This window comes from Musca vetustissima, unplaced genomic scaffold (genome assembly GCF_032173495.1).
Source record: "Musca vetustissima isolate MV318-11 ecotype Yass unplaced genomic scaffold, APGP_CSIRO_Mvet_v1 utg34848, whole genome shotgun sequence".
Lineage (NCBI taxonomy): Eukaryota > Metazoa > Arthropoda > Insecta > Diptera > Muscidae > Musca > Musca vetustissima.
In genome coordinates, this window is record NW_026877161.1 from 77,351 (window position 1) to 210,992 (window position 133,642).

At 33.8% G+C, this 133,642-nt stretch overlaps 1 protein-coding gene across 1 annotated transcript; it reads right to left on the minus strand.

Annotated features, from left to right (window-relative positions):
- Nucleotides 1–61,104: 61,104 nt before the first annotated feature.
- LOC133321753 (uncharacterized) lies at nt 61,105–103,392 on the minus strand. Its single transcript, XM_061530831.1, has 5 exons — nt 103,297–103,392; nt 102,873–103,045; nt 88,995–89,203; nt 67,072–67,205; nt 61,105–61,488 (listed from the first exon to the last, which is right to left on the minus strand). Exons 1-5 carry the CDS (start codon nt 103,390–103,392, stop codon nt 61,105–61,107), a joined length of 996 nt encoding a protein of 331 aa, XP_061386815.1.
- Nucleotides 103,393–133,642: the final 30,250 nt, after the last annotated feature.

A 133,642-nucleotide genomic window follows, 5' to 3' on the forward strand; every position in this document is an offset into this window, starting at 1 on the left:
TTTTCCCCCGTAAACATAGAACAATTTTCTGTTCACAGATTCAATGCAACTATCCTAGATAGGATATGGACAAAATCGCTACATACTTGCAATCGGGAGATACAGTACATTCTTTCTAAAAAATAAAAGCTCAATATCAAGAAAACCAAATGCAAAATAGACGAAAAAATTATTCTCTATATTCTGTTTTACAAGGGGTTAAATTATATTTTTTCCTAAGGTGGTCAGGTGACGACGTGAGGTAATACAATGAGGTGGTACTAGTTCACTTTTGAGGTCTCATAAAATTAGCCAAAGAGACCAAGGATGGGTAGGGTAAAGGGGCTGAACTCCAACCAAGATCAGGAGTTCCTTTTGTGTTTATTCGGATTGTTTCATATTTTGTTTTAGATTTGTTTCATATTCTGAATCAACAAGGGTGCAGGTGTTGATCAGGGTCCAAAGCCCTCCAAATGTAATCTTTTCAAAACTGGGAGTCTATAATAATTTTTAGTTTATGTTAAGGATGTGATATATATAATGAGCTCGAACTCCCCACCGGCTGCTTGCTAGATCAATGGCTTCCTCTTGTCTTTGTTTGTGCTCAAAAATAACCATACTTTTTTCCATCATTGTATCCTTCCTTGTTCAATCTGAAATGGCGTAAGCTTTTAGTGGAAATCTTTTGAACCTTAGATATATAGTTTGTTTTGAGACTCATATTGAAATTTGATGTAGAATATTTTATTATTTGATACTGTGCAAGAAAAATGAAGTTTCACGTTTCTTTCATCCAATTTGTTGAAAACGAACTGGGAATGTTTTGTTCTAAATTGACGTCTATTTTATATATTCCGATTTCTCCTGTTCAGTGATTAATACTAATATTTTTGTCCTGTGTATCTTTCTTCTAAAATTACATTTAGTGGGAAAATTGGTAAAAATTCGAAATGAGATCTTTTTTATCTCTAAAATAAATTTTCATATTTTTAAGGATTTTTAAAAAAATAATAATAATACAAAAATATTCCCCAAATTTATATCAGTAATATTGCCAAAGACACCATATATCAGAAATGTAAGAACTTCAAGAAATCTTAATCTGAATATTTTCAAATGTCTTGGAAATGGGAAATATTGCCACGCCTTTTTAGGTTATCTCCCGATGTAAACTTTCAAAATGCCAATACACGTGTCTTCTATTTTTAGCCCCTTTATTATAATTTTATGGAATTTTCCGATAATTGTTTTTTTTTTGTGTTGCACAGTGTAATTCTTGCAAGTTGAGAAATCATGAGGCGATCCAATTCCTTCAATGTCAGACTATTAACTGAAAAGAACAAAATTAGTTTAAGAACATAGTTTGACAGAACACACCTTGTTTTTTTAGAAGGCTTCGTGGGTAGCCTTATGGCTAATGAGATTATATACACTTCGCTACATCAAAAATACGTCTCATCGAAGTTACTTTGGAGATGATTTACAAACCAGTGTAGTATTTTCATCAAAATGCGGCTTGTCGGTCTACTCCTTATAGTACCTCCCGCACGGAACTTATATGAAGCGAGCGGAATATTTAAATGGATCAAAGCTTTGCACATAACAGTATTTTTACCTAAACTACATCTAGTCGGTTCACTCTTTTCAGTACCTCCAAAAATTTTAAAAACTTGTACATTTTTATAAAGCATTTTAATATTTTTACCAAACCTACATTAAGTCCGAAGATGGGTAACATCTCCGAAAACATATAATATCTAATAAATGAAATATGAGAAATATGTATTTATATCCAAACGAACATTTCGTTTAATACTAAATTCGGTTATAAGTGCAAAATTCCCAAGTGAAAATATAAATATGTTCGAAACAAATAACATTTCATAATGCTTTAACTATATTTTCTAAATTTAGTTTCAAGTCCAAATTGTTATTTTTCTGACATCTCTAAAACGACATGTTCCAATACATTGAAAATGCTCGAACAATACTCTATCATTACCTCATTCCATCATGACAATCTGCTTTATTTGTCGTAAATGTCGTTTGCTTGATAACCCGCCTAACAAATTCTTGCGTGATAGTGACCAAATAGTTCATTCGCATCTATCCATCTATCCGTCCATCCATCCAATCTATCTGATCTGATCATCAAATTTAGTTTTTGCCATCTCCATAAAGGAATTTGTCAATTTTACATCCAAAAATATATTGTTATGGAATCAAACATAAAAAATTCGATTCTATTTTATCACCCAATTCCTGTCGTCAATTTTGTTTGGATCTAAAAAAATCGTTAACACCATCGACAATGACCCAAATCCAACTGAACCCTCCCTGTTGACAACCCTTTTTTTAGTGAAATGCGAATTGGCACATTGGGACTTGTTATTTGCCCAACTATTTATGGCTTCTTTTTCAAGTAACAACTGAAATAGAGCGCCGTTGCTGGTACCCATCGCTGGTAATGTCGATGGCAAGTCCCAGTTCACGACTATCGGCACGAGTGTGTGAGTGTAGTTGCTAATCGTTAATTTGGGATGGGGGAGACTGCGAGGACGAGTGTGTGTGTGCGTGTGAGAGCTAGTGCAAATCTAATCAATTGTTTCAGTAACACATTTTGATGGTGTCCTACAAACACACATACACTCACACGCATATCGACGATGTTATATATGAATGCTTATAACCGTGCAATGTAATGAAGTGTTGACAATGAAACAAGGACAGTGTTTGGAATAATTGAAAAGGCTGTTTTACACGAAAGTTTGCATCCAATCGATAACTCGCTTTGAGAGTTATTGTGCGGACAGAAATTTCAAAATCGATTAAACCGACACAAATGGGCGTATATTCTAGAATTTTTACTATTACTCGGTTTAGTGGTAATTGTGTAAAGTGTTCCCTGTCCAAATATTGATTACTATTTTTAACTAAAATACGCTAATTTATTTGTAGTTTGAAAAACTTTCCTCCATATCATTTATTAATTTAAAATAAAAAAAAAAACATTATCCGTAACACTGTAAGCAGATATGTCGGTGTGTACATTTTACATCATGTCGCATACATCTACACACAAAGCAACTGAAATTGGCAATACTCGTATTCACATCAGTAATGTTTTGGCGTTTCTTTTGGTAATCCATTTGGCCGATACGACAACGGGTAGATACAACTAATACCACCAGTCAACAAAAAATAGCAAAAACTTGCGAGAAGAAATGGCAAAGAGGGGTTTCTCTACTTTATGGTTTTAAACAATTTTCAACCTAAATTCGAATGACGTAAAATCAACAATAACAACAACAACATCAGCAATAACTATTTCTCTTCGATTTGAGAAATACGAGGAGCAGGGGGAAAATAGGGCCGCAAAACCGAAAATAAATAAAGTAAATATAAAAACATTGACTTTGTTGATAGTTAACTGCAGTTCAGATGGGTTAAATCCCCAGATAGCTTTTTATATTTTTCCTTTTATAAAAATAATAAAAAGAAAACAAGGACAACAATAACAGAACGACATTGGGAACGGGACAACGACGTCAACAACGTCCAAATACCAACGAAATTTATTTCGACAATAACAAAAAAAGAAACAAAAAGAAATGCGACAAATATAAAAATAAAATGAAAAAAAAGAAACAGAAAACGTTTTAGTCATATAATGGTAATATGTATCGAAAGTGTGAACAGACAGACAAACACAGATACACATACGTAAATTGTAGTGGCGGAAGGAAGTATTTAATTTTGGCAATCAAAAGTCACGATGTAAAAACCGAAAAAATATGTATTTTTCGTACTCCTCTTTAGACGTAATTAGGGAATCAGAATCATATATTTTAATTTCAATTTCATTGAAAATATGATAAGAGCTCCCAAGTTCAAAATTTACATTCGAATCGAACGAACTACAAACTTTTTTTATTTAATGAAGTAAAAAGTATCAATCGGTCTTTTTCGTCAGATATATACCCTCAGCATATGATTGCGGAGGTCTTCGGAATTACACAAAGGTTTTATGTTCGCTTAATATAAGGTACAGCTGTGTTCATTAAAATAGTAATTTAGTTGGGTTGTAAGTACTGAACTGTAAAACTGTTTAGAAATAATTAATTTAATATACTTTTATTGCGCAAATATATAGTTTTATTTCTTTATATTATTTTCAACACATGTATTCCAAAAAAAAAAATATTTTTTTTCTATTAAAAATAATAAAAAAAGAAATATGTCCAAAAATAACACAACATTTTTGGATAAAAGCAATAGTTTTGTACACGTGTAACTCTGGCTTATTTAATATTTTGTTGTAAATCCCTTATTTTAAATTCCAGCCTCGCAAAAGGCACGGATACAGATGATAAGGTCCTTGCATCGTTATTCTGGTATCTAAGCCCATGTTTATTGAACTACATCCAATAGTTCGGCTTTTGTTGTTGGTAGCATAATAATTTTTAGGTTATGGACGTATACTGTTCTAACCATTATATCATTAATCATATGGATTGGCCTTACTGTGACTGTGCACTGAGATTGGTTTCATCCGTCCATAATATCTTACGCCATTTGTTGCTAAAGGGAACCTTTCTAGGACTTCTGGCATATAGATTATTTTTTATAAACCTCTGGCATACTGTCGCAGCGTTGATTTGTAGATTTAAATTAATTTTTATAATTTCTGAGGACGCTGAAGGGCCTATAGTCCAAATTTGTAATGCTACGTCTGCGGCCACGTTGTTCGGTCTTTATACCCTTCACCACACAGGGTATTATGTCTTTGTGCATATGTTTGTAACAGGCAAAAAGAAACGAGATAGACACATGGTTCCTTTGAGAATATGCATAGAATCACTTTCTATGTCGATTTATGCATGACCGTCCATCCGTCCGTCTATCCATGCTAAATTGTGGATGAAATTTGGCATAGGTCACTTAGGTCCATGGGCCAAGGACGAGCCCTATTGAAATTGGGAAAATAGGTTCAGATTTAGATATAGCTCCCATATATTTTCGTCCGATTTAAGGTAAATGGTATCCCTATATATCTTTCGATTTGCACGAAATTTGGCACATCGTAATGAATTAAATAATGAACTAGGTCGTAATGAATTAGGTCTAGAATATGATAAGTTTCCTGAAAATCGGTTTAGATTTAGACATAGCTGCCGTATATATTTTCGTCCGATTTAATGTAAATAGTGTACCAAAGACCCTATATATCTTTCGATTTGCACGAAATTTGGCACAGCGTAATGAATTAGTGTTAAGTTCGTGGAAATCGGTTCCAAATCTGAACCGATATAGCTCCCATATATGTTTTCTTCCGATTTTATGTAAATTATGCAGCAAAGACCCAAAGTTTGTCCGATTGCCACATCATTCGATTCAGATTTAGATATAGGTCCACCAAACGCCTCATGATTATCAGATATTTATCGAAATAATCAACGGGTGTCCAATTGACATTTGCTCTAAATTGATTTATATAATTTTATCCCATTGTAAAAAGCAACTCAATATAGGTTTCAGAATGACATATTTATGGATGAAATTTAATTTTATTGGTCCTTCAAATATCCGACGTCTGTGAGGATTCATATGTTGAATATACCCAAAGTGGTGAAGGGTATTATATAGTCGGCACCGTCCGAATTTGCTGATTTTCTTATGTGTTATTGCGTTATATTCCATTGTAGCACCGCATCCAACGATATTTTCAATTTATTTGTACGTTTTTCATCATTTTCAGTTTCATTATCAATTTCCTTGTCTTAGCCGTTCTATATTTTCCTCTAAAGTTTGGTTAAAACCGGATATTCCATTCGCCATATATTAAATTTTTAATATTGAAAATTTCGACCCTTCGTGGGCGAGGTACCACAAGGAGTGGATAAATGGGTCCCATTTTTGGGCTGATCTAGGCTTTTGTAACAATATATACAAATTTTCAGTTAAAGAGAGAGAATTGAGTATTGAAAAATTATACTGGGAAAATTTACTCAGTAAAGTTTTATATAAGCAGGATGTGAATGTCAACTAATGTATTTTTTAACAAATTGTAAAATTTGTACAAAATGTTGCCTTTATATTTTTGTAATTTTATTGTTTGATGTAGAAATATGTCTCATACTCTCACAAAAACAACTTACTGAGTAATTGTTACTGAAAAAGTACGCAGACCTACCTATTATTAAATTAAATTTCAGCACAATTTTGATCATTTTGTAGACGATATTCCCCATCTTTGAACTTGAATTAAGTTCGGAAGAAATATTATGGTGTGCAAAGTTTAGATGAACTCGGTTACTCCCTTCGAGAGTTATCGTCATTAATACAATGGTCGGCCAAAAATGTATATGGGAGCTATATATCATAATCTGAACCGACAAATCAATATGCTATGCTAAATTTCTTGTAAACCTTACAAACATGGGGTCTTTGGTGTACCATTTACATCAACTCGTACGAATACTATATGTATTAAATATATATGGACCGTTGTCCATATACTTGGGACTGCGGTGCACTATTGTTATATCGGCCGATACTATATAGGGAACCAAATCTAAATCTGAAGTGACTTTTAAACACCCCAATAGGGTTTGTAGTAGGAATACGTAGTCGAGCGTAAAAGTCGACTTTTAGACTTTACGATATTTGCCTCTGACTAAAAAGTCGATTTTTAAACTTTTCGATTTTTGCCTTTGACTAAAATGTCGACTTTTTCTATCTTTTAACGACTAATGCAAAATCGACTTAAATTTTAAATTTTTATGATTTGTTCATAGCATATAAAATTAAGTTCCGGAGTGTGTAATTTTTGTATTTATGAAGAAAATCGAAAGTGGACTTTTCGATTTCCTTAAAGATCAAAAATCGTCTTCGACTTTTAAACATTTTTAATACAAAAATTCGATTTGTTTACTCAGAAAGTAATTCGTGTGAAAGCGTGTCACAATTATATATCCAAAGAAATAAACCCGGTGTGGTGAAGACCATTTAGCATTAAATAGAAAAAACATTTCATTGGAGTAATATTTGAACCCGCGCACAGATAAATATAGAATCTTGTTTTTGCAAAATAGTCAGGCTGAATCCCAGTTTGTTGTTTTTATAAAAATAAAACAACTATTTATTAGTTGGGAATGTATGGCATTGTTTGCCGAGGGGTAAGGGTAAGTTTTGGATCACGCCACTGATCCTCATCCGTTCCCTTAGTTTTTTTGTTGGCATATTCTCCCCAGAAGCTATTTATTGCTGTTATACAAAAAACCTCTATACAAAGCCACTATTTTGCAAAAACAAAATACAAATGGTATCCCAAATAAACCGCCAACACTACTGTAATTGTAGAATCTTTAAGCACCATGTACACAAAATCGGCACAAAATATATACATGTATGAAAATTATATCTGGATCTACGCCGTTTTTTATCAATTACAGTTGTGGTCCTCCTGGGCAAAAATAATTAGACAGTCGATTTGAAATATTTTTAAAAATATTTCATTTACATGAAACGAACGATTAATTATTTAACATATTTATTATTTTTATTCAAGTCGGTATTTGCCCGACTGTTAACCACTATATAATATATAATTTGTGGTAATCGGTATTCTTAAATCAAATGCAAAAACAAAAACACAAAAAAATATATGTAACTGTTAAATACCAACATGTTATTGCCAACATGCACACATAAATTTTTATAACAACAAACTCCGTATGTCCAACAAAAACATTTTTAATTCCGCCATGTTTTGTTAGCTGATCGAAAACAAAATTACATGACCGAGTTTTTTTACGATTTGCCAAACACTTACGAAGATAAACATGAAAGATTGTGACAGAATTTAATCCCTGAACCGAAAATTTAAAGCAAAATTGTGACAAGGATTAGGACATCTGTATGAGTTGCATGTCCTGGACGTGTGGAAGATGAATCCAGAATAACATTAACGTAAATACTTATGATAATATTTCATCGTGTGTTTGGCTAGTTGGCTTATTTGCTTGTGTTTTGTTTTCACTTTAAGCTCAACTTGAAAAACAAATATCTCCCCTAGACATTTGGTCAGAGGATGAGGATGCATGCAGTGGAGATATATTGGTGTGTGTATATGTTTTCCTGTTGTTTTCTGGTTGACCTCAGTTATATCTATTTGGTCTTAAACCACACATGTCATCGAAATTTCGGTTCAACGCAACAAAATAACAAAAGCAAACAAGAAAAAAACGGAACCATTTCTCTGAGCTGCCAAGCCACATTTGACCACTTACACTTTCACTATTCATTTGTTTTATGTGACTGACTAGGCCATATTTCTACAGTATCGTGCTTAAGTATTTTAACGCTGATACGCGACATCTTACACCAATTTGTGGATACAATGTTATTTTGTTATAGTGTAGTGAAAATGCAAATAGGATGTTTACAAATTTTTATTTTGTTATCTCAATTTATGTTCTAAAATGTTGATCCGAAACATAGTCGCGTTGACATTAACAAGAAATGTTGGATCAAGTTTGTCCGACATAGTTGTGCTCCAGAGGGTCATAACTATTGGCTTCATTTTGATTACAGTTAACAACATAGGTGTAGGAATATTGCCTTCATGTTGGGGTCATTATCGGCAATGATAATTCATAAAGAACCGGATTTGTGAAAGAAGCACATTGCCCACTCATCGTTCTCACAGGGAAAATAGTATCGAGTGAGAAAAATAAATAAAAAAATTGGAAAGTACAAAATGACACCGTTCAGAACTTTGCGTATATACAAGAGATGTTCCAAATATTCCAATTTCAATAAAGTTCTTACTTGGACAAAATATTTGCGATGTACCAAAAACTAAGGGAACTGATCCAAATAAATAACCAAACCCCTTTGATAAACAGTTACGAAATAATATTTGGACGTAGTCAGGATTTTATTTTAGGCAGCACATTTAAATCGCAAAGTCTGACTCCATATAACGCCAAAGGCACATAAAAAAGGGAAACATATAACATATCTACATGAAAGATCAAATTCCAAAATTTTGAAAAGCTTTTTATGAAATGCGACATTTTATGAAATCCATACACTGTAAACAAATGTAGCTGTTGATGTGTGGACACACATTTGACTCGGTGGTAATACAATATAATGTCATCTTTCAACATGTCCATCACACACATATATTCTATCCTCTGCAAACACTCACACGTTCGCCCACACTCATTCATTCAGTCGTGCATTCATATTTTGGTGTGAGACGACCAAAGCTATTTGGTGATTTTCCAAGTGCCCGTACTCTAGGTATGAGGACATGTGAAAAATACAGATACATCTGTCACTAAAACAAGTTGTTAAAGCACCATGACAGATCGCTTCATGTGTTGTCCTCGTACACCCATCGAGTGGGTCTGTGAAACGCAGTAAGTGAATGAGTGTCGGTCTTATGAGCATAAAATGTGAAGCCCTTATTTTTTCTCTGAGGCAGAGAAACATTTGATTTTGTGCCTGCCGGTCTGCCGGTATCCGCTATCCGACTTGGCTCCGCTATGAATGTCCTGTCAGTCAGCAAGCCATGTATTATCACTTTGTTTGCTCCTCACCAACTGTTGTCAGAATTATTTTATGCAGTTAGTATTTATGGTATGTTATCTATACTTGAGCTGGTGGTCTCTTTAAAGTCGACTGTATGGCAGGAAAAGTCTGGGTAAAGATTTTATGATGTTTACTTCTGACTGTGGTGTTGGTGCTTTTGATATAATTTAATTTAAATTATGAGAAGAATTGTTTGTCAGGAATATAAACCATAAATGTTATGTTGTTAATAGTATTTATGTATGTATTGTTAAAAAACATCTGCAGAAAAAGAAATGAACCTTGTATCCTTCGGTTTTTATACTCCTGCATTTTTTTCTGTAAAAATTTGTTTTGAAATATTCTTTCATTCATTTTAGATCTGCTGCAGAAGTTTTTTTTATCAAATAGATAAGAAGTGGTTGGTACTATCCCAATAATTTTCTTTCGATTGGCCAAAAATTCTCATTCGGATTGACTTCGGAATTTTCTTTTGGTCACTGCATTAATTGGAAATTTTCATAAAGAGGCTAATCTTTCACGGCTTTGGATGTGTGTTTTAGGTCACAATTCTGTCGGAAATTTCGTCTTTTACAAGAATTTCAGTTTACAAAATTAAAAAGATTATTCTGCAAAATCCTCCTATAGTTTTTTCTCGAGTTTTTTTGCAGTGATTCAATTTTTCACCACGTAAAACAACCATATACCACGAATCACGAATATATACTAATATTCATCCGATTGTCAGAACACACATCAGTAATATATAAAATATAGTCTTCCAAAATGTTCATCCATGTTATAATTTCAGGAGTGGATAACTGTAAACACCATAAACTTACAAGCAAAAGTGAATCCTAGTTTTTGACATTCACAGCAACTAAAATGAATACAATTATAATAACCGTTAATTTAAATATGCAAATATTTGATCATTAGAGAAATATGTATACCCATTTTTTGAATATAAGATGCAGTTTGCAAGCAATGAATTATCAGATTTGAATATTTGTAGGAACAAAACTACTTGAAGTATCAATATGAAACTTTATATTTATGTTAATTGGAGTGCTTTCTATCAAATCGCATCAATAAATTTATCCTCCGACGTACTGGGTTTGACAATTTTCGCCGCGGTCGTCACGTCGCCAATAGATATCGCACATTTGTACTCGTCCAATATCCTACCAAAATTCTGCCGTCCGCCGACTATATCGTTCACTACCTCCTTCCAGTAGTTTTCAAGTTCCACAGTTGGTCCGAGTCTACTGGACGTCTTGGGTGTTGATTCCATCAGCTTGGTCTTTTCGCCATTTACTGTCTGTCTCACTTTGGTAGACTCCTCAATTCGTTCAAAGGTGGCTGTTACCGCTCGCAATGTTGGACCCATTATATCGATGTCATCGGTGTAGGCGAGTAACATGTGTTGTTTGGTGTACAGAGTGCCATTTCTGTTCACCTTTTCGTCTCGTATGACCTTTTCCAGTAGGATGTTAAAAAGATCACACGACAACTGTCACCGTGTCTGAATCCTCGTTCGGTATTGAAGGGCTCCGATAGGTCCTTTCCTACTTTAACGGCTGACCTTGTGCCACTTAAAGTTATCCTGCATAGCCGTATTAATTTTGCAGGAATGCCGAACGCAGACATGGCTTTAAACACCTCTGAACGGATAGGGCTGTCGAATGCGGCTTTATAGTCGACAAATATGTGGTATGTGTCGATGTGTTTTTCGTGGTCTTTTCCAGGATTTGGCGCAGAGTGAAAATCTGGTCAATGGTGGATTTGCCAAGTCTGAAGCCGCATTGGTATGGTCCGATGATGTCATTGACCATTGGTTTCAATCGTTCACACAGCACACTGGATAGCACTTTATATGCGATGGGAAGGAGACTTATTCCTCTATAGTTGGCACATATCGTCTTGTCTCCTTTTTTGTGCACGGGACACAGGATGCTGAGGTTCCAATCATTGGGCATGCATTCATCTAGCCAAATTGTGTTAATCAGCTGGTGCATGCTCCTGACCAGCATCTGGCCACCAGTCTTGAATAGTTCGGCTGGAAACCATCGGCTCCTGCTGCTTTGTTGTTCTTGAGCCGATTAATTGCTTTTATGACCTCATCTTGGCTAGGTGGTATACACTCTATACCATCATCTCTTATTGGTTCTGGGGTATCTTCTTCATCGCCACTATTTGATACTAGAAGCTTTTCGAAATGCTCCTTCCAAATCCTCAACACGCTGTCTGTATCTGTCACCAGGTTTCCTTCTTCATCTCTACAGGAGGATGTGCCTGCACCAAAGCCTTCGGTTTGGTGTTTTACTCGTTATTAAAATTTCCGGACTTCATTCTGACTCCTGTACATCTCGATTTGCTCACGCTCACGTTTTTCTTGTTCTTTCTTTTTTTCTGAAAACACGTTTCCCCTCTCTTCTTTTCTCCCGATAATTCACCATCGAATTACGTGTTGCTACTGTCTGCAGGGTTACCCTTTACGCTGCGTTTTTCCCATCAGTAGCATTACGACACTCCTGATCGTACCATGGGGTTCTTGGTGGTGGTTTTTGGTACCCAATTGTTCTTTTTGCTGCAGTTTGTAGGGAGTGGGCAATTCTTTGCCATTGTGCTTCTATACTATTATCGGGACAAGAAGTGCTTTCTTCAAGCAGATGGGTAAGTTGAGCGGAGTAGGCCTCGGCTACCTGTTGTGTTTGCAGCTTTTCGACGTCGAGTTTCCGTATTATATTAGATCGCACCTTTGCTGCAACATTAAGACGGGTGCGTACCTTGGCTGCCACAAGGTAATGGTCCGAATGGTCGTTAATTTACTTACGCCTGTCCCTTTCCATCGCATTTCCTGTAAGGCAATAATATCGGATTTGTACTTCTTGAGTATATCCGCCAAAGCGAACACTGCCCCTGTTCTGTACAACGTTCGCACATTCCAAGTGCAGATTCGCAGATCGTGGTCCTTTATACGTTTGCGGGGGTCGTCAACATTAGGGGGTTTGGTTTTCTTTTTCTTTGCTTTTTCATAGTAGGTTGGGTTTTCCGAGAGTGGGCAACTAACCCGAAATTGAACTATATCAATCCTCAATTAGGCATAATTGTATGCATTGGGCAATGACAATTTTCATATTTAAACATTTCAAGTAACTGTCAGAATTGTGTCGGCCCTGCCGAACTTACGGCCTTTTGCACTTGTTTGTTCTTGTTCTTACAATAAATACAAATTTAATATCTTTAAATGCAGACGATCAAGAGGTAGGCGAATTTTAAGCGATATTCTCTTGTTTGGGCTATAAAGGAAAGAAATTCGGGACTTTATAATCGATATGTCGTTATAAACGACTTCGACTGCAATTGTGTTTGATTTATTTAATATTTAAAGTTTTATTTTGTCCCCGACCGCAATCCATATTTTAATGTTATATTATATATTTTTTAGGGTCTCTATAGAACTCCGGGTTTGCACCCATTTGAGAAGTGCTTGACTCTGTTAAAGTTCTTCTGCAATTTCCGTAGTAGAACAGTTTCAGTCATATAGCGAAAATAAAGAATTTGAATTTGTGATATTACTTTTATATACATATATTAATGAAGAAATATCGAAATTAAAGCTAAGACACTCATTTTCCAACCGAAGCTGGAAGGAACGGGCTGGCTAATTGCTTGTAATTTGCATTCCGAGTTTTGAATTTCTATAGGAACCTCTATATAGGCCAAACCGTCGTCTGGAAGTCTGAAAATCTTCAAAATATTTGTAATTTGTATATGATTTTAAATAAAAATGAAGGACCCGAAGTGGCAACTAAAGTCCATGTACTTTCAACACTTCCGAATAACTTGACTTCGCAGCTATAGACGCAAGTATTTATGCCATAAATACTTTATACACATGTTTTGGCACACGACTATTATTTACATTTGTGAGTTCAAAACATTTCTATGATTAAATAAAAAAAATAGATAAATAAAGAGATGTGATGTTAAAAATATATAACATCGCGATTTATATGAAAGGCATAGCCTCTACAAAGGAAAAAAACAATATTGTTTTATGTCTAATCATTAACGGCCAGTTATATGTGTGAAAGAATATGTTTTTATTCTATATAAATTCAAAGACATTCATAAACAATTATAGCTTATGATTATATTGAAATATATATACACAACATTGTATACATACTCGTATTCGGGAAAAAATTTCATTTAAATCTTATGTGAATAAAAAACGTCTCTATCAGAAATGATTTACCATACCAGCCAGCCAGCCACTTTTGGGGAGCCGAAGAAAGTTTTTAATTATCGAAATAATTATTCTTGAAGTATGACAATTTTTGTTCGTTGCGGAGTAAATGGACAAGTGGGCATTTGCCTTTAATTACACCGAACTCTTTGCAGGGAAAATTGAAACATTGCAATCTGTTCAAATGATAAATTCACTTTGCAATCATTCTCCCTATCATTGTCCTCACATACACACACATACGTGTATACATACACCTACATAAGTGGTCTGAACAGCGAACGGGTTGAGTCAATCATGGTGATGATTTGTTGTTTTCTTTCATATTGCCATCGTGGCACAGTACAGCACAATTATTTGCTCGTTCGTATGTGTGTGTGGCTGTGTGTGTGTCTATATGGATGGATGCATTTAAAATGCATTACTTTTTCAATACTTGTCCTGATTGTTGGCCGTAAACTGAATTAATACAGTTGGGATGTTCAAAAGACCAACCAACCGCTGACTGCAACGCTCCAATACTTTCGCCATAGAATCATAATCAACCGACAACGGCGAGTAAGAGTATGCCAGTCCATTAGTGGTAACATTGTGATCACTGTCTGCAGCATCAGAGCAGGCCAGGCAGGGAAGAGCTTCGTCACAGCTGCTGTTGATAATTTACCATTAAAGCTATTAACGATATCTCTGATTAAGTAATTTTCTACATGTTCGTACAAAAGAGACTTCATCTTACATTTCGACATACTATATAAATATGTAGATTATTGTGGTCTTACGAGAAAAAGGTATAAGTACAAATGGAAAAACTAAATGCTTGTACAAGACAATAGCCTAGTAACTCCTCTACAAAAGACAAGAGTGGATATTATTAATAAATATTAGATTTTCATTTTTGGCAGTAAATTTGTAATTTCCTTAGTAATGTTTTGAAGTAATCATGTTTTGACTTAAAAAAATCCGAAGCGTCTAATTGATATTTGTGGATTTAAAAAGGTATTTAATTTTACACACATTTTTCGATTATTATACTTAAGATTAGGCGAGACCTTTGAACGTCGGTGTTGTTGACTCATATAGACTATTTGCTTATTTAAATTATACACTTTTACTATCATTAATGAGGATTTCTATTAAATCACTGCCTAGTGTCAAGGTTCATTTGTTTATATTTTTTTTTTAGTTTTTAAGTATTGTGTCTGATATACTGTATTGCCTATAGATAGATGCAATAAATCGATGGTTGGTCTAGTTATTGAAGTCCACTTAGTTATGACCACACTTGATTCCCAAATTGTCTTTATATTGAACTAGCTGGACCCGTGGCACTTCGCTCCCACAGCTAAAGTTATCAACATTAATTTTAAATATCATATCAAAAATGTGTGAAGGGCCCATGTGTTCTCCTGCCTTCCTGATTGGTAACTGGAGATTGTTGTATAGTAGTTTTTGAATTTATCGCTGTTTCTGTAATGGTGGTAATTTTTGTTTTCTGAAAACCTAAAAAACAGATTTTTTTCGCAAAGTGACAAAAATTTAAAAATTATGATGTCAATAATTTCTATCAACAAAACATGAAAATGAAGAGTTTAGCTGAATTGCTGAACTGGTTGTTAGTACAGATAATGGCACTTAATACGACAAATAACTATTTTGCACATGTTAACATCGATCGCCTCCATCGGTTACATGCTTCACATATATATAGTCGGTTCAGATTTAGATATAGCTCCCATATACAGATTCGTCAGATTTTATGTACTGGCAATATGTGAGCGATTGAGACAAAATTTCGCACAGCGTACTGAATTAGGTCCGTATTGATGTATGCGAAGTTCTGTTGGAATCGGCTTAGATTTAAATATGTCTCACAGAACACTGAATTAGGTCTAGAGTGATGCGTGTCAATTTTTTTTGAAATCCCGTTCGGATTTAGATATTGCTCAGATATATAGTTTCGACCGATTTTATGCAAATGGAGCACCATACTCCTAATATTTGTCCGATTGAGATAAAACTTTGCACAGACTACTTAATTAGGTCAGGTTGATGTATGCGATGTTTTGTTGGAATCGGTTCAGATTTAGATATAGCTCCCATATATAGCTTCCTCCGAATATGTGTAAATGCAGCATTGACATTCAATTTTTCATAAATTCCAGATTGGTTTGTGTATGGATGTTTTAATTTAGTTCAAATATCTATGTATACAGTTATTTTCGTCCGATTCTATTTCAATGGTCCTCGAAACATGCTATATCTATTCTATAAAAAGGATATGAGCATTTCTAGTATGTACCCAAAGTGGTGAAGGGTATGATATAGTCAGCCCGATTTTTTTAGATATAAAACTGATATATTTCTCGATCAAAGTAAATGTAATTTTTTAAAGAACAACAAAATTGTATTGATAAAATTAACGCACTTAAAAACATAGGTAAGAATGTTATATTATCATACAAAATTTTAAATGGAAAAAGCTTAGCTGATAAAACCAATAGGACACAAAAGCACATTTTGTGAATAGCCTAATTTAGGCATACAGTACAATTATTTACTGCACTTCTTTATGTAAATGGTGCACCAAACTACGTTTGTTCGATTTGTTCGTGTGCAAAGTTTCGTTGAAATATATTTAAATATAGCTCTTATATAGAGTTTCTAAGGATTTCATTCAAATTGTGCATCAATACGCACAATTTGTCCGATGTGATGAAATTTTTTGCAGCGTATCTAATTGAGTCAACAATATACAGTATTAAATCAGTTGCAATTAAGATATAACTCCTATATATTTTTTCGACCAATTTCCACGTTTAGGCATAGCCTCCATATAAGGGTTCACCCCAATTTGTTACACCCCGAATTCGCAAAAATTTGGTACGTTGGGCTCTTATTGGGTACCAAATTCCTCCACCAACAATTATATATATTGGTCCACTTTTACGAATAGCCCCCATATAAATGTACACCCCCACATTTTCCATTTTTATACCCTTCGCCACACTATTGTACAGGGTATTATGTCTTTTTGCATATGTTTGTAACAGCTCATCTATTTGCCCAAGAACGAACCCTATTGACATTGGAACAAATCAGATCAGATTTAGATATAGCTCCCCTATATATTTTCGTCCGATTTAAATTAAACGGTGTACCAAAGTACCTATATATCTTTCGATTTTCACGAAATTTGGCATAGCATACTAATTTAAGTGTAGAATGATGTTTGTTAAGTTTCGTGAAAATCGGTGCCGATTTAAATATAGCTCCCACATATATATTTTCTTCCGATTTTAGGTAAATCGTGCAATAAACTCCAAATGACATATTGCGTTGTGATGAAATTGGTGCAGTTGGTAGCTTCCATATAAATTTTGAATGGCTGTCTGATTGAGATTAAATTTTTAACAGTGCGGCGTACCGATTTCCATAATTTTTTCCCATTGTAAGCAAGTGACTATAAATCTACCCGAATGAAATTAAATTTAGAATAGGTTGCAGAACGGAATGTGTATGTTCCTTCGAGGGAACATCCAGATGAAATTGTTAGGATACATATGTAGAATATACCCAAAGTGGTGAAGGGTATCATACAGTCTGCCCAGTCCGACTTTACTACTCTCCTTACTTGTTTTTTGAGTTCATAAGCGCGTTTTTCAAGCGAATTCGCTGACATTTAATACATTAGGTTCTAATTGGGTACCAAATCTCGCCACAAAAAATTTTAAATATAGGTCCACTTTTACGCATTTCTGGGGTTTTCATCGCGTTACTCAACCGAATTCGCTGAAGTTTGGTATTTTGTAGTCGTATTTGGTAACAAATCTCCATTATAAACATTTATTAATATTAGCACCTCTTTAGGAGTTGTCCCCATTTTTACATTAAAATAGTTAACTGTTTTGGGGTTGTCTTCATATAGCCGTATACCACCATACTATGGTGGATGTTATGTACCATCTATTCTAATCATTCTACCTTCGGAAAAAACCGAAATGAAATCCTGTGTACGTTGCTGATAGCCTTATATAACTTTGCGCTACCAGAAGGAGTGAACCGATATACCCCAACTTCGAACTCAATTTAAGTTTAAAAGAAATATAGGCCGATTTTAAAAAGCTATAGGCAAGTTTTCAAAAAAAACAAAGGTTCATGTGGACTGTGACAGCGCCGTAAATAGTTCTTTAGATTAATGCAATTTTGACAATATTTCGACCGGTAATTCACAAATAAATGCTTAAATATTGTCTTCCAAATGCATAAATTGAAGTGAACTTGTCTGTATAGACATGAGCTGTAACACAGTCCAAGCGCTCACCATTTACAGTTTCGTTACAATTCGCAATATCTTTGAAGAAGTACAGCCCAATGATGCCACCAGCCTATAAACCCCACCAAACAGTAACTTTTTCTGGGTGAGTTGGTAGCTTTTGCAATGCTTCTTGCCGATCTTCTTCACTGCAATGTTTGGTAACTCCAACATTCAGGGGGTCGATTAAACAACTGACTACAAAATAAAGAAGGGTCCGATGAGCTTTTTTAACAGAGCTGGCGTTGTTCGTTTGTAAGAAGATTCGTGGTTTAATTGTCGACCAAACTGATGATGTTTGCCAATGAAATAAACCAGTGCTGCCAAAAAAATAATAGCTTTATTACGACTTGCAAAGTTTGGATGAAAGCGGCTATTTCCCCCGATAGCTAATATGTGCTCCAGCCAGACAGAACATTTCTAAATCGAGTTAAAATTATTTGAAACGAATTTCGCCCAAAGAAACTTGCGGTCTAAAACCAATATTTCGATGAGGCACATTTTTGTCGTAGGAAAGTGTATAAAGCTAAAGGTACAGGGTAATAATACCTATATTGAAAAGAATGTACATAATAAGAACATGTTCGGTAGTGATATTGCTGATTTATATCCATGGTCTATAGTCAAACATTACACAGGACCTCCTTAATGTGTTGTTATAGTCCCATTTCCATTTAAAAATGTGTTGTTATAGTCCCATTCCCATTTAAAAAAAATATTTATTTTTCGACTTAGTCGGTTTCAACCTACAATATATCGCCAAGTGATGATGTATACTATTTACGTGTGTGTGTATGACAAAATGCAGTCATAATTCAGGGAAAATATCTGGACTAATGACATTATAATCTTACGTTGAAAAAGAGTTATAAACTCTTCCCATTTTGTAGCAGTGGCGGATTAAATAACTTCACTCCAAATATTATACTACTAAACTTACTTCCCTGAAAAGTTGTATAGTTAATAATTTTAATTCCATTGTTATTTATATTTTGTGGTAAATATCATCTCATATTGTATTTTGTTTATTTTGAATACGCCTCTGGGCGCACTTGTCATTTGCATATAAAAAGGATAAAATAAGAAAGTGGGAAAGAAACTTAAGTGCTTGTTTTTTTTTAACGGTTTCGAGCAGCAGAAATGACAATTGAGATTTATTGAAGTATTTCGTATGTGTTAATTCCAAGATATTTACCATATTTATGCGCTAGTTTTAATAATATTTATTACTTATCGCCGAATATGAATGTAAGTAATATTTTATTTGTTCGTGTATATTTTCGTTTTTGGAACAAGGATTTAATATATTATAAATGCTTTCATCTTGGGCGTTTTTTATTGTTGATGTTTGAGTATTGAACTTCTAGTTTCTCTCGAAATTGAAGATACAAAATATAATAACAATACTTATAGGATTGTTATGTAAATAAAGTTTTATCATGCCCCTTAGTCTTCATCGGAATGATCTCTGTCTCTTTCAAGAATACTTTGTAAAATTCTTGTTTTTTGGGGTATTCCAAATGAGTAAGCGGACTGTAAATGTATCACTCGTATCCGCCTATTAAAGCGGTACTACGATCAATCGTCTAGGGAAATTGAATCGTTCACTTCTACAGTATAATGCCCATCTCTAATTCACTTGTCATTTTATGACTGTTTTCATTTAAAATTTAAAACCCATTTCATTTAAAGGCATCACATAAATTTCATGCCGATGAAAATGTAAAGCATTTCCTCATGGATATTTTCTGCAATATTCTCGGCGGAGATTTATGAATATCTAAGAACGCACTTAAGATGAAGTCACATTTCCAGCAATTTACTGCATTAAAGTATCATTGCAACATTCGACCTTTTGGTGTTGCTGGTGTTGTTGTCGTCGTTGTTGTTTTTGCTCTAATTTTATTTAAGAGATTCCCAAGTGATTAGAACGACAGCGTCTCAGGCGCATAAAATACCAAGCAACAAACAAACCAACGAACGAACGTATGATAGGGGACTACACACACAATCATACATCATGCCGTAGTGGCAACGAATGGACGACTCCTATTATTTTTGCTGCCAAATTGTTAATGTATGTATTTGTATATGTCGCTTTTTGATAGTTGTCCATTATTTGTGGATACTCCTTTATTTTCGGCTTGGCTTGTTTGCTGGTCTCAGACTACTGCTTATTATCTCTTTATATAATAGGAAGTATAAGAATTGGTCTATGAACGAGTATGAGGGTACGAATATCAATGTGTTTCTGTGTGTGTGTGCGTTTGTTTGAAAGGATTCTCACCCGGGTGAGTAGTGGCATAATCTCATTGTCGTAGTGGCTGCATGTGTCCATTCTTTTGTTATATCCGGCATGTGCTGCATTGGTGTCTGTCCATCCACACGCCATTAAATTGTTGGCGTTGTGCTCGTATATCTCCAGTTTTAGTCTAAATGCTTTTCACAGCAGTGAGGCTTTAAATATACACTAACAGTTTGAATATTAGGTTGTGACGAAGAAACGTAAGACAAGTCATTGTCCTTCAACATGAAACAGATAATGAAAACCAGTAAGGAAAGTTCAAAAGTCGGACGGAGCCGACTATATGATACCCTTCACCACTTTGGATACATACAAGAGATGCTAATAAATACAATATCCTGTAGATAGAACAGACATATAATCTTTAGAGGACCATTGAAATGAAAATGGGTGTAACTAACCATTCCATTCCACATACCATTCTGAAATCTATGAAAAATTGTATGTCAATCGGATTCTTTTGTGTACCATTTGTATGAAATAGACCAAATAATGGATATGGAGCTATATGCAAATATGGACCTAATTGAGCAACCGTGGTATATACCGTTTGGTATGCTGCAGCACAGAGTGCTGTCCACAATTTTATCTCGTGTATATGGAACAAACGTAGGTTCCTCGGTGCACCATTTACCAAAAATCGGACGAAACTATATATGAGAGCTCTATATAAATCTGAACTGATTTTCACAAAACGTCGTATACATTAATATTGGCTTATCTTAACATGCTATTCCAAATTTTTTTATTAATCGGGCAATCCTTTGGTGCACCATTTACCAAAAAATCGCTAGCTATATCCAAATCTAAACCGATTTTCACAAAACTTCGTATATATCAATGTGGACCTATTTTAATGCCACCCTGAAAAATGTCTCAATAGAAATAAATATTGAAAGTTTGGTGCACAATTTGCCTAAAATCGAACGAATCTATATAGAAGCTATATCCAAATCTGAACCGATCTTCACGAAACTTGGCACAATTTAGTACGCTATGTAAAATTTCGTGCAGATCGAAAGGTATATAGGGACTTTGGTGCATCATTTACATAAAATCGGACAAAACTATATATGTGAGCTATATCTAAGTCTGAACCGATTTTCACGAATCTTAACACACATCATTCTGCACTTAATTCAGTACGATATGTAAAATTTCGCGCAGATCGAAAGATATATAGGATTTTGGTGCACCCTTTACATAAAATAGGACGAAACTATATATGGGAGCTATATCTAAATCTGAACCGATTTTCACGAAACTTAGCATACATCATTCTACACTCAATTCAGTACCCTAAGCCAAAATTTTTACAAATCGAAAGATAAATAGGAACTTTGGTGCACCATTTACATAAAATCGGACGGAACTATATATATAGGAGCTATATCTAAATCTGAACCGATTTTCATAAAATTTAACACACATAATTCTAGACCTAATTTAGTACGATGTGCCAAATTTCGTACAAATCGGAGAATATATAGGGACTTTGGTACACCATTTCCATTAAATCGGACGAAACTATATATGGGAGCTATATCTAAATCTGAACCGATTTTAACGAAACTTTGCACACATCACTCTAGACTTAATTCCGAACGTTGTGCCAAATTTCATGCAAATCGAAAGATATGTAGGTACTTTGGTGCACCATTTACCTTAAATCGGACAAAAATATATGGGAGCTATATCTAAATCTGAACCGATTTTCATGAAATTTAACACACATCTTTCTAGACTTAATTTAGTACGCTATGCAAAATTTCGTGCAATTCGAAAGATATATGGGGACTTTGGTGCACCATTTACACGAAATCGGACGAAACTATATATGGGAGCTTATCTAAATCTGAACCGATTTTCATAAAATTTAACACACATCTTACTAGACTTAATTTAGTATGCTATGCCAAATTTCATGCACCATTTTCTTTAAATCGGACGCAAATATATATGGAAGTTATATCTAAATCTGAACCGATTTTTCCCACTTTCAATAGGGTTTGTCTTTGGGCCCAACAAATGAGCTGTGACAAATTTCATCCTATTCGGATCATAAATGCGACCTGTACTTTGTTTACAATTTAACACGGACAGACAGACGGACAGACGGACTGGCGGATATGCATAAATCGACTTAAAAAGTGATTTTATGCATATTCTCAAAAGGAACCATGTGTCTATCTCGTTTCCTTTTGCCTGTTACAAACATATGCACAAATACATAATACTCTGTACCACAGTGTGGCGAAGGGTATAAAAATCGGAATATATCACGTCAATATGACTGAAAGACTCAATGGTTTTAAACAAAATAAATAAAATGGTGTCGGTCGGTCGTATGTAGTTTACAATAATCCTTATATTTTGGGGGAGCAAAGTACTGGTTGCATTTATGATTCGATTTGGATGAAATTTGGCATATTGAAAATCGGTTCAGATTTAGATATAGCTCTCATATATATTTTCGTCCGATTTTATGTAAATGGTGTACCAAACTCTCAAAATTTTGCACAGCGTACTGAAATTACAACGGTCTTCTACATCTGATTTCTACCATACATCGAAATCGAGTTGTCGATGTGTATGATTGATTTTAGGTCTATCCCAGTAGAAAGTGTCTTGCAGACAACATTAACGAATCGTGCAAGACAATGGCAATTCCTTGAAGACACTTTGCAGACAACAATGTGAGATCCTTGACGAAATTTTCACACAAGTGTCGCAGTATTCATGCATGACAACTTAGGGTGACAAGGTAAGCGAAGTTGTCTTTGACGACAACTTCGTCGACAAAACTCCCTACTTTTCGTTGACACACTATCATCGACTATGTCGTTTACACAGTCGTTGACGACTGAATACCCATTGTCATCAATCATACCCCATTAAAAATTCAAATAAAAATATACATATACGTTTTTCGTTTTTTTACACTACAATGTTTTCCACGACCCATTTTTTTTAAACGAAGTGTCTTTTACTATAATTTGCTTGCATAAACTGATTAACACAATACAGAAAACAATAGATCATGTTTGCTGAAAAATTTTTTACCGCTATCATGGAATATCATAACCAAAACAAAAAAGAAACATGTGTGGTGCTATTTTTTATTTCGATCCATTCCGTTAATTTTGCCACAAAAAGCATAATTTCAAATCAGCTGTTATTTTTTCACGACCAAAATTAATTGTTTTAAAAAATAAACATAGTAGATAATACTCTAATCAGCAATTTTCCAAAAAATTGCAATATTTAAAGATATTTTTTTTAACCAAGTGAATACGTTACTTGCTGGTGCTATTTTAATTTTCGCAACTGTACATTTTCAATTTATATTTTTATAGCATGTAATTTATTATAAACAAGAATTATACATTCCATTTACGTTTATAATAATATAAATAAACACATTGCATGATAAGTTGTCGAGATGATTTTCTCCATTTTAACATCATCTGTAAAGAAACAACAACATTAAAACGCTTTAAAATATGAAACATCTTTCAGATATTACTTACAATATTTCACCAATTGTCATGCAAGAGAGTATTTTCTACTGGGATTGAATGTTCTTGGATTTCAATATTATTTCTTTACATATGTACGTTCCATTCTCATATACAATATATTTGTATATCTATGTATATTAAAATGTGGAAGTTTCCGCTATGTTTACTTATATTATGGCATACAGTTATGCAATCTACACCCTAACAAGAGGACGTTCTGTTGTCCATTTGACGTCTGCATAAATTGTTTTAAAAGAATTCTGGAATTATCTTTTAAATTTAAAGATAAGGCTTAAAGTAGAAATTGTTAAAATTTAATCATTTTGAAGTTTTAGCTTGGACGATGTAATCAATTTTATAATTATATACATTAGATTTAGAATACAGCCGACCTTTAACGAAAAATCAAAAATATTAATGACGACTTCTGAGTAGTACATCACATCAAAAAAACTCAAGAACATGTAAAAAATTTAATGGAAGAATAAATATTAACCTTACTTTTGAAATGAGAAGAACATTTATTATTTCCTCGACGATGGTGGTCAGAATGGACATAATTTTTGTGCAAAATATTATGATTTAAAAAGTTACTATATTCAATAATTTAGATAATAAAATTATATTCGTACTCGTATTTAATAAGTCTGATGAATTTAAAGCTATTCACCGATGACTGCACATTTCCCCCTTTCATTTCCATTCACTTCATTGTGATGTTCATTTTTTAAATTACTCCCATGGACTCAATGCCGATCACAATGATAGAAAAGAAATAAAGAATTGTAAAGTTAATTTCATAATTGCAGAGTAGAGCAAGGTAAAACTCAGAAAATCAACCTCAGAAACGATTTGTAACTTCTTGTGCAAAATCAACCTGGTTTTTATTCGAGTCGACTATAGTAAATAATACAACGTCAGAGTTACATGTCCATAGTAAATGTATAGCGAACTGAAAAGCAAAATGTACTAAATCACTTTTTTTGTTAATTAATTTTACAATACAAAAGCTAGTTAAAAACAGTCAGGCGTAATTTCAGTTAATTTTTGACGAAAGTATGACATTATCCATCAAGAGCCGTAGTTTTAGATCTCGCAACTGATTCACATCAGTTCCCTTAGTTTTTTGCTAGAAATATACTCCCAAGAAGCTAATCAAATCGATGTATTTATGCTACCACCGATATCCTCTCACTGAGATTTTCGTTGGTGCCTTACTTCGTGGTTAATCAAGCATTTGACGACAAATCACACTGCTATGTGTCGTATAAATATTGACTACCCAGTCTTACCCCTTGGTGGACAGTCCACACTTTCCACACTTATAAATATTTGTTTTTATAAAACAATTAACTGTGATTACGCGTCACCATTATGCAATTGTCAGTGGTAGTCCAGAGCCCCTACCCTGTGTAAAATTTGTAATGTTCGGCTAGTATTTATGTCCTCTAGATAGATTAGAAAACCTGACAAAAATAATTTTTTCGGTCCATTTCATCCCTTGTATATCATCTTATCAGTATTGAAAACTACGTCCTTGACATAAACATCATGTTAAATTCAATAGCTATCAGCGCTATATGTACGGTCTCAAGTGTGTGTAAATATTTAAAAAGATTCATCGCTGTAATTAGTACCAATTTAAAAGTCAACCACTCCTCTTGGGTATACTATCAACTTCTCGCGTATACTCGTATGTCCTCCTGGAGAAAAAATATACGCCATAGAATACAAATTTTGTAATTTTTCACACAAAAGTATGTGTCAATTTGACCCGCTAAATATTGACCGATCTTCATCAAAACAGTCATGCTTATTCCATAGTCAGATCCCTTACTCTGTGTAAAATTTCGTGATATTCGGGTCATAATTGTGGCCTCAAGAGCGAGCAGACAAACAGACAAAAATAACGTTTTTGGGCTATTTGATCCCCTAAGATCGATTCAGCTGGTCGAGATATGACGATCGGTATACTAGAAGGTGGGTCTTGGACCAATATTTCGCGGCATAACAAACTCTTGAGGTCACACAAAGCTATAATAACCTTACAATATAGTTGTGTAGGGTATAAATATCCAAGTACCGTTATATGAACCAATATTTGGAGGAAAATTTTGAAAAAAATTTTGAAAACCGTCCCCAAAATACCCAACATTTGGAAAGAATCATTAGGTAAACTTTAATTTTAATATATAACTTTAACTTTAATAATATAGTGGCTGTTGGTGTGATACCGATTAGTAATGAAACCCATCGAATGTGACTTCTACGAGAGAGCTAGGAGATACTTTGAGAAAATTTTGTTAATGCGGATCCATGTTGATTTCATCTAAGGATTGTATAAAACTCCATCTCCAACCCATCGAATGTGACTTCTACGAGAGAGCTAGGAGATACTTTGAGAACATTTTATTAATGCGGATCCATGTTGATTTCACCTAAGGATTGTATAAAACTCCATCTCCACGATTTTCTCATTTAAGCTATATCGCATTTCAGACGACAAATGAAAAACAAACGTACACTGCGATAGAAAACATATTGAACTTGTTATGTATGTCGAACGGAAGACATATGAACCGGCTACCCCAAAAGATAAATGTCGTAGCCTTTATGTGACGTCGAGTCCTTTATGTGCGTTGTGCCATGTGTTCGTGTGAGGTAAAATGACCATTTCACCGAGTAATATTTACGACGTTCGAAAGCGTTCACATGGAAAACATTGATTGGCAACGAAACCTGATTGCAGTTCGACGGCGTGTAAGCAATGGCTTTAAGGTCACATGGGTAAATTATGAGTCAGAAAAATGATAACGAAAGAAATCAATAACACGCGTCTTCTTTTTAATCGATGCCCGTTTGTCCCCCACCGCCAACCAGCAGCGTCCCACTTTAGAGTTGCAAATTAAATGGAAGAAGCGGCACAAAAAAGCAGAGAACGGAGCACCACGTGAATTCATATTTGGGACAAAGGAGGGAAGTCGCATCGAATGGAAAGCACGAGAGGGAGAGTGAGTGAGGAAGTTCAACTGTGGCAAAATGAAATGCTATGACATTTAAGAATGATTACACACCGAATGGCAAGTGAATAAATGAAAGAACTGACATTGATTACTGACGTTTCGATTTCTTTTCAGGCGTCCTCGCGACGTGAAATATTTTTTGTGTGAACAAGGCAAGTTCACAACAAAACGAAAGACTGAATGAATGAGGGTGTATGGTACGGCGATGGGTAGTTTTTATCCTTTCTGTTTATTTAGAGTCAAATTAAAAGAAAATATTTTCTTTTCATTATAATATTATTTCTTTGTCTGAGAATTGAATGGGGGCTTTATTTTTTGTCGGGTGGCGTTGGTGCTGTTGGGCGGATACTTTTCGCTTCAATTCCCTTGATGAAGGTCAAATTCCAAAGCTTTTCAAATAAAAAACTCTTAAAAGCCATTCGTAACGTTAGAAATGATTGTGAATATTTCGTATTTAACTAAAATAAAAACCAGTAAGGAAAGTAGTAAAGTCGGACGGGGCCGACTATATGATACCCTTCACCACTATGGGTATATTAAGCAGGACTATAACATAAAATTGGATGAAAAAAATGTGATATTTATCTAAATGTGAATCTACCTAGATCTATCCATAAAGTATGTCAATCGACTTCAAACAAATATAAATAGGTCATCCGTTGGGCTATGTCTGCACTTCTAGAAAACGCAACTACGTAATTCTATGCTCAATTTTTTAAGTTGTGCAAAATTTGATGTCAATCTGACTAACATGAGGAGTTTGATGCCCAATTTACTAGAAATCGGGCGAAAATATATATGGAAGCTCTATCCAAATATTGAGCGATTTCAAACAAACTTGTCACAGGTTAGGTTATACAACTTTCAGAACGTTTTATACCAATTGGTTCCTTAGTACGTCAATTACTTAAAATCAATCTATAATAAAAGGGAGCTATATCTAAATCTGGACCGATTTTCACGAAACTTGGCAGACATCATTCTAGGCTCAATTAAGTACGTTATGCCAAATTTCGTGCAAATCGAAGGATATATAGGGACTTTGGTGCACCATTTACATGAAATCGGACGAAACTATATATGGGAGCTATATCTAAATCAGGACCTATTTTCAAGAAACTTGGCAGACATCATTCTAGACTCAATTCAGTACGTTATGCCAAAATTCGTGCAAATCGGAAGATATTTAGCGACTTTGGTGGACCATTTACATCAAATCGGACGAAACTATATATGGGAGCTATATCTAAATCTGGACCGATTTTCTCCAAACTTGGCAGACATCCCTCTAGGCTTAATTCAGTACGTTATGCCAAATTTCGTGCAAATCAGAAGATATATAGGGACTTTGGGCACTATTTACGTGAAATCGGACGAAACTATATATGGGAGCTATATCTAAATCTGGACCGATTTTCACGAAACTTGGCAGACATCATTCTAGACCTAAATGATTAGGCTGTACCAAATTTCGTGCAAATCGAAAGATATATAGGGACCGTTTACATTAAATCGGTTAAATATATATATGGGAGCTATATCTAAATCTGAACCGATTTTTCCCAATTTCAATAGGGTTCGTCCTTGGGCCGAATAAGTGACCTATGCCAAATTTCATCCAATTCGGATCATAAATGCGACCTGTACTTTGTTTACAATTTAACATGGACAGACGGACAGACGGACGGACGGACGGACGGACGGACGGACGGACATGCATAAATCGACTCAGAAAGTGATTCTATGCATATTCTCAAAAGGAACCATGTGTCTATCTCGTTTCCTTTTGCCTGTTACAAACATATGCACAAAGACATAATACCCTGTACCACAGTGTGGTGAAGGGTATAAAAATGTTTTTTTCTGAACTGAAGTATTGATTTTATGCGGGGAGGGAGTAAATATCATTATTCAAAATATTTGAATGTTTTACTTATAATTTGTACAGATGTTGTTGTGAAAAGTTTGACATTTGTAAAGAAAAACTTATAAATATTTTCATAAGTTAGTATTCGATGCGCTTTATAACTCTTACTTAAATAATTAGCTCAATTTTCTATGTATTTGCGCCAATAGTTGTTACTTATAGCCCATCATTAAATAAAATTATACGTTTTATACGACGGATACCTTAGTCTGTTCCTTTTAAATTAACTTTAAAGTATATTTAATGAAAATTAATAACAGGAAATGAGTTGTAGGGCAAACAGTGCGAAAGATTTGTAATAAAATATTGTAATAAAATACATTTAAAAATGATCTGTAAGAATTGAAATAGGCGTAGAAAACAAAACGTAGTAATTATAATGGTACAAATTTGGGTATTGAGTAGAGTTGCTTTAGTTTTGTGCCAGCAAAACCTTAGACAGTTCCCTTATCCATAAATTATTATTTATTTCATGTGGTCTGTTCCAATACCCTTTTAAAAGTGAGACTAGTAAAAGGGAAACATTTCAAATCGCTCTCAGAGTACACAATACTTTGAAAAGTTCGGGAGCGCAAATCTAGTAAATATGCCAAAATTAGATGGCAATACTTCAAAATCAAAATAACAGCCAATCAGAAGTTGGCATTCCTTTTTAACCATTTTTATTTGTACACATTTTTCGAGTAAAAAGTTCTCATAGAGAACGCCAATTTGATTTGTGCTCTCTTAAATTTGGTTCAATGTTTTACCTGTTTTCGAGTAACAAGTTGCAAAACTTGTAAAATTAGTAGATTCTTTTAGGTTCTGGAACGCAACTATAATGAATTTTGCATAAATGCCTTTGTTTTTTTTTTAAGTTAATAAGGTAAAACTGGAACAACTAACACAATATCTTTATTTTTAAAAAAGTTATGCGGCATTTATTAACCTTGCAAGTTAAGTTGCTTTAGTTTTGGCCACCAGTGTATGTCCGTGGGATACCTTACTGTGGCTCTTTTAAAATGACTTTCGATAAAACAAGGAATTTTATTTTTTCGTAGCTATATGAAGTATATCCAATGGAAATTAATAACTGAAAATGAGTTGTAATGACCACAATGCCAAACATTTGGGGTTTGAGTCATGCTTGCCATCGCTTAATGCAGTCACAATAAATGGGGTATATCTTCCAGAGTTGTTGAGATTTTCACTTGAAATTTTAAAGGGATGTTCTTAACATAGAAAACTGGAAAAACTTTAAGGATCTCAAAATATTCGAAAATATCGAACTATGGTGTTGTATTGCATCTGTATTGACAAATTTTTTAGGCTGTGTTGGGTTCCACTAAAAACCAGAAATTATCAAAAATATAGGAATACCTTTTATTTATATTCATCGAAAATATTTCTTCATTGTGAAGAAATCTAAAAATAAACATAGAATTATTTTAAATCCACAATTCACCGAATATTACAAACATAGCAGAGTGTGACATTATTTTTTGTTGTATTACATTTGGCGTAGAATTTAGGATAGAAATATTTGATGTCGTCACATCTTAAAACCCACACAAATGATGACGTCTAAGGAATTCACAAAAAGGATATCGATATTTTAAAACATCTTAACAGTGCGTACAAACATACATATCTATGTACATATAAATTATTAAATATATCGCCTCAAAATATAAAAATAAACCAACAAAAATAACATAACTTTAGTGCATGCTTGTATGGATGAATGATGGTGTCCTTGAATTTTTTATGCTCGTATACAGTGCCAAGTACATATCGACAAGTACGTAAGTATACAACTTGTATGTACTTAAAATGTTATTGCAAAGTTCCTATCCACACACACACACGCACGCACGCTCACTACATAACATATACAAACATCATTCTATACAGCAACACATCGCTCAAAGTAGGCCCTTGTGACCAAATTTGTAAGTGTGTGTGTTTATTTGCAGTATACATATAGTGGGGATCCTGAAGATGAACAACAAATAAACGTACTCAAGTACGAATGCCGCCAATAAGGAAAAACAAATTGATTGTTAGCGCTGTAAATGGCAATGAAGCGCATCCTGTAGAAACACTTGAGAGGCATGCCTCAAAACACATCCAATAACATATTTTCTGTTTGCCCCCCTACATATATGTTCACAAGTCTGTACACATTGCATACATACACATACACATATGTGAGTACATACACTATGTAGATGTTTACATATTAAAGTGTACTTATATTTTGCAAACTTCATGTGGTGCTTGAATTATTTTTGTATTAAATATTATCGTAAGTTTTTTCAATACTAAAAAATAACAATATATTGATGTAAGGCGCGGAATTTTGAAGAACTTAATTATGTTTTTTATCGGTTTATATACGCATATCTTTAAATGCGTTATCACCGTGGTGTTAACATCAAATGAACTGATTACTAATTTTAACAGACCTAACACTTCTTAAATTTGAATGATAATGTGCAATATGGGCAGATGTGGCAAAGTAAATATAAGGGCCAGTTTGTGGCCTATAATCTGATATATCGATTATAGGTGAAAAGTATCTCCAAAAGTATTCACTTAGTCTTATGCCAACCCTCCAATTTATTCTTTACCAACAAATTGAAAAATCATGGCCGTTATTATTGAAGGACCAATTACTATACAAGCCAAAAAATATTTGTCACAACTACAAACATACATACATCTCGTTACTAACATTTTTTTATATTTTTTTGTAGGTTGCTGCAGTAATTCCCATATGGTATAATCGATGATTATTACCATAGAACATTGAAATTTTCTCCAAACGCCTAAATCATGTATGTATGTAGACCTATTCTATAAACATATTTGGAAAAAATACCAAACTGAAGATACACCCTGTTTTCTTTTGAGATGACATTTGATTTGGAGGGTTGTAATGCAACAAAGTGCTTTTACACTTAACACTATCATAAAGAATATGGAGAGGAGTAAAAATTTTAATTATTTTAGCCGCGTGAGAAGTATTTTCTTGTTCGTTTTATGATGACTTTAAGCAAATAAATATGCGACCATTTCCTTCTAACAACTACGTTGAATTTTGTTCGTCTTTGAAGTCCCAGACAGACTATCAAAGCACAGCAATCTGATTTAGATATAGCACCTATATATACAATTTATAACCAATGTTTTCGGGAACTTGTTTTATATCGGAATATATCTTTCTTACTTATAGAAAGCCTATTGAACACAAATATTTATTCGAAAATGTTTTCAATATTTTAATATTTAACAACAAATAACAATTTCGGGTCATTCAGGAATATGCACCAAACAATTTATTCAACACTCCAGGATTAATTAAACGCCATTCACATATAAGCTCAAACAGTTTATTGGCCACACAAACACATTTGCAAATACGATCGAACAAGCCATTGTCAATAACCAAATTGCGCCAAGACGTTTACAGCGTTTATACGAAGTGGCAAACACCAGTCAGCCAGCCATCCAGCATTGGGGTGAGGCAACACACATATTTTCTCGTTATTTAGAACAATGGCAGTGACGATGTACGTGTAGACGATACTGAGTCCTTTGCCACAGCTCAGACCTTTTAAATGCCAATTTCCAATCAATATGCAAACGCACGTTTGTCGTCATGGCGATGCATTGATGCGTATGCGATAGCGCTTTCTGCTTATTTTGCCACAGCCGTCAGTGATTCCAGTCCTACTGTTGTCGCTGTCGTTGCTCCTGGCTGTAGCTGTTGCTCGGAATAAGTTCGTTAGCGTAACTTACATTGCTTTGAGGTGAACGTACTCCACTCGATATCCCCAAGGACTTGTGTTATCGTGGTGTATAACTTGCAGCGTTACGGATATGCGAAGGTGTTTGCTGTTTGTGGAAAATCAATACGGTTGAGAATACCAAATTTGTATGATACTAAAATAGTGTTACGATTTCAGCGAGCTGTATTCATTTTTTTGATAATTTCTTACTTTCGTCGCTTATTTTTTAATATATCGTACATTTAGTGGAAGAAACTTTCAATGTACTTAATATTGGATATTTAGGAACTTGTATATTACAGCGTGAAGTTATAGATGATGTTAAGCCAGGTTGCTGACCTAGGCGTGCCAACAGCAGTTCGGAAACTTCTTAGCATAGCGCAAAAAACGCGGTATAAACATTGATAGGCTAAGAAGTTTCCGAACCGCCCTCGTAGATTGTAAACATCGAACTTTTTGAATGTAAGGTATTCGTAGAAGTTGAAATTTCATGGGATAATGTAGATAATTCTGATTTAGTGTTAAATACTTTGCCGTCGATCATTTTTAACGATTTAATAATGTGAGCCATTTTCTTTATTTTTGATATTTTCGACACCTTTTCGGCTATAAACCCAAAACCACAAAATACCGAACATTGGTTGCCTGCTGACAAATACACACTGGACGAAATGAAAAAAGTAAAATTTTTGTTTCCATAAATATAATATGAGTAGATGGTTAATACCATAGACAGACGACAGCCATTAAAAAGTTCTTAATTTGAATTAAAAAAAACGAGAGTTTCTGCATTTATGAACCAGTTTTTTTGTTCAAAACTATTGTATGTCTGTGTGTAGGAAGAAAATATTGACATTTGTTTACAATATTTTTTAGGATTACATCTTTTTGAAATTGATACATGGCAGGAAGGAAAACTAACAGCTATAATGAAGATAGCTCCAAATTTGAAGAAATATTGAATTTTGCCTTTTTTTTCTAATTTTTATTTTCGTAAACGTAAACAAATTTGACAACAATCAATTTATTTTTTACAGCATTGCCATATTGAAATTGCTTTATTCAGTATAAATTCAGTTTGATTTTGTGCATTAACAACACATAAAAATGAGGATAATGTACAAGTTAATTTGAATTAAGGCTGTTAATGCAAATTAAGGCTGTCGTCTGTCTAGGCTATAAGTTAAAAAAACAACGTTTTATTTTAATATATATCATTTGGTTATTAAAAATATATATGGTATTATTTACAAAAAAATATTTATTATGTTATCAGTATTCTAATGAATAACATTGTGGGATAGATACGTTTTTACTCGACGTAGGGTAGAATAACTTCTTCCAGCTGATGCTGTGGTTAGCGTTATCGTTATTAAGATTTGTAACAATCTATTTATATTTGGAAAATGGATTTTCGTCGTATACTACAATTGCATCAAGTGGATTAGATGGTCGCGGATCTTTAGCTTTCCACATGGTGATCAACAAATCCACTTCAGTTAGTTTCCTGTTCCTGCCTTTGAAAAATGTTGTCATAAAATTGTATGATTTCTTTAAAATATTTATATGAATTGCACGACATTTGATAATGTTTAAACTATTTTTTCTTTTCCAGAAATCGGCTTGTCAAATTTAAATTAGTTTTTCAAAATAATACCACTAATTTGTCTCCAAAAATGTTGTCTCCATTTTTTGTGGAACTCCTCGTTATTATTTATTTTATTTATTACTTATTTATTAGAAACAAATCCAAATAAAATATTAATATTTCCCCTATGCCGGCCCCTTGCCCCCATTCCTACTTTATAGGGTTGGAAACGAATATTTCGAAATGACAAAATTAATATAATCCTCCATATTATAGTAGAGGGTATAAAAATTGTCAATGTAAGTCTCCGCCATTTTCGATATGTAAAGGCCCTAGTACAATATGAATTTTCTCCTGGAAGCCCCGATCGACTTTAGGCATTTTGAGGTCGTAGAAGAATATCAACGAATTGAGTATCCGATTTAATCTTGATTTTGTACACCGTAATATATATTCAAAACACCGATTTTGTAAAAGGGTTGAATCTATTGTTATTATTTTTTCTAGTACCTCTCCCACATATATTCACAAATTAAAAGTGTGTCTGTCTGAAATTGTATTATATTACATACATATGTCATATGCTGAGGGCATTTATTTGTCGACAAAACAGACTGATACTTTCTTACTAGTTTTTGCGGATATATACTAAACTCCCTTCCAGGTCCATCAAACAGGCAAAAATGCCTTCAAGGGATACTTCGACTCCGAAAATGTTACCGGTAAAATCGTTTTATTGTCTGTATTCTCAACAAATGATATCTTGTCTTTAAACTATATAATTAATTCCCCATTATTTTGGTACATTAAAGGTGCCGAATATTCTCTGTTTGTTCAAATATAATTTGTAAGGTTCCTTTCAATAATTTGTTCCAAAGGAGACATATAATACCCTTCTATGTTGTCATATTCGGCATTGCAGAAAAAAACCGTATTACATATTCAACGGATTCAAGCTGCCATATTCACTGACTTTGTCAAGGCATGTACCTTAAAAAGTATTAAATTCCCTTCCGTTCTTTGAATACACTTTCATAAAAATCTCATCACTTTTTTCGTAGAATTTTTATTTTTTCAACTACTGATGTTTGGGTGTTTTTTATTTTGCTGCTCTTAAGTGAAAGTGTTTTAATGCGAACGAAATGCAAAGACAAACAGAATGTTTAATACACTGACACTCACAGTCGAAATCAAGTCAGACAGCCATTAAGAGAAATTGTGAAATGAGAGGAAAATAAAAAAAAAAAAAACACCAAACAGAAACCAACAAAACAGCAACTTATCACAAAAAGATATAAAATATAGATAAATCGGAAAACAAAGCCATTCATACCAGTTGACAATTACCCTCGAGTTAAAGTGGTTATACAAGAGCGGATTGCGAGTGCGAGGCGGAGGAGGTCTAAATTAATGTAAAGCACAGAATACCAGAGACATGGCCAAAAACCATATGTTGGGGGTATTTTTCGGAGACGGGCAGAGGAAGCAGTCGACAATTTGACAGAAAATGGCACTGAATGAAAATGAAAGACAAAAAAAAAAACATCTCAAGAGCACAAAAATGTCAAGAGTAACGCCTATTAAAGCTGTCATAAAATGAAAAGTTATTTTGATTTATTAAATGATAACAACATAAACTTTCACACACATACATACCCCCAATAAAAAATAGACAACATGACAAATTTACTGGTGTTTGTATTTACAAATATGCTTACATATGTATGTGCGTATTTTCACATCAGATACATACGTAATATGTAGATATTATATTTTTCCATTATGGTACACATAAAGAAAATTTGAATTTGGCTATGGATTAACTTTATGATTTGCATTTCGAATATATTTAATAAGAATTAATGTTGAATAGACGGATATGTGTTTTACAATAAAAATCCTTATTGAATTGGACTGCATCTTACTCTTCCTGAGTTTTAGGGTTAACAGCAAAAAATGTTCACACTATAGGAATTTTCCACCCCAGAATAGCGTAGTGTAATGGTTGGAATATGGGCCAGTCATCAATATGCGAGGGGAATCGAACAAGTATTTCCTTATTACTAATATGATAATTTAATATATTCTGAATTTCTTCTTACTTCCCTTCCTAATTTGTCTGAATAATTTGGATGTATGTGTGATTGATTTAGTTACAAATAAATCGATGGCGTTAGATATAAATAAATTGATTAAATATGTTTACAGAAATGTTACATTACTACAGGAACATACCATGCCGATATTTAGAATTATTTTATACTAGCAGGCCCGGAAAACGTTGTCTTGCCTAGCAATATTTTTTATGTATGTAATTTTCGGCGTTCTAGGTTTGTTTTTATACCCTCCACCATAAGGTGGAGTGTACAAAATTTTTTTAATACCTTGGTATTTATCAGATCACACTTAAAGTAACATTACAGTACTGAAAATCTACAATTTGAGGTTAATGCAATTTTTGTCTTCTAAATTTCGGTGGATAAAACTTTATGAATTATTGAATTCGTGCAAAGTAAATTTAAATGCACATATAGGTTTGACTCTCGAATATAATTAATTTTTTCAGTATATTTATAAGACTTCAATATAACGTTAGCGAAATATAAAGCTAGTTTTTTGTAACCTCCACGATTTAAGATACAACACACATATATTTCTACTACTTATATGATATTTGATATTGAAAATGTTAAATTTTGGTCCCCTTTTAAGGGTAGCCTCTATATATCGGTACCCCCAATATTCCACAGAATTGCTTCTAATTTAAAATTAGGGATACTTATTGAGCAGAAAATCTCCCTAATTAATAATATCAATATTGACCCAAGTATTCGGATAGCTTCCATATAGCGGTATCCCTTAATATTCGCTATTTGGCTGTAATTTTATATTCGCCAAAGCTTCCAAATATCTCTCATCTAATTTTTAAATCTAATCGGCTGTAATTTGGCGTTTGGTTGTTTTATTTGGTAGAATGAATCGTACTAAAAGTATCTATATTGGTCCACTCTTTGAGGTAGCTTCCATATAACGGTACCCAAAATATTCGGTATTTTTAGGAGTTTGTTCCAGTGTTTCAACCAAAGTGGCCGTAATGTTTTATTTGGTCCAAATTTTGTCATAGAGTTGGCCTAACGTATTAAAAAGGCGCCATACATATTTGAAGTTCTTACCCCCTTCTTTCAACCTGAGTGTCTGTAATTTTGAAAATTATTTTTAAAGAGCATGGGCAACCTACTACCACATAGTGTTGTAACATTGTTCCCATATAAATGTCCCGACCGATTTAAGGAGTCTACATATTAGAAGATATGAAAAGTTCGATTTTAACAAAATTTAAAGTCACAGGTTCAAAACAAAAAGGTTACATCAAGTTTTTTATTTATTTGTTTTTGTGATATGAACTTAATGTATTTTGCACAGAAAATAACATCGTATATTAGTTTTCTATGTGATACACATTTTTGGTATCGGATATATGCGAGGTGTTGTGTTTATAAGTTCAAAGGCATTGACCAACGATTAGGCAGGTAACCACCATATAATGGTACCACCTGATTTGATATTCTTTGCATTTATATATATTCTCAATTATTTTTTGAATTCTCACACAAAAAGTTTCAATACAATGTTAATCAAATTACAAAAAATCAAAATTTTCAATAACTGACAAAGGAAGGCTTAAAGGAATGATACGCTACCAATATTGCCAAAATATCTCAAAATAACAACTACGACGTGGAGGCAACCATAATAGCTCCACACTGCAAATGCAAATATTAAGAAGCACATCGTGCAAATGCAAATGTGCTTCATAATATTTTTTCGCAAATTTTTCGCGATTTTCGATTTTTTTCCCACCTTTTCCTGAAGCTCCACGAACATTTGAAGATTAAGATAAAAAAATCCGTTCAGCCGTTCTCGAGTTTTAGCGTACATACATATATATTTACAATAGTTTTTTTTTTCAAAGCAATGACAATCCAATTAATTGTAGAAAATAAACATATTTTGAGAATTTTCCAAAATTGACAATTACTTAAAGATATACGCTGCTCATTTTCGACCAAAATATTTCCAAAAAGAACTACGAGGAGATGAATCCAAAAAGGTTCGATATAAAATGTGTGGAAATGGTAATATCTTTCAAAATATATTTTGCAACATTTTCGCGGATTTTTCTCAAAATGGTCTTTCATTAAAACCTTTCCACTTCAATTACAGACTACTAACAGAAATTGTAAGTCAAATCGGTCGGCCGTTTCTATAAAATAATTTTTGCAAGATTTTGGCGGATTTTTCTCAAAATTTTCTTTCATAAAAACCTTCCACAGTAATTGCCGACAACTGAAAGAAGTTTTGAGTCAAATCGGTCCAGCCGTTCTCAATTGATGCGTTAGTATACATTTTTTTGCCTCCATTTTTATATATATAGATTTTATTCAAAAATACTTTGTCGAGTTTATTTTTGTTCCTGTAATGTGGATTGGACTGTAGCATTCAAACACTATTATCTATGTTTCTCTCAGGGAGATGGTTAGCGTTGACATTTTCCACTTTCGTAAAAGCTAACACAGAAAAAGATTTGAAGACAAGTTTACGTTTTGTGCAGTCGCAGGCTTTTAAGATTTTTCTTTTCAACATAAATCGTTCTGCTGTTTTCAGATTGTGTTTTGTCCTAAAGCTGTAACGTTTTATTTTTGTTTTGTTTTCTGTCATTTTTGTTGTCATTATTTTTCATCTGTTATTGTGTGTGCGTTTGTCTAATATATGACAGATAGTCTTTTTAAATGTCATTCATAATGACACATAGATGAAGATTTTAAGGGACAGCAACGGTTTCCTTTTCTTTAGACTTAAAATATGTAAGAGGAATGGAAAAATGTCTTGAGATTTTATGTAGAGCCATGTTGGGACATCAATACTCTTGTGTTTAAAATCTGGGTATTCCTATGGCAAGCTTGTAGAATAATCAATATGCATATATCATAGCACATTGATGTAATAAGTGTTGATAGTAACTTTTAGTTTTAAAAGAAATAAATGCAAATCAAAAGGATTTGGTAAGATGAGATCTTGCAAGGGAAGTCTATATACTTAATATAACCATGGGATAACCACGCGATATTATGATTGTCTTTCAAAATTGTATGTTAAAGAAGAAGTAGCAGGGATATATTATATTCTTCATCACTTTGGTATATTCTACATATTGACGCCTCCGAACCATAGTATGCTATGTCTGAAAAGTGAGTTTTTCAGTAGAAGCTTTCGAAGTATGGAAGTTTCTTTAATCGTAATGCTAAGTACATTTTTGCTTATAACTTTGGTTTGGATTGGCCGATGATTACCAAAATTTCAGTGAATTTAAATTAAGGACCGTAGTATCTAAAAACGTAAAGAACTTTAAAACATGCTAAGTCGACTTAGCATACTATGGTTCGGAGGCGTCGATATGTATCCTAACAGACGTAACAGACCTTTTCAAAGGAACATTGACATGAAGTTGAACAAACATAAATATGTGATCTTTATCTATATGTGAACCGACTAAACTCAATCCATAATCCTTTCGGCAACCTATATTAAATTTAATTTCATTCGGGCAGATTTAGAGTCGTTTGCGTACAATAGAATAAATTTATGTAAATCCATTAATACTTGATACACGAACTATGGTATGCTGCACTGTTAAAAATTTAATCTCAATCAGACACCCGTTCGAAATATATATTGAAGCTACTATGTCTGCATCTACTTCAACAAAATGTAATGACGCTAATTTCTCAATTTGATACGTTGTACAAAATTTCCTCTTAATCGGACAGGCATTAGGTCTTTTGTAAATTATTGTAAAATTAGAAGAAAATATATATGGAAGCTATATCTAAATCTTCTGACTTGGGCCGAACAGTGTGGAGACTTTTAATCATGATATATGCGTTTTTGCTGTTTCTTTATTTATTTATTTTTTTTTTGGTGACACAAACAAATATTCAATTTGTTATTATTTTTTCGAATTATGAATAAAATTGAATAAAAGCTATTTCACAACAGCTTAACTATTACGAGAATATTGTGTTTTGTTTGTTTAACACATTGGTTTAAATGAAAAAGTTGAATGTTTCTAAACAAATATAACCGAACAAACAGTCAGATGCCTCAGGATGTGGCCAGCAAATAAAACACTTCACCATGCAACATATTTACTCTACAAGCCACAAGGTAAACATGTCTGACAGTTGACTAACAAAAGTCCACCTGTTTAGCCATACGTATATACATACAACAAGCCGAATGTTTGTAAACACTTATGCCTTTTGAGAAATAGCCCCTAGTCCTCAACAGAACAACCTTTTTAATATTTGGTCTAAGAATAGAATATAATAACATTGTGCAATTATTCTATTCGTACATTCGAAATTGACATGGACTTTTTGTTTTTGGGATATTTTAAATATTAAAAGTCCTTTTTTCGAAAACATAGCACAAGTTCATTAGATCGATGATTGTTTAGAACCTCGTATCGCATACAAAGAAATATAATAGATTCAAAATACGATTTCTATTGACAATATCTTATTTTGTTCATAAGTGCTGCGGCTTTTCGTGAATATTTTAAAAATTCATATTTTTGCCGTTTTGGGTATATTTAATTAAATAAAAATATATTTCAGTAGTGTTGGCGGGTTATTTGGGATACCATTTGTATTTTGTTTTTGTTGACCACGAAGTCAGGCGCCAACGAAACGAACTTCTCATTGGGGTCGTATCGTTGGTAACGTAAGAACTTCGAATTGTCACAAGAGACAGTTGGGTTTGAAAGGTTTTTTGTATAGAAGCTATTAATAGCTTCTGGGGAGAATATCCCAACAAAAAACTAAGGGAACTGATGAGGATCAGTGGCGAGATCCGAAACTATAGTCTTCCCTGCCTTACCCCTCGGCGGACAATGCCATACATTCCCCACTAATAAATAGTTGTTTTTTATAAAAACAACAAACTGGGATTAAGCCTGACTATTTTGCAAAAATAAAAATATATTTTTTATGAAAAAATAATTCCAAAGTAGATTTTGCGGGAACTTTTTAAATAAATAAATGTCATTAATAGGGAAAAGCTCAATAATTCCTACTATTTTAAACCGGGTTTGAGTACAAGATTAAAATTACATAACCCTTTGCCAATGCTGGTAAATATGGTATATAACAGTGCTACTGTGTTGAGTTGGTTCGTCTACGTTGTGGTGCAATTAGTATGTTAGGTGAACCTCACCCATACATGATTTGGGTCTTAAGGCTTACAGGCGACAAAAGAACTGAAACCAGCCGATCTTCAACAACGTGGCGTTTTTACTTTAGGTTATTGATATGAATAAAAATGATCCGCAATTCTATCTGAATGTAATCGTGACGAATTAGTCTAATAAACTTAAGAATTAGAATTAATATATGTTTCTGTGAATAAACAATGGCATCATTTTCGGCGGAGGAGGTGAATTTACCTTTGTGGAACATCTGAAACCAAAAAGTCCTATGGGGTTACAAGAAGTACTCGTTTGTGCCTTGTATGAAGTAGAAGTTTCTCGGTTTATATGCTTTAAAATAGAATCGGAAATTTACTGCTTCATGACTTTTAAGTTCATTGACTATAGAAATTGTTCATTGTTGCATGATAAAGTAAACTGTATAAATAATACTACCAGCACCAACAGCATAGTCCTACAAATAATTGACATCGCTCATATATTTACTTGCATTATTTGCTCCCGTTCAAGTGGCCGGGAGACGAGTTTGTATGGATATACATAAATTAAATACAATTAAAAGATAATCATTTTTATTAAAAAAAGGTGTAATTCATCGTAAATAATTTATAACAAATAATGTTATGTGATACGTACTACGCCCTGCGAAACGCACATAAGTGGAGAGTGATTAATGTACTGCGTCGTGTATAAATCCCAGTAGGAAATTGGAACGTCGTAAATGTTAAATATATTTATTTTAAAATAAAAAGTTGAAGCTAATATATAAATGATTTTAATAAAAAAGTTTTATTCAAAAAATTTGTAAATAATAATCGCTAACATTAGACATGCACACCTCTGTAGAAATGATATGAAGTCAAATAACATTATCTCCTGTTAACTTCAGGACATTTACATCAAGTAGTAGTCTTCAATTAAAATTTTTGAATAACTTACTGATTTAATTTCTGCATGTCCCTCCACCTGTCCATATATTGCATCGTGCTTTATTTTGTACTAATTTCGCTCGTGTATTCAAAATGTTAATATTTCGTGATATATGTCGACCAATCACATATATTTATATGTCTACTCGAATGGCACAAAGGTTCCTACAAGGCTCTACAACTAAACTGTAAATATCAATGCAATTGAATGTTAAATCAAATGATTTACCCCCCGTTATTTTTTTCGTAGTCATGAAAGTTAATGGATTTATATCCGGCCGTAGAAAATAAACAATCACACTGGCACATGAATTCGGATACGGATATGTTACAAATGAAGCGATAGCATGAATAAATTTAATTAAACAAACACATTAATTGTAAACTTATTGAACGATATGAGAGTGCATTAAAAAAAGTTAGTGCCAGTGGCCGTAAAGTAGTTTTCGTGGCAAAGCTCGAAACTCCACGTTTCTCATTCAAGTGTACAGTGGCGTGTGAAGTGAATTAACACTCAACCACTATACAATGAAATTGTGATTCCAAGTTCCATATGCAGTGGACTTAATCAACCATTGGTTAATTTACATTTGTAATAACTTACTGACTAATTTTGATGTATTTCCATTTATTTATAAGAAGTATCTTATATGTGAGAGGGGTTTAATATCGATCATAGAATATCATCAGCAGTTATCAACATTTAATATATGCATCGAATCTTATCTACCATCTCATAAAATTGCACGGACAAACATTATGTAGCTACATAACCACTATAGCCTTCACGGATGATGGCTTCTTGGTAATTTGTATCAAACATTTATATTCGTTTTTCATCTGTACAACGCTCACTTTGTCAAAGTGACATTTCAGTTCTATTTCTTTTTATTCCTTTTCGCTCAGTTGCTTACTGACGTTCTCTTCTTTGTGATGGAACGTTTGATGTTCGGTTATATACAGACAGGCGGACGTACTGCAAATCCTTGGAATTTGTTTGAATGACTCTAGATTTGGTCCTCAGTTTTGTCTCTTGTCGAAAATCGTCATAATGTTTTGTAGCTCGTTTGGTGGCATGATGTTTATTTTGACAACGTCTACGATTGGATGAGATTGAAGTCGCTTCCTTGCCACAATGTCGAGATAAGGCTCATTTTTTATGTTGTCGCAGCAAAGTCACTGGGACCTGGAAGGAAATACACAACACGCCTGCAACAGCAATTCTGATTCAAGTACAACTCAGCAGAGTAGACAAGAATGTGTGAATGCTTTGAGTGTTTAGATTTGTCTTTATTTATGTTGGCATTTGTGTGTGTGTAGCTATGCCTGTGTGTGTGTGTGTTTGGTTTATTTTTTCGTTTGGTTTCCTTTCCGTTTATAATTTTTGTGATATCAAGTCATTCTATAAATTGGGCGCCAGAATTGTAAATGTCATCAGCGCTTCGTTTATTGTCATTTAAGCTGTTTCTTTCTTGTATAATTTTCCAAATCTGTTTTTATGGCAGGTGAATTGGCGATTGAATGAATTACGGCATTTGAAGTGTTATCGGCTTCCATACAAATGAATTCGTATATAAGCAGTTTTTCGGATTACGGTTTTATCCGCTTTGAAACTCATTCCACAAGTAAATGAGAGCAACAGAAAAATTATGTATTTGAATTCAAGGCAAACATGGAATAAACGTAAATAAGTCCAATATATTGTTGTTTAAATACTTATGTATTTATATGTTGCATACATCATGCGATTATTTGGAGCGAAATGCAATTTATAATCTGCTTGCATACTGCTTGGGATCTGGTTGAAAATTTTACTGCCCGTAACAAAATGTAGGGGAGATAAAAATTTAACAAACTCTTCTATAAAGTTAGTTTGCATATCTGGACTTGTTAATAAGTGGTGAAAAGTGATGTCTCAATTTTCATTCATGAAATTATATGCAACCAGTGAGCGGAGCAGTATAGTCGGACGGGGCCGACCATATGTTACCCTACACAACTACCACGAAAATCACACTTTCGATGGTTCTATATTCTGAGTCTGGGCAATATTTCGTGATATTTGCACACTTTTTACAGATTATAGATTAACAACTCCTATTTCTAAGTCTTGCATATTTTCCAAAATGTTTTTTTCTTGAAGAGAATTTTTACGCCATAGAATAAAAAATTTAGGTTTTGGTTGATTTGACCCCCGGAAAATTGACCGATCATCATCTAAACAGCCGCTCTAAGTATTTGGTCAGATCCCCTTCACCTTGTAAAATATATTATGTTCTGTATATAATAATTGCCTCTAAAGCGATTAGAAAATCTGACAAAATTAAAGTTTTCGGTTCACTTCACGGAACTTCATGTACAATTTCAAAGCAATCAGCGAGACATTTCCGTCCTGTAATGGAGTAATAGTAATAATATGCACATAGTCACCTTTACTTAATTACGTATAACTCCCGCATCGGAGTACATACAGCCATATAATTGGTATCAATGTGAAGGTCAACAACTCATCTTGTTGACTATCAACATCTCGAGTATACGTCCTTCAGGAGCAAGTATATGGGCAATATTGCCAATTTTTTAATATTCCATTTTCAAAAAATCAGCTTTTTTGTTTTTGTGGCACATCAATGATTTTTGGTACACATATAGAGAAAAATGTTCTGACTCCGAAACCGTTCGCGATCAAATTTTTGGTTGATGAGCGCAAAAGTTATCGAGGTTTTAATTTTGGGCATAAGAAAAAAAATCTTAAAATTACGCCGTTTATTATATTGACCAAAAACGTTGATATAATCTTCCTCCGTAAAGTAAGAATATGAATATATTATAATAATCACAATAAAGTTGCACATATTCGCGAAATATAAGAAAAATAAAAATATAGCAGATTACATCAATATTTTCATTATATTCATGACATACACACACCTAAAAATTAATTTAAAAATATCTACATAATCTAAACACCATGGTGAATGAAATGATATCAAAATCACACAAGCCCGTGTAGCGGTTTCTAAATAAAAGCGACAACAAAACAAGATATTGAGAAAAAATATTTGTTTTTGGTTCGAAAAAATAATGTCATCATATTTATTTTTTTAATTGTATACAAGAAATTTCAGAAAAAAACATTTTTGAGTTATTCTGCTATTTTAACCGAATTTCGCCGAAAAATTGACATATATAATAATAATCACTTTTTGTTTATAAGTACACGCCTTGCGGATTATATCAAGACCCTTCCGATAAAACTTAGAATTCTATAAATAGGAAAAAATTTTAAAATAAAATAATATTATGAAATACACATTTTAAATTGCGTCTAAATCGCGTAATTCTCAAAATTATTTGATGCGCATGCGGTTTCCAGGAAGTACTGAAGTTTATCTTCCAATCCATATATATTTTGCGAAATTTCATTTGACGGCTAAGATGTGCCACACGTTACATTGAAGTACCCAAAAAATCGTAAAACGCGAATAATTTCCGAAAACTCCAGATGCCATTAACGCGCATCCGATTTCGATGTGCACCCTAAAAAAATACATCGATCTAAACCATTTCAATGTGGTCCATTAAGAACCATGGATGTGCCAGCACAATCTATTTTTGAGATAAATTGCGTACATCTCTCTTTTGGCTGAAGTTTTTAAAGTTCTCTTTTCGAAAAAGATCAAAATCCGTATGAGGTCATTTATTGAAGCGGAAATGATACACAGAAATCGCAAATAAATCCGCGATATTTTCAAAAACATTTTTTGCCAAATTTCGTGTTTTTGGAAGGCCAGTTCCCGCCGTTCTAGTAGATGGATTTTCACGAAGAAGATTTTATATCATCCGAAACGTAAAAAACCTTATTGATCGCGGGTACCCATATCATTCAGTTGACAGATCTAAAAATTTGGCCCGAAAAATAGGTTTTTTAGAAATTTGATCGATGAGTATTACTCTGAAGCTGTTCATACTACATACACAAAATACATATCAAATTACGCAGATTCGCGACTACAATAATCTTATAATCGATTTTTATAAATTCCTGTTTGCGTATTAAAGCTAGAAGTAAAATTAAAAAAAACACTCAAAATCGTGCTTCAAAATGTCAGCATCATTTAAAGGTAGATGCAGTTAAAATTTTGAAAAATGATACATAAGGGGTGTAGTCCCCATTTTGTTGGCTTCTAATTTTATTTTGACACGAAGACCGTGCAATGAGTGTCTTAGTCACAAATCCATAGAGAACATAAAAAAACTGGTTCGCCTCAACCTGTTTTTACACATTTTTTTTACATTAAAGTAGACACAGCTTCCACCAAAATAAATTTTGGAGGTCAATATCATGAACAGTTTGCAACGACAGATCAATTAACCCAAAACTATTCACTTTTTTTCGTATACTTAAGAAGTTTCCGAGTTATAAAAGACTGAACCTCCGCTTCAGCTATGTTAAAAAATTGGCAATATTGCCCATATACGCCCCAGAATAAAAATTTTGTAATTTTCACACAAAAGTCAGGGTCGATTTGACCCGCTAAATATTGACCGATCTTTATCAAAACAGGTATGCTTACTCTTAGCCCCGATCCCCTTCTCCATGTAAAATTTCACGATGTTCGGACCATAACTGCGGCCTCTGAAAAACGACCAGAAAAACCGACAAAAATTTAGTATTTGGTCCATTTCATCCCCTAAATATTAACCGATCTTTATCAAAAACAATAGGGGTCTTCATTGGCCTGAACCCATCCTTCATGCAAAATTTCGTAAAGATTGATCCATAACTGTGGCCTGTATCGTGTTTACAAATTATTATGGACAGACGGAAGGACGGACGGACACAAATGTCTAGATCGACTCAGCTAGTCGAGATATGACGATCGGTATACTTAAAGGTGGGTCTACGACCAATATTTCGCGGCGTTACAAACTTTTGGGGCTGCACAAAGCTATAATACCCTGACAACATAGTTGTGTAGGGTATAAAAATGTTCAATTCGGATCTTTACATATTCAAATGTAAATCTCCTTGAAATATCCTTAATATCGATCTCAATAAAAACTCGAAGGTCAACATAGGCATTTATTCATATATATGTTGTACTAGTCAAACCATCGATTTGATATAATAAATGTCATTATTTATCGATCCGGCCTTCATCAATAAAGCCTTTCGAAATCGTATAGTTCCTTTAGGTTAATTCACATCTTTTGAATTTTTATTTCAAATACATATTCATTTGAGGAATTATTCATTGGCATCTTCTAATTCTAGCACTTATTGGTACATTCGGACATTTATTTTCTATATTAAGGGTGATTTTCTCAATGCTAGGCATACTATACAAATTGCTGCCAATTTATACAGATTTTACAGATTTTTATTATACCCTTCACCACACTGTGGTTCAGGGTATTATATCTTTGTACATATGTTTTTAACAGGCAAAAGGAAACTAGATAGACACATGGTTCCTTTTGAGAATATGCATAGAATCACTTTTTAAGTCGATTTATGCCCGTCCGTCCGTCTGTCCGTCTGTCGATGTTAAATTGTAAACAATGTACAGGTCGCATTTATGATCCAAATTGGATGAAATTTGGCATAGCTCATCTATTTTGTCCAAGGACGAACTCTATTGAAATTGGGAAAAATCGGTTCAGTTCCAAAGTCCCTATATATTCTCCGATTTGCACGACATTTGGCATAGCGTACTGGATTGAGTCTAGAATGTTTTGTGCAAAAGTTCTTGAAAATCGGTTCAGATTTGGATATAGCTCCCATATAAATTTTCGCCCGATTTTATGTAAATGTTGCACCAAAATCCCTGAAAATCATTCGATTTTCACGAATTTTGGCATAGCGTACTGAATTAAGTATAGAATGGCATGTGCTAAGTTTCGTGAGAATCGGTTCAGATTTGAATATAGCTTCCATATATAGTTTCATCCGATTTTAAGTAAATGGTGCACCAAACTCCTCATTTTTGTAATATTGACATGAAATTTTGCAAAACGTATAAAATTGAGTATTTTGATATTTTTGATATTTGCTTTAAATCGATTTACATAATATTGTCCCATTGTAACAAACGAATGACAAGGATGTTTATGGATTGATCTAAGTCGATTCACGTTTAGATGAAGGTCACATATTTTAGCTCATCCAATTTCATGTTCATTTCCATTTTCATGGTAATGGTCCTTCTGTTAGGATGCATTCGTTTAATATACCCATAGAGGTGAAGGGTATCATAGATAAAGAAAATAGTCAAACAATGTGTTATTTATGTGGCAACTTCAAAGTCGATGTTGTTTCATAAAAATCGTTATTTATGAAAAAATTGAATGCAATAATTATCTATTTAGTACATAATATCAATCTATTTAGTCTATTTAGTACACAATGTCAATAGCGATCGTTCTGGCTCCAAATATATGAGCAACTGTGCCTAATTATACCCTCCACCATATGGTGGAATGTATATTAAATTTGTCATTCCGTTTCCAACACCTTGAAATATTCAACGAAGACTCCACAAAGTATATATATTTTTGATCATAATAAAATTCTATGTCGATTTATAGATATTGACCCAAATTTTGGTTAGCCATATAACGGTACTCCCCAAAAATCAGTATTTTGGAATTGGCCGAATTGGCCGTAATTTGGTATTTTGGGTTCTCATTTTCCGTATCCAAAAATTATCAACATTGACTTATTTTTCAGGGTGGCACCCATATAACGGTATTGACCTAAGTTTGACACGTTATCAACCAAATTGGCTGTAACTTGGTATTTTGTATTCTCATTTTCAGTCAAATCTCTAAAAGAGGCCTCACTTTTATATATTTTGAGAATTTCTTTTTCTCACTTATTTTCGGTATGTTCAAAGTTGAATCATAATATGAGTCTTCTCCTAGGATCCCCCATTAATTTTAGTTATTTTCAATGTCATCCTCATGGTGGAGGATATGAAAAGTTCAATTTTTTACAATTTTTTCCTATTCGGATCATAAATGGAAAGATTCATATTCTTAAAAGGAACCATTACTCTATTTCGGCTCCTTTTGCACATTTTCAACATATGCACAAAGACAGTAAGGGAAGTTAAAAAGTCGGACGGGATGACAATATACAAGAAACACTCCTACAATAAGAATGTGTAAGGTACAGCAAAATATACTTCGATATAAAAAGTCATTTTCTAAAAATTTTGGCCGTATATGAACAATAACCTGTCGATAGAATACTAGTGTCATCCTTGTGCGACCACTGTCATGAAATAAGACAAAATTAAATAAGTGATACAAATAGGTATATAAAACTACAGTTGAGTACGTTTATAACGAACACATGTCCCGCAAATCTAAGACGTATTTTTTATACAATTTATCGGTCCCAACTTTCAGTTTTCATTTATTTTAATTCGGTTATAACGAACTTGCATAAACGTTGAGTTATACGCCAAAGCAATCTTTACAAAACTGCTAGAAAAAGAGAAGTAATTTAAAAGGTTTTGGTTATATGGTACACATTTATATGAAATCGGACGGACATATATATGGGAGCTATTTCTAAATCTGAAACGATTTAAACGACACTTAGAACACACCATTCTCCCATATATATCGGACGAAATTGTATATTGGAGCTATACCTAAATCTGAACCGATTTGCACCAATTGTAATAGCGTTCGTCCTTGGGTGAAAAAAAGTTATGAGCTGTACCAATTTCATCCAATCAAATGTGTACTTTGTTTACAATTGTACATCAACAGACGTACGGACATGCATAAATCGATTCAGAATATGATTGTATGCATATTTTCGAAAGTAATATTGGGTCTATCTCGTTTCCTTTTGCCTGTTATAAATATATGCATGAAGACATAATACCCTGTATCACTGTAGGGTATAGATATGTCAATATATTCCTCCCCACTAAATTGTCAAGTACATATATGCAAAGCTTTTCGAATAACGTATGCTCATCATCGTTTGAAATTCATAAAAAAATAAATCGAGAATGGGAGGATTTTCTTTAAAGGACGAAACCGGAGAAAATAACCGTATTTAAAGAACAAAAAATTGACCCTTTTTCTAAAACAATGCAGAGTTTCACAAGTCAGTGAAAACGTCATCTCCATAAAATACTGCTCGCATTGAATTTAAGGTTTTCGTAGTCTGATCTCCTTTCACGAAGCGAGTGCTCTTGTAAAACTTTAAATTTTTATATCTCGTCTATTTTATGTGTGGAATATATTTTAACATCTAATACTTCCATCCTTTCGAATTCTATTAACAATGTCTGATATATTTCCCAATTTAGAGATTATAAGGTTTGCTAGTATTTGTAGAATCACACCAAAATTCATGGTCAGTGGTAGGATTCTATAAATTTTTTTGGCATTACCGAACAAAATCATTAAAACCGGAGCGCAAAGTATTAAACAAAGTATTTAAACATTCATTTTTAGTTAACAACAGTGTTACTTATCGTAGCGACCTATTTATTTGGTGGTTATCTTACCAATAAATTCTCAAAGTTATCGATAATTGTCGGAATTGTTGTCGTCAGTTTTTTTTACACGGTCGAACTATAGTAATTCGTTTTGTGTTTCCTTGCAAGTCGTTTTATTTCCGCTGTTTTATGTTCCAAACTTTGCATTTTTGGAAAGTATTATTTTTAATTTGTAAGCTTAATATTTTAATAATACTTTCACTTACACCCATCTTATAAAAAATCCGCAATTTAAAAAACAAATTATCAATACGTCTTATTTTTCTATAATGTGGACACATTTAAATGTTTTCAACAAAGACTACTTATATATTTTGTTAATTTCAGTGACGTAAAGTCCAGTTATACTAATACATAAATACATACATATGTATGTATTTTCGTATGTAATCAAATGATTTTCCTTAACCGCATTTGTCCTTGAATGACATGACAAAAACAAAACAAAATTCAACATTCATTGACATTGTATGAGTTTCTCTATTTTTGTGTGGGATAGTTGAAGAAACACTATAGCAATAGCATGGGATTACATACATACAAACATACGTACATTAAACATTGTCATCGAAATCATTTTGTTAGACCATACCGAGAATATGCGATGGCTCATCCGATGTGTTATTTTATCTTGATCACTCCTTTCAAATGACACATTCGTGGATACAAAACAGATACAGTTATTGTGTCCTGTGAATTATTTGTGGCTGTATTCGCTGCTCATATCTGTTGATGGTAATCAGCGATGGGACAGACTCCAAGGAGCATAACACGAATCGTGGTAGTTGGCCCAATCTGGCTGGTGGTTTGTCAGTGCTGATGATGTTGGTTGTTCTTGCCAGAGGAAGTGGCAATTGCTGATGGCGCCACTGGTACATGGACCATTTTTCGGCTGTCATATTATTTGAATTTCCCCCCGTATTTGACTACCCCAGCTGTAGCGTTTTTTAGCCATTTTGGCTGAACTGTTTGTGTTTAATGTTCTGCTTATTTTCTTGTTGTGTTTTCGTTCCGTTGCCTTTTGTTTCGTTTTCCTCTGACGTAGGAAGTGGCGATGTGCGGTGGCTGTGGCGTTTGCCATTTTGGTGGCAATAAAATATTCTTTTCTAGGGTGAAATATTTTATTATTTGCCCATTTCAAGTCCCTGGGGCACTGGTGGGGCCTTTGATTAATCAAACGAATGTTTTTAGCATGTTTCGAAAGCATGAATTAATGTCAAAATAATGGGCATAAATTTGTTAAATATACATTCCATTTGTTTGCTGCTATCAAATCAGATTTGAGTATCAGCAGAGACAACGTGAATAGATGCTGGAGTCACCATCGACGGCATAGAAGTATTGGCTCGTGTCTTTGGCTGGACAACGAAAGGGGGAGGGAGTATTTGGACAAACAGTTATTCAAATTAAATGACTAATATCACGATATTTTATGTGATAAATAAACAACAGCCTAGGAGACATTGCTGCCAAAGTGACTGACTGGCTGGCAGGCAGGCAGGCGTGCTGCCAGACTGAATGACTGACATGCAAACGTTCTTAAAACGAACGAACAAAAAGTGAAACGAGAACTTTTCCCATTGGATGTCCATTCCCCCAAGTTAAGGTTTATTTAAAACATTTGCAAGTGACATAATTTATTGTCACGTCGACCTTGATATGGTATATTGCGTGGGAAGTGTATTCCGAGTCCCCTAAGGTATTATTAATCACACGTGATGATGTGAACTTTATTTAAATGTTTTCTATTTGATGTCACAAATTAGTTGGGTTCACTATTTGATGACGGTTTGGTCATACTGTCACTTGACTCGAAGCAACTAAATTAAATTTGTCATCACTCCTAAAGTAAAGCTACTCGAGCGGTAACATACTTTTCGGATCTGAAAAACAAGTGGAGTTCTATGAAATATTGGGATTTGCTATTTGAGATTGTTTGCATTGCGTTAAAAGAATTTGACTGTGATTCATCGCAGTTAACAATAAACCAATTCTTGTAGGAAATGACAGTAGTATTTGGTATATAGGTACTTCTCTGTGTGTGTTTTTATTTGATTTGGTATTTTGTGTGGAAAAACCCCTTTGGGCGCGATGTTCAATTGGTATGATTGAACTTTGGCTCCCAGATTATAACCATTAATTGAAACTAAACATTTTTAACTAATATTTCGGGTAAATTTTCAAATACTTTATTTCGCTTAAAAGAAAAACCGGTTAATTCAAAATCTGTATAAGAGAAAAACTTTTTTGTTACAAAAACACAAATATATATGGAACGAGCACTGTTTAAGAGAAAAATATCATTTTTGTAAGGGCGACGAAATTCATTAAAATTTTTATGTGCAACCCTAAAATTATGTTGCACATTTTTCCAACCATCCAAGCAAATGTCTACGAAAAAAGAAGTTCTTACTTAAATCATTTTATAATATGATTTATAAATTTCACGATTTTTCAGATATTGATTGAAAACTTCGTTTAAGCGCAACGAGTTTCGCTTATCCGAAGTTCTTTTAATTGAAAATCCTGCTTAAGAGAAAAACATTTTCTGAAATTAGGTGTTTTCGCTTAAGCGAATTCGACTGTTTTCGGTATTTTGGATAGGGTTTTCACCGAATTGGCTGTAATTTGGTATTTCGAGTTTTCATTGTATAACACATGTCCGCACCAAAAGTGATATTGATCCAAAATATTATATATGCACAAAATTTGACATCGCTATCACAAATGAGTACTGTACACTAATTTACCCTCTTCTCTATATTGAAAAGCTTATAACTTTACCAAAATGTTGATTTTTTTTTACCGGTACAGATTTAGATATGACTCCCATATATACTTTCGTCCGATTTTGTTTTAATGCTGCATCATAGATCCTGTTCGATTTGCACGATATTTGCTTTACCTTATTGAATTGAGTGTAGAATGACGTGTGCTTAGTTTTGTAGAAAGCGGTTCAGATTTTGATATAGCTCCCATATATATTTTCATCTGATTTTATTCAAATGGTTCAAATGGAGCAGCCTATAAATATTGCATAGTGTATTGGATTCTGATTTCATCTAAATGGTGTACCAATAAAACTAAAATTTATCCGATTGGGAGGAATTTGTATACAGTTGTAGATATAACAACTCTATGTTTTCGTCTGAGTTCATGCAAATTTTAAACCAAAGCATTAATCCGATCGAGAAAAATTTTTGCAGCGCACTGTTCTGCAGCATACGAAATGGTTGTTCAAATACGTCCAGATTCACATATATCTCCCATAAATAATATGGCTCGATTTTATACAAATAGTACACCAAAGAACCCAAGTCTACCCGATTGACATGCAATTTTTTATATGGTTCAGAATGGTATTTGTATGGGTTGTTTTAAATTAGTTCAATTATCTATGTAGTTCACACATTTAATTTCGTCTGATTCCAATTCAATGATCCTCTAAAGATGATATGTCTGCTCTGTCTACATGACATTGTACATGTATGTACCCAAAGCGGTGAAGGGTATCACATAGTCGGCCCCGCCCGACTTTTGAACTTTTGCTTTATTGGCATTAAAACAGTAATAAAATATTTAAATGTGTATATATCCAATTTCAACAAAACTTAACACATGTTAGGCTATACTAACTATAGAAGGCTGTGCAAAATTTCATATCAATCCGACTATATATATATATATATAGGAGCTATATTTAAATCTGAACTGATTTCACCAAAATTCGACACACAAATTTGACACTAATTTCAGTTCGTTGTGCAAAATTTTGTGCTATTTGGCCTATATTTGACCCTTTGGTGCATTATTTACTAAAAGTCAGACGAAAATATATATGGGAGCTATATCTAAATCTGAACCGATTTCAATAACATTTGACACACGTTAGGCTATCCTAACTTCAGTTCGTTTGTGCCAATCGGCCTCTCTTTGGGCTTTTGGTGCACCATTTATATAAAATCGAACGAAATTTTGTATGGGAATAAAAACAAAAACAACTTTTCATATTCTTCTTCAATTCATTTTCTTCTTTATGTCTTCAAATGCATATATGCGAAGTTACAGGCATTTAACATAATATATGCTCATTTGCCTGCAGGTTGAAAATCGTCAACATTTGAAACCAAACCCAGTAAGAGAGTAGTAAAGTCGGGCTGAACCACTTTGTGTTTATTCTACATATGTATCCTAACAACCGAAATCTGAACCAATTTTTACGAAACTTAACACAAATCTTTCCGATTTTTCCCAATTTCAATAGTAGTAAGTTTCGTTAAAATCGGTTCAGATTTATATATAGCTCCCATATATATTTCCGTCCGATTTAAGATAAATGGTGTACTAAAGTCCCTATATATGTTTTGATTTGCAAGGAAACTGGCATAGCGTACTGAATTAAGTCTAGAATGATGTGTGTTAAGTTTCGTGGAAATCGGTTGAGATTTAGATATAGCGCCCATTCATATTTTCCTTCGATTGTATGTAAATTGTGCACTAAAGACCCAAGGTTTGTCCGATGGCCACACAATTGTGTACAATTAATTGTAGTGAATATAAATTAATTTCTGGCAATTCATTACTGGTCCTTCAATGCGACGTCTGTTAGGATTCATTATTTACATTATTTGATAGATAAATATAAGGAAGAAACTGGACGATCCAATAAATTGTAATACAGTAGAACATCCATAATTCGTACCTCGATAATTCGTAACAAACTGTCGGTCCCTTGAAAAAATCTCGATAATTCGTATTTTTTTCATCTCAAAACATATTATAATATCATAAAAATGTTATAATTTTGTTGTTAATATCTTTTTATTACAACTGTTAACGCACCAAATGCATACCGTCAACAATTCTTGCGAAATTACACAATCACTTAGCGCAGTCAACGGCTTTTACCGCCAGTTTTTCTTTATGATGTTGTGTGTGTATTCCATTGTCAGTTTGTTCGCTGACTCAGTGGTGGTGTGACAAGAAGGAGAGCGAAACATAGAATGGCAAGCAAACGTACGAACAAAACTTTGTCTTTGTCGCAAAAACAAAACATTATTGAAGCAGTTGATAACGGAGCAAAAAAAAAAAAAAAAAAAAAATTGACGTGGGTGATACCCTTCACCATTATGGGTATATTAAACAGCATTATTAACAAGAAATTGGATGAAATAAAATATGTGATATTTATCTAAATGTGAATCGGACTTGATATATCCATAAACATGTCATTCGTTTGGGACAAAAGTATGAAAATCGACTTCAAACAATATCAATAGGTCATCCGCTGGGCTATGTCTGTACTTCTAGAAAACTTGGCAGACATCGCTCGTGCAAATGGGAAGATATATAGGGACTTTGGTGCACCATTTACATGAAATCGGACGAAACTGTATATGGAAGCTATATCTAAATCTGGGCCGATTTTCATGAAACTTGGCAGACATCATTCTAGGCTCAATTCAGTACGTTATGCCAAATTTCGTACAAATCGAAAGATATATAGGGACTTTGGTGCACCATTTACCTTAAATCGGACGAAACTATATATGGGAGCTATATCTAAATCTGAACCGATTTTCTCGAAACTTGGCACACATCATTCTGGACCTAATTCAGTACTATGTGCCAAATTTCATGCAAATCGAAAGATATAGAGGGACTTTGGTGCCCCATTTACCTTAAATCGGACGAAACTATATATGGGAGCTATATCTAAATCTGAACTGATTTTTCCCAATTTCAATAGGGTTCGTCCTTGGGCCAAATAAATGAGCTGTACCAAATTTCAGCCAAATCGGATTATAAATGCGACCTGTACTTTGTTTACAATTTAACATCAACAGACAGACGGACGGACATGCATAAATTGACTTAGAAAGTGATTCTATGGATATTCTCAAAAGGAACCATGTGTCTATCTCGTTTATTTTTGTCTGTTTCAAACATATGCACAAAGACATACTACCCTGTACCACAGTGGGTGAAGGGTATAAAAAGAGAGATTTCATTTTGCAATCTTCTCCTAGCAGCAAAGCAAAACGGCAAAAATTACCAGAGTATCCCGCTGGAGAAATGGCTTTAGTTTTATGGTTTAGACAATGCCGAGAGTCTAATTTGCCAGTTTCAGGCCCATTATTAATAGAAAAGGCCAATTTTTTTCGCCAAAAAGTTAAATGTGAACCATTTAAAGCAAGTAACGGCTGGCTTGATAAGGTAAAAAAAAAAAACGAAACAAAAAAACTTTCCCAGTAGAATACCGGTACAATAAAAAAGCTTGGATGACAACTGAAATATTTAACGAATGGCTTCAAATGTTGGGCAATAGCATGAAGAGTCAAAACAGAAAGATTGTTTTATTCGTTGACAATTGCACTGCACACAACAGGTACCCCGATCTCAGCTATATTAAGGTAGAGTTCGTACCGCCTAACACTACTTCCGTCCTGCAGCCTTTGGAAAAGGGTATAATTAAAAATTTTAAAACATTATACCGCAAAGTAAGTTGTATAGATGAGAAAAGAGAATTTGTATTTACACTACATACATCTATGCTATGGCTTACAAAGCTTGGATGAACATAAGCCAATCGTGTATTCAAAATTGCTTCCGAGCTTGCGGTTTTGTTAAGGATGTGATCTACAATGTATCCGATGAACCGATTGTAAATATCAATAACGAATTCCAACGTATTCCTTTTAATTCCGAGAATGTCGTTACCTTTGAAGAATACGTAAAGGTTGATAATGACGTTGGTGTTACTGGAAATCTGGGAGATGACGATATTTTGGAACAAGTTTCAGTCGAAAATGAAGAATCATCAATTTAAAAACTACGCTCTTTTTCATCAAACCATGCTGTTGACGAATCATTATTTAACTATTTAATATATATATATATATATATATATATATATATTCGCAAAAAAAAGAGAAAAACACGTTTAAAGTTTGAGAAGCCCTTCAGCCGTCACTTGATGCTGATAAAATAAATCGGCTATATCTTCAAGACTTCTTGAGATTTTCATTTGAAATTTTGTAGGGACATTCTGTAATTAGTGTAGATTCGAATTATATCAACAAAATTTTTGACCCCGAGAATGGGGGGGGTCCCCTAAGCTATATGAATTGAAGTATTTGTTTTTTTCTGAATTTTTATATAAATATTTTAATAAATGAAGAAACCTCGATAATTCGCATTTTTTTATTTTAACCTCGTTAATTCGTAATCTCGATAATTCGTAATCTTCGATAATTCGTAAAAATTTGCTGGTCCCTTGAATTACGAATTATCGAAGTTATACTGTATATCCTTTCGTTATATATATATACAGTGAGTGTAATAAGTATTTTGCCTCAATAAAAAATTTACAAAAATCTAATATATACGCTTAAAGCCAGCATACTAAAGATGTAAAATGAATTATGTATGATGGGATATGTTTGTGGACATATTTAGAACTTATTTCTGCAAAAAAGTATTTTGCTTTTTATTATCATTTTTGAAAAAATCATTGTATAATACACGCTTTGTCTTTTTATAGTTACCATTGCGGGTAAAGCGATTAGGCGACGATTCCAATAAACCACGGCATTTTTTCGCGAATATTTTCTCACATTTACGTTCAATACATTCTCCAGCAAATTTTTCATTTAATATATGGTAATTTCTCGTCCTAATCTCAAAATGAGAGTATTAGATATGGTCGTCGCGGCTTCAGAACATCCCAACTAACTTTAGAATAATAAAAAGGAGGTTTTGCAAAATATATCGCGAGGACAGGACCCTAAAAACTATTAAAACCAAAATCCGACAAACAAATTATTAAAAAAAAAATATCGCGAAACCCCATTTTTCTGACTTTGTAAACTTTATGGTTCATTAATATTGATCTAGGAACCAATATATGCGATGAAAATAGTAATAAAGTGGTCAGATTCAAAGAAATGAACAGTTCTAAAACAACAGAAACTACAAGCATTACATGTAGTTGGGAGAAAACATCATTCTTCGTCAAATAGTATTGCGTTTTAAAAAACTGGGGTAGCTGGTGACGAATACGCAGTCAATATTTTACATCCGTTTAACACCATCAGTTGCGAATAAAATGCATCAGTGAATAAACTGGTCGATCTATTTATTTTCGAAATTTGCTGTATTTCTATTGCCACAAAACCGTTCATATCATAGAATCTGACCTTCTTATTGCTATTTTCACCGCATATATTGGTTCCTAGATCAATATTAATGGACCATAAAGTTTTCAAAGTCTGAAAAATGGGATTTCGCGATATTTTTTTTTAATAATTTGTTTGTCGGATTTTGGTTTTAATAGTTTTTAGGGCCCTGTCCTCGCGATATATTTTGCAAAACCTCCTTTTTATTATTCTAAAGTCATTTGGGATGTTTTGAAGCCGCGACGACTATATCTAATACTCTCATTTTGAGATTAGGACGAGAAATAACCATATATTAAATGAAAAATTGCTAGAGAATGTATTGAACGTAAATTATGAGAAAATATTCGCGAAAAAATGCCGTGGTTTATTGGAATCGTCGCCAAATCGCTTTTAGTATGTGGTTACCCGCAATGGTAACTATAAAAAGACAAAGTGTGTGTTATATAATGATTTTTTCAAAAATGATTTTTGGGATGGTATAGATTTTGGCCGATATCTTCGAGACCAATAGGTCTTTCGCAGTGATTCTTGCAGAAATAAGATCTAAATATGTCTACAAACATATCCTATCATACATAATTCATTTTACATCTTTAGTATGATGGCTTTAGGCGTATATATTAGAAATTTGTCAAATTTGTATTGAGGCAAAATACTTATTACACTCACTGTATATCGTAATGAATATTTAAAACAAGCCTCGGAGACTTTCGCCTGAAAGGCTGTGTACTTTGAGGAAGCAAGGAACGTTCCGTACATACGGTATTGTAAATATATTCTAAGACTAGAAAGGTTCTCGAAAAATGATAAAAAGAAGAATGCGAAACCCAAATATCTGCTACATAATCCGATGTCTTCATGTCGTATGCTAAAAAGTTTATTTTCTTATTTATCATTATAGGCTACTGCACCAGATCAAATAATACCCTAGTATATCGATAGTACGACTTTGATTTTGAGATCATAACGTCTGCGACATGTTTATAAAATCTAACATTTTTAGGTGGAGAATAATTGTTTTTTGAACTATTTCCATTGTCATTTGTAAATGATACGTTCGATTAATACCATACATAAATTTGAACACATTTCATATTTAATATCAAACTATTTGCACTGAAAGTTTTACTCCGAATTTTCAGAATTTGCATGCGTGTGTGTGTTTGAGATGGGATGGTTAATGGCATGATAAGATGATTATAAATTAATTAATTTATTTTAATTGTTCAATAAACAGATAATTAATTTCCAATTCCAACTAATATACATTCGAGAATATTATATTTAACTTGTCTGTCATACTGCCAATTCATCAGTAAATATGAATTCACATTTGTTGGTATTCGGCCTTACCTGGAAAAGCCCAAAAGATTTGCCTAAATTCTTAATAGATGCACTTGTGGAAATAATCGATACATTTAATTTGTATATTGGTATGTTTATCTTTATTTATTTCACTTGAATTCTTACACAAAATACATCATCATCGTCATCACTATGATAACCACGAATAATCGAAATAATGCAGACATGCCAGTACACGAATCTCCTGCATTATCGTCATCATGGAAACAGGAATGCTCTCGTAAAGGTAAATCACTTATTTGACTAATCCCTCCTTATATGTTAACTTAAATAGATTGGCATTATGACTGGATACCAAGGCATCTACAAGACAAATGCGGTGCAGCTAACTCAGGCAGTTCGTGCCAGCTTTCTGCCGTCGACTTGCCAAAATCATTGCCACGAGGTCATAAATTAAGCGCCACATACCCGTTTTCGATATTAGCGTTGATGTTGTCCATGCTGCAACTATGTGATGCACCGCACAATCCACACGATGGGAAGGACGAGGAGGCATATTCAAAGTGTGTGCAGCAGAGAGCGATAAATAGAAAGTATAGAAAATCTGTTAAGCCATGCCTTTGTATATTATTAGTTCAAATAGAAAATGATGGTAATGGGAGGTGGGTGAGCGAAGAGGGTGCTGTTATTTACACTTGCATACTTACTGAATACATTACGTGCCGTCATTCCATCACATTGAATGCTAGTGGCTGAGCTATTCGGGCCTTGCAGTCGTTGCTTGTGGCTGGTATCGGCCAATGCGAGGATTGTGGCTCTCACTTTCGTTTCACGCCGTGCACTTGGTATGCCCATAATGTCGGCCACGCATTTCAGTTCCAAAACCTCACTTTTCGTTATGAACCGCGAGTCATCTATGTTTATGAGTAATTGCAGATTACTGGAATATAAGTGGAAACCATCCGACGTTCGAGATATTTCGTTGATTTGTGGTTTGACGGATTTAACAGCGGCCTGTAATGGAACGAAACACCAAATTTGAAGCGAATTGTATTAAGAGCGTTAATCAAATGTCAGATAGAGAATTGACAAAATGTTCCAAATCCATCTGTCAACGAAATATTACAAATGGTGTGTTTTTTTGTGTGTGTGAGTGTATTTGTACATGGCGTAACGACTTTGCTTTGTTAGAACTGCAATATGATCATACAATTTTGGTGTGTCATTTGAATGATGCGTATTCACATCAGAGTGTTTGGTTAAACTGAAAAGCGGACAAAGCTTATGCATCGGAATAATCCAAAAATTTCGTGCAATTCGTAGTGCACACAAAATAAAAAAAAATTAATTAGTATTTCATAGATTTTGAGATCATTAAAAAAATGACAAAGTATGTTCAATAGGTGGTTCAATACTTATGTATATTGTAATAGTGTGTGCGTGTTTTACACCAGTACACTAGGGCTCAGACTTTAGTCGATAATGGGATCGGAAAAACCTAATGCGAATCCAATCACCTTTTTTTCTACAGCAACGAACCAACTTGAATTTGCAGGTTTTAAACAGCTATGCAAATCGGCTGACACATTTGGGGGCCATTCAATAATGACGATAAAAGATAAAATAATAATTTAAAAGTCCACAAAGGAAGAATTTGTCTTACTAGAAAATTAGGCACTTCAGAGAACCTGAACCGTATAACAAATGAGCAATGAAATCCGGGCTTGATCCAAGAATGAAAGTAATAACTTTTTCCAATGTATTTTATTCGGCCCCTATAAAATATAATATATTGCCCTGCCCATAATGTCAACTTAATCAGACATGCGTTGGTTATTTGGAGCACAATTTCCTTGAAATCGAGGAAAAACTTCCGTCGTAAGATTCATTCTAAATTCAATACGCTATGTAAAATGTAGTGGACATTGAAGAAACATATAGTTTTTTGCGCACCATTTATATAAAATCGGACGAAAACATACATGGAAGCTATATTTAAAACTACGAATACCCTGTACCAAAGTAGGGTGAAGAATATCAAAGTTCAAGTTGGTCTACTGTGCAAAATTGTATGTCTATCGGACAGATGTGGATTACAAAGATTATCGGCTGATAATATAAATAGAAGCTATATCTTAGTCTGAGCAGATACTCATCAATCTCAATAGGCTTCATTTTGAGGAAAATAAATGTACAATTCATCACATAGTATATATCGCATAGTATATATCAAATTATCTAGAAGATCATTTATTTGTTATATTTCTCAATATTACATGCATTTATATAATTTTGTGATTTTTTTCCAAACAAACAAAATGCATCATAAACTTATCTTGCAAGAAACAATATTATTAATGTGAACATATTTGAAATCAGGATTTTTGTCTTCAACAATGAACCAAAAACTATTGATGTAGTACCAATCATTTTTATACCCTTCACCACACTGAATATCGGTTAAGATTTAGATATAGCTTCCATATATATTTTCGTCCGATTTTAGGTAAATGGTACACCAAAGACCCTATATATTCTTCGACTTGCACGAAATTTGACACAGCACATTGAATAGAGTCCAGAATGATGTGTTCTAAGTTTTGTAAAAATCAGTTCCCGTATATATTTACTTCCGTATATATTTACTTCCAATTTTATATAAATTGTGCATTAAAGACCCAAAGTTTGTACGACTAGCACACAATTTTGTACAATGTACTGAAGTTAATAAAATTTAATCACTGGCAAGTTTCGTTGAAATCGTCCGATTTTAGAAACATGGTGCACAATACTCCTAATGTTTGTCCGATTGACACGAAATTTGCACAACGTATCAAATTGAGGCTAAAATGACGTTATTGCGTTTTTTAATCTGCCCGAATGAAATGGTATTTATCAAAGGTTGTGGAAAGGGTTGTGTATGGATTGATGTTAGTCGGTTCACTTATAGATAAAGATCACATATTTAAGTTCGTTAAATTCCATATGTCAATGTTCCTCCGAAAAGGCGACGTCGGTATGTAGAATAAACACAAAGTGGTCATATAAATTTAATATTTGGACACTTTTTCATTCGAAAAATTGTCCTAAAATTTCTATTATTAATTGAAGTCAAACCAGCAAAGCATTGCATGTCAAATATCGAAGGACAAATTTCATAAAGTGCCTGTCTGTAAAAAAGAACATTTTAGTCAATACAATTTATAATTAAACTCTTGTTTTGAAAACATGAGAGTTTTTCAAATATACCACAATATATTTTTTTTTTTTTAATTCAGAATTCCAATATAAAATGGATTTGGTTGGGATTTAGTGGTTGCTCAAATATTTCTATGGAAGAAAGATATTTTTACAGTTTATATAAATTTATTTTAAACCCTCTTCCTCCCCGCAAGTTTGCACACAACTAAGCCCACAACGTATGCCCAGCAGTATGGCCGAAAGATAGAGAACCGAGTTTAAATTACAAACACTTTTCCCAATTGCAATTTTAATCAACATGAAACGTCAACATAAACAAAACAATGTTCCCAACATATATTTGTGTGTGTGTTAGTGCGTTGTTCGTTAGAGACTTAAATACATTTGTTAGTGTGTATCTAGTGACCTATACCCCAACTAAATGTCTGAAAGTTGGGGTCTCTATCAAAACTATGCAACAAAATGCACATTGTGCAATAAATCACAGATACCAAAACATAAAAAAAAAAAAATCAAAAAGAGCAGGACACTCACGCATGTCACACACAGAGGCACAGGGATGAACAGTGCGTTGTCAAAGTATGACAATAGTTAGCTAACGTAATCTCTTAAATGTTGTCCAACTTCTTGTAAGAAATTCTGAAAATCCATTATTTATGCCGGAGTGCATACAAATAGCTGAAAGATGTGCTTGAGATTCCATAACTTGATTTGTATACCTTCAGCCATATGGCTAATGAGGGTATATACAAGTTGATACAGCAAAAATGTGCCTCATCGAAATATGTATTTAAACCCCATGTTTCTTTGGGCCAAATCCGATTCAGACAATTTGGAGTCGATTTACAAATGTCCGCCCGTCTGTCGGCTGGTACGCACGATAATTCTCGAAGTGAGTAATCGATTTCATCCAAACCTTAATGTTCGAAGATGGGGAATATCGGTCCACTCCTTTTGGAACCTTCCCCAGAAAATCGTGAAAATTGTGTAAAATATTAATTGTATATCATGCGAATGGACTATCCGATTTGAACCCAAGCTATTGCATAACCTATTATTTTTACTAAGCCTAGATCAAGTCCGAAGATGGGAGCCATTGGTCCACTCCTTATTATACCTTCCTCAGAAAGGGTCAATATTTTATAAACTTATAAATTTAATTCGATTTGATCAACATTAAATCCGAAGCCTCTTTGAGAGAAAAAAATATTCCTTATTATAAAGCGAATAATAAAACATCTGTGTAAATTCAAAAAAAAAAAAAAAAAAACAAGTGAAAAAGCGTTAAGTTCGGCCGGGCCGAACTTTGGATACCCTCCACCATAGTTATACTGACAGATACATGCAATGAAAATATAGGGAACATACCAAAAAGTGGGCACATACCGAAAATACCGATTTATGTAAACCATTATGTACATTAAATACAAACTTCGGCAATTTTTAATGGGGATTTTTCCTAAAATCTGTATGATCCAAAAAGTGGACTGATATTTATAACGCATTGTAGAGTATGAAATCCTCAAACTGCTGTAATTTAGATTAAAAAGTTATATGAGGCTATGCCTAACGAGGGACCAATATTGATTACATAGTGTAGGAAATAGTGAATATTTGGGGATATCATCATATGAGGGCTATGCCTAATTAATGACCGGTATATGCCAATTTTGAACCAAATATTTTAATTGTTTATCTCAATTATTTCCTTCAGGAGGTATCACGATATTGGGGATATGCCTAAATGTCTGCCGATATATTTCATTATCATCATGTTTGAGTTTTTTTTTATCACAATATCTATAGAAGGCGGAATGCTTACAACAGATGGCTAAATAGTCTTTGTAGGGTAAAAATTGACTATTCCCCGTAACGACTAACCAACCGCAACACACGGAACAAATCAGTAAACTATTTTAATATAAAAAAGGGGGTTATATGGGGACTACCCCTAAAAAGCGGTGAATATTAATAATTTTTGGTGGGGAGATTTGTTACCATATACGACTACAAATTACCAAATTTCAGCGAATTCGGTTGAAAAACGCGCTCAAGAACCTCAAAATATCGAAAATTGGGGGTACCCTTATATGGGGGCTACCCGAAAAAATTGACCTATATTTATAATGTTTTGTGAAGAGATTTGCTACTCAATAAGAACTCAAATTACTAAATTACAGTCAATTAGGTGAAAAAATCCGGTCAAAACCTCCCCAAAAACTGGAAATTGGGAGGTACCCTTATATGGGGGCTACCAGAAAAAGTGGACCTATATTTATAATTTTTAGAGGGGAAATTTGGTACCCAATAAGAACCCAATGTACCAAATTTCAGCGAATTCGGTTGAAAAACACGCTTAAGAACTTCAAAATACCGAAAAATGGGAGGTACCCTTATATGGGAGCTATGGCTAAACGTGGACCGATATAGCCCATCATCGAACTTGACCTGCCTGCAGACAAAAGACGGCTCTATGAAAAATTTTGGGGCTCTATCTCAATTCGTTTAGACGCTAGAGTGATTACAACAGACAGACGGACAGACGGACATGCTTAGATCGTCATAGAATTTTACGCTGATCAAGAATATATATACTTTATAGGGTCGGAAATGGTTATTTCGATGCGTTACAAACGGAAAAACAAAACTAATATACCCTCCATACTATGGTGGAGGGTATAAAAAAAAAACAACACAACTTGAACTTTTTTGTGACATGGAAAGAACCTGATTTGGAATTGTTTCTTATTTAACTACAGTTTCCTGCTAGAGTTGGTTGATCAGCATTTAGTTCGTAGCTTGACAATTTTCGTAAACAATCGTGCGAAACTGTTAGCATACTATAGATTTTGAAAAATGTAGTTTTAAAGAATTTAAAGTTCTTATATAGTCAAAAAATAATTGTTGCCTTTTTACGATGGATGTACCCGTCAACATACGTATATGCCCTACTGTAATCCAAAGAAAAGGATCAGATTTTTAAATTTCAGTGACATTTAAAATTGTTGTTGTTCCACACACACACACTGTCTCTTGCAACTCACATACATGTATTCGCTCACAAATTGTACTGGTTAAATTGCACCATTATCAGAACTACAACAAGCGGCAATAACGTTTACAATCACGGCAACTAAAACAACAGCAGCAACAACAACAACAGTAACGAAAATTGCAACAATAACACAACAGGAAGAGGAACAACAGCAACATAAAACCAAATGCGGAACCATATGAGTATGAGTCTGTGTCAGTGGATGTGTGTACGAGTATGTATGTTTGTGGCGATGTATGGCCACAGGGACAACTAGGAATGACAAATCCAAAGTCCATATTTGTGTGCATAGAGTGGCGATGTATTTATGTGTGAGTAGGTATGTGTGAGTTTTTACGTACCGTTTTGTTGTTGATATACCACGTAAGAGATGCCGGAGGATTTGACCCCTCCGAACTGCAATTCAACTGGATGTAATCATGGTATCTGTAGGTATGCTGGAGACCGCTGATAAATGGATCAAATTTCGGCAAAACTGCAAGAAAGACAAATGACAACAAAAAACGACTCGATTAAATGACAAATGATAAAAGTGATATCAACTCAATGGTTTTTGTTGAGGACGTTGTTGTTTTTGTTCTCTTTGTAGTTATTTCAGTATTAGAAATGTGCAAGAAATCTCAATCACATTATTTGTGTGTCTTCCACTATGGGTGTGGGCCAAAGCATCAAAAACAAACCTGCAAGTGATCAATTTTGTATGCGCTTAATAGCAAAACTTTTAGTGAAAATATAATTTGTAAAAGATAATTTTACGGAAAGCAGATATTTTATACTATTTCATTGGCTGAATTACATTTTTATAAAATGTTTATATGTAGGTTTGTATACGTCATATAGTGGTTGAGTATTATTTTGGTTTGTATCTCGAAATAATAATAATAAAAATTTATTTTTTTGACGATTTAGTCATGTTTATTCGCAACCGATCATTTTATACACTACAAATCTACCACAGTGGTTATACATTCTGCTGAACTCAAACCTGAGATTGTAATAAAGATAATAATAAACAATGCATTTTATATTAAATTTGTCATTCCGTTTGCAACACATATAAATATTAATTGTAGGCCCTATAAAGTATATTTTTACTGTTGAAATCTCGATAGAGATCTCAATATACGAGATGGCGCGCTGGCGTTTCTATCCTAGGATGGTTTATATTGCAAATGGGGAATATCAGTCCACGTTTTGGCGTAGCCCTCATAAAACGCTACCCCCAAATATTAGGTATTAATGTTTGACACATTATTATGGGCATTTTTGACACATTTGGCTGTAATTTGCTACGTTTCGTTCTCATTGGGTATCAAATCTTCCTACCGAAAATCATCAAAACTGACCCACATGTTAGGGTAGCCCCAATCTAATGTTACCCTCCAAACATATCTGTCATTTTATATTTTTAATTCTTATTGCGTAGAAAATCTTCTTACCAAAAAAATATCAATATTGGCCTACGATTTGGTTTGGACAACCGAATTTTGATTTATTAAATTATTATGGGGTGTCAAATCTTCCTTCCAAAAATATAAATGTCAGTTTACGCTTGGTATAGCTCCCATAGAACGGTACCATCGCATTTTCGGTGTTTTGGAGACTTAAGCCGCATTTCCCAACCAATGGGGATGTAATTTTGTATAGAGGGTTCTAGGAGGCTCAGCACCATAACAAAGCCCACATAAATGAATGAATTTTGACTGCATACAAGACATACAATACAAGACTGGGTACATACAAGTCTCAAATCCTCAAATCAACAAAATTGTATCAAAATTTATAAAAATCACATTTTTGTATTTTTTGGTATAGAAACAACATCTACTAGAAACTGAAAATTTTGTAAAAGAATTCTGTAAATGTTGCAGGTTTTATCAATTTTCTGTCGATTACTTCCACATCAGCTATGAACATTTAAATTGAAATAGTAGAATAATACCTCTGAGATCGCAAATTTTGTTATGTTGCCATCAGAATGGCAAATTCTATATGGAACATAATAAACTTTATACCGATCAAGTTAGTTGAGGTATGATATGAAAATCTAGGACCAATATTTCCGTACATCATTTATATGAAATCTTAACCGATTTCAAAAAAACTTAACACACGTCATTCTAGATTCAATTTAGTAGGTCGTGTAAAGTTTTGATATGTAGTGATCCAATTACGAAAAAATATACGGAAACTGTATCCAAACCAAGAACGATATCGTTAAAATTATAAAATATTCTAGGATCAATTTAGAACGCTGTACAATATCCCGTCTCAATTGGACAACTTTGGGCATTTAGTGCACAATTTACAGGAAATCGAAAGAAACACGAAACTACGTAGAATCGCACGAAACTATACATAAGTATTATATCGTCCTTGGGCCAAATAAATAAGCTGTGAAAATTATATCTCTCTCATAATTGCGAGCTGTACTTTGTTTTCAATATACATGGACGTACTGACGGACATATTCCTGTCCTCAGAAAGTGATTCTTTTAATTCCATTCTGTTAAAAATGGGCACTTACACGACTTTCAGAGGCAAAATCAAACTTTAAATGTTAAATAAATAAAAAAGAATTACAGTTTTACAATTCTCCATGAATAAGAGATATTCTTTACATGAATAAGAGATATCAAGCATTATTATTGCACTTTCAAAGTTTGGCATATCCTTTATTTTCGAAGGGTTTTCTCGGTCACTCATGCGACATTTTTAATTTTGCAGTGTCTGCATTTATAATCTTTAAATTAGTAATTATGTGGTCATTCTTTGTATTTTTTACCGTAACTTCACGTATTTAAGCACAATAAAGGAAACAAATTCTTCGACTTTGGTTTACCTTTTTCCGGAAATGTCCATATACACAGGATGTTCTAGGAGTAGATTGTAAGACAGAGAAATGTATATAAATAAATATACATTCCAAAAATCATGGAACATTATTATTATATGCTAGTAATAGCTAATATAATGTAAATATATGTAAATGTTCTCAACATTCTAATTGGTGTGTCTCATTAAAGAGAAAACATATTTCCCCTTAATGAAAACAAAATACAAAGTTTTTCTTTAAAACCTACAGTATGAATTTCCCTCTTGGCTTTCACACAACTGCTGCTGTTATCAATCTGCATTCATTCCCATCCACATTTTGATCCCATTCAAAGAGATTGCTGTCATAAGTTTTCGAACATTTGGCATTTGCTTTCAAAATTTCCACAAAGGAACTTTTTGATTCTTTGCCCCTTTGTTTGAAATGTTCGAAACACAGCAATGGCAACAGCAGTTGGATCTTACCAATCGACCGACAAACCGACCAATGGTACCAACAATGAGCACAATGTTGCTTCAATTTGAATTGTTGACCCCCACTCCGGTGCGGCCACTTGAATGGACGGAATTATATTAACTTGCCAAGTGTCGACCCCAGAAGTTTTAATGAACTCTTCTTGAGAATTATTGGAAGAACTTTGAACAAAAAGTTCTTAAATTAATCACCACAACTTAAATAAAGTATGACATTTGGTGTTGTTGTATGGTAGTCAATTATTGGTGTTGTCATTGTCATTGTTGTTGGTTTTGCGGTTATTGGGATATTATTCCCATTCGCATGTTTATGCTCATTGTCGACGTCGTCGTAGTCGTTTTTGTTTTCACTTTCTGTCATTTTAAAATAACACTTCAAAATCTAAGCAAACAGTCAGACAGTTAGAAGTGTCTGTTTGTTTGTTTCCTTAGCTGAATGCGGTTGGCGTTTGACTTGCTGTTCTGGTCTCTTCCATCGATTTCAAGTGCAGAAACACAAACTTTACAAATTTAAACTAATGCTGATTATGACAACATTTTAATTAGCTAAGCAAATAAGCAAACAAATGAACGAAACGCAAGACAACAACAACAACCGCACACACAATCCGACCATAGTCCTGTGGTCTGCCTCTGTTTGTTCGGAGAAAAGGGTATAAAAACATTTAAGTAGCTGGTGGGTGGGCAGTTAGCTGTCAAAGTTCAAGTGGTGCCTAAATAATCGATAACAAAATTAAGAAAAACTTTTCCTTTCCATAAGACAGTCAAGTTGATTAACACCATCCAAACCAGCCGAGGCTGGTGTTAGTCAAAAAGCCACGCCAGAGACCGAGCCCCCAGCACCCCATCACACCGAGCAAGAGCTACAGTAAACAATATAACTAATAAAGTGAAAATGTGAATAATAAATAATCGAAAAAGTTACCGAATATGAGGTAACCGGAAGAGACACCTTCACTAATGCCATCAACAACAGCCGAGACAAAAAACCCAAAACAACAACCGTAAGCAATACCCGCTCGTGTGGGATGTTATAAAACCCTTGTCATAAAGTTTTTTTTTTGTTTTTGCGTGTTTAAGCAGAAATAAGAAAAAGTCAACAAAACATTTGACAGTTGAACAAAATTTCACTTTGTCATCTAAATGAAGTTGGAAAAATACACTGAGAGTGAAACACACACACACAAACACACACTGGAAACCCATTGAGTGGAAATGAGGTAAGCGAAGTTAAGTATGATTTAATATGGTTGTAGATTTTGAAAAAAATATATGTATATATTTGTTTAAATTTTTTAAATTACTTTGTGAATAATATATTTAAAAAGTTGTTCCAATAACTCGAAAGTCTCTTTTGATAAAATGAGATGTTTGGTTGAGTTCAACTCTTTTCGAAATAAGGCGAGTTTGAGAATCGGAAATGACTAAATACATTTTTTCTGGGGCTAGAATTTGGAATTGACAGTCGTATATTTCATTTTATCTTCCCTTATAAGAGTTATAAGTACTTCATCCATTATTTTGAGTTTTTAGTTAATATTCTTCGATGTTTATATCAAATTCAATTTTGACAAAAAAATTTTGACATAAGTCTGAAATGTTCAACCTAATTCATGACGAACCAGAAGACCATGAAGTAGAGTTGCAGCGGATGCAGCAAAAACTCAATCATATAAATGAAAACTGCGGTATGGGACGACACTGAAAGAATCTGGTCAGATTAGTTTTAATGTGAAGGGTTTGTTGGTTCCTTCCTTAGACATTTCGCGAGGTTGTGAAATTGGAATTTCTATCACATTTGAATTCAAAAGGTAGTCCTTCATAGCTTTCAAGGTTAGCATACGTTCCTGGTTATATTCTTTGCGTATATATTAGGTTGAGGAAAAATAAATCCATCAGGCCGGTGGTCGAAAATGTCGATAAAATCCAAAAAATTATCTAGGCCACACACATCTACAGTGACTCGCACGTTAAATAAAATCCTATAGTTCATATAAAAATAATGGATTTATTTCACACTAATACCCTCAACGTTATGGCTACTGAGGGTATATACACTTTGATACGGCAAAAATGTGCCTCATCAAAATGTTGGTTTAAGTCCCTAATATTCCGAAGATGGGTGATATTAGTCCACTCCTTTTAGAACCTCCCCCACAAAATGGTAAACATTTGGCAAAAATTAATTTTAAAATATCATGCAAAGGGACTATCAGATTTTAACCAATCTTTCTACAACCTATTATCTTTACCAAGCCTAGATATTGTCCGAAGATGAAACCCATTGGTCCACTCCTTCTGCTTCCTCCACCACTAAAGGTCAATACTTTTTAAACTTATAAATGCAATTTGATGCAAATTTAATAACTGATTTTATCAACATTAAATCCGAAACCTCTTTAATAAAAACATATGTCTTATATAGAGCGAATAATAAAACTGTTTGTAATTCCGAAGGGGTTTCGTAGGGGATGATAGATACCAAGCAACGGCTCTGATTGGCTTTAACCCTTTCAGTGTTTTTGTCGAATATATTCGACATTTAAAAATTCTCTCTTTCTTTTGTTTTTGCTGAAAAACAGACGAAATTGTCCGAGGGTTAAAATGAAAATTGCCTTTTTTTCTAAACTCTATGCCTTTATATGATTTTAAGTACAAAATTTTAGATTTTTATTCCAACAAAAAAATTTTTGACACTGAAAGGGTTAATATGGCGAAGTCCAGACTTATCTTGGCCCCTCTTTCATCTCAATTGTGGACACTGACCTCCCAGCGGTGCCACCTGGGGAGCTATTCTCATCACCCGATGAAATAGTGAGCTAATATGTGCCGCGAGTTCTCCCATATGAACTATAAAATAATGGGTTGAGGCCTCGGGTTAGTTGCCCACTCTTTTGGAAAACCCAACCTACTATCAAAAAGCTAAGAAAAAGAAAACCAAACCCCCCTAATTTTGACGACCCCCGCAAACGTATAAAGGACCACGAACTGCGAATCTGCACTTGGAATGTGCGCACGTTGTACAGAACAGGCATAGTGTTCGCTTTGGTGGATGTACTCAAGAAGTACAAAGCCGATATTATTGCCCTATAGGAAATGCGATGAAAAGGGACAGGCGTAAGTAAATCAGACGATTACGCCCTGTATTATAGCTGCCATGAAACAAGACATGTATTTGGCTGCGGATTTATGGTTAACAGGAGAATAAAATACCTCGTCTCCAGATTCACTCCAGTAGATGAGCGAATTGCTATAATCCGTATAAAAGCGAAGTTCTTCTACATCGGTCTCATTTGCGCCCATGCTCCGACTGAAGATAAAGATGAACAGTCCAAAGACATATTTAATGAGCGCCTAGAAACAGCATGTCATTAAAATTCTGCTAGGAGATTTTAATGCAAAAATCGGAAGCAAAAATGTCTTTGGCCCCACCGTCGGAAAATTCAGCCTTCATGAAGAAACATCCGACAATGGCATGAGGTTGATTGACTTCGCGGCAGCAAAAAACATGGTAGTTATATACACAAGGCCACCTGGATCTCTCCTGATCAAGCAACGAGAAATCAAATTGATCATGTTGTGATAGACGGAAGGCATTCATCCAGTGTTTTAGAAGTCCGATCGATCCGAGGAGCGAATATCGATTCGGACCATTCATTACCTTGTGGCAGCCAAGGTACGCACCCGTTTTAATGTTGCAGCAAAAGTGCGATCTAATACAACACGGAAACTCGACGTCGAAAAGCTGCAAACACAACATGTAGCCGAGGCCTACTCCGCTCAACTTACCCATCTGCTTGAAGAAAGCACTTCTTGCCCCGATAATAGTATAGAAGCACAATGGCAAAGAATTGACCACTCCCTACAATCTGCAGCAAAAGCAACACTTGGGTACCAAAAACCACCACCAAGAAACCCATGGTACGATCAGGAGTGTCGTAATGCTACTGATGTGAAAAACGCAGGATATAGGGCAACCCTGCAAACAATAGCAACACGTAACGTGATGGAGAATTATCAGGAGAAAAGGAAAAAAAGAAGAAAGAACAAGAAAAACGTGAGCGTGAGCAAATCGAGATGTACAGGAGTCAGAATGAAGTCCGGAAATTTTACCAACGAGTAATACACCAAACCGAAGGCTTTGGTGCAGGCACATCCTCCTGTAGAGATGAAAAAGGAAACCTGGTGACAGATACAGACAGCGTGTTGAGATTCTGGAAGGAGCATTTTGAAAAGCTTCTGGTATCAAACAGTGGCGTTGAAGAAGATACCCCAGAACCAATAAGAGATGATGGTATAGAGTGTATACCACCTAGCCAAGATGAGGTCATAAAAGCAATTAATCGGCTGAAGAACAACAAAGCAGCAGGAGCCGATGGGTTACTAGCCGAACTATTCAAGATTGCTGGCCAGATGCTGGTCAGGAGCATGCACCAGCTGATTAGTACAATTTGTCTAGATGAATGCATGCCCAATGATTGGAGACACAATATACTGAGGTTCACAAAAAATGAGACAGGACGATATGTGCCAACTATAGAGGAATAAGCCTCCTTCCCATCGCATATAAAGGGCTGTCCAGTGTGCTGTGTGAACGATTGATGCCAATGGTCAATGACATCATCGGACCATACCAATGCGGCTTCAGACTTGGCAAATCCACCATTGACCAGATTTTCACTCTGCGCCAAATCCTGGAAAAGACCCACGAAAAACACATCGACACATACCACCTACTTGTCGACTATAAAGCCGCATTCGACAGCCCTATCCGTTCAGAGGTGTTTAAGGCCATGTCTGCGTTCGGCATTCCTGCAAAATTAATACGGCTATGCAGAATAACTTTAAGTGGCACAAGGACAGCAGTTAAAGTAGGAAAGGACCTGTGGGATTCAATACCGAACGAGGATTCAGACAAGGTGGCAGTTCGTCGTGTGATCTTTTTAACATCCTGCTAGAAAAGGTCATACGAGACGCAAAGGTGAACAGAAATGGCACTCTGTACACCAAACAACACATGTTACTCGCCCACGCCGATGACATCGAACATTGCAAGCGGTAACAGCCAAAGTGGGTCTGGCAGTAAACGGCGAGAAGACAAAGCTGATGGTATCAACGCGGAAGACGTCCAGTAGACTCGGACCAACTGTGGAACTTGAGAACTACAGCTTCGAGGTAGTTAAAGACTTTATATACCACCGCTTTATGTACCGCCATAAATAAAACGAATGACATCAGTTTTGAAATTCGGAGAAGGATTGTGATGGCGGACATTGACTATGTCGTATTGAGCTGCAGCGACTACGGTGGCTAGGCCATGTTGTGCGGATGAATGAGAATGCCCCAGCTCAAAAACGAGCCTACTGATGGTTCCCGTAGAAGGGGAAGGCCACGAATTAGATGGAAAGACCAAGTAGAAAACAACATCTTGGAACGTGGTCTTCCAAATTGATGGATTTGCGCAGAAGACCGACGCGCTTGGAAATCTTTTTTAAGCTCGGCTTATGGAACAACCGTTCTGTAACAAGCCAGCTATGTAAATAAGTAAGTAATTTCGAAGACTTCCGCATAGGCTGGTTGTATATATCTGTCGGCAACACCGACTGACACTTTGTTGCTTGTTTTATTTGTATACCCATAAGGTGTAGTGTATATTAAATTAATCATACCGTTTGCAACAACTCGAAATATTCACTGGAGACCCCACAGAATAAAATTCTATATCCAAGTGCGTATGTCTGTTTGTTGAAATCACGATAGAGGTCACAATGTTTAAGATAGGGCTCTAAGATTTTGCAAAAACATTGCTAGTATGTTTGTTATTGCAAATGGGATGTATCGGTTCACGTTTTTGGCTGTAATTTGGTGTTTTGGGTTCTCATTGAATAACACAACACGAAACAATAAGAAAAAAAAAACGTTTTTTTCTGGCTTTAACTAAAGCTGTATTTTTCCCTCTTAAACAAGTTCTGGATTGGGTTAAGATCAGGGAATCCGGCAGGCCAAGGGAGAACTTTAATCGAATGGTTGAAGAAACCACTCCTTAACAGATTTTATCGTATGTTTTGGATCGCAATCTCGCTGGAATATCCATTCTCCCTCCACGGAACCATGTCTACATGAAACGGTCCATAATTCTATTAATTAATTTTTTTCCAACCCCTTGCAATGAGAAATAACGCCAGAACCTTATTTTACATACCCCATGTTGTGCCTTGCAATAGGATTTAATGATTGTCCATTTGGTTTACGAATAGCCCTTAAATCATTTCAACCCTATAAATTTGACTTCTTGACCCCATTCTCGGGGTCAAAAATTTTGTTGATATAATTCGAATCTACACTAGTTAATTAATGTCCCTACAAAGTTTCAAGTGAAAATCTCAAGAACTCTTGAAGATATAGCCGATTTATTGTGTCAGCATCATGTGACGGCTGAAGGGCTTCTCAAACTTTAAACGCGTTTCTCTCTTTTGCGAATGGCGGGCACGATAACTCAAAAACTAATAACCCAATCGATTTCAAATTTTTACACGTTTCTCTGTGAGTGTATAGCTATCGTATGAACTAGGATAAAGCCAATCGGTGAAGATCTTCCTTATTTTTTAACCTGGTTTTTGGTCAAAAATCGGCGATTTTCCAAAAATATTTTTTCAAAGGTCCACCATTTTGTTAATTTAAGAGCGAAGTCAATAATCCTAGTTCATACGAGAGCCAGACATGTACTCTTTCTAACACCGTTGGAATTTCCGGATTCCGATGTTCCAGTGCGGAGTTATCATGCCCGCCATCAAAAATAAGGACCTTTCTTTAATTACAAAAAACAACAACAAAACAATAACAAAATTTTTTTGTAAATTATTTTTCTTCTCTTTTAAAGCTTCAATTATATATGTGCAAAGTTACAAACCTTAAATAGCATTGGTATTGATTTACCAGCTCATTGAAAATCTTGAAAAATTAAAGTCGGGAGGGGGGGGGGGGGGGGGGGGGGGGGGGGGTCCCTTAAATGAAAACAGACGAAATTATATATGGAAGCTATAAATAATATATGTGAAATATATTTTATGAAATGGATTTTTTTTGTTTTATTACTAGAGTAACTTCGGGTAATGTGGACCACCATTTTCTTTTTTTGATATTGTGGGCGTAACAACGGTAAACAATTCCAGGTCCAACATTATATATATCTGTCTATAAAAATGGTATTGCATTATATTTCAAAAAACTCTAAACTGCGAATAAAAATTACTTGGCGGGTAATGTGGACTTGTATGTGTGGGTAATAAGGCATTGAAATATTTCAAGCATTTCTTAGATACGGAAATATGCACCACATTAGACGCATAGTCCACATTACCCGAAGTTACTTTATATATGGTAAGGAATTATCGTCGTGTTTTTAATTATTTACAACAATAAAATAAAATTTCGTTTAAAATTGTGTAATATTTTACATTTTCCAACTATTTCGATGTCCAACAAAATACATTTCAACTTTTAATATATACAGAATTTGTAACGGTCAATTCCATGTCCTAAACTAGCATCGAATTTCCAAATTCTATTGAGATTCTATTTATTGTCATTCTGCCTCCGAAAACTTTTGTGGAAACAGGAACCAATCGAAGCGAATGAAATCGAAATAAGGAAACGACTGTAAACATTGAAAACTTTTTCGTTTATAATTCCTCTTGCGTTTTGTCATCTTCTACAAAGGGACATGCTCAAATATTCATTTTATTAAAAACTTCATTACACCAGCGTTGACGTTGGAGAAAATTTAAATATTTTAACAGGCTTTTATTAAGCACTTCAGTGCCATGTTTTCCAAGCAAAGTGCTGCTGAATTAAAAGCAACAACAACAACAGCAGCAGCAACAAGAACAAAAAGCCAAGGAAAATTAAATGACAAGTGTAAAAAGTGTAGGGGCCAAAGAGGACGGGGGCATAATAGTACATATGTACGGCATTGCCGCCAATGTTGTTGTTTATTCCCAGAGTGTGTGTATTTTACTGTCAAGACTAAGAACTGACAACAACTTGAGAATTGTACTGATATAGTCGCTTGCTCTTTATAGCATTGTTGTTGTTGGTGTTTTTGTTGTGGCTCTTGTTTCTGTTTATCATTGCTGTTGAATGGTACTACATCAGAACACTTCTATTTACACACAGAGACAAGTTTCAGCATCGCCATGTTAATGGATCTTCTGGTCTATAGGTTGATCATCACTCTGATACTGCATAAGTAAATAATCGCCGTTAACAGTCTATGGTTTCACCACTAAAACATATTTACTAAAAACGGGGAAGAGAGCTGAATGCTACCGAAAACATCCACAGTAGATAAGGTCGAGAGAGAGAGAGAGAGTGGGAGGACATGGCCCTTGTTCGAATAAGTCTTAATTGGCGTTTTTAAATGAACCAGTTGCAACCTAACAAGACAAATCCGAGGAATTAAGGTGAGTGGATCTATCCGTCAGTGGAGAAACCAAAAAGTCAACTTAAACGGCAACTAGGATTGCTAGGAATTTACTTTTAAGAGAACAAATAAAATATATAAAATATATGCTAAAGACCACCATCAAGAAACCCTTGGTATGATCAGAAGTTTCGAAATGCTACTGATATGAAAAACGCAGCGTATTGGACAACCCTGCAGACATTAGCAACACGTAATGCGATAGAGATTTATCGGGTGAAAAGGAGAGAGAAGAAACGTATTTTCAGAAAAAAGGAAGAAGAAGAAAAACGTGAGTGGGAGCAACTCGAGATGTACAGGAGTCAGAATGAAGTCCGGAAATTTTACCAACGAGTAAAACACCAATCCGAAGGTTTGGCATATGTTACTCGCCTACGTCGACTCGCCTACACAGAAAGGGAAAGGCACGAATTAGATGGAAAGATCAAGTGGAAGACAAAATGGTCTTTCAAATTGAATGAGCTGCGCGCAAGATCTACTCCCCTGGAAATATTATATAAACTGAAAATTATCATTGGCAATCCATAACCTGCTTATTCACTTGCTGGCCCACATTACCTGCCAAGATATTTATTTTTATACCCAAATATATGCAATGTTAGACCTGGAAACAATTTGTTTTTATTTTTTACCGTTGTTATGCCGACAATATTAAAGAAAGAAAATGTTAGTGTACAGTACCCGAAGTTCCTCTAATGTAAATGCAAAAATCAGAGTGCTCCCAATCTATCAAACTATATGAAATACGCCGAATCTTAACGTCCATGGAGAGACTCAATACCATGTCCTTGTGCTGTATATAGAATGTATGTTATATGTTTACCAGCATGACTTTAATGTATTTACATTGTACAGGCTTGTACAAAAATTGACAACAACAACATCAACACAATAACGTCATCCGCAATGACAAAAACAACCATGAAAAACAAAAACAAAATAATTAACATTTTACGACTCCCACGGCAGAGAGCGTTCAATGAATTCAGAGATCTTTGAAAAACAGAAGTAATTCCAGTGGAAGGGGATGAAAATCTCAAGAACAAAAACAACAAAACGATCAAGGAAACAATGTTTTGTAATAAAGAATTGGAAGGCTTTGTAAGCAGGTGTATGTGTGTATGTCGCCTCCTTTATTATCTCCAATGATAAGAAGAATGGCAGTGAAATCTGTAAAAATTCCTTGACCAGCAATATGTTAATTTTTTAACCCACTTTACTTGTGCGCGACTATATTGGGTCATTGTTTTCAGTTTTAATCATTCTCCCCGAATTTTATACACTGTAAAACATCCGAACGATATTTGGAAGGTCTAGCTGCTTCCTAGGATTGTTGCCTCGTCTTAATCGAATATACTATTTCATGAAATCGGATGAAAATTTATTTATAGAAGCAATATTGAAACCTAATAAATAATTTCGATAGGGATCGTCCGGACTATGTATGAATGGACGGTTTGCATTGGTGTACAATGATTCTTCTCTCCTTCTTTGTTTTTAAAATTTCAGGTACACAAGCTGTGGATCAATCGACATGGGGATTATTCGGGATTCAAAAATAACATTTTGCATTGTTTTGCGTTAATAATACTTGGATTAATAATAATATTTTTTGGTACGGATATGTGTTGTATAATGAGATCCCAAAGTATTACAGCCAATTCGGTGAAAATTTGCGAACAGAGTGACAATTTTAATATACACTCATTCTTATGGTTAAGGGTATAAAAATCGAAATTATGTATAAAAACAATGCATTTCTGAATTGTGTTTTTAACAAAATATCGACAAAGAGGTATGGAAATCCCAGTATAACCGAATTCTAGAGTTCGTTTATATCATGAATTTCACCACCCTGTGAAACTCCTCAGATGTGCTACTTCGTTGCCCACTGTATAGTTATGCAAATATTTCATGTTCTTTTAATTTTGTTAATATCATCATCAATTCTTTGTCACATTCAGTGGAAGCCCATAACGTCACAATCAAACACGAAACAAATGATTCCCTTTCCAGCATTCCCAGAGGAAGAATTGAAATAACAAAAGGAACTCGAACGTGGCATACCGGAAACTTCACAAATTTAACAGAGCCGTGCTTACCGTTCAAATCAATTTATAATGTTATCTTAAGGATGTTCTTCTTCTTCGTATTTCGTCGTCGAATTCTTTGTGTACAACCGCAGCGACAATGTTTATTAGTCGTTGTGTCATTTAGAAGTGGGACAAAAAAGAAGGCATGTTGCCTCTAAATGTGTCACGTGCAAAATGAACTCTGTGCGTCAAATGATATTTTCACGGAATATTATCAACTCCCTTTTGGGTTTGAAACGATGCGGCTTGTTTCATCTATTCAGTTTGGTGTCAATGTCAGCGTTATCGCTCTAACTAGTCAAAGGTACAACTTCACGAATGTTTGTTATCCGGTATCCGGGGAGTTTAGCTTTGTTTGTGTAGCTTTATGTATTCGTTTTACTTCGTCGACAATATCATAGAATGTATTGAAGAAAATATTCCGTATTTATTAATTTAAAATTATTTATTATTTGGGGTTTAAATAATTAGGTAATTTACTTATTTTTAACTGTTTAACTTTTAACTGTTTAAAATGATTGTTATTTTTTCCGTTAAAAAAACTCATTTTAGGATTTTTATTTTTTCCGTCAAGAATAAAACTCTTGTAGGGATTCTTATTAAACGCTATTTTTCGGTAAAAAATAAAACTCATTTGAGGAGTTTTTTTTCGTCAAGGAAATATTTGTCCCACCGACTATGATTTGAAGCTATCGAATGGACATACTGAGTATTTTTTTCCTTTTAATATCACTACTCACCACACCCTAAAATTTATATTTACATGCATGTGCAGACATTTTGTCATTCTGATTCCTCCCATAATGAAATTTGATGATAATTTCTTAATTTCTCTTTGTTTTATTATCGACTTGCTTCAATGGCATTCAAATGTTGTCCTAAACGATGATAAAAGAAACAAAGGTATCGTCGTCCGGTGTAGATGACAGAGAGATGATTTTAATGAAACTGATACAATAATAGGTGTAAGAGCACAATTTTCTATTTAATATAAACAGTTTTATTGTAATTTATTTAAACGCCAATACAATTGTTCAATATTCGAGTATTTGAATAAATTAACATAATTCTATTAGGCAGTCATTGCAATGACTGGTGGTAGCAACATGTTACAATGCTAATGCTTTCCTAACAATGAATGAGTTGTTGAATGTTTAGACAGCATTTGTAATACATATCTTTAATAAAGTGATGGACATACTAATTTAAGTTCCGTTCCAGAACCAAAAAGAATCTACTAATTTGACAAGTTTTGCAACTTTTTACTCGAAAACCGTTCCTGAACCCACAAAACAGGAAAACAGGAAAGCCTACTTCTGATTGGCTGTTATGTTGATTTTGAAGTATTGCCATCTAATTTTGGCATATTTACTAGATTTGCGTTCCCGAACTTTTCAAATTATTTTGTACTCTGAGAGCAATTTTTAAATGTTTCCCTTTTACTAGCATTACTATTAAAAAAGTACTGGAACAGATCATTAGTCATTCTATTTATAGGACTTTGTAACATACATATGGGAAATTACAAAATTCTTTTAAAATTCTATTAAAAAACATGGAAAAAATTTTTTGCAAGCTTATTTCTGATTTTTGGTGCAAAGGTTTAGAAATATATGCTGATTCGAAATCTGTTTGCGTTCACAAATTCGGATGCTGCGCACAAAAGTTATAGCGATTTTAAAACTTGTACTTCAAATATAAATTAAATGAATTTCTGTAATTCGCAAATTTCTTCACAAATTGTTAAACACATTTGTTTTCTTTGCATACTTGTCAAATCACATTGAAGTACGGTATAATAGGCGCATAAAACAAATAGAGGGATAAAGATATCTGAAAATAAAATTATTTTTTATTTAAGACAAAACGTTTATTTGAATTTTCGATTTTTTAATATGGTTAAGGAAATATGGCTTTGTCTTAATCTTCTAAAATATACGACGCTTTTGTCTGCAAATTCTTTTAAATGATTATTTAATATCGGTAGATTCATCTTATAAAAGTTTCGACGTTAAAAATGACTAAATATATTGCACTTACAATACATAAAAATGATCAACATTGAAACATTTTTGCGCACGCGGTTTTCGTATAAACCGAATTAATCTCTTTCAAAAAAATATGAATTTTTCGAGGTTAAAAATGACGCAACGTGCAGAAGATTTTTATGCGCATCAGATTTCAGTAATCTCCAATGAATCTACATAAAAGTACATCTATTTTAAAAGAATTGGTTAAGAACCGCGGATGTGCCACCACAATCAATTTTGGATAAAATAGGATTATTATTCGCGTAGCGATGTATTTTTGATCTATTTTTACACAGATTCGCGTACACGATATAAAACATGAATGCATGTAAAAACAATTCGAAGAAAATCGCGATTATATACGCGAATTTGTCAAAATAAGTTTTTGCAGTTCTTCCTACATTCAAGCTACCTATATCCGCGTTTTATTGGGCAGAATTGCACATGGCTAACACGTAAAAAAAACTAAAATCACGCGTGGCTCAACGGCATTTTAGTGGACCTTCTTAAATTTAGACTCAAAAAATAGGTTCTTTATAAAAATTTACGCACCAAATATTCGTCTTTGGAATCCAATTGCAAAGAAGCTACGGTGAGCACATTCATGAGATATACACTAAACGAAGCAAAATCACGAGTTCTAAAATTCTGTAATCTGTTTGGTCCATTATCTGGTTGCGCGTCCTGATTATAAGAAAAATTCATAAAAACACCGAAAATCCGGCTTAAAAATGTCAGCATCATTTTTGGGTGGATGGAGTGATTATATCGAGAAATCATACATTAGAACCATATTGTCCATGGGGTATTCTGAAACTTAGTCACTGACCACATGTGCGTGCGTTATGTAGTTTAGCCACAAATCAGGAAGGAACACAAAAGAACCCGTTGGCTTCTACACATTTTCACCCATTTTCTTACATTACCACCATCACAGCTTCCACCCAACTTATTATTTATTACCAATATTTTAAGATTTTGACAAGAACACTTCATTTTATAGAAATTAATTTATATTATATGCAATATGTTCATATTTCGCGAGTTATAACCTTGCAAACCTCAGTTTCAAAAATAATCGGTGTCAGCCTACTTTTTAAGATATAACAGTACCACCCGTTCAGAGTTAGATTGAACCATTCTCAAATAAAATGTTTAAATTTTATTTTATTTGTTTTTGTCCAGACAAGTTTTATAATATGTTAAAATATTTCACATTCACTATTCATTATACCCCTCAGCCTAAGGTCTAATGAGGGTATATAAATCTTGAAACCTATTCGAGTATCCGAACTGAGCACATCGTAATATTTTTACACAGCTATATCATATGAAGCGAATAGAGTATTAAATTTTATAAAGGGTGTATTTCATTTTAAAATTATTGTTCCGTTGTCGAGTTTATCATTCCCACTTAGATACCATTAAATGTAGCGACTCTGACTCATAGACTCCTGCTTTGACTCCGTTGCATTGGTTCTAACCATTAATCTATAGGTACAACAACATTCCTTACATACACATACCCACTCCCATTTACCAATCTTACATTTGATAGAAAATCAATCATTTCCTGCTACTTATCCGATTTACAAATAAAGTCTAAATTTCCAATTAAGTGTTGACAATGTAAATACGCATGCGAGTATTATGGCCTCCTTATTTGGAATTACCAAACAATCTGTAGTTTTATTTGGAAATGTAATTTCTTTTCATTCATTTGCATTCTAATGTGAGAACCGTTTCTATGCAAATGTGTAATTACAACTAAATTAATTTCACACTTTATACACAAAGTCTCACCGCGTTTAATTTTGTAACGAATCTACGAGCAAACATCACCGGATATAAGCTACACATTAATTAATCCCGATAAATGGGGAATTCATTGTTGATTATTTGTGCGACGCCAGAGTACCCTAAGGCCTAAGGATTATACAATCGAACGTTTGTATTTAGGCTGTCTCGTACTGCAATTGAAGTCTGTGTGTTTGTCAGTATGGCCTTTAAACTAAATTAAGTGCATTCAAAATAAAAGGTTCACATTTAACCTTTTCTGACAGTTCAATGGCAGATATGCACAGAGATGTGCACATAAATATTTTTTACCCTGAGGACTTTTGATTCATGGAATACATATTTAACGATAAATTAGAAAGTGTCATTGTTTGTATGCATGTCTGCATCTGTGTGTGTGTGTGACATAACTGTTATCGATGCAACACAGCCACAAATGGTGAAGTATACAAAATACGTGGCATTCAGATATATTTAATATTGTAGTGTTATTAACATGTATTCAATATGCGATTAATGCTGAAATAAAATAGTAGTATAGTTTATTTGGCAAAATCAAAAAATTGAGCACAACACAGAAGGTCAAATTAGACATATGCAAATTTTTTAAATTATATACAATTTTGTCAGCGATAACGGTCTTTTTTTGGTAGATTTTTTGCAGAAACTTCTAATCTTAAAATTATTTTACTTGTGTCGAAAAATATTTATTACTAGTTGATATTCCATATAATAAAAAAACTCAGGAAAGGTAAAAGGTCGGACGTGGCCGACTATATGATACCTTTCACCATTTTGGGTACATACAAGATTTGCTAATATGTACGATATTCTGTAGATAGAATAGACATAGCATCTGTGGAGGACCATTGAAATGGAAACGGGCGAAATTAAATGTGTGATCTACATAGATATTTGAACCAATAAAAAACCATACACATGCCATTCTGATATCTATAAAAAATTGTATGCCTATCGGGCAGACTTGTATTCTTTGGTGTACCATTTGTATGAAATCGAGCAAAATTAGAATGGGAGCTATATGTAAATCAGGACGTGAGTGAGCAACCGTGGTATACACCATTTAGACGAAAATATATAGGGGTCATATTTACATGTGAATATTTTTTACAAAGTCCAATACGCTTTATTATCGCTCCAATTTGATACGTTGTGCAGAAATTCGTCACAATCGGAAAAACTTTAGTTATTTAGTACACCCTTTAGTTGAAATCGGATGGGAATATATATTGAAGCTATATCTAAACATGAACCGATTTCAACAAATTTGAATCCAATACTCTCTGCTATATCTCATGTAACGCGAACAAACATAAGGTCCTCGGTGCACAATTTGCATGTAATCAAACTGGACTTAATGTCTCAATCGAAAAAATATTGGGGTTTTGTTGCACCATTTAAATAAATGCGTACGAAAATATATTTGGAAGCTATATCTAAATCTGAACCGATTTCAACATACGTCTAGCGGGACTTAACTCAGCACCCTGCGCAAAATTTAGTCTCAATCGGACAAACTTTGGGAGTTTGGTTCATCTTTTACATAAAATCGGACGAAACTATATATGGGAGGTACATCAAAATCTGAACCGGTACACAAACTATTTCAACAAAACTTTACAGACATCGTAGTGAACATAATTCAGTTCGCTACGCAAAACACATTCTCTTCTAGTCTTTATTCCATATGTTATGCCAAATTTCGTCTCAATCGGACAAAAAATAAAAACTTCGCATACCTCAATCGGACAAACCGTGGGAGTTTGTTGCACCATTTACCTAAAATTGGACGAACTATATATAGGAGCTATATCTATATCTGATCCGATTTCAATCAAACTTAACACACTTTATCCTTGTCTTAATTCCATACGATATGCCAAATTTCGACACAATCGGACACAAATTGTGAGTTAAGTGCACCATTCACCTAAAATCGGACGAAACTGTATATGGAGCTATATCTATAGCCAAAACTTCGCATACATTAGTCTGGACCTAATTCAGTACTCTGTTCAAAATTATGTTTCAATCGGACAAATGTTGGGAGTTTGGAGCATCATTCACATACAATCGGTCGACACTATCTAAATCTGAACCGATTTCAACAAAACTTGGCATACATCAGCCTAGACCTAATTCATTACTCTGTGCAAAATTTTATCACAATCGGACAAATATTGGAAGTTTCGTGAATCATTCATATAAAACCGGACTAAACATTCATATAACCAGTGTTGCCAATTTAGCACTTATAGTGCTAGATTTAGCACTTTTTTAGCATTTTTATTTATTTATTTGGAATTAGTTACAATTTTGGGTATTAATTCGATTTCACATTGACACATTAAAATGTCCCTATGTTTCACGCTATAATTTTAATGTTCAATGTAAAAAAAAGTGCCAGTACATTTGTAAATATGTATTAAAGTTCGAACGGTCAGAACAGTTTGTACCCTGCACCATGTGGAGTGTATTAAAATTTTCTCAAAAATGGTCGGGTACTTCATACGCTTACTATAGCATCGCCTGCTAGTAGGTTGTTTATTAGGTAAAATGAAAAACCAAATTAAGAGCGAAGTAAAATCCTGGACCTAAATCGGAAAGGAGAAATGAGTTCTTTATTCATCGGGAATCCCGAATACCAAATTGTAGCCATTTCAGAGTACCGAAAATGGGTCGCGCCCCACATTATAATGGGGTTATGTGAAAAGATGGGCCTACACTTCGTCGGGAAAAGGTTCAAGTCCTTAAAGAACACAAATAGAATAGAATCTTAAAACGGGGGTATGTCCAAACATAGACATATGTAGAAAATTGCCCGCATAAATATATCCTACCCTTCGAGAATACAGATAATGCGTCTAAAACCTTCCACATAAAGATGGTAGAGCAGTACTTCAATATGAGTACATGTGCCTTGACAATTTCTGTATATATGACATTCCCCGAAACTCCACAAAAAATTAAAAGTTTCAAATTATAGTCAATTTGATGAAAAACTTGCTCGACGACTCCAAAATGCCTTTCTCTAGGGACTACCTCGAAACATAGATCCACATTGATAATTTTTGGTATGGACATTTTTAAGAAAGCAACATATCATATTTAGGGGTACCCCTCGGTTAAAAAAAATTATTTTGTATTTTGATTTAATTCGAATCTACAAGAATGAAATTTCAAGTGAAAATCTCAACAACTCTTGAAGATATAGCCGATTTATTGTGCTAGCATTAAGTGACGGCAAGGCTTTTCAAACTTTAAACGCATTTTTCACCAAACAGCGTTTTTGCGAATGGCGGGCACGATAACTCAAAAACTAATAATTCGATCGATTCCAAATTTTCGGACGTTTCTCTGTGAGTGTATAGCTATCGTATGAACTAGGATACATTCAATCGGTCAAGATCTTCCTTAACGTGGTTTGTGGTAAAAAATAGGCGATTTTTAAAAAATATTTTTTTAAAGGTCCGTCAATTTGTTGATTTTTGAGCAAAGCCAATAATCCTAGTTCATACGACAACAACATCAAAACAATAACAAAAAAATTGTAAACCATTTTTCTTTTTCTTTAAATCTTCAAACATATATCCGGCCCATTGAAAACCTTGAAAATTTAAAATCGGGAATGGGGGTGGGGATGTTCCCTTAAAGTCAATTCTTCTAATTTCTCTTATACAATTTTTAGCACTTTTATTTGGCACTTTTTAATTTTTTTAGCACTTTTTTAAACAAAATCTAGCATTTTTTATCAACAAAGTTTTGGCAACACTGGCTATAACTAAATCTGAACCGATTTCAACAAAACTTTGCATACATCAACCTGGACCCAATTCAGTATGTTGTGAAAAATCAATGTCAATATCAACAAAATTTATATCGCAGTGATTTCTCCTTCTTGGTGGAGAAGATAAAAATTTCCCTCTTTAGACATTGACGATGGTATACAATGAAGAATTTGGTTGATTCGAGAAAATGCAAATAGGGTCAACAACCTCTGTGTACGTCCCTGCTAGAAGTATTAACAATATATGTGCCAAATTTTAAAGCTCTATCTTAAATACTGCGATTGTGATTTCAACAGACTGACATGCTTAAATCGACATAAAAATTTATTCTGATCATGAATATAATCTTTATGGGATCTCCGACGATTATTAAGAGGTGTTCCAAACGGAAAAACAAATTTACTTTATGTGAAACTTAGCAACACTTTGAATATGTTTACCCAAGATATTTTTTGTAGATATAGTTAAGTTTTAAAATGATCAAATGCTTATTAAAACTATTTTTATATTAATTTCTAAATGCTACTTATAACCGTACATTCACGAAATATGATATCCATATAATAGTGTATCCAATGCAGGTAGAATAATAATAATTACTCGTATGTCACTTTTCAAATTATTAAGATTATGTCATTGAGAAATTTGAGATGTGCTGAATGTCGGTGAAGCATCAATGAAGCGAAATATTATATTTGAAATAATAAAATAATTATATTTTATCTACAACTCTTTGAAACTTACCACCAACAGTCATATTGGACGATTCGCCTATTAATTTAAATTCAGGCGAATCACCAGAAACTTCACAACGATATGATCCAGAGGACTGTGGACTTAGTTTTTCCAATTCCACCTCACAAATGAATTGATTGCAATGGGAGGAACCAGCAGCAATGGAAACACCTTTTACAGGAAACCAGTTTCTAGTCGGTGGTGTTAACGGAGAATATCTGAAATATATATTTTTAGTTACATCAGTTAAATATTTTTTTTTAAATATTTTAAATATTTTTATACAGTAAAAACTCGCTAATCCGGATAATTGATTGCAGACCCCAATCCGGATTACCGAGATTTCCGGATTATCGAGTTTTATTAATTGGTTTAAATTTATATTAATTTGGTGATAATTTAATAATTTTTATTTTTTTATTAAAAACGAAAATTATTCATTTCAAAAATATGAACTTTGAATATAATAGGTGCCATTTTCAATTAAATTTGCAACGATTTTTTTATTAAAATAAAAAGAAACGTATCTTTACAATCCGGATTTTTGAGTCAAATAGGTCAATCAATCCGGATTATAGGATACGCAATGGGTTGTGAAATGCAGTCCGGATTACCGAATAATCCGGATTGTCGAGGTCCGGATTATCAAGTTTATACTGTATAAAATATTATATGAATGATATTCTATAAATGATCTTCAGGGTATAGTTATGATAACGTGAACTTAAAAAAAAAAATAATAAATAATGTTGATTTTTACACGATAATTACAATTATATTTTTACACCATTTGGATAGAATCGACCGAAAATATATATGAAGACTATATTCAGTCTGAACCGATTGAAATAAAACTCAAGACTCAATCGACATACATGCGAGTAAAGATGGTCCGTCAGAAACAATGACGTGAATGACATACATTTCCGACGTATAATACATACGTCAGAAACGTCGGAAACCCACTCAAATCACTGGATTGACACAATAGAAATTTCCATTAATGAATTTGAAAAGTATCGATCAAACAATTTTAGATTTATGCTCGTTGGAAGGGTGACATCTCGCAGTAAATAAAAATTTTTGCTTTTTTGTTTGGTGCATTTAGTTGTGAGTTACAGGGTGTTAAAATGGAAGTGAACAATGAGAAAATTCGATACATTTTACAGTTTTTCTTTGACAAAGGCGAAAATTCAAGCCAATCGGCTAAAATTGTGGATGGTGTTTATGGTTCCGACACTGCAACAGCCAATTATGATTCATTTTGGTTTCGTAGATTCCGTTTAGAAATTTTTGATGTTAATTTCTAAACGGAATGTAGGCCGATCGTCGAAAATGTCAATAAAATCGGAGAAAAACAAAATACAAATGGTATCCCAAATAACCCGCCAACACTACTGAAGTTGTAGACGCAGGCACGTTCAAACTGTTTGGTTTGTTGCTTTAACTAGCAATACCAACAACAACGTTATGTGCATTCGTCGCAAAGTGACGACACAGAGCAGTGGGAAATGTATTGCAATTTTTCTGCAAATGCCTTGTTAACCAAGAAGTCAGGCACCAACGAACTTATCATTGAGGTCGTATCACTAGTAACGTATGTACTTCGATTTGTTACAAAAGACATTTGGGTATTAACGTTTTCTTGTAAAGAAGCAATAAATAGCTTCTGGGGAGAATATCCCAACAAAAAACTAAGGGAACTGATTAGAATCAGTGGAGAGATCCGAAACTACAGTCTTCCCTGCCTTACCCCTCGGAGAACAATTCCCCGCTAATAAATAGTTGTCTTTTATAAAAACAACAAACTGGGATTCAGCCTGACTATTTTGCTAAAACAAAATTTCTTATTTCCCAACCTAATATGTATACCCTCAGCCTAATGGCTCATGAGGGTATATACAGTTTGATACGCAAAAATGTGCCTGATCGGAATTTTGGTTTTAGACTTCATGAACAAATCCGTTTCATACAATCTGTAGTCGATTTAAAAATGTCCGTTCGTCTTTCTAGCCAACAGGTGCGTACGATATATCTCCAAGGCAGTAACCGATTTCATAAAAACTTTGCACCTCGTAATATCTCTTCCAAACATAGTTTACCAAGCATAGATGAAGTTAGACCAATGGGTCCCATAGGTCCACTCTTTCTGATACCTCCACTATGTTGGATATAAAATGGACCAAAAACTTTAATTTTGTCTGATTTTCTGGTCGCTCAAGAGGCCGCAATTATGACCCACTCATTGCGATTTTTTCCATGGAAAAGAGAATAGGGCCGAAGAATAAGCATGCCTGTTTTGATAAAGATAGGTCAATATTTAGCGGGTCAAATGGACTGACAAAATTTATATTCTATAGCGTATATAGTTGATAGCATATCCAAAAGGACTGGTTGACGTTTAAATTGATACCAATTATAGTGTCGTATGTACTCGGTTGCGGGAGTTACACTTAAATATTTACACGTGCTTACATATTCATATATTATTTAGTAACCCATTACCACACTAGAGGGCGAACATATAGCGTGATCGCTTTGAAATTTTCCATGAGGATCCAGGTATGGCCAAGGAAAGTTAGAAAGTTAGATTTTCGTGGAAGTTGTGTAGTATATCATATGTTTGGCCCCGTCCGACTATACTGCTCTGCTCACTGGTTATAAACTTAATATTTGAAAGTGGTTTAAGTCAAATTTTCTTTTACTGAAATATTTAATGATTTAGGCTTGATTTGTTTCAAAAATATTGTAAAGTGGTGTTGATTTTGTTTGTGGCTATGTGCTCCTAAACATGATAAAATATACAACACAATATGTTTTGTAACATTTTCTTGGAAACCAAGATTTGTATCAAAATTGACGAATGCAAAACAGGCGAATGGAATGTCTTATTTGAACCGAGCTTTTCACAACCTATTATCTTTACAAAGCCGAATATGGGAATAATTGGTACATTCCTTCTGATACCCTACCTTGCTAATGTGTGTATGCTATAAATGTTCACATTCCGTTCATCAAACAGCTCAAATTATCCTATGAATATATAACCTACACTATAAAATAGGTTATATATTGTTCCCACATCACGAAATAAAATTATAAATATCGCAAAAATTTAACAAATTACCAAAACTTGTGCGATACCATAGATTTAAAGTTACGCCGAAACGGCGTAATTTACAACGGACACGTTGCTATTAAGACAGGCGTATCGACTTTAGACAAGGAACCGAATGTAGTATACAATGACTATCTTCATATTTGATCCAAATTCGTTATGTTTTAGATAAAGATTTCATTTAATTTCCAATATTATTGAAACTAGCCAAGAGTTAACCTCAAATTTCATCAAAATACGACGAGAAATATACTTAACCTTCATGTTTATATTACGAGCGAGTCCTTCATATCTGCCAAAAATACATGAGGCATCCGCAAAGAAGATGTTCAATTGGCCCGTTTTCCTCTTTTTCTCACGCTTAGAATATTCAACTCAACTATCATATAATTTGTAGGCAAGTAATCTCATCGTGTTGGTTAGAAATTATCCAGTTATTCGACTTTCTGGAATGCTGGAATCATGGCAATGTTCACTGTAGAAATATAGTTTATCTGTTGTTTCTTGGGATGTGTAATTTGTTGCATATTTCTTTATTCTGGGAAACCATCAACAATTAAATATTTGTCAATTTATAGAAAATATTTTATCTGCATACATGTAGTTACAGTTTTAATTTAATACAATAAAATACGCCTAGACTTAAATCAATTGTTTGTTTTGATTTGTATTTATATATATTTTACAAAAATATCCTTAGTCGGAAATGATAAACGAATGCCATATTGGAATTTTAATATTGTGTGATGCTACTCCCACAGTGTTTCTGATCAATTGGCATAAAATTGTGTGTAAATGTCATATGTTCTGGGTGCAGAGTTTGTTTTATTATTTTTTTGGATTCCCATCCATCATACAATGTATGTATGTATGGGTGTGATAGAATTTTTTATGTGGAAAATCTTGCAAAATTGTTATTTTTAATTTTTATTTTTCGTACTATTGGTTTAACGTTTCGCCTCTCAATCGAACTTTTTATTGGTTTTTCTCGATTTGAATTTCGGTTTTTTTTTTGTTTTTGTTAACGCGGACAAGATTGGTCAATGCATATTTTCAATTTGCATTAAACACAGGGAACAAAAAACTCAAATATGCAAAGCTTTTTGTGTTCGTGTTTTATGGCCGGGGAAAAAGGCAGAACAGAAACCGAAAATGCAAATTCAAATCAATTTTAACTGCTCAGCCATGCAAATGTTGCTCTGCGGTCAAAGCGCATTTTTTGCTTTTGGCCAGTGTAAGCAGCCACCGACCAAATGCCGTTAATAACAATGAAAATAATAGATAAAAACCAAAAACAAGAAAAATGTGTCAAAAGAAGTGGCGGCAATAAAAGTCGTCAATATTTCAACACCAAATAAGCGATGTCGATTTGCAGCGATTACCGTTTAATCTATGCAAATCGTTGGTGTTGAATGTTGCTACTAATTCATGTCGGTTTTGTATTGTTTTGGGTTTGTCTAACAAACGGGGGTTAACACTCGGACTCGGATTACATATATATGGCGCAATTGAAATAGGTCTTCGATATGAAGAACTTATCAAATTATGGTCGAAAAACTGGAATCCAGTAATTATTTTTTAATAATGTACGATTATTGGCCAAAATTTGTAATTTGAATGATATCTAGTTTGATAAATTGATTGGTGATTGATACAAACATTTTTACGATATTCAGAAACCAATAACCATTGTTGGAGGTGTAAAGTTCGATCATCCCCAACATTGGCGGTGTCCTTTAGTCAAGGGTAGAACATATATCCTGCCGTTTAATAGCTGACATTATTTTATTTTCGGAATGCAGCAACTACCTAGGGACAAATAATATTTGGGAAAAACAATCCGCAAAAACTTCCCGGGTTTGTGAAAGAACAAAAATTAACTTTGGCATCATTACAACGTTCCTGCTGACGCCTCAGTGTTTATTTTAATTGAAAAGTAATAATGCCGAAGTAACAGAATTTACATTGTCTGAACTTAGAGTCTACGTCTCGAAGTCGTCTCTGTCGTCGTCAGATTTATATCCTAAATTCATATGTAGTATACATATATACTGACAGTTGTATGATAAGGACTGAATAGTAGTCTAGGTGTCGGTGTATACCAATTTTGCTGTTAGGGAGTTATTGACCTTATCTAGGGACATTAGTTAGGTGTAGTAATACAATTACAACGATCAAAATTTAGAACAAAGCTAATACTCCATTCTCTCCAATTTTCACTGTTTTGATTTCTGTGCAGGATGCATTATAAGGTTTACAAATTGTAATTCTTTGTGGGTTGCAAAAAGGATAGCACCAATTAGATTCATCTTCGGACATTATATAGATTTGGTATAAGGATATTCCAGAAGCATGACTTTATAAATTAGTTTCTCTTACAAGTTTATATAATTTCTTGCAGAGACGTTCCAGAAAAAGTCCGGTCGTAAGGTCAAGATGAGAGAGAGAGAGAGAGAGAGAGAAAGAGAGAAAGAGTGATATTGTGCCAGATAAACGGTCTAAAATGGATATTATCAAAAACTTTGGGTCCAAAAACAATATTTCCATGAATCGTTAGCCATAAGATTAATATAATGCACTTCTTTTGGATAAAATTAGACATTAAAAACATACATATGTTTAGTTCATAGAAACTCATTTGACATCACTTTTTGCAGACTTGGTGTCTAGCTTTTTTCCTATAGGGATAGTTGTAGGTGTATGTACATCGTGTAGACATAGACGACAGACGATTTCTCCGTTGCCCTTCTTTTCAAAAAATCAAACAATCTAAACGTTATAGAATTCTAGCTTACAATCTCACTGTGCCGTTTCCAATTAGCATATTTTTTATTTTTGTAACTGGAACATGGCTGTTGGTTGGCATAATCTTCTCATATGTTTCCAGGCGCTGTGTTTGTTTTGGTCGCCTCTCGTCTGCAGGATATCCAAATGGCGAAATCGCATGCCATGCATTTTCGTTCGTTCGCTTCGTGCTGCATTTGTTATGTCTCTTTGCTGCTTTATTAGCATATCGTTTGTTAAATTGCTCGGTTTTACTTTATTTATACAATTTGTTGTACAATTCGTTTGATAATGTCGTTCGTTCGCCGGCTCGTTCGTTTTATTTCATTTCAATTGTCTTGCATTTGAATTGGCATAAATTGAGTCATGCCCCCATTCCGGCAGACTAACATTTGTTCGCTAGCTCTTCGGTACATATTTACGTTAAAAGGCAATTGTTGGATGGACCAACAACAATTGAAGATTTAATTGAATATATTGTTTGTGCTTCTGACGGATGGTCTTCATTCGATTCGGGATATATTTGTTCTAAAAAAAGAGTTTGTTCTTGTTGCAAATCCAATGCCTTTGGAATTCGTTTAACGTTTGTAACCACAATGATATATATTTTTTTTATTTTTCTTTTTCAGAAGACTTTGTGTTGTTATGAAAAAAGGAATAGTCAATGAATATTATGTAAAGAAACCACTTTTTTGAGTAAGTATAAATTCAATTGTGTCTGTGTAGCAGGTTAGTTTGTTTAAAGTGAGTCTATGTTAGTACTAAAATTTATGCAACAATCATTGAACATACAAAGTTCATTAAGGCCAAAATATAGGGAAAGATATTTGTAAAATTAATTTGCAGAATATGATAAGCAATGTGTTTTTTTACTGTTAAAAATAGACAATTTGTATGTTCCGTGTAGCGAACTTGTCGTAAACCGCTTCTGAATTGGGACCAAATTGAAGTGAACAATTTTTTATTGTATTTTTTCAAGTGGATTATTGTTATCTTTTGATCACCAGAGCAGTATCCCCGCCAGGAAATGGATGATATATCCTTACTTCTTCGTGGTTTCAAATGCTTCTTTCAAAATATAGAAAAAATGTGTCAAATTAGGTAGTTATGTTACGGCAATTAAGAATGTTGGACCTATTCTTTTGTATATGGTCTTTGTTATGTCGGATCTGAGGCATGGAAAATGTTTTGCAAAAATATTTATCAATCGACTTCATTGACAAGATGTCATCACAAAAATAATCTGCAAGTGACGCAAACGAAGATACAAAGCGTTTTCTTCATTATATCTATGTGGATAGCAATTTCATAAGACTTTCATTAATATATTTCTGGTGTCAAAAAATCGGACAAGTTCAGACAATTTAGTAAAAGTAAAAGTCTGTCTAAAATGAAGATCAATTTAAATTTGTTTGTTATAACCTATTACGTAAATTTTGTATCACTCCCCCAAATTATATTTGCAACCCCATATTGTAAACAAAATTGGCATTCCATTAATTTTACGCGATATTTTTCTTACTTAATAAAATTGTAAAAAAAAACCAAAAAAAAAACCTGTTGAATATGTTTATATATAAATATGACATAATAAGACATTATACTATACTACAGTTTTTGTTAATTTTGTCAAGTAAGCCCACCTCTTGTTATTGTACTATCCAATGACTCAAAAATTCATATAAAAAATTATAAACCTATATCAAAAACTAGACCTATGACACTGTGCGACACGAAAATTTTTCAGGGGTTCTAATGTACAAATTCTGTTTAATTGGAGTCCCTGGTCACATTGAAAATTAATTTTATAACGGTTAATGTAGAGAAAAACGTTGTCTCATAGATTTTCAATTTGAAACGCGAATAACTTATTTACTTTATAACGGATTTATATTATTCTATTTTTTTCGATGAGTAGAATTTTTTCAAACTTTCTTTCAAGCAAGATATATACTTTGTAAATCGGTTGAGAATTGGCTGAGTTACAGTGGTTGAAATGTGAAAAAATACACATAAAAACACAAAATTCATTTTTCTTCGGACTGTACGATGAAATTATGATATCAAGCCATATAAGTTTTAATATATTACGGGGAAGAATCTTAAAACAGCTTTCGAAAATGAGAAAAATAAAAAAAAAAATCGGCTAAAAAATGGATGATTTATATACATTTTTGTATTGATTTTATGCATATTCTCTAAAGGAACTATGGGTCATATAAGCCGTCCATTTTTAACCGATTTTTTTAATTTTTCTCATTTTCGAAAGTTTATTAAATTTACAAAGTATATATCTTGTTTGAAAGGAAAAATTCTACTCTACAAAGAATAATATAAAGAAGAAAAAGTGAAAATCTATGAAACCACGTTTTTCTCTACATTTACCGTTATAAAACTAATTTTCGAAGTGACCCAGAAAAACCAAAGGGACTGCAACTAAACAGAATTTGTACATTTAAACCCCTGATTTTTTTTGTTTTGTATCACAGTGTTATTAATTTGTCATTTGGGTTCCTAATATACTCATGAAATGATCTCATCGCCATATAATAATAAATATGGTGACTCGCTTCCTGACAAAGCCCACATCCTCGCAAATGGATTCATGGGTTTTACCAATGCATGTAAATGTACTGACAATTTCCAGTACTTCAGATCTTGTAACCAATATATCTTATATACTTTAAGTATGTTGTAGTTTTATGTGTGTCCAATGGTAGGGTTTTGAAGCAACAGATCACTGGATCCAACTGGACCATTCAAATTTCGGTCGGAAGTTTATAGTACGGATGAAAACATATCTGCAATTTGAAGGCAAAATATGTCCTAATTCTCTTGTGTCCAAGTTTACCAGAAGTGGCAGGAAATTTTAGATGCCAATAAATGTTTTATTAAAATTTGCTAAAATCCAATTTACAACTTTTGTGGTTATTTTTTTATTATTACCCAGTCTAAATAATATTACAATTTTTAAGTATAAAAATACTCGCTATTATCTTCCACACATATATAGTCTCGCGGATACGTCCCGATATCTAGAGTTGTATTCAATAAAAAACATAACCTACAAAAGAAACTTCAAAAGTATACCACATGTCTCCACCAACAATTGTTTTTCCCATTGATTTTTTTTTTAATTTTTAATTACAATCTTAATAACTTAAAAAAATCTCTAATCTCTAATCGTTTTCCCGACATTTCAAGTTTGTTATCACTATTCCATTTCTTATTCAAAATTATTCAATCATCAAATAACTGGTGCTGTCTCTATTTGAATGCCATCTTGGGAGTATGAATTGTACACTGCGTATCATAACTATAGACGCACCTTTAATTCAATTGGTATGTTAGTTGACAAATAAAATGGACCCATTAAGTTATGGTTCACAATAAAACGATCAAAAACACATATTATTCAACAAAAATAACACTGTGCAACACAAAAAATAATTACCGCGAAATTCTAATAGATTATGAAAGAGGGGCTAAAAAAAGAAGACACGTGCATCGGCGTTTTGAAAGTTTACATCGGGAGGTAACCAAAAAAGGCGGGGCAATATTCCCCCTTTTCAAGAATTTTGATCAATTTCGAATTATGATTTCTTGAAATCCTTGCATTTTAGGTATATAGTGTCTTCGGCAATATTACTGATAAAATATAGAGGAATATTTTGGTCTGCAACTTTAATCCTCAACCGACTCATTAAAGGGGTCTTTTCGGTCCCCTTTTGCAGGAGTGATTGAAAACTCATTCAGTGATTGAAAACTCAGAATATTCTACACAAATGTTCGCCATAAAGTTTTACTATAAGTCTCAGAATAGACTAAAACTCAAAAATCAGCCTAAACGTCAAAAATCTTAAAAAACAAAAACTCATTTTAGGGTTAATATCGTACTTTTTACTAGTTTTTACCGACTGTTCCCATAAGATGTCGTTTTAGAAGGATAGTATAAGGGACAAAAATATTCTCCATCAATTTTTAGCATAAGTCACTGAACAAGAGAAATCTGTATGTATAACACTGTGATACAAAACAAAACAAAAAAAATTTCAGGGGTTCTAATGTACCAATTCCGTTTAGTTGGAGTCCCTGGACCACGAATATACCTTTGGTTTTTTTGGGTCACTTCGAAAATTAGTTTTATAACGGTAAATGTAGAGAAAACCGTGGTTTCATAGATTTTCACTTTGCAACGCGTATAACTTAAAGCTTTCCGTGGCTATAAAATGCTCCCAATCCATTATGGAACCGCCACCGAAATATCGTTTTAAGAAATATCGTGATTCCGTCCGTAGATCTCTCCAATAACAACTAAAACCATCTGGGGCATCAAAATTGAATTTATTCTCGTCCGAAAAAATCAACTAAGAAAACATATCGAAGGGATCTACGGACGGAATCACGATATTTCTTAAAACGATATTTCGGTGGCGGTTCCATAATGGTCTTGGGAGCATTTTATAGCCACGGAAAGCTTTATTTGACATTTCCTAGTTGTCGGATGAATTCAATGGAGTACGTTCAAGTCTTGGAAGACAAATTATTGTCATTTTGGGAAAGCAGCAACAATGAAGGACCCGTTTTTCAGCAGGACAACGCGCCAGTTCATAAAAGAATTCAGCGAAACCATAAAGAATAAATTAATTATCTTTGTTGAATAATATGTGGTTTTGATCGTTTTATTGTGAACCATTGTAACCATAATGGGTCCATTTTATTTGTCAACTAACATACCAATTGAATTAAAGGTGCGTCTATAGTTATGATACGCAGTGTATAACACACTCAACCACAACATATCTCACCATACAAACTTATTGTATTTGCGGTGGACGGTTTATTTTAAATATCCGAAGGCAAAATACGCGGTATTTGCATTTTAATATAAAATGGTTAACCACAATACTGGTTTCAGGTATTTTCCTGATAATACGAATTACCCATGCTCATACATACATATGTACATGCAGACACATTTTCACAGCTACTTCTCCGGCCACAACAGTTTGAAGCGGCGATAATTTCACATTATGTCGTCGAGGCATTGTTTGCTATTTTCGTTATTTTTTAATAGTCCATAACATTTTTGTTTCAATTAAATAAAAGTCCATTTATATTTTATTAACGTCAAATTGCAAATGCTTTTTTCCCCATCGATCCATTTAAATGCACTTAAATGCAATATAGGAATAATTTAATTATCTGTCATCACCAAATTCACGATGATCATAAATGAAATGAAATGTCTGCGGCAAATGCCAAAAACAAAATTGGTAATAAATCTGCAATTAAAAGCCATTAAACAGTTGGCTAACAATTGCAAACGTGGCATTCGGTTTATTTGGATTTTTTAGGCTTAACTACTTTATTAGTATTATTATTAAATCATTCGATATTATCGAATCGAAATGCATCGCGTCGTATTGCATCGCATCACATCGACATCATATCGCATTAGTATTGACAGACGGTATCGATTGATGGACCTATAATGATTTCTCACAATCATCAATTGTCGTTAATTGTAATTAAATTATGTTTTCCACGATGTGACAGGCTGTATTGGATATCATTTCAATTTAATTACAAATAGTTTGTAGGAATGATTTGAATGTACAAACATATTATAAAATAGACATGCATATGTAGGAATAATATTTCAATGCCAGATGTATACACGAAGAATTCTTCGGTCTTTGTTGTTGTGTAATTGTCAGAATTCCAATTTAATTTAAGGACATTTGAGACGAATTGTGAATTATATCTGGACAGGACAGATACAATCCTATGTATCTTCTTGAGTTGATACATTATAATTTTGAAGTCACAGTTCCATTCTCCATATCCGTAACTGATCATCAAAATTAGTATACACAAAATAAACTATAAATTATTTTATAAATTAAAACATTACCACATTGTCTGCAGCAAAATATCGTGTCAATTGCAGAAATGGTTCAATATAATAAATTCGGATGCGAAAGGATTTGCAAAATCTTTAAAATAAAAAAAAACTGTAGTATGCAATGTACAGTTTCCTTTTGAATTCGAAATCTTTTAATTTTTCGTAACTCAGGGTTTACTCATGTAAATGTTGTAAGTAATTCTATCGAGCTGTTAGAAGAGAGAGAGAGAGGTATGAAAAGCGACAAGGGGGAAGAAATTCAGAAGAGATTAGTAAAGAGAAGCAGCAGATCAATTTTCACTATTCAAAAATAAGGCAAATAAACACAAAAAAATAAGTGCATTGTGTAAACGCCACAATTTCCGCTTGATTACTATACTTAATGGACAGATTAACGGATACACATAAATAGGTCGGTTCATCGATAGTGGACTTACGCTTTCGCTTTCGTCTCAATCGGACAACCTATGGGAGATTGGTACAACACTTTATTCAAATCGATAGAAAATATATATGGGAGTAATATCTAAAAATGAACCGATTTCGACAAAAATTAACAGCTCACATCACGTAGGTATCTTTATAAAGTCGGAAGAAATCAATTTCAATTAAGCTTGTTACACGTTAGACTATCTTAACTTCAGTACGTTGTGCAAAATTTTGCGCCAATTGGCCTAAATTTGACACTCTGATGCATCATTCACTAAAAATCTGTCGAGAATATATATGCGAGCTATATTTAAATCTAAACCGATTTCACTAAAACTTGGCACACATTAGGCTGTACTGACTTCAGTACGTTGTGCAAATTTTATGAAAATCGGCTTAAATTTCACTCATTGGTGCACCATTCCCTAAAAATCGGATCTATATCTAAATCGATTTTCACCAATTCCAATAAAGTTCGTCCTTTGAGAAAATAACTAATCTGGGCCAAATTTCATCTCATTCGTATAATAAATGCGATCTGCACTTTGTTTACAATTTATCATGGACAGACAGACGGACGTACGAACTAACAGACATGTATAAATCGACTAATAAAGTGATTCTATGCAGAAGGAACCATGGGTACATCTCGTTTTCTTTTGCCTGTTACAAACATATGCACAGAGACATAATAACCTGTACCAGTGTGGTAAAGGGTATAATTAAAGTAAATATCAATTTACAAAATTTCATCCATTTCGAATCATAAATGCGACCTGTACCCTGTTCACAATAATACATGGACAGAAAGAAGAATGCGTTGCCGAAATTTGTCCAAATTGGTAGAGACTGATTGTTGCAATCTTTTCATTATTGACCATTGCCACTCGATGATTTGGATCACCAACCTGCTGAAAACTACTTCTTGTACAGGGTAGACGAAATACAATAACAGGCTTTATTATCATTGTTAGCAGTGGTCCAAGGCCTTTCCAAGGCATTTCCTTTTCTGTGGCTTACAAGGCGCCTTTGCATTTATTTATTAGGCCATCGCCAATAACGTGAGATTGAAACGGTTAAATTTAAATTTGTTTCATCAGACCTCAAGTTTACAGTTATATAGTGCCCAAGTTTAGTAACCCTTCGCAAATTTTAACCATCCCTTACATTTTTCCCACAATACAGGATTTTGTTTCTTATAAAACATTAAAGTCGCAATGTCATCCATCATGTTTCATTAATTAAATTAATTCCGCCTTTGGCACTATTAGAAACTGTTACAAGTAAAATTGCAATGCATTTGCTATTATCATTGCGTCTTTGTCCGCCATATGTTTGGTAGTAAATAGAATATTTTGGGTTTTCATAATATCACGGTGTCTGTTGTTAGCCCACATTTTCGAAAAGACCTCGTTTTAAATTCGGCCAAAATTTGAAACATTAAAATGGTATTGAATTTGCTCACATGCATCCTACCATACATGCCGAGGATTGAATGTTATTTATAGAAAAAGTTTGCATAAAAATGATTGCATAAACAAATTCCAAAGCAACAAAATATATGTACGTATGTAAAAAAATTAAAAAAAAAAGTATTGAATAATCCACATTTTATGATGGCTTGCCAACAGCAAATTGGAAAACTTACCTAAAAAACTCTTGGCCGTCTTTGTACCATTTAACCGAGTTGAGCGTATTGTTTCCAATGCTGTAACTGCAGAAGAGCTTCGCTTTTTGTGATGCATCAATTATGCGAGGGACGGATAGATTTGTAAGGTACAGTGCATGATTCAGGTGTACATCTGAAAGGGATACAACAAAAACAACGACATGAACACAAATTCATACAGTTACGATGTTATGTTCAAAGCTCTTTGCCAATCAGTAAAATAAAGGGAATAGTAGTAGCGGTAGTAGTCACAAAAATAACTCTCCCACACACACACACACACATACATACACGTCCATATACATACACATGCATAACACACAAAGGCAAAAAACTAGTGAACAGAAAATGTGAAAATATGGCTGCTATTTCATAACTTCAGCTGGGTATCAAAGGATAATACTGCAAATCGCTCTGGTTTGCTTTCGGGTCTGAACGGCTGCTGCTGCAGCAGCAACTGGCCGCTCTCGTCGTACATGGGTGTTGATATGCGATACATGTTTCGTGTGGTCTCTTTGTGGCAGACTGATGGCATGGCATGTGTCTGGCCAGGCAATGGTTGCCATGCATTCACATGCATCACACACGCCGAAGAAGATGACTGCGACTGCGACGAGGAAAAGAGGACTATTTACCAGTGTGTATGTAGTCAGGCGGATAAAAACTGCCCAACGAATGTTTGTACATCCGTGCAGCTGTGTATAGGTGTGTGTGTGTGCAAGTATTTTTGTTGCAAAATTCAATTTAAACGCGGCTTAAGTACTCTCGATGATGATAAATTTAATATTTTTAACATGTTTTCATATTGGGTTTCACTGGTCTTTGGCCATAATCCGTTAATACGCATAATAAATATTTGTTACAGATGAGAGATGATTGAATCGAATAGGTAAAAATCGCTTAAATTTCTCATTTAAGATTAAAGATTATGTCTCGGGTTGAACAATGTATGTGTGTAGATGTATAGTGTACACATATATATTTTTTATGACATGAAAATTAAGATATAAAAACATATATTTTTTAAGTTGAACACTAAAAAATGTATGTAAAACAATTATAATAAGCCTGAGGCAAAAATTAAACAATTTCAATCTTATCTACATCATAATACAGATGCAGCGTTTTTTGTGTAACAAATTGTAGTTTTTTTTTTGGCCTACTACATCTTGCGGTGTGGGGTATTTTGTCTTTTGCGCATTTGTTTGTTAAATGCAAAAGGAATCAAATGCAGAAATTCCGAATTCTTGGGTTGCATACATGCAAATTGTTTATATAGTTCAATAATTTGACATGAAGGCCAAATGGTCTGCATGTTTAGGGTTTTAACAACATTTTGCCACCATAGTGGCAGTAGTTTGAAATGCAAGTTTTTGCAAGGTTAGTTTTTGAAGGTTTCTTGAAAAATGAAATACATACATAGCCCCATAATGAAAGGCACGCCCTATTGTCGGCATATTGTCACCAAAGTGGCCTCAATTTTGCTTTCATGTTTCTTGCAGTGTAAAATCAGTATGGAAAGTTCCTAAGTTGGCCGACTTTATGATACCCTTCACCTTTACTTTGAGTACATACAAGAGATGCTCATATGTACAATTTCCTTTAGGTAGAATATACACAGCATATATGGAGGACCATTGAAATTGAATCGGACAAAATTAACTGCGGGAAGTACATAGATATTTAAACTAAATTAAAACAATCCATACACATACCAAACAAATTCGTTCTAAACGGACAAACTTTAGTTACTTGGTACATCATTTTGATAAAATTGGATGAATATATATTTGGATACTATATATAAATCTGAAACGTCTTCAATCCAATACGCTATGCTATACTTCATGTAAAGCGATTTTAAACAAATGGTCCTCCATTTGGACCATTTGTTAAAATCGGTCAAAAATATGTGAGGGAGCTATATCTACATCTGAACCGATTTCAGTAACAATATATAGTGCAAATAGAACATGTTCTATGTAGACCAACCATAGACTACTCGGTGGGTCATTTGCATAAAATCGGACGGAACTATATATAGGAGCTCTATCTAAATCTGAACCGATTCCAACAAAACTTCGCATACATCAATCCAGGCCTAATACAGTACTCTCTACAAAATGTTGTATCAATCTGACAAGTATTGGGAGTATGGTGCTCAATTTATATAAAATCGGACGAAAATACATATGGAGCTTTATCCAAATCTGAAACGATTTCAACAAAATTTCACGGACGTCAACATGCTGTAATTTCAATATGGATGTCAACCTATAGTAAATTTTATTGATTGATAATGATTGACAATATGGTGCAATATTTATATAAAATCGGAGGAAACTACGTATGGGAGCTATATCTAAATCTGAACCGATTCCAACCAAACTTAGCAAACATCAATCCAGACCTAATTCAGTATGCCGTGCAAATGTATTTTGCTCCATTTACATAAAATCGGACGAAAATATATATGTGAGCTATATCAATCGATGATCATATCCCGATTAGCTAAATCGTTCTAGATATTTGTGTCCGCCCGCTTGTCCAGTTTCAATTATTCATAAATTTCAGATTAGTACCCAAAGTGGTGAAGGGTATCATATAGTAGGCCCTGTCCGACTTTTAAACTTTCCTTACTGGTTTTAGTATCTCTTTATGCTACAATTATAAGCCGAAGATCACACGAGAAATGGACCTAATTAACCAAAACTTTTCTGCGTAAAATGATATATTATGGCGTAAATGCTCACCCCGGAAAAACCAAATTTGGAAAATATTCCTGAGTAAGAAAGAGGGAATTTTGACCTCTAATCGGCGAAGAAACAGTTTTTTGTCATTTATCAAGTTCAACAAATAATAAGAAAATAATATATTAAAACTAACTTCCCTGTAATAAAAATTCTTATCTATAATACTTTTTATTAAATAGTAAATGTAGAATTTCTCATACAATATAATATCTCCATAGCGATTTGTCTTTCTTTATATAGCAACATGGTTTCATTCCCCAACTTCAACTGTATTTTCTAACTTCCTTATGTTGTACATTAAAGAGATGTGTACGAGTATGCGACACATTGTTGCACCTTTAAATTGTCACTTTCCACAAAAACCACAAATATATCCGGAACATATGGCTATGTGGTGAGCAGATGTTTCAATTATTTGCCATTATTGAAAGAAGCTCGTGCTGGTTTAATTAAAAGTTTAACTTTCACTACATGCGACGAACGAACGAACCAACGAACGGAACGGAACACCAAGCCAATGGCAAAATGACAAAGTGTTGTTAGCATGAATTGCCAAATAAATGGAAATGGAAATTACACTGCTGTAATGGCAAGCTAGACAACGAGCATAATGTCCTCTGTACAAAATTAAGATGTATGTTAGATAGTCAGACAGACAGGCAGGCCGTCTCTTGTAACAGGAGGAAGTAGAAACAAATGTTGATGTGATTCAATGCGCGAAGGGTGTTTTGTATATTTTTGTGAATCACTTTAATCTAGAACATGTCTCCCATTAGGTTAACATGTAATTCTGTGTTAAATTGTGGTAGTAATAGTTTATTATGTACCCGTATAGTCAAACGAGGCTACAACGACCATTTTTATGTTTATTAGACAGAAAAAGAATGTAACTGATAAAAACGTTTGGACGGCCCTATACATAAAAAAACTAAAGTTGCTTCATGTTTAAAAATTACTAAAAAAATTTAAGAATCCATGAATCATCAACGCGATTCCTTACAATTGTCTACCACGGGAGGTGAAGAAATAATTTGTCTAGTAAATAATTTGTTTATAATAGAACCAGTAAGGAAAGTAGTTACGTCGGACGGGGCCGACTATATTATACCCTTTACCACTTTGACTATTTTCAAGAGTACATCCTAACAAACTTCATTTTTGAAGGACCGTTCATGTCAATGGTCCTTCAAAAATGACCATTGGCATGAAATTCGACTAAGTTAAATATGTGGTATGTGTCTATATGTGAACCGACTTAACCCAATGATCAATAACCGGGTATATTTGTACCACCATGGTATGGAGGGTACATTAACTTAGTTTTTCTGTTAATAACTCATCGAAAAAATCATATAATAATTATAAAGTATATATAATAATCATAAAATATATATATATATATATATATACTAGCGGGCCCGGCAAACGTTGTCTTGCCTAGCAATATTGTTGATGTATAATTTTCGGCGTTCTACTTATATGATAGTTGATATTGAAAATTTAACATTACATTAATAATATCAATATTGACCCAAGTATTCGGATAGCTCCCATATATATCCCTTAATATTCAGTATTTGGCTGAAATTTTTTATTCGCCCAAGCTTCCAAATATCCCTCATATAATTTTTAAATCTAATCGGCAGTAATTTGGTATTTGGTTGTTTTATTTGGTAGAATGAATGGTACTAAAAGTATCTATATTGGTCCACTCTTTGAGGTAGCTCCCATATAACGGTACCCAAAATATTCGGTATTTTGGGGAGTTGGTTCCAGTGTGTCAACCAAAGTGGTAGTAATGTTTTATTTGGTCAAAATTTCTCATAGAGTTGGTCTAAAGTATTAAAAAGGCGCCATACATATTTGAAGTTCTTAGCCCTTTTTCCAACCTGAGTGTCTGTACATTATTTTTAAAGAGCATGGGCAACCTACTGTCACATAGTGTTGTAACATTGTTCCCATATAAATGTCCCGACCGATTTAAGGAATCTACATATTAGAAGATATGCAAAGTTATATTTAAGTTTAAGTTTATTTGATATATTAAGGTATTTGCAATTTTATAGTCACAGGCTCAATACGAAAAAAACATCACTTGTTTTTTGATATATACTTAATGAATTTTTCACAGAAAATGGCATCGTATATTAGTTTTATCTGTGATACACATTTGTGGTATCGGATATATGCGAGGTGTTGTGTTTATGAGTTCAAAGGCATTGACCAACGATTAGGCATATAACCACCATATAATGGTACCACCTGATTTGATATTTCCCGTGCCTAGCAACATTGTAAGTACTTTAAAGAACAACGTGTCCTCATGGAACTATTACTATTCATATTTTAAGAAAAAATGATCTAGGGAATGGATCTTAGGATCAAAACTATTGCGAATATCTTCCGATTTTCATCCTTGCATTTGTAGCTGGAACCGTAGCGCTTCGCTGCCCCTACTAAAGACCAATAAAATCCTTCATTCCCATTACCATTACCTTTATGTCTGTATCCTCATCTGATTTCCCATTGTAGTTTTAGTAATAGTTTAGTTTTGTTTTAGTAATATCCCTTTGATCAACTAAACTTAATTTCTCAAGTAATGTACATATTTTGTTTTCAGGTCACCTATGATGATAACCCATAACCCACCTATGATGATAACCCACCATCATTCGCATTTCGCTTCTGTATATCTCCCAATTATTGCTGATGCATACTTTTATTGAAATTTTCAAAAATTTTCATTTCACACAAATTTTATTCCAATGTGTATGAATATGACAATGGAGAGATGGAAAGCAGTAGACGTTACTGACCTGATGGCTATAAAAATTACTGATAATAATGCACTGATAATAGGACAAAAAATTATGAGTTGAAAATTTCAGATTTTGACCAAATTTTACTTCCTGGTCATTTAAGATTGGATTTGTACTTATCTGAATATCATACATACTTTTATGAACATATTTATTCAAGGTATTCAGATATGTGCATAGACAATTAATATTAGTTCAGAACTATGATTACGGTTGATGCTATAACTCTTCGTCATTTTGATAGTTTATTTTGCATATCTTACTTCCATGTGATGGCATAACTGACTGCGAAAATTTCTGCAAAGTCTATTCAGCGAATTTTGTGTCTACAACCAAAATTGTTTCTTTTTTCCATGTATAGATAAATTAAATTCAATTGTGAGTAAATTCCGTCCATTGTATTACCCCAATTTTAATATGGATGATGCGTATTTGTAACCAATTTACTCAAGCAAATTTTAAAGTGGGAATTTGTAACGCCCCTTAGGATATAAACATAGAATACCTATTTCAGATTTGTAATTACTTTTGATGCCATAACTCCGCTTATGATTTTTCTACCAGGTAGCATGAGGTGCTGTAAAATTCTCAGCAAAATCTTTTGAGCGGTTTTTGACTAATCAAACAAAAAATGTTATTTTCTATGTATGTAAATTATTTAAGTGCATTTGCATTTTCCCCAATCGTACCCCGCTCATATTTGTATGCATGATGTGTATTTACACCTACGCTATTCAGACAAATTTTGAAGACTGTGTCTATTACCGTTATATAGATATACGCATATTACATGTACTGAAATTTCTAGGTGTGTTCCCTATTTAGGCTATAACTCTGCATCCACGCGGAATTTTAGAAGTTTATATATCCTTTGTTACTTTCATGACATACTGTGTAAATCTAATTAACACCTGTTCAGCGGTTTTTGCGTCTATTGGTAGCATACAAACAAACATTTTTTCTATTGTATATACATAGATAGTTTTTTTGAAGCCAATGACAATCCAATTAAATGTAGAAAATTAAAATATTTTGAGAATTTTCCATAATTGACAATTTCTTAAAGATATACACTGCCCATTTTCGCCCAAAATATGTCCAAAAATAACTATGAAGAGGTGAAACCATAAAGGTTCGATATAAAATGTGTGGAAAGGTTAATATCGTTCAAAATACATTTTGCAACGTTTTCGCGGATTTTTCTTAAAATGTTCTTTCATTAAAACCTTTCCACTTCAATTACAGAATACTAACAGAAACTTTAAGTCAAATCGGTCCAACCGTTTCTTTAAAATTATTTTTGCAAGATTTCTGCGGATTTTTCTAAAAATTTTCTTATATAAAAACCTTCCCACTGTAATTACCGACAACTCAAAGAAATTTTGAGTGAAATTGGTCCAGCCGTTCTCAATTGATGCGTTAGTATACATTTTTCTTGCTCCATTTTTATATATATAGATATATATATTCTTGATCAGCGTAAAATTCTATGACGATTTTTGCAGGTACGAATTGAGATAGATACCGAAAAGTGGTAGTCCCCATATAACGGTAAACCCCAATTTTGGGTATTTGGGGTTCTTGAGTAATATTTGCATCTGAACCAATTTTTACAAAACGCAATATTGTAGGCTCACTTTAGTGACTTAGCTTAACACACGTTAGGCTATACTAACTTTAGAACATTGAGCAAAATTTGGTGCACCATTCACTTAAAATCGGACGAAACTATATATGGGAGCTATATCTAAATCTCAACCAATTACATCCAAACTTACCAAACCCATTTCGATACGTTCCGCGTAATGTTGTGTCAATCGGACACACTTTATCTCTTTGGTGCACCATTTACCCATTCTCGGTGTCAAAAATTTGTTTGATTTAATTACAATATACACTAATTCAAGAATGTCCCTAGAAATTTCATGTGAATATCTCAAGAACTCTTGAAGATATAGCCGATTTATTGTGTCAGCATCAAGTGACGGCTGAAGGGCTTCTCCAACTTTAAACGCGTTTTTGTCCAAACATTGGTTTTGCGAATGGCGGGCACGATAACTCAAAAACTAATAACCGACATTTGTACACGTTTCTCTGTGAGTGAAGCCAATCGGTGAAGATGTTAACTTGGTTTGTGGTCAAAAATCGGCGATTTTCCAAAAATATTTTTTAAAGTTCCGCCATTTTGTTAATTTTAGAGCGAAGTCAATAATCATAGTTCATACGAGAGTCAGACATGTACTGTTTCTAACACCGTTGAAATTTTCGAAATACCTTAAAATTGTGTGAAGATATATATGGGAGCTATATCTAATTTTAAACCGATTTCAATAAAACTTGGCACACATTAGTCTATTCTAACTTCGATACGTTGTGCAAAATTGCATGCCAATTGGTCAAAATTTGACTCTTTGGTGCACCATTTGCTAAAAATCAGACGAACATATATATGTGTGCTATATACAAATCTGAACAGATTTCAATAAAACATGGCACACGTTAGTCTACCTACCTAACAATAAGGTTCGTCCCTGGGCCAAATAAATGATCTGTACCAAATTGCATCTCATTCGGATAATAAATGCGACCTGCACTTTGTTTACAATTTAACATGGACAGACGGACATTTATAAATCGACTCAGAAAGTGATTCTATATTCTCAAAAGGAACCATGCACAAAGACATACCCTGTACCACAGTGTGGTAAAGGGTATACAAATCGAAAAATAGAAGATTCTTTAAGGTTTTGAAAAAGAGGAAATATTTTATTCAAAGCCAAATTCTATTTAAGACCGACATATGACTTTATTTAGTCACTTATCTTTTTCCGTAAGAATGCGACCAAAAAGAAATTTGAATTTATTGGCAAGTTTGTTGAAATCGGTTCAGATTTGGATATAGCTCCTATATATATGTTTGTCCGATTTGAAGTAAATAATGCACCAAGGACCCAAAATATGGCTGATATGCACAAAACGTACTGACGTTAGTATAACCTTGAACGTTGAAAACGGTTCGGATTTTAGATATAGCATTCATGTATATTTTCGTCCGATTTAAAGCAAGCGGTGCATCAAACTCCTCATGTTTGTCAGATTGATACTAAATGTTGCACAAAGTACAAAAATGACGTAACTGCGTTTTGTAGAAATGCAGACACATCCCATATATATTTTCGACGAACTTCATGTTAATAGAGCTCTAAATAATCAAAACATATCCGATTGAGATTTGCTTTAAATCGATTTATATAATTTCCCTCATTGTGAACAAACTACTCTTTATTGGCCCAAATGAAAAATGAGGAGATCTGTCGTAAAAATTAGTTGATACTTTGTGACGCCCACCTACCCTATAAATATTTCTGGCAGGATTGCAGCAAAACTTTAATCATCATACTACACATATTTCTTTGTCAATTTTTGTTTCAAAAAAAAGAGTACAATTTTGAATTGATCGAAAGATGGTCTGAGGAAATTATGCAATATCTACAGAATACCAAAATTAATGCAAATCTTGCAATACTGAACAAATTGAAGCGCTCACGAAAGACGAACTGAATCTATTGATAAGGATTTAAACTTAAAGAAGAACTATAAATCTCATGCACATTTTTTAAGATTGAAATCTTTTTTTTCGTAACCACGATAGAAAAAAGTTCGCCGAAGCCTTGTCATTTCTACAAAAACTTTCGACATCATCGCCTTAATTTGTTCTCCAACCGCATTTCTATGTAATGAGCTTAAGGCACGCATACACAATGACTTTTCTCGTTTCAAGCGACGGGTGTTGAATGCGATGGATATTTATCTGGGAAAGATGGAATCCGCATAATGAGCTTCAGCGGAAACTAATGGTTTTTGTCAATCTTTGTACGAAGAATAGTTTGTTTCTTTTTTTCTGAAGCGATTAATATTGCCAAGTTGTTGGTGTTGCGGGTTACGCAGACACTTGGTTATTTTATATTCATTAACTTTTCTTTGTGGAGCTGCGAGGAGAGAATGTTAGAGTAAATCCTTAGATTTCAAATGTGGCACATCTCATTCCATTGGAGATGTTTACAAATTCATTACCAAATAATCTGTTGTTTTGCTCTCCCTATCTCTGTGGGATTGTACTTCGTTTTGTGTCTGGCATCATGTCTTTAGGCACAATTATACACATTTAATAATAGTTCTGGCAAATTATCACAGAATGATAATTTGTTTGTCATACAAATGAGTTTCACAGACCCATATATATATATATATATATATATATATATATATGTACAAAAAATTGTTAAATGTATTGACGTTCGTATTAAAGTATACGAATATACTTTTTAATACAAGTTAAATTCTTTATTACTTTATACCTACACATTTTTCAAAAAACTGAAAAATAGTTTCGAAGGTAAAACACATACAATCCGAATCTAAAAATATTTATACACAACTAACAGTAATTACTGTAATTTTTTATACCTTCAGCCTTATGGCTAATGAGGGAGTATACACTTTGCTTTGGCAAAAATGTGCCTCATTGCAATATTGGTTTTAGACCTCATGTTTCAGACAATTTGGAATCGATTTACTAATGTCTGTTCGTTTGAAACTTTGCTCTTCGTAATATTTCCCAGTCCACGCCTTCTGATACCTCTACCAAAAAATTGTCAAAATGTTGCTGAAATATCCGATTTGAACCATACTTTGCACAAGCTTTTATCATTAACCCTACGGTCAATAAACAAAAAAAATATACGTAGATCAATAACATCGGAATCTGAAAATCCAAAGATAGCTCTGTAATTCATTAAAAAATTGAGGTTTTAAATTAGTCTATATGGATCTGACCTTGACATTAACATAATATATATTTAAATCCCCCCTTTGAAAAAATTTTTCAAGATTTTGGAAAATCGACTGATAAATTTTAATTCTTGTTAAGGTTTGTAACTTTAAATATATATAAGGAAAATAATTTCAAAAAAAAAATTGTTTGGCTTTATCCTATTTTTCATACGATAGCTAACACTGGAACAGAGAAACGTGTAAAAATTCCAACGGATTGGTTTTTATTAGTTTTTGAGTTATCGTGCCCGCCATTCGCAAAAGAGAACCAGTAAAGAAAGTAGTAAAGTCGGACGGGGCCGACTATATGATACCCTTCACCACTATGAGTATATTAAACAGGGCTAATAACATGAAATTGGATGAAATAAAATATGTGATATTTATCTAAATGTGAATCGACTTAGATCTATCCATAAACATGTCATTCGTTTGTTACAATGGGACAAAAGTATGTAAATCGACTTCAAAAAAATATCAATAGGTCATCCGTTGGGCTATGTCTGTACTTCTAGAAAACGCAACTACGTAATTCTATGCTCAATTTTGTACGTTGTGCAAAATTTGATGTCAATCTGACTAACATGAGGAATTTGATGCCCAATTTACTTAAAATCGGGTGAAAATATATATGGAAGCTATATCCAAATATGAACCGATTTCAACGAAACTAATCACAGGTTAGGTTACACTAATTTCAGTAAGTTTTGTTCCTATCAGCCATATATTGGTCCCTTGGTGCGTCAATTTCTTAAAATCAATCTATAATATATGGAAGCTCTATCTAAATGTCAACCGATTTTCACAAAAACTTGGCACACATCATTCTGTACTAAATTCAGTACGCCAAATTTCGTGCAAATCGAAAGATATATGTGGACTTTGGTGCACCATTTACATGAAATCGGACGAAACTATATATGGGAGCTATATCTAAATCTGGACCGATTTTCACGAAACTTGCCAGACATCATTCTAGACCCAAATGATTAGGCTGTACCAAATTTCGTGCAAATCGAAAGATATATAGGGACTTTGGGGCACCATTTACATTAAATCGGACGAAACTATATATGGGAGCTATATCTAAATCAGGACCGATTTTCATGAAACTTGGCAGATATCATTTTAGGCTCAATTCAGTACGTTATGCACAATTTCGGGCAAATCGAAAGATATATAGGGACTTTGGGGCACCATTTACATGAAATCGGACGAAACTATATATGGGAGCTATATCTAAATCTGGACCGATTTTCACGAAACTTGCCAGACATCATTCTAGACCCAAATGATTAGGCTGTACCAAATTTCGTGCAAATCGAAAGATATATAGGGACTTTGGGGCACCATTTACATAAAATCGGACGAAACTATATATGGGAGCTATATCTAAATCGGGGCCGATTTTCTGAAACTTGGCAGACATCACTCTAGGCTTAATTCAGTACGTTATGCAGAATTTCGTGCAAATCAAAAGATATATAGGGACTTTGGGGCACCATTTACATGAAATCGGACGAAACTATATATGGGAGCTATATCTAAATCTGGACCGATTTTCACGAAACTTGGCATATATCATTCTAGGCCTAATTGATTAGCCTGTACTAAATTTCGTGCAAATCGAAAGATATATAGGGACCGTTTCCATTAAATCGAGCGAAAATATATATGGGAGCTATATCTAAATCTGAACCGATTTTTCCCAATTTCAATAGGGTTCGTCCTTGGGCCAAACAAATGAACTGTGCCAATTTTCATCCATATCGGATCATAAATGCGACCTGTACTTTGCTCACAAAAATACATGGACAGACAGACAGACGGACAGACGGACGGACGGACGGACATGCATAAATCGACTTAAAAAGTGATTCTATGCATATTCTCAAAAGGAACCATGGGTCTATCTCGTTTCCTTTTGCCTGTTACAAACATATGCACAAAGACATAATACCCTGTACCACAGTGTGGTGAAGGGTATAAAAACGCGTTTAAAGTTTGAGAAGCCCTTTAGCCGTCACTTGATGCTGACACAATAAATCGGCTATATCTTCAAGAGTTCTTGAGATTTTCACTTGAAATTTTGTAGGGACATTCTTGAATGAGTGTAGATTCGAATTGACCCGGAGAATGGGTGGGGGTCCCCTTAAATGATACTCTATCTAAAACAATCCTTGTAAATTCGTTATAGGTTTCGAATGGGTTAAGCTTTTTTAGTTATTTTTTATTGGGATCTTATTTAGGTGCTCCTCAACCCCTCTGCAAATTTTTGTGGCCTTAGACAAAATGGGGCCATCAGGGTGACTCGTGGAACTCAGAAACTACCTTGGTTTTCCTTTAGTATACAGGGACTAAACCAATTATTATTGTCAATTATTAACATTTTATGAGTTTAGAGGTTGTGATTGACGCATTTTTAACCTTATTTAATACTTTGAAACTTTATTTTATGATAGTTTATATATATACGCCAATTTAGGATTATAATAAATCAGAATAATTCGATTATAGAAAAAGTTTCAGGCCCAATGTGAAGAATAATTGGAAAATTACGGACAATAATAATTGTTTTCGTCCCGGTATAACAAGGAAAACAAAGGTAGTTTCTGACTTCCATGAGTCGCCCTGATGGCCCAATGTTGTCTAGGGTCACAAAAATTTGCAGAGGGGTTGGTGAACATCCAAATTAGATCCCAATAAAAAATAACTAAAAAACTTAACCCATCCGAAATCTATAACGAATTTACTATGATTGTTTTAGATAGATTATCATTTAAACATGGATATAAATATATATTCTTTTAATGTATATGTAATTTTTATTTCCTACATGTATATCAGATCCATATAGACTAATTTAAAACAAAAAACCGGATGATAGTCCAACATTTTAATGCATTACAGCGCTATTTCTGGATGGGTACAAATGTACCACGGTTATTGATCTACGTAGGTAATAACTTTTAAAAATTTTAAAAATTTTGTATATGAAAATATTTATGATTTTTTCGATTATGTGTGAAAATATCTCAAGAATGACCCTCAAAATGTGATCCAAATATCTCCATTATTAAAAATGTTACAGCATTTTTAAAAATGTTACAGCATTTATTGACCGTAGGGTTAACAAGCCTAATAAGATGAGACCCATTGGTCCACTCCATCCCTCACAAAGATTCAAAATTTTGAATTTCCAATACTAGGCTAATGGAATGTTCGATTTGATCTAAACAGTGGATATCGCAAAATTTCTTTCAAAAACAAATTATGTTCGTAGATGGCAACATCTGTTTACATCCCCCACAAAATGGGGAAAATTGTCCTAAAAATACATTTTATCATGCGAACTGTGCATATGATTCTAACCAAACATTGCACAACCTACTATTTTAATCATGACTCTATAGTGTTGGGAGTGCGCTCCTTCCAGTACCTCTTCCACAAAGGGTAGACATTTTGAAACTTTGCTAGTCTTATATGAAACGAAGTGAGTATACAAATTGCATTTAAACTTTGCTCATCATAATATTTTACCTTACCTAGACGTAATCCGAGGATGGTATCCATCGGCCCACTCCTTCTGGTACCTCCCCCACAAAGTGTCAACATTTTGGACATTTGTTAATCAATCAGTATCAAGATATTGGAGTGTCTGGTTAGATCCAAACTTGGCAAATTGTAATATTTTACCAAACCTGCTTTAAATTTGTAAATGGGGTCTATAGAGGAACCTATTCTGGTACCTCTCCACAGATGGTCAACTCTTTGATAAAAACATATATCTTTTATACAACGAATAACAAACCGGTCTATAATTCCGTAGACCTCGCTGCACCCAAATATTGATTGAGAATCGCAACCTTCGAGCTATAGTTTGAAAATGTTAGATTTTTATTTTAATATTTTTTGATTAGATCTTTACATGTTTAACCAGTAATGAACGTTTTAAAGTCGGAAAGGGCCGACTATATTATACCCTACACCACTTTGGTATATTGTACATATGTATCCTTACAATTGCATGCCAATGTTCCCTAGAAGTTCTGCAAACTATGATAAATTAAATTTCATTCGCACTGTTAAAAATTTCATTTCAATCAGACACCCGTTCGAAATACATATAGAAGCTATGGCTGCATATCCACCACTTTTAACAAAACGCAATAACGTCATTCACGTCATTAAATTTGATACGTTGAGCAAAATTTCGTGTTAATCGGACAAAACTTATCAACATCTTATCACACATCATTCTAGACTCACTTCAGTACGTTTTGCCCAATTTCGTGCAAATCGAATGATATATAGGGACTTTGGTGCAAAATTTACATAAAATCGGACGAAAATATATATGGGAGCTATATCTAAATCTGAACCGATTTTCACTAAACTTAACACACATCACTCTAGGCTTTATTCAGTACGCTATGACAGTTTTCGTGCAAATCCAAAGATATATAGGGACTTTGGGGCACCATTTACATAAAATCGGAAGAAAATATTTATGGGAACTATATCTAAATCTTAACCGATTTTCACGAATCTAGACTTAATTCAGTACGCTATGCCAAATTTCGTGGAAATCGAAAGATATAGGTACTTTGGTCGGACGAAAATTTATGTGAGAGGTATATGAATTTAACATGGACAGACCGACGGACGGACATGCATAAATCGACTCAGAAAGTGATTCTATGCATATTCTCAGAAGGAACCTTGTGTCTATCTCGTTTCCTTTTGCCTTTTACAAACATATGCACAAAGACATAATGGCCTGCACCATAGTGTGGTGAAGGGTATAAAAACATCCAATTACTAGTTACAAATGGGATATAAGCATTAAAACATGTATTCCAAAATTTCAATTAAATGTCTTCGTCCTTTTCTAAATCTGGATATATTAATACAATTCCTTCAATTTCCTAAAATCGTTAAAAATAGAACATATTTCACATTCATAAATTCGAAAACAAAGCAAATTGTCGTCATCGGAAAACGATTGAATGGGATAATTGTCTTAATACCGATTTTATACGGCATACTTGACAAAATTACTTTATTGTTTATCCATACATATATACTCGTACACACACACACATATATTTATATATTTGTCTATCCTAATGTCCTCATTACATCTTTTATTTGTATTTGTTTCTTCTTATCCTTTCATAAATTATTGTCTTTTTGGTAGCAATGTTATGTGTAAGCTTAGTTTATTTACGACTATTTGACTAAAAGATCTAAGATGCTAATCCCCAAGTAAGTCCCTTTAATTTTCACATTTGGTTAAATTGGCATTCATGCACATGCCAAATGTTTCCCTTTCCCTGTGCGGCGATATATACGCATAACCGTACCCATAGGGAAAAAGATTTTGGTACTTAAGCCACATAATGGAAATTAAAATATGCATGACAAGAAATGAAAACTGTTCTAGAATTGAGGAATGTAGATATGAATTATTTAATAAGAATGGACTGTGTCGTTGAGATCTATGGAACCCATTACAGTTTAGAAATCATGTTTTATTTTTGATTTTATATGTTGATTTAATTTTATTATAGTTCCTATATAAAATGGGAACCATGGAAAATTTTTTTTAATAATTTTTATCAAATTTATGGGAGGAAATGCCCAATAATATTAACATGTGCTGTGAAGTACAGTCGACTCCGCTTTACTGTAAGTCGCTTAACTGAAAAATATCGGATAAGTGAAATTGATTTCCTGCACCATTACATTTTAGGTTAATCGCCCACAATTTACTCCGCATAACTGAAATAGCTTTTGGATTGGATATTGCAATATCCTTTCAAATCACTCCGCATTACTGAAAATCATGGGAATGAAAAATGACGACAGAATATTTTGCTTTGAGGAATCACATCTTCAATGCCCACCATAACAGATAGTTTTCTGCAATTAAAGATTTTTTCGGCGTATGGAACGTGTGTGTCAAGTATATATAAATTTGACGTCGAAGAACGTAAATTCGTGCGGCTATACTTTTTAACCCATTTGGTAAATTTGCAAAAAATCTGTTCCGCATTTCTATATTTTATATACAAGTAACAAAGATGTACCAATATATGTTACATAATGTACCATTCATATGGAAAAGTTAAAACGAGGTCCCATATAATTAACAAAATTTTGTGGATGTCTTTCACTTTTTACTACTCTCAGTTATTATTTAAAGCCTTCAAGATGATACTCAAATTTGAAATATGAACAGTGTAAAAATGTGAATCTCAATACACAACCCCATATTGCAGGCAAGTCAGCCAGACTTAAAACGACTTAACCTTTTCAAAGACATGGACCGATATTTTCCGTTTTCAAAATCAATCAATCTATCATAAATACTATATTATAGACCACATAATATGTAAGATTCGTTACAAGCCGGACATTTTAATAACACGCATAAAAAAGACAGTTAATAATAAAAATCCCTTTAGCTGTGAACATGTCAACCAGTTTCAATTTCGATCGTCTATTTTCATTAAATTCGAAACCTACGTATTCGATATAAAATATGAATTATTGAAATTCCTTAAAATGAAAAATTGTTCGCTTAAGTTAAAACATCGGATAACTGAAACAAACATCCAGATTTTTTCCGTTTCAGTAAAGCGGAGTCGACTGTATTGCCGGAGTCACACTCTGATTGATGGCTGCAACCTCATGGGAAGTTGGTCGGGTATGTGATAACGGAAATATTATTTTTTAAGCGTCGGACCAATGACTCTTTAATCCAGTGACTTTAATTAATCCAGCATTATCAAACAAATAGTAAACTAAAGGTTATATAATCAAGTATTTCACCTATCTTCTAAAGGAGAAAAATCGCAATTTTTTTAACTTTGAGCGTCTATTACGAAAGTAGGAACAACGGATATAGTCAGTTCCAATTCTTACTCATCTCACTCTTGGTGGAACCATAATGCCAAAACTGATACAAGAAATTGTGAGTAAAACTTCCCATTAATGAAAAATATGCGGCTTTAAAATATATAGAATATATCCATATAGTAACGCAAGGGGTCGCAGAAGTACCAGCCACTTTTTATAGAATATTTTCCTAAAATATTATTCCCTACCATAGAAAAAAAAAAATAATACTCTTTGGTCGGGAAATCAAAAATGACTGACAATTATGTTGCCACTTCTTCTCGGTGTTGATATTGGTTTCTTCCAAGAATAAATTTAAATTTTATTCGGTATATCAAATATATTAAGAATTTGGTTCACTTCAATAATTAATTTTCAAAATAGGAACTAATATTATAATTCCTATCATTCTTATTCCTTATCCCCTTTACAGATACAGAACACACATACATTTGTTATCACTTATATAAATAAACTTTTCGCCGCCTGTCTTTTCTGCTGGAAAATTCATTTCTCAGTAATTTCTCAGTTGCCATTAATTGTTCCCAACTAATTCCAATGCGTAGAAACACTTGCTTGGAAGCTAAGCCAGATTGAAATGTGGTAAGAAGGGAATGGAGCGGAGGGAGATAATCGTTTATTTATGTACTGTCTTCAATGAATATAGAATATATTCATAGCTGAATCTAATGAAGTCATCGTTGATATGAACCGGATTATTTAATTGGGATTTGTATCCATATAAATATTGGCATAAACAATAACTGGCAATATGAGTATACAAGGGAATGGCGAAAGAGCAATGGCAATAAATGAATTAAATATTGATATCATCTAATAAGCCTTCTCTGAAATGATATAATTATTTTGCTTCGTTTGTGGTTTTTCTATTGGTAGGCATATGGAAACGAAATTATTTATATTTGTCTATGTTTTCATGTATCTTTATAATGTTTTATTTAAATTATTACAAAAACCCAATTTTATTGGATATCTGACCCATGTGCTATGGGTCAGATATCCAGTTTTTGGCCATAATTACAGCAGTGGGTTTATATAAATATAAAGAGTTTGAGTTTGCTGATTACGATTCTACAAGAATAAAGTTAGTACACGTTGTGTAGAGCTTAAAATGAATCGAAATGGCGGATCGAAAAAAGGAAAAAAATAAATATTTTATTTCTTGGCAGTATTTAATATCAGAAGAGCATTAAATCCGCCAAAAAATGCATTCAAGACCATAGTTACATTTCATAAATTATTTTTTATGGATTTGCGAGAGAATAATATTAAGTATTTTTGTTTAAATGCATCATTTTCTAATGACTGATGTGGTGGGGTTTGTGTTTCCTCCTCTATCCAAGAATGTTCTGAGGTTTAATTCGTACCTCCTAATCGTGTATGGTGGCTTTTGTAGTATTCTGAGCATGGTTTGCTGAGTATGCACGTATAATATTTATATCCTTACCCACACTGTGGTACAGGGTATTATGTCTTTGTGCATATGTTTGTTACAGGCAAAAGAAAACAAGATAGACAAATGGTTACTATTGAGATTATGCATAGAATCACTTTCAGAGTCGACATATGAATGTCCGCCCGCCTAACCATCTGTCGGTCCATGTTAATTGTAAACAAAGTACAGGTCGCATACATGATCCAAATTGGATGAAATTTGTCACAGCTAATCTAATTGACCCATGAACAAATCCTATTAAAATTGAATAAAAAAGCTTCAGATTATATATATTATATATATATATATATATATATGCACTTCCGCAGTCACTTACACGACTTTTAGAGGCAAAATCAAATTTTAAATCTTAAATAAATCGAAAACAATTACATTTTTTACAATTCCCCATAATATTTTTTAAAGAACTTTAGAAGTACTATCAGTGGTAAAAAAATTTAGAGCCTCCAGTTTTTAACTTTTGAGATAAAAGCCACAAAAGAGCGGTCACTCACGCGACTTCAAATATACATGACTTTAGACATCACTGCTAATAATGAGAAAACTCTGCGAATTGTGTGAATATTTTGAACTTTTTATATTCTTTACGTGAATAAGAGATATCAAGCATTATAATTGCACTTTCAAAATTTGGGATATCCTTTATTTGCGAAGGCTTTTTCTCGGTCACTCACGCGACGTAACTCACGCGACATTGTATGGAGGGTATATTAGTTTTGTTTTTCCGTTTGTAACGCATCGAAATAATCATTTCCGACCCTATAAAGTATATATATTCTTGATCAGCGTAAAATTTTATGACGATCTGTCCGTCTGTCTGTTGTAATCACTCTAGCGTCTAAATTGAGATAGAGCGCCAAAATTTTGCATAGAGTCGTCTTTTGTCTGCAGGCAGGTCAAGTTCGAAGATGGGCTATATCGGTCCACGTTTAGGCATAGCTCCCATATAAGTGTACCCCCAAATTTTCAGTATTTTGGGGTTCTCGAGCGCGTTTTTCAACCGAATTCGCTGAAATTTGGTATAATGGGTTCTTTTTGGATACCAAATTTCTCTACCAAAAATTATAAATATAGGTCCACTTTTTCTGGTAGCCCCCATATAACGGTACCTCCCAATTTTCAGTTTTTGGGGGGTTTTGACCGGATTTTTTCACCGAATTGGCTGTAATTTAGTACTTCGAGTTATTATTGGGTATCAAATCTCTCCACAAAAAATTGTAAATATAGGTCCATTTTTTCGGGTAGCCCTCATATAAGGGGTTCTTGAGCCCGTTTTTCAACCGAATTCACTGAAATTTGGTACTTTGAGTTCTTATTGCGAAGAAAATCTCCCCACTAAAAATTATAAATATAGGTCCATTTTTTCGGGTAGCCCCCATATAAGTTTACCCTTCAATTTTCAATTTTTGGTGGGTTTTGACCGGATTTTTTCACCAAATTGTCTGTAATTTAGTACTTAGAGTTCTTATTGGGTATCAAATCTCTCCACAAAAAATTATAAATATAGGTCCATTTTTTCGGGTAGCCCCCATATAAGGGTACCCTCCAATTTTCGGCATTTTGCGATTCTTGAGCACGGTTTTCAACAGAATTCGCTGTAATTTGGTATTTTGTAGTCGTATATGGTAACAAATCTCCCAACCAAAAATTATTAATATTCACCCCATTTTTTCCGGGTGTTGGGGTTATCCCATATAGTGTGGTTTGAGAATGAACTGTATCGACCAGCATTTAGGAACAGGTTCTATAAAAAACATCCTACCAATTTAATATTTACCGTGATGGACGGATTGGGATTGAAAACTAAAATATTAGCTTGGAACTTGAGTAACATCGGCCCTTAATAGGCCTAACCCCTTATATAATGAAAACACCAAGAAGTTGCTAATTCCTACACAATGTTGTCAATATTGGTCCCGCTTTAGTATGCCTCATATATAATATTGCCCTTTTAAATTGGAGTATTTTCAGGATTTTATACGCATGTTTCAAAGTACCTTGCGTTAATAATATATGTCAACATGTTAGGGTTTTGAGATTTTAGGAAAACCCCCACTGAAATTGCTGAATTTTTTATTTGGTTTACAACAATCGATTGGAAGAATTATCGTTATATGTATGTTCCCTATGTTTTCATTTTAAAAAATTGTCAGTATTTCTATGGTGGAGAACAAGAAGAAAAAATGACAAATGTTGTCTTTTCGAATTTAAGCACAAATAAAGAAACAAATTCTTCGAGTTTGGTTTACCTTTTTGCGGAAGTGCCCATATATATATATATATATATATTTCGTCCGATTTAATGTAAATGGTGTATGAAAGCCCGTATATATCCTTCGATTTGTACGAAATTTAACACAGCTAACTGAGTTGAGCCTAGAATAATATGTGCTAAGATTCGTGAAAATCAGTTCAGATATGGATATGGCTCCCATATATACTTTCGCCCTATTTATTGTAAATGGTGCACCAAAGTCCCTATAATGCTCCTGATTTGAACAAATTTTGGCATAGCGTAATTAATTAAGTCTAGAATGATGTTTGTTATGTTTCGTGAAAATCGGTTCAGACTTAGATATAGCTCCCATATATATTTGTCCGATTTAATGTAAATGGTGTACCAAAGTCTCTATATTTCATTTCATTTTTACGACTTTTTGCATAGCGTACTGAGTACAGTCTAGAACGATGTGTGCTTAGTTTCGTGAAAAGTGGTTCAGATTTGGATAGAGCTCCCAATTTGTCGCACAGTGTCATAAAGCATTTTGGAATTGCGGTACATATTTTTAGAAATTAAATTTCTAAGAGAGAGAGAGAACAAAATTAAATATTAACCCAATAAGGAAAGTAGTAAAGTCGGACTGGGCCGACTATATGATACCCTTCATCACTTTGGGTATATTCTAATTATGTCTCTTATCAGATTCCGCCTTTTCGAAAAAACCATTGACCAATACTCGTATGTGATAGTTATGCCTTTCAATAACCTATGATAATTTCATTTCAAGTTTAGAGTCGTTTGCGTACAATTGGACAAATTTATGTAAATCGATTTAGAACAAACTTGATGCATGCTATTCGGTAGACCGCTCTACTAAAAATTTAATCTCAAGCAGACACCCGTTTGATATATATATTAAAGCTGTGTCTGCATTTGCACCATTTTCAACAAAACTCAATAACATAATTCTAGTCTAGACACGTTGTGCAAAATTTATATAAATCTGAACCGTTTTTCTCGAAACTTAGCACACATATTTCAATACTCAGTACGCTGTGTCATTTACATAAAATCGGACGAAAATATATATGGGAGCTATATCTAAATCTGAACCGATTTTCATAAAATATATAGGGGCTGTGTGCACCATTTACATGAAATCGGACGAATATGTATATAAGAGCTATATCTAAATCTTAACTAAGACTAGATTAAAAAGACCTTATATTTTTCCCATTGACATTGAATTCCTGAAAAGCGATTCAAATTTAAATATTGACACCAAATATAGTTTAGTCCTATTTAATACAAATGTAAGTTTTGCGTATAGTTCCGAAAACCCTCATGTACATCTCTTTATTATGTTCTTCTTATATTAGGTTGCCCCATAAGTTTCTTCCGTATGGGACAACCTAATATATATCAAATGTCATATAGTGTATACTAAAGTCGACTCTGTCCAACATTGGCCCTTGCCTTATTGAGTTTTATTAAATTACATTCTGATGGTATGGAAATTGAAAATCCCTAAAGTAGATATTACATTCATATAAAGCAACTTTCGTACCCATATAATTATTAGTTTGTGTACATTATTTTTCCTTGATGAGATTTATAATCATCATCATTATATGAGGTGATTGAATAAAACTTTAATTCAATTAATATTTTGTAAACATCAAACACATTATTAATTTTTTAGTTATAAATATAATAATATTGAGGTAATTGCATGCGTATAAGTAATTTACTCAATTAGTTCACTTTATGTTACTTATACGCACCATGTTATACACAGAAGAAAATCGAATGTATTCCTTCGTTTGCCATTCGTCCAATGTTCTCGATAACACAGGTGGATGAAGAATTACCAGTCAAATGAAAAATAATGTTACCTCACAGCTGGACAAATCCACATAAAAGGAAATAACAAAGTCTCACAGTTATATTTATTTATTTGTAGTCTTTCTGACCTCCTTAAGCTACTTTGGCTTAAATTTCATTTCAAATGTTGTGTGCACACATCGGCCAACACACATACACGCACATATAAGATGTGGACATGCTGGTTGTGATAACTACACACACTTGGTAATATCTTAAGACGATTCAAAACGAGGAAGTAAAAAGCAATTTTAGGGCAAACAATTCGCTGATAAAAATGTGCGACGAGAGACTTACGGGTGGTATGAAGGTCCAGTCATTGTGTACATGGAGAAGAAGGGGAATAGTAGTAAAAACTTTTCCATTTACAGGTAGATGTATAAATATTAGCGTGTGATGAAAACTCATTTATTCTACTATTAAAAATGTTACCTGAACCTGTATTCAAAAAAGTCTATACATTGCCATCAAAGGGCTGTGATTTAAACACCCATCTGTTTATTAAATAAATGTTTATCTAAAGGATTTGTTGTGCGGAGATTACGTAAAACTACTCTAATATACATTTCCACACATCGTCAGGTATCTGCCCACATATTGAGAGGATTATAAATATTCTCCCTAACAATGCGTCCATTAATAATTACCAAAAATGAGTGCACTTTCCGAACATCTATTGTTTGGAATAGTTTAGCACATAAATATGTTGTTACTATTGTTACCGAAATGTAGTAATACAAATTTTTGAGGGACAAATATCATTCACTACAAAAATAAAGTGAATACATTCAAACTAGTCACTTATAGACTTGTGCAGGATATTCAATACAATCCACATTCTTCAAAACAAAATAAAAAGTCTAAAGTAGTTTATATATTCCACTATGTAATATAATGGAGCTCATTGCATAGGTGGAAAACCTAGTTTGGGAAACCTGTTTTGGGTATAATAGACCCTGGCTGGATTTTTTACCGTAAAATGTAGAGATTCTTTCTTTAACCGAGGTATGATACAATTAACCAGTAAGGAATGCAGAAGACCAGATGAAATCGGAAGAACTTAAATATGTGATCTATATAGACATATATATTAATATATTAACCAATTTTAAACAATAATTATATATTTAATTTTGTAACCTATCCAACATTTCATGTCAATCGGTCAGACTTAGAGCCTTAGTTGCACATTCGTATGAGATGAAAAATATGATGTAGGAGGGCTAAATGTATATCATAACCAATTTTAAGCAAACTTGGCAAACGCCATTCCGCATGTTGTCGAAAAGTTCATTTTAATTAGACAAACGTTGGTTATTCGGTGCATAATATGCGGGAATTCAGAGGAAAAAATTCATCGCAATCAACCCAAAATATATATGGGCTATATTAAAATCTCACCCGATTTCAACGAAAGTCAATAAGTGAATCAATTCAATCGCGTAACTCAAACCGATATAGGGTTTTTGGTGCACTATTTACATCAAATAGGACGAAAATATATATGGGACAACATCTAAAAATTAAATATGTCTCCAAATATAGTTGTTTTTGTTTTGTGTATACGAAATTTGGGATTTTTATACCCTACACAACTATGTTGTCAGGGTATTATAGCTTTGTGCAGCCCCAAAAGTTTGTAACGCCGCGAAATATTGGTCCTAGACCCACCTTTAAGTATACCGATCGTCATATCTCGACTAGCTGAGTCGATATAGACATGTGTGTCCGTCCGACCGCCCGTCTGTCCAATATAATTTGTAAACACGATACACGCCACAGTTATGGACCAATCTTTACGAAATTTTGCATGTAGGATGGGTTCTGGCCAATGAAGACCCCTATTGTTTCTGGAAAAGATCGGTTTATATTTAGGGGATGAAATGGACCAAATACTTTATTTTTGTCGGTTTTTCTAGTCGCTCCAGAGACCGCAATTATGACCCAAAACCGCGAATTTTTGCATGGGGAAGGGGATCGGGCCAAAGAAAAAGCATGCCTGTTTTGATAAAGATCGGTCAATATTTAGCGGGTCAAATGGACCCTAACTTTTGTGTGAAAAATTACAAAATTTGTATTCTATAGCGTATATATTTACCACTGAAGGACATAGACCGAAGAAGTTGATACCAATTATATTGTCGTAGGTACTCGGATGCGGGAGTTACACTTAAATATTTACAGGTGCTTACGTATTCATATATTATTTACTAACCTATTACCACACTGGAGGGCGGAAATATAGCGCTGATCGCTTTGAAATGTTTCATGAGGTTCCAGTTATGGTCAAGAACAACGCAAAAATGTTAGGATATGATCAGATAATATTTTTCGGATGAAGTGGACCGAAAACTTAATTATTTGTACTTTTCGAGTCGAAAGCCGAACATCACAACACAACCCACGGTGAAGGGAATCTGGACAAGTAATTAGAGGTGCTGTACTGATTATTAGTAACATTTTCTGACCAGCCAAAAGTGTGCAAATATCGCGAAATATTGCCCAATCTCAGAATATAGAACCACAGAAAGTTAGATTTTCATGGAAGTTGTGTAGGGTATCGTATGGTCGGCCCCGTCCGACTATACTGCTCCGCTCACTGGTTCAATTTGTAGTTTGGGGACTTATTTTGTAAGGACAGAAAAAATGTAACATAATGTTACAGGTTGCATATAAAATAATTATGTACTCGTTCTCCGTGTAGAATTTCGTCATTTCAGATCACAATTTTGGCTTCTAAAGTGACCAGAAAAAAACAGACTGAAATAAAGTTGGTCAATGATTAATGTATTTTGAAATAAAAAAAAAACTATTATGGGTGAATGTGTAAAATAATCATGTTTGATTCATTTAGCATTTAAAATTTTGTTTTGGCGTCGTAAATCGTGTGAGTGACTGCAAAAATGCTCATGTATATGTTTTTGACATTAAGGTTTTTAATGAAAAAGTGTAATTGCAGCGATAGAGTGCAAGCTGACTCTTCGAAAGCCACACGTCAAGTATAATTAATATTGAACCTTGAAAATGTCCATAAACCTATATTGTGTGGACGCCTTATATACGTCAGCTTGTGTTGTAACGCTAACATTACTACATACGATATGTAATTGAATATTTTTGAAATAAAACAATATCAGCTTGTAATTGTTTCTGAGGCAAATGTTATGACACGAACACCAATTTAAATGTTGACTTTTTTCTACGAATGGCTTTTGATCTGTATTACAATATACATTCATAAGAAATGTGATATTTGGAAACTTGTCTTAGTAGTGCAAACTTAAAACTAAAAATCATTGTTGGTCTTTTTACGTCGTCATCAACTTATTGACAGTTTTATAAAACAAAATTCATTGTACAATAAACTGTTAGTCAACTGCAGATTTGTTTCTTTTTTATTTCAAATGTCATATTTGCAAATTATTGAACACTTTTTATGTACATTTTAAAGTGCAATACAATGCAATTGAAGTCTATCCAAGCATGTAACGTGCGTTCGTATATGGCCAAATGCATGCATATGTAATTAAAAATGAATAAAATATAAATATAGTATATATATATACTATATATATATATAGTATATATATACATATTTGGAAAAATTATTATAAGATTTAAAGTTGCAACATTGAAATGTTTTTGTAGTATTCGGCATTATGTTTTTATTTTCGTCTTTAAAATTACATTTCGTTGTAATGAAGCCCTACATTTTTATAGCATTGCTGGTATTATTTCTAGTTTCGAACTATTCTTAATGGGATCAAGTCAAATACGTAATAAGTGAAAAGTGAAAAGTTGTTGTAAGTAATTTGAAGTTATAACAAAAGAACACACACGGACAAATGTATATACGCACACATCTACGCTCACATACGTACGCATTAACAATGAACTTTACTATGTGCCAAAGTTGTTAGGGAAACTAAACTGAATTTGTGATTGAAGCAAGAGAAGAGCGAGAGAGTGTAGAACATAATTTTCTTAAACCACAAGTATCATAAATTTCGGTGTAAATACCAAAAAAAAACCTCAATCCAACAAAAAAAGTTTTCTATGCTGCAACTACGAAGCAACACAAAAAGAGTAAACTTTATTATGCAATTTGAAATATATTTAAAGTTTTCTCCTTTTTGAGCATTTGCGCTGTGCACTCATTTGAAAAATACAACGAAAGAAGAAAGTAACACAACTCAGCATTAATTTTTGCCTTCTATTTAAAGTGGCCACAAAATCCTTTTTTAGTTGTCCTTTTTTGGCTGCCCAACGTAATCTTCCCCAATCCTTGGGTCAACAAAAATATTTATATGATAATGTGTACTAATGTACTAATGTGTATTAGTCGGGTAGGATCGTAAAGTAATGGATATTTTTCAAAGAGGATATACGAATGTTGCTTTAAAGTATATTAATTAAGCTAATTATTGTTTATTTCATATAGCACCATGAGGTGAATGTATTTTAAGTTTTATTAACTAATGTTGATGTTATAAATTGCTAATATTGTTCTTCTCCGATAACACAAAAGTATCTGACTAAACAAAAAACCTGTAAGGAAAGTTCAAAAGTCGAACGGGGTCGATGCCCTTCATATGTACAGTATCCTGTAGATACAACAGCCATAGTATCTTTGGAGGACATTTAAATGGAATCGGACGAAATTAAAAGTTTGGCATACATACATATTTCACCCAATAAGAACAAATCATACGCATACCATTCTGATATCTATAAAAATTTGAATGTCAATCGGGCGACTTGGATTATTTGGTGTACCATTTGTATGAAATCGAGCAACATCATGTATGGGCGCTATATGCAAATTCAGACCTACACCACTTAGTATGCTGCAGCACACTGCGCTGTCCACAATTTTATCTCGCTAGTAGAAAACTTTATTATTTGGTACACAAATTGCATGAATGCAGACGAAAATATCTAAACCTGAACCGCTTTTATTCGATTGGATTTGGATTGCAATTCGATTTCAATCCAATACTCTCTGCAATATTTCATGTAAAGCGAAACCTTAGCTCTTCGGAAACTATATCTAAATCTGAACCGATTTCAGCAAAACTTAGCACATATCATTATAGACTCGATTCAATATGCTAGACATAATATCGTGCAAATGAAACAGGGTATAGGATGCACCAATAACATAAAATCTGACTAAAGTATTTATGGGAGCTATATCTAAATCTGAACCGATTTCAACAAAACTTTGCAAACGTATATCTAGACCTAACTCAATACGCTGTCTCAATCGGACAAACCTTGGTGCACTATTTAGATAAAATTGGAAAATGGAAGCTTTATCTAAATCTGAACCGATTTTATTTTTATTTGGTGCACGATTTATATCAAATCGGACGAAAAGAGAAAGATAGAAAGACGGGCATGCATAAATCAACTCAATCCACAGTGATTCGATGCATATTCTCAAAAGGAACCGTGTGTGTATCTCGGTTCCTTTGGCCTGTAACAAACATATGCACAAAGAAAATAGGGTATAAGATGTTGTATTACCGATTCAATATAGTAAATACTCAAATAAATACCCACAAATGGGTATTTAGCCAATGTACCGGTTATTTACCCACTGCCCATCTCTAACCCTGTACCACTGTGTGGCGAAGGGTATAAATAGTTCGTTTCGCAACTTTTTTGAACAACCCGTCTAATTTGAATTGCGGTTACTACGAATGTGTTGGAAACATTCGTTTTTTATTATTTTGTGTGGTTTTTCATATAGATAAACTTCAATTTACTTTCGTGTATGTAATGTCCAATAGATTACTAGTTTGAGCTTATTTTACCAAATTTACACAAATCCTTCGAAAAACATCAATTCAAAAGGCCATTAGTCATGTTGGTTTTGTTCATTGGCCAATGCCACGTCCACTAATACTGTGGCACACACACACATACATATGTACACGATGGATGATCAATCCATTCCAATGGGGGAAGAAATGTATAAAAAGCCAAAACACGCTGCCTATAGAGAGCAGAAGAAGACGAAGAGAATAGCGATAACTATGTAAATGTTTCACACCTCGTTCAAACTTCCGTCTACGAAACTACGAAGCGGTTGAATTGTAAAGATGTGACTGCGATTGTAGCCGAGGATAGTTCTTTTCTGACCATTTACACTTGATTTGGCTTTTCCGCCTTTATCCGTCGTATTTCTTCACCATATCTTCTTTATTGGAGTATTTACGAGTGTTGAACGCTATTTAGGCCAAAGTATATTTATGTGGGATTTTTATGGTTTTCAAATATTGGATTCTAGGTATTTATTTACTTTTTTTGTTGATTTAGTTTGGTTTCTCAATTTCTTTTGGCCTGTGTGCCATAGATCTTTTTTGGTGGTATTACAGAAGGTCTGTTTTTCGTTTGTTAGCCTAAAGATTTGTGGTAAATTATCTTGGACAAATCCCGTAAATAGGGAGGAGTAATGGAAGGCAAAACCGCAATTTGAGGGATGGAAACACTTGTAAAGGCCTGAAATTTATTTCTGGTACTCAAATTTTTATGAGTCTTCTCCGAATGATTTAACTTTTAACAATTTTATTTGAGTTTTGTAACAACAATTGATACGTGTCGATACGCATAATTCATGACCAAATCATCATGAAGTGTCAAATGTTCACCGTCAATAGAAAGTATCCGTCTAATGGCAATTTATATTTTATGACACTTAATTAGGTGTTTTTATGGAACTGACAATTGATTTTGACGAATCGTATTAATGAGTAAATAATTCAAATATTTTAAAAGTTCTTTTGCCATAATATAATTTGACAGCGATAAATTAACAATTAAAATGAATAGAACTTTTATTTTTAATTATATTTATACGCATTTGTATATGATAAACATTGTGATAATGTGATAAACACATTCAAATCAGAAAGAATCAAACGGCGGATCATATTGGCTTAAGAATATTTTTTTTTTGGTCGGCCGAAATTTTGTTTCATAGAGAACCATACCAATATTAACATACCAATTACTGCGAAGATGTTTATACCCTTCACCACACTGTGGTACAGGGTATTATGTTTTTGTGCATATGTTTGTAACAGGCAAAAGGAAACGAGATAGACACATGGTTCCTTTTGAGAATATGCATAGAATCACTTTCCTGAAAATCGGTTCAGATTTAGATATAGCTCCCATATATATTTTCGTCCGATTAGATGTAAAAGGTACACCAAATATCTTTCTATTTGCTCGAAATTTGGTACAGTGTAATGAATTAGGTCTAGAATGAAGGGTGTTGAGTTTAATGAAAATAGGTTCAAATTTAGATATAGCTCCCACATATATTTTCGTCCGATTTAAGTCAAATGGTGTACCAAATTCCCTTAATATCTTTCGGTTTACACGAAATTTGGCACAGCGTAATGAATTAAGTCTAGAATGATGTGTATTAAGTTTCCTGAAAATCGATTCCGATTTAGACATAGCTTCTATATCTGTCCAAATGAAAAATTTTAATATCGGTTACAGAATGACATGTTTATGGATCCAATTTAATTTCACTGGTCCTTTAAAAATGCGATGTCTCTTAGGATTCATCTGTTGAATATACCCAAAGTGGTGGCCCAGTCCGACTTACTACTTTCCTTACTGGTTTTTTTTAACTAAATGCGTTTATGGCCGTCAAAATATCGAAAAAACAGAGGTACTGTTATATGAAACTTATGTCAAATCATGGGCCGATATAAATATAACCACTTGGGGTGGAACATGCAGCTTAAACTTGTAAATATACTTATAACAACAGCGTGAACCGATATATTTTCAATAGCAGCAATACGTAGACTCGTACCAGTAATAATAACATCACC

Excerpts from the sequence above, each read along its gene's own strand:
- LOC133321753 (XM_061530831.1), bottom strand. The coding sequence starts at position 103,392 with ATGTATCGCATATCAACACCCATGTACGACGAGAGCGGCCAGTTGCTG. Across the intron at positions 103,046-103,296 it reads GCAAACCAGAGCGATTTGCA|TTTGTTGTATCCCTTTCAGA; the intron begins GTATTATCCTTT and ends CATGTCGTTGTT. Across the intron at positions 61,489-67,071 it reads GGTATATCAACAACAAAACG|GCCGCTGTTAAATCCGTCAA; the intron begins GTACGTAAAAAC and ends GTTCCATTACAG.